General features: G+C 38.1%; 5 protein-coding genes and 1 long non-coding RNA gene across 6 annotated transcripts in view; 3 read left to right on the top strand and 3 right to left on the bottom strand.

The window, feature by feature from the left end:
• Positions 1–54,147, top strand: part of LOC106931297 (neural-cadherin) — a 61,744-nt gene extending 7,597 nt beyond the window's left edge. The window contains exons 4-26 of the mRNA XM_088013933.1: positions 194–398; positions 3,937–4,048; positions 4,557–4,806; positions 5,159–5,301; positions 12,211–12,383; positions 12,467–12,629; positions 13,352–13,522; positions 16,123–16,295; positions 17,072–17,239; positions 25,061–25,310; positions 26,799–26,926; positions 27,016–27,202; positions 27,469–27,612; positions 35,103–35,386; positions 37,663–38,292; positions 39,109–40,105; positions 42,756–42,849; positions 45,682–45,866; positions 46,126–46,364; positions 48,844–49,121; positions 50,954–51,168; positions 53,691–53,818; positions 54,127–54,147. Of these exons, the coding sequence (XP_087870059.1) occupies positions 194–398; positions 3,937–4,048; positions 4,557–4,806; positions 5,159–5,301; positions 12,211–12,383; positions 12,467–12,629; positions 13,352–13,522; positions 16,123–16,295; positions 17,072–17,239; positions 25,061–25,310; positions 26,799–26,926; positions 27,016–27,202; positions 27,469–27,612; positions 35,103–35,386; positions 37,663–38,292; positions 39,109–40,105; positions 42,756–42,849; positions 45,682–45,866; positions 46,126–46,364; positions 48,844–49,121; positions 50,954–51,168; positions 53,691–53,818; positions 54,127–54,147 (5,338 nt within the window). The remainder of the gene's footprint in view (positions 1–193; positions 399–3,936; positions 4,049–4,556; positions 4,807–5,158; positions 5,302–12,210; positions 12,384–12,466; positions 12,630–13,351; positions 13,523–16,122; positions 16,296–17,071; positions 17,240–25,060; positions 25,311–26,798; positions 26,927–27,015; positions 27,203–27,468; positions 27,613–35,102; positions 35,387–37,662; positions 38,293–39,108; positions 40,106–42,755; positions 42,850–45,681; positions 45,867–46,125; positions 46,365–48,843; positions 49,122–50,953; positions 51,169–53,690; positions 53,819–54,126) is intronic.
• A 15,472-nt stretch (positions 54,148–69,619) lies between these two features.
• Positions 69,620–76,195, bottom strand: ccne2 (cyclin E2). The gene is made up of 12 exons (XM_015009356.2): positions 75,902–76,195; positions 74,074–74,113; positions 73,842–73,923; positions 73,710–73,760; positions 72,928–73,070; positions 72,565–72,700; positions 72,337–72,483; positions 72,164–72,259; positions 71,954–72,088; positions 71,764–71,875; positions 71,517–71,674; positions 69,620–70,971 (listed from the first exon to the last, which is right to left on the bottom strand). The coding sequence occupies exons 2-12, from the start codon at positions 74,085–74,087 to the stop codon at positions 70,861–70,863; spliced, it is 1,185 nt and encodes a 394-aa protein (XP_014864842.1). The 5' UTR covers positions 74,088–74,113; positions 75,902–76,195; the 3' UTR covers positions 69,620–70,860.
• LOC148154892 (uncharacterized) lies at positions 73,705–73,998 on the top strand. The gene is made up of 2 exons (XR_015765651.1): positions 73,705–73,796; positions 73,863–73,998. It is a non-coding gene; the product is annotated as an uncharacterized LOC148154892 (long non-coding RNA).
• Positions 76,196–77,774: 1,579 nt separating the features above from the next.
• tp53inp1 (tumor protein p53 inducible nuclear protein 1) lies at positions 77,775–92,930 on the bottom strand. The gene is made up of 4 exons (XM_015009360.2): positions 92,328–92,930; positions 88,496–88,860; positions 83,092–83,623; positions 77,775–82,410 (listed from the first exon to the last, which is right to left on the bottom strand). The coding sequence occupies exons 2-4, from the start codon at positions 88,623–88,625 to the stop codon at positions 82,188–82,190; spliced, it is 885 nt and encodes a 294-aa protein (XP_014864846.2). The 5' UTR covers positions 88,626–88,860; positions 92,328–92,930; the 3' UTR covers positions 77,775–82,187.
• A 6,613-nt stretch (positions 92,931–99,543) lies between these two features.
• nagpa (N-acetylglucosamine-1-phosphodiester alpha-N-acetylglucosaminidase) lies at positions 99,544–115,909 on the bottom strand. Its single transcript, XM_015009357.2, has 12 exons — positions 115,753–115,909; positions 113,455–113,660; positions 113,107–113,374; positions 111,601–111,740; positions 110,350–110,458; positions 108,209–108,337; positions 107,923–108,128; positions 107,769–107,816; positions 104,923–105,051; positions 103,631–103,762; positions 102,583–102,664; positions 99,544–101,688 (listed from the first exon to the last, which is right to left on the bottom strand). The coding sequence occupies exons 1-12, from the start codon at positions 115,833–115,835 to the stop codon at positions 101,436–101,438; spliced, it is 1,785 nt and encodes a 594-aa protein (XP_014864843.2). The 5' UTR covers positions 115,836–115,909; the 3' UTR covers positions 99,544–101,435.
• Positions 115,910–116,578: 669 nt separating this feature from the next.
• On the top strand, positions 116,579–136,594 carry ndufaf6 (NADH:ubiquinone oxidoreductase complex assembly factor 6). The gene is made up of 9 exons (XM_015009359.2): positions 116,579–116,808; positions 118,515–118,614; positions 118,784–118,906; positions 118,991–119,047; positions 119,277–119,379; positions 119,881–120,014; positions 127,530–127,631; positions 131,766–131,822; positions 135,014–136,594. Exons 1-9 carry the CDS (start codon positions 116,618–116,620, stop codon positions 135,140–135,142), a joined length of 996 nt encoding a protein of 331 aa, XP_014864845.1. The 5' UTR covers positions 116,579–116,617; the 3' UTR covers positions 135,143–136,594.
• Positions 136,595–144,179: the final 7,585 nt, after the last annotated feature.

The following is a 144,179-nucleotide window of genomic DNA, read 5'->3' as shown; positions in this document are numbered from 1 at the left end:
TTTATCAAATTCAACATTATACATTTTACTATAAATTAGACAGGGAAAATATGTTTTCATAAAGAGGGAAAGACTGACGCTCATCTCGGTGTAATCTCAGAGAGCTCCAGCAGAACCACCCTACATGTGGTTCACAGAAATAAAATGAATTTTTTCTGGCTCATCTCAAACCTTTCTGTGTGTTTGTGGTCAGGGTTGCTGTGGTTCAGGCCGTCTCCTTCCAGAAGAAGAGTCTGTCCTACATGTTACTGATTAACCCCGGAAACCTGTTCAGCATCAACCAGGAAAGCGGCGCTCTGAGCCTCACCCGATCGGTCGACTACGAGAGCGGTCACAACCTGCACACCCTGCAGGTCCGAGCCTCTGAAAGCGACACCGGCCTCAGCGGCGTTGCAGAGGTACGCAACATTGCCATCAGATTTACTGAGTCCTGTTTGTACTGCTTCAGTAAGAAACATCCCAACAACTTCAACAGAGCTAAAACTGAATAAATTGAGCATTAATTATGCCATGAATACCTTGAGAAGCCAGGGATGTGATGAAAATATTCCAGTCTACTCATGAAAAAAAGTGCATTTTTATCTAAACTTTTATATTGTAGACAAGCTTTTTTGGCTAAAAAATATCTGAGCTCAAAAGGACTTTGGATCAGAAATGTTTTTAATCTGAAGGAAGATGATTTTCATTGTCACCTCTCCCAGAACATAATTATAAGGTTGTAATTTTCCTTGTGTTCTTTGAATTACACGCCTCAAATTGTTGATAGAAGTAATCCATTCAACACTTTGTTATAATTGTGAAATCTGTGTTAAATGTGGCAATCAGTAGTTCCTATAATGACTTTCAGGGAATCATGTTTTCCATTTCTGTCAGGGGGAAATGCACCGATATGTACTTTAATCCAGTGAAAACAATGAAGAAAACATTTGACTCTACAGTGGCACACACAGCTGCTTTTATTATCTTTCTCATAATGAGCCTGTCAATATATATAACACAACACATGTAATGGTTCATAACTAGTCTTACTATAACAAATCTTACTGTAATGTAAATTGTCCCAGAAGTTATCGCAATAAACAATAATATCTTTGTTTTGAGGCCAACATATGCACCACCTTTTTCATTTTTCTGCAAAAGCTTTTGAATGTTCTTCAAAAGCAAACACATTCAAATGTCCGACACATTTTATTTTTAAACTTGCATCACGTTCCACTACCCAACGTGGTGAGTAACTTTTCCAGTGATTCCTCACTGTGACCTAAAGACCAGTGGTGTTCACCTTGTTAAGCGATCTGGTCATTTTGCAGCTCAGGACAAAACGTGAATGTTATCCAGGGACTCGGATGTCGCCATGACCTCTGTGTGTCGCGTATGCATTCACACCTGTAGCTGAGGCTGAGCCTGTGATCAAATCACCCCAGAGGCTCGACAACGTCAGGCGTGAACAAGGTCACAGTTTACTGACCTGTGATGACAGTCACTGTGAAGTGTTATTCTGTGAACGCAGTGTCCCGGCACACTTTGCCAAAGCGCATTCATTTCAATGCTTGACAACTAAACAGTATCACAATTAATTAGACACAAAAAGCTATTGATTCAATAAGTTACCAACTAATATTTTAAGTTAACATTGAAGAATATTGTCTTGCTTTTTCTACTTTCTAATCTATGTTGTAAACAGTGAATACCAAGCCAATAAAAAGAGAGGTTCACATAACAACAGCCAACTGGTTAAGGTTTGACAGAACTGTTTAAACTCAACGGTCTTTTAGCTGGTGTGCTATATAAATAAAAATTCACCACCATCACAACTTATCAACTCTCACTTTAAAAAAAGCATCTGAACGTGCTACGCCTAACTGTTAAACAAGCTGCTCTCTGATGAAAACACGTTCATTTCTGAATCAGATGCAATGATGCAACCGTTGAAATTTATATCTTACTGAGCATACGTTACGCATACTTAAATTAGAAACAGCAAATTAAGCTTTTTTTATGAAAACTCCCAATTTCAACGCTGTATGCAAAAAAACTAAACATCCTGTCTACAAGCACAACTACAAAAGTTTACCTTTTCATCTTTTGGTAAGCTATGCAAATTATATGAAGCAAAGATCTACACCTTCCCGCTAATGCATATTAACATGCAGTGGATACATGGCTTTTTGCTCCATAAACTCATACTGAAATTAGTGCAAGGACTTTTTTTCAATTTGGAGTTTTTGTTCGATATTACAGGCTGATTGAAGTTTTAAGTTTCATATTTAGAAATAGTAGCTGTCATTGTTCATTACTCTGTCAAAATCCAGACAAAATTTATACACGTTATGCTTAAATCTTAGCGACCGAAGACAGAAGGACTTTCCACTCATCACTCATTGGACTTGTGTTCACACCGAGCATCAGAAGCCAAAAGTTGCTCTTTATGATTTGCACCACATAATTTAATAATTGTATGGTAAAATTCGTCAGCTACTCGTGTTTTATGATGACAGTATTTCTTTGACAATGTAAAGAGTACAATTTCCACTTGAGAGCTTTTAAAAATCCAGTTCTTGCAGTTACAGAAATAGTGGTGAGATCTAATGTCCTTCATTCAAGTTCCTACGGAAAACAAATATTTTGTTCCTAATGGGAACATATTTCTTTTACAAAGTCAAAAATTGTTACCATTTTCCTTCTCTTTAGAAAGAAATCACAAAACATCTCCTGCAGATAACAAAAGGGTTTCATTATGCTTCAGGTAATTACTATTGACAGGTGATTACTGACTGCACCACATCACTGAGGGTGATTTGTGCTTCACATTTTACCTACAAAGTAAACAGAATAAAGCCGTTTGTTTTCTTTTCTCCTTCAAATTAATCTTTTAAAGCAGAAATGTTCTTTTCTGGAAAAATCCTAAATTAAATGGCTTTAAAATGAAAATAATACATTTTGTCCTTGTTTACACTAGTTTGTTTTCTATATGCTCTGTGCATACTTGCAGAGGCAGCCACACATCTAAATCCTCTCAGCCTCACCATTGCTGCCCTGCTGTCCAGACTAAACAGGTGGTGTGTTTGAGGTTCTGGACTGCAGAGGAAATCTGTGCTCAGGTGGTCACATCAGCAGCCTCACCAGTTAATTCAGCTTTTATGAGAATAAAAACAAACTATTATGCTTCAGTTCTGGCATGTTGGATGGGGGAACAGGAACAAAGGTGAGATAAAGACACAGAGAGGATTGAGATTTAAGGGCTTAAAGCACGGACAGACAAATGGTCATGAATTAGTTTCTCCTTAAGCATCAGATATACAGCTTTACAGTGGCATCTGTATCTGCAGTTTTTCACACTAGAACATCAAACAAACACCCTGATATCACTATAGAAGGTAGTGAGAAAATCATATTTGTCATTCATTTACCACATCCCAGATGGATTAACAGACACCTAAAGCAGAATTTTGAATTTGTGATGTTTTTGTGGTTCTGTTTGATTTATTTTATTTCATGGCCTGATCACAACACACACACAAACCTTTCTCCATATGGATGACAGAGAAAGACGAGTGGTTCTAGCTTTGCTTCTGACTGATCCTCTAGTTCATGGTGTTACTATGAAGATCCATACAATTATAGAAAAATACTTCACAAACAGAAATAACTAGGGATTAACAATATATCTGGATTATGATCAGAAACGGCACATTGGTGTCATTACAATAAGGAAAACTGGGCTTATGTTATATGTTATCACAGTGCCAAAAGGGCAGTAAATTATATGTAATATTGGTTATTGGCCAAGGCAGTTTAATTAATATCAATATCGGCTCAGATTTTCACCCCGGTGCAGACGTTACCTGGATTTTTCTGATTGATCTGTGGATCCATACAGAGATGAGCATCTATTTGCATGAGAAACACTAAAACTAAATGAGCTTTTTCCTCCAGGTCGTTGTCCACATAACGGATGAGAACGATTGCACACCAGAGTTTCTTCACTCCATCTACACCAGAGATAACATACCTGAGAGCGTCGCACCTGGAACCTCACTACTGCAAGGTAACACAAACTGATGAGTCTGCTGAAGTTTTAACACCATGCATCATGATGAGACCAGTTATTTCCCTTAATCCTGTTGTTTTTTTTTCTTTTGTGTGTCCACATTTATAGGTTTTTCCTCCTGATTCCTTACATTCTTTCACTCTCGGTCCATTGTTGTTTTCCTTTTGCTGCGTTCCCGTCGTTCTTTTTCCTTTTTTCTTGGGATCTTCTCAGGTTTTTTTCCTTTTCATCCTCTCACATATCCAAATCTCTTGTTTACAGGTTCCTCTTCTCTTTTGAGTGGCTTTCTACTTTTCTTCTATCTCGTTCATCCACCTTCTTTTCTTTTTCCTCTCCTTTTGCTAACATAAATCCACATTCATTCCATTTTAATTGCCTCATCTTTCTCCTTTCCACCTCATTTGTCTTCCTCCTTTAACATCTTTCAGTTTTCTTCTTCTCCTGTCCTCAACTATTTCTTCTTTTAGATGTTTTTCACCACATTTCCTCTTTTTATTCCCATCAGTTCTGGCTCGCGACTGTGATTCCGGTGTGAACTCCGAGATCTCCTACTTCATCCCGAGTGGCGATTTTGACATCACATCCGGGGGTGTGGTCAGCCCTGCCCGTCGCCTGGACTATGAGCGGCCCAATCACATCTACGAGTTTGTAGTTGTCGCAGTGGATGCAGGGACGCCTCCTCGAACTGGGACAGCCTCTGTTCGTGTCCGTGTGGCTAACACCAACGATGAGGTGCCGGTCTTCTCTCAAAGCGTGTAAGAACCTCCGTCTGTTAGTATCTGATCATCTCAGTGTGGATTTTACTTTACTTAATAGTAAAGAAGTCAGATGTCAGCATCTCTCTTGTTTTCACTCCTTCTGTCACCCACAGAGACAATCTGCTAATTGAGGTGTTTTTTAAGTCAGAGTTTATTTTTATTTCTGTTTCCTCCATCTGTTTTTACTTCATCTTCACTTCTACAATCAATCCAGGCTCTTTCCTTCACACTACTATGTGTTTGTGCATTTTTCCTTGCACTTCTTACTTTGTTACTTTGTGCAACATCACATCCTACCTTTCCCAATGTCCTCCAGTACAGTTAAAGGTTGTTTCCCTCTTTTTTGCAGCTATAAAACCTTCCTCAGTGAGGATGCTGGTCCCGACACGCTGGTCGCCATTGTTCATGCCAATGACCCTGATGGGGACGGCGTCTCTTACGCCATCACAGGTGGAAATGAGGACAGCAACTTCCAGCTCGACAACCAAAAAGGTGGGGTAAAAGCAACAGAGCTTTTGTCAAGTTGAACTTCTGTTGAAACAGAAGATCCAGATCAAGATTTTTGTCTGATGTTGTTCTACGTCTTTTAAATTTGGAGTGTAATGAAGATGCTATGCAGAGGTGAAAGTGTGCCCCGCACTGTGTAGAACATTTCAGCAACAAGGTGGTTGAATTTTACATGAAAAAAATGTAACACAATAACCAATTATATTCGAAACAGAAAACAAGCAGCAAACATTACATATTAGTCAAATAATTTACATTTTGCTGCACCTCTGTGCACCCTACTACATTTTAAGTTGTTGTCCTACAGATTAACACTTGAATTTTTATCCTTTTTTACGATATGACTGTCGTAATTCAACTATGTCTTTCATTGCATTTTTATTTTAAGGCTATATGAACAAAATGTTCAAAAAAGTTAATATTCTCACAAAAACTCAGACTGCAATTGAAGGACATAAAAATAGACAGATTATAAAACTCCCAGAGTGCATCACACCAAACTATCACTCCTTTCTGCTGCTGGACGTGTTCCCTCTGGTAACAGACAGCAAGTAAGGCATTGAAATAATATTCAAGTTGATTAAAAAAAGCTTAAATTTGGTCTTGAAGAATGTAAATAGCTAACTCAAATTTAAAATGAATGTGAGCAGTAGATTAAGCGTTTCTCTAGGCAGTAGATGGTTTTGTTCTGAAAACATTCCTCCTTTTCCAGCTCTGCCTCTAATGGGACAGTAATGAATGTCAACATATTGTTTTTTTTAGCAAGCAGAGCGCTCTGACACACACAAACAAGGGGAACAATCACTTTTACACATGTACACACACAACAGCAGTGTTCAGATCATTTACAATTACACACACACATGCACACAGCAAAGTGGTTGTTTCCATAGTAACAAGTATTTGGGGATAAAGCGTGATAGTATTAACGAGGCCAGTGTACCCCCTGGAAGACACACTCACCACAAACGCATAAATAAAAACACAAACACATAAATAATAACTGTGTATGCGTGTGTGTGTGTGTACACACGCATACACACACAAACACAGCTGTCCCTGATGTACTTCACTCATTTGAATATTTGTGCACCTATTTTTGTGAGGACCATTTTATCCTTTTGTGACTGAAAAATAAAAACTTGTTTATGTGCCAAACTAGACACGAAGTATGTGGAATACACACTTTGCTTTTCCATTTTTCTCTCCAGTGTTTCAAGAGTGACAGTGACAACGGTTGCTGAAGGCATTTTGTTTTTTGGGCTGTGTATCTTTGCTGTTCATCTCAGCAATGCTTTAAGGGATGCTTTAAAAAAAATACAAACTTCTCAAATATTCTGTTGGACTCCAGTGGCAGAAGCATCATTGTTTTAGCGTCTCTGCAGCATCATTCAGTGTCTTTCATGAAGGCATTTTCAATGTTGCCAGTGTATACTTTCTTGCAACATGTATGTCTTTTGACCATTTTTGAAATATGAGCTGTTCATGTTGTTTTTCAGTGACTCGCAACAAAGTGTAAAGAAGAAGTGAGCAATGTTTCATGCTACAATGAACACTAGACAGTATGCTCAATATACCTGGAAAAATTGGCTATAAAGGTTTACTGCACCTGTTACGGTGGTCACTTTTATGCAATTGAACAAATAGTCCAAAAAAGGACAAAAATAACTATATAGAATTATCTGAAAGGTTAAATGAAGACAGTTAGAGTGATGTTGAGATTCTCTCTCTCAAGCAGCTCTTATTATTGAGGTCATTGAGAAAGAACATCTGGAATTTGGGATCAATTTTCTTCTTCCCTGTTGATTGGAGGAATGAGGTTTGCCCTGATTCCCACAGAGTAACCTGATCTCAATAGACTGGTTCCCAGTGTGAATTGATGGTGCACTTGACTTGTATTTGTAAGTCCTGAAACGTCTCTTTGATAAGTCAGAAATAAAAAAAAGCAAGATAAATAAATAAAAAAAATAGATCGACCCCTGAAGCTGAGTTAAATTTTAGTGTGATTTTCAGCTTGATAAAACATTGAATAATAATGAGACATTAAACCAGTGCTGTGCACACTGTTGTCCTGGTACTTTGAAACAAGGCTCTGAATCCCATTGCAAACGACAGAGAGGAGACGGTTCTGGTTTTAATACATGTAAAGGAGAGAAATAAGATGTTTGCAAAGGGCAGCTAAGAACAGTTAGCACCACAAATGTGAGTAAATCCCTTCTATTTTCTGACATTCAACCAGATCACTCATTTCTGGTTGAAAAACCAGAAATGAGTGATCTGGGAGTTCAGATCACTCCCAGATCTGAACTTTGACATCCAAGACAATTCATTGCAGCATGACATTGACACACCAGACTCTGTTATTCATATAGCATAGCTGCAGAAAGGCTGCATGTGGGAGTCCACCTCTTGTTGCTCTAGCAGTGCCAATATGATGACTGGTGTCCTCCACACTTTTTTATTTTTGCATTCTGGTTTTCCTGCAGCTTGTTTTGTTTGACAAAATGTGTTTTTTCCTTGAAAATTACCTCAGTTTGTTCCTCCTACTGTTTCTCTCTTTCAAGCCTGGGAAAATGTTGGCACGACGTTCTTTCATTACGTCCCAGGGGCCATTCCAAAGAGAGCCAGCCACAGCGTCATCTCTTTTTACAGTGCAGGTGTTCGAGCTGTGGGCTCTGCTTGGCCTGATGAGCAACACAGGAGGATGTTTTGGTGAATTTTTCTCTGTATTGGAATGGGGAAAAACATGGTCTCTTTTTCTTCAAGGTGGCAGAAATGAAGCAGACAGAACAGACACACACAAAGTGGGTTTTCTCTAGAAAAATCTCGTCTTTCCACATAAATGATATACTAAGACTCTCTCCCAGATGTCCATGTCATGTCAGCAAGAGTAGCAAATCAGCAATCATTAAGATGTTTTTTGGCAAAGGTGAGACAGTCTCTCGTGTGGTTTTGGCCTTGAAACTCTTCCATGAATTATATTTTTGCTCAGGATCTCTTTCCTATTGTTGAATCTTGAGACCTCAAGTAAGTGAAGTCTGCAGTGCTTAAGATACCGTCCTGTTTTGTATGGTCTTGTTTGGACATGAAATGTTAGTTTTTGCGATCTTTTAGCCCACTTTGTCTTATCAGACAGGTTCTGTTTAAAAGTCTTTTTTTTTACTCTATTCTTAAATTTGACAGTAAATCTGTGCAGGGACCTAAACTTTAAGGTGATGACAGTGAGGCTTGGAGCTCCTTACCAAAAATAAATTGTCAAAACGGCAATAGAAACATAAAAAAAGTTGATTGCTGTCATACCAAAAAATACATTTGCAATGGTTGTTGAAAAAGGTATAAATAACTTTTGACCTTTTTTCTAAACAAATGTCTTTTGAATTGATAATCACTTTACATTATTTTAATATCTCTTAGGAGAGGATTTTATATCAAAAACATTTGCATCACTTTCGTCCCTGTTTAGCTTTTTTCTGACTCTTCTTCTTTGCTCAGTCTTGAAGAAGGTTTGCACATAAGCCCAAAGCTTGGAAAAATAATATATACCCTGCTGCCAACCCACTTTTTGTTGGTCAGAGGAAATTAAATGCCGGTTAACTCTGAAGCCTTAGGTTCTGTTGTCCGTTCTTTTCTGCCACTTTAAACTTTATTTCCCCTGAGGCTCTGTTTGAGCATAACTTTTTTAAGGAGGGTCAAAGTTTTGGGGGTCAGTTCTTTGATGTAGCCACATGCACTGCTCCACTGTTCTCATGCATCCGTGCACAAAAAGAAATAAATGTGAACATTTGCACATAAATGTTGTATTAACGCTCTTTTTCACACACTCAGACACACCTCCACACACGCAGGCACACACTCATCTGCACTCATGCAGCAGATGGCCTTTGGCTTGCTCGGATGTTCTGCTTTGTCACTTCAAAGCGTTGTGAAGTATTTTCATGTAGATGTGATCGCGCCCTCTCAGCCTGCGTGTCTATATTCATGCTGCTACCAAAGCTGCTTGTTTGTTTGTTTGCGGTGCCTCTCTGTTATGTTAATGCCGCAGCGATTGTTAGCGCAGAAAAATGGCATTTGTTTTACACCTGAGTTGGGATAATGTGAGGGTTTTTCGCACGCTGTTGCTTCAGTTGACAGTCGCTGCTGTTGTTGACCCACAGAGCAGGAAACATCACAGCGCCGCTTTTCATCTCCAGTGTTTTTTAAACTCAACACGTCCACTGTTATTTATACTCACCAGCAGGATTTTCTTTGTGGATGCTGTGGCTCAGAAACAACCGCAGCAACTTGAGCAGTAGCTCCCGGGTGCTTTGTTATACTTTCTGTTTGCGGAAACATTTTTAATTTTCTTTTTCCTCCAGAGAAGTTTATGTATTGCCATCTGGCACACACAAAACAAACAAACAAAAAACAGTCTTGTAATGCTGCTGAACAGGATTTCTAAAGCAAAGACACTTTGTAACAAAAACAAATGAACACTGCAAACGAATCTACCAAACAGACCCAGAATGATAATTCATTTTTCTAAAATATCTTTAATTTTCAGCAGATGCTGCTTCTCTTACAGATGTCAGTTATGTTTATGGGTTTTTGGGACGCACTCTACTTTTCCCCGTTCTATTTACCGAGGGGATGGACTCGCCTGACTGTCCCCATATCTTTTTTCACATAATGGTATGATCCCATATCGTCGCACGTGATTGGCCAGAAGACTGCCATGCTAATCGAAATGAACTTCCGTGGTGAGCCGAACGGCCTCCGTTAGGCGGAGCAACAGAAAGAGTAAGAGCTGAGCAACCAAAGGGACAAAGTGCGGAAACGGCACTTTTCTCTCGCTTTCTTTATTTCTCTCTTTTTCACTCACTTTCACACTCAGTTTCCACCGCTCATATGATGTGCTCGTTGCGCTGCTGTTTGTAGTCCCTTCCTTATAATGAAGAAACTCGGTGAGGAGCCGAAACGTTCGCCGTCTGAGCATCACTAGCTACCTCACAAAATAATCACCTTGAGACGTCGAAGTGAGTGATGGGAGAATTGAACGGAGCAGCTGCGACTGTATTCTCCAAGTCGTTTTTGGTTTCTTCTTTGAAAGTAGCACATCTAGTTGGGACCCATGGCGTTATTAACATAAGTCGGTAACATCCAGCTTAGAAACTGGCTCATACCTTCTCCCTTCTCCTGTGTTTGTTGATTTGACCAAATCTGACACATTAAATTTGAGATTAAATTTAATTACATTTATGCCAAAGGATTTATATGTCATAAGCAGCATTTCCTTTATATCGGAGCATGGGCGTAGGTTTGGGTAGGGACGGTAGGGACATGTCCCGACCAATATTCACGGGATATGAAAAAGTCCCGACCAATTTTGCCATATTGGCTCAAAGAACGTGGATCTACGATCTTTGATTAGCAGCAACAGGCGGTGCGCGGAACGGAAGCTTCTTAGTTTGACATTTATTATGAGCCTCCGAGACCGTGTCGGAACGGTGCTGTCGGGGGGATGGGGGGGAGGGGAGTCAGTTGAATCGTCGGACGTTCTTTGATTAGCTGCAAAAGGCGGCGGCTAGCTGGGCACACGCGTCTCCTTCTGAGTCTCTGAGACCATGTCGCCACCAAAAAAGAAAAGGACAGACATTAGAAGTTATTTCGCTACGTCGGCTGTAAGTACAGTGAGTGGACCCATAAGTTAGATATCTATCACGCAACGCATTTGTTGTAAAGTCCGGTGTTTAGTAAGGTCAGCACTGAATGTGAGGTAGAATAGGTCTGTTAATTATGTAATATTTTTTCTTTTTTATTTTATTATTGATTTCTTCTTATCTGCAATTGTGTTTGCTGTATCCAGAGGATATTTCTTTTGATCTTACTTGTAACGTTTGCTGAATTTTGTAAAGGAAAAAGTAAAGTGTTCTTGAACTGATCTGCTGAGTATGACTGTATCTGGTTGTATACACAAGATGTATGATATGGTTGGGGGGAGGGGGTTATTAAGCCAATGTGGTTTCCCCCCCCCCTTCTCAAAAATGTTCGGTGCTCTTGGGCATTTCACTGTGCTGCCAGGGGGGTGTCAAGGTCCCCACCAAAACTTAGACCGAACCTACGCCCTTGTATCGGAGTAGTCTTAAAAGTTTTAAAGCCTAGATGCTAATCAGGTCTTTGGTACATGCTAGCTAGGCTACATGACGGTAGTGCATTTTCTCCATGGTTACTGCTAGATGCATACCTTCTCCAATATGCAGTGTTTGATTGTGTCTCACTAATCTCACATATATGAAATAGATTGTTTTTATTCTTACCTTGCTGTAAATACACTGATACAGATTGACAACTGCTATTCAGAACTATCAAAAGGTTTGCAATAAAATAAGAAGTTATGTTTGCTTTTTTTTTTTTTTTACATCTAACCATTTTTACATAGAAATAAAATCAATATCAGACGACCAACTGTCTGGGTTTTACTTTTCAAAGCTTTAAAGGAGTTAAAGCACTTCATTACTGTAACTTTCTGAATATCTTTGCCATCAATATACTAAGGGAGTGATTACTGAAAAGCAACAGATAAAACTGCAGCCTGCATATTTTTCTTTTAATTACATCAACATGTGTAATTACATCAACATAATTACACATGTTGATGTGTGCTCTCATAAGCCACCCTTATGAGAGCATGAGAGCTTACCTTCACATTTAAGCTGCCTGTCATGAAATTAAAATTATTTTAAAATGTATGCATCAGAATGTCATTTTTAATTTTTTTGAGCTGCTCATTGCAAAGAAAAGGTGAAATAAATTGAAGTATCTGTTTTTCAAACCTTCCATAACCTTCCAATATAAAAACATTTGGCTCTTAAAAAAAATAAAGATTCAGTTAGTATTTTTTTTAATTTTTGTGTCTAGGCATCATCAAGCTGCGACGGAGCCCACCGCCCAGACTCAGGGGCCCGCAATACGTCCTCAACATCACCGCCACAGATGACAATGCTTCTGGTGGTCCCTATCCACTCAGCAGCGCCGCACAGGTCATCGTTGGGATAAACGACATCAACAACAACAAGCCTGTGTTTGATGAGGTTCCACATTTTATCCCATATTATGGATAAAAACGCATCAACAGCTTTTTCATCTCCCTGACTGTAACGTTTGTTTCTGTCAGTGTCAGAACTACAATGCAGCGGTTCTGGAGAACCAGCCGCCAGGGACGTTCGTGCTTCGCGTGGAGGCTCACGACGCAGACATGGGGGTCAATGGAGAGGTCAAATATGGCATCATGCACAGAGACGGTGTGTCGTCCGGGTTTGATATTGATCCTCACACTGGTAAGCTCTAAAGAGGCACCTAATGTTCCAAAATAAACTAAGAAGCAACCAGTTAGATAAAATTGTAATATATACAAATATATAAACTACCAATTATTTTAGTAAATGATTATTCTATCAATAATTTTGACAATCAGTTTAATAAAATGGCACATTCTGTAGATTTTCCATATAACCACAAACTTATTTTGTAAAATATTAGAAATAATTAAACAAATTTTAAAATAACAAAATAAACTGTTTGTTTTTGCCTAAAATGCTATAACATCATTCCTTTAGTGAATGCTTAATCATTTGCAGCATCTGCTGCTAAAAATGCTTTCAACATATGAAAATCTCAGCCCTTTGTACTGTATTGACATCAATACAGCGTAGAGCTGATTATTTGATTATTGATTACTGATTATTGATTAATCAATAAGTGGACAGCAAAAGGTACTAAATAGATCTTTTTTTTCTGAATTTGAAGAGAGTGAAGCTAAAACTACCACTTGAAGGATTCTAGGTTGAGTATATTTACATCTTAAATGGAACATGTATATATTTTGTACAGTTTTGGCTTAAATACTGATCTAACTATGTTGTTCTTTTAGTAAATGTCCTTTCTATTGGGTCTGTATAATCCAGTGACTATTTAATCAATCACTAAGTTAGTTGACATCTTAATCTGATTAATTGTTTTAGCCCTAACATAGTGTCTTGTGTAAACTGTGTCTTATCAGGTGTGATCGCCACAGCAGTGAGTTTTGACAGGGAGCGTCAGAGGGAATTCACGCTTTCTGTGACAGCCACCGATCAGGCTGAAGAGCCACTGATTGGCATCTGTCAGATCACGGTGCTGATCCTGGATCAGAACGACAACGACCCCAAGTTTGAAAACAGCCGCTACCAGTGTAAGTGCTGCTGCAAGACATTGTCTTTCCCAGCAGATGAGCTGGAGGACGTGTGTGGACTACTTGTCCATTTCCAGCTCAACACGAAGCATCATCTAGTCAAGAATATGTTTACAGGAAAAAGGTGACGTGAAAGCCTCATGTTTGTTGTCACTGACGTCTGCTAATCTGCATCTTTGTAATCCTGGAAAGCTCTTCATACTGATGAAATATTCGCAGCGAGCCTCCATGGATCTGTGTTTGTTTACTGTCTGTGCAAATATGTGTTTTGATAAGCGTCTTGTCAGAAGTTCTCCGCGTCCGATTACAGAAACGCGCAGAGTGGCTCATTAACTATTTAAGAGGCAGATTTAAATGTTTCTGGGACATGAATTTATTTACCGCTGGTTAGTGAGTGTTTGCATGCTCTCCTGCCAGAAAGCACTTCTATTTAGTTGGCTTATTATTCATATTGTGGTCTTAATACACATGCAACACCGTGCAAAGGTTCTGGGTTTCGGGGCGGCGATAAGCAGCTGGTGTGTGTTTTCTTCTTACTTTCTAATGGCTCTAACATATTCGGCACTTCCCTTTTCCTGCAGAGAAGTCTGTTTACTGTGAAGTATCCTCCGGCTGCAGAAACGACTTTCAGACATCTGTGAACATGAAAGTAATTCTAAACTTAGGATAGAAGTATAAAAATCCAGCACTTGCGTTAAAGTTTTGGATTTTTCTGCAAACTTTAACAAATAGGAGAAGCAAAAACATCCTCTGCCAAACTTATATTCAATGTTTGTGGCAACTCAAATTCAACTCAGTGTGGATTTGACTAGCCTAGTCCAGAACATGCACCTTGCTGTTTTTGCACCGTTTTTGTATAGTTTCAGCTGGATGCTTCAAGTTGTGGAAATAAATGTTCTCCAAAGCAGCAGATTTCCCAATGTTTTACTGGATAATCTACGACTTCTGACTTTGTACTTCAAATTCTGAATAAAATGTCAAAATTTGGAGTAAAAAATTTTCCAAATTCTGACTTCTCCAAAGTCAGAATTTTGATTATTTTGATTAGCATTGTTCACCTTCAGTCTTCACAAGCCTTCCAGGGCTGCTGCTGAGAATCATCCCCACAGCATGATGCCACTACCACCATGCTTCATAGTGGTGATGGTGTGTTTGCTGTGACTTGGTGTCCACCAAAACCTGTACACATTGTGTCCAAGCCCAGTCCGACCCGGCTTATTAACTTCAATTATAGGTCTGAGGTAAACGAGACATACCATTTTAATAAGATTATTTTTTAGACCATAATTTGAGTAAGCAGTGCAAATTCTCCTGTTTTTAACATCTTCCAGTTCCAATCTGTCGCCTGATATAACCGCAGGTTGAGTCAAGTGCAAATCGTCTGGTATGTGTGATTGAAGGACCTGCACATTTATTGTGCTTGTTACTGTCTAATGAACTTCTGCACCTTACTTTCTTTTCTTCCTCTTCAGGGTGAGCTGCCAAGTCCTCCATTAGACTAAAATAAGTAGATTAACACAACTTATGCATTCTCGTGTTGTCAGGTGCTGTATGAATTGTACGTGCCATAGAAGACCAATTCCCAGAACTTTCTATTATTTTGTAGAAATCTCTTTTCACTTTGACATCAAGGGGATTATTTAGTCAAAAAAGCTACATTTTGTTGATCACAACTGATTTGTGAAAGCAGTAAAAAGGGTAAAACATCCAAGAAGGTGAATACTACTTTTCCTAGTATTCACCTTCTTGGTGACATTTTTGGTGCTATGGGGATCTACAGATTGCTTGGATAGAACAGCTGCTTAGAAAATTACTATTTTTATCAACATTTCCTAAAAACAACTAAATTACAGTGGAGCCTCACAGTACAAACTGTTTGTCACAGTGAAGGCTTAAATACTCTATTTTTTTATTGGATTTCTCATTATATTTAGCAGAATATGAGGTGATTTTTCAATTGTAATGCTTTCACAGAGACTCCCAAATATGCAAAGGAAAATATTATCGACATAACGGATGAAAAAGCAGCATTTCAGGGAGAAAATGCAGCAGTCGACATCCTTTCCTCTCGTTGTTTTGGTTGTCTGATCAGCACTGACACGCGCCGCAGTCAGCAGGATTTGAGGTTATATTCATAAATATAAAAATGCATGTTGACTTTGTGGAATGAGACCCAGAAATGACAAAATGAGGTGACACTCTGCTGACACATCACAATGCTGCGTTCCTATTATTATAATGTCTGCTTACAGCCACACAATGTGGTGGTAAACTTTGTTCCATCAAATTTAATAAAATATATTCGTCATGGTTGAGTGAGAATGGGATTCTGGGTGGAGCACGATGGTCTACATCAGGGGTGGCCAAGTCCAGTCCTCGAGAGCCACCATCCTGCAACTTTCAGATGCATCCCTGCTTCAACACACCTGAATCAAATGAATGGCTCGTTATCAGGCCTTTGTAGAGCTGATCCCGGTCTGTTGGAGTAAGGATACTTCTAAAACTTGCAGGATGGTGGCTCTCGAGGACTGGACTTGGCCACCCCTGGTCTACATCTAGCATCTTTCTGGATATTAAACCAAATCTTTTTCTATTTTCAGACTTCCTAAGAGAGGACACTCCAGTTGGAACTAGTTTTTTACGGGCGGCGGCACACGACGACGATCAGGGGAGCAATGCGGCCATCACCTACTCACTGTCCAACCAGAAGCCAGCTTACCTGCACATCAACCCCAACACTGGCTGGATTTATGTCAACCATCCAATCTCACAGGTCAGAAACACAGCAGGAGTCCACAGGTTCAAACTTAGTCTAACTTCATGCCAGCCTTCAGTTCACTCCAAAAGTATTCATACACCCTAGAGATTTTCCACATTTTGCACAAACTTTAATGTATTCTCTTTCAATTTTATGTGAATCAACAAATGAGTGCAAAATTATTAACTGCAAAGACTTATGTTTTCGAGTTGCAAATACAGCTGTAACTGAATGGTTTATGTTGGAGCTTATTTGTGTGTTAGAATGGTCTAGTCAAAGGCCAATCCGAAATCCTATTGCGAATCGTAAGTAAGCAGGTAAAATGCTTCCAAAATCCAACCTGACTTTAGTTTTAGCTTTTGTGTGGAATGGGCAGAAATGTTAGTGCCCAGATGTGCAAAACTTTAGCTCAGACTGACTAAATACAACTAACTATAACATTTTTACAGTAAATGGTATGAACACCTGTTGTTGTAATGAACCAAAATATGAATAAGGATTCTTATGCTTTACAGACATATCAATTCTTCTGGAAATAAATTCTTCATTTTTTCCTTAAATTATGTTTTCTACCTACTGTTTAATGAAACTTAAAGTTTGCCTTTGTAATTGATGACAAAATATATTGATAAAGATTTTGCACATCATCGTCTTAAAATCTAAATCTTACACGTCAATATGAATGACGATATTACTGACTTGTCAATATTTTAACAATTATCTCCTTATGTAAGCACACCAAATGAAGAGTAATTTTACTTTGTTTAATCTCTCTACCTTTTTGCTTAAAGACGTCCCGGATCAACCAGCAGATCTTGGCCTCAGACGGAGGAAACCGCAGCAGCTCTGTGGAGCTGACCGTCATCATTACCAACGTTCACAACCAGCCGCCCCTCTGGGATCAGCCCGAATACTGGGTCACTGTGCCGGAAAACACTGTCCGAGATGCTAAAATAGTGGTGAGTCAGAGACCACAACACTTTCAGATTACAGACTTAAACAGAATAAACGATTTTACAACAACTATGACTTTTCATAATCACTGGACAAAACGTAGGGATGATTTTATCCAAGCTGCACAGAAATATGTCTGCATGATTATTTTTCTGTGGTTGTCAGGACTTATTTAGGCATTTATCACTTGCAGACAATGAGTATTGATATGAGCACCCATCAGTGCTATTACACCATTTGCAATTATTTTGAAAATATATTTCCAATCTCATTTTACTTACTTAGAGCACACTTTGTGTATTTTTTACAATTTTAATGCAAAACATTTTTACTAAATTTGAACATTTACTGGATTTATTTTTTTTAACACACTTTTGCCTCACCAGTTAGATGAAGCTTTTCATTTGACTCTCAATGTCTTTGTTTCCGTAGGAATCCCTGAAACAGTTATCATGTAACAAGCCTTTTAGATTTTGAAATACAGAAATATTGCTTTGTGGAACGTAACTCGAAAAGGTTTTTCAGCAAATTTGTGAATGCTAAACCACAAATAGGCAAAGGTTAACTTTATAATACATATGACAATCCAACAGTTTGCATTGCTCTTGGTGATGAAAGGTTTCGTTGCAGCTGCTTAGCGATGGAAACCAATTTCCATGAAGCTCTCTGTGAAATGCTGTTGAGCTAATATGACGGCAGAATAATTTCTAGAGGTCTGTAACTGTTGACTGCAGAAAGTTCATGAACTCTGTGCACCACTCACCATCTGGTGACCCCACTTTGTGATTTTATTTGACCCACCACTTCATGACCGCAATGCTGTAATTTCTGATCTTTGCTATATCATCACTAACAGATGACTGTGGATTTTCTAGAAGGGAAGAAATTTCTCAACTGAACATCTTGTCATGGAACTGAACTTTAAGTAGAGGCAGTCTACAGCTTATGTGCTTGATTTTGTGCACCTGGAGCCATTGAATTGATTGGGTCAACAGTTATTTAGAGCTGTGACCCAATACTTTTGGCAGTATAGTCAGGGTTTCTTTGTGATAATTTTGATAACCAAATAAAAATGCAGATTCACATTTAGACTAGTTTCACACAGCAAGTGACTGCGACTCAAATCAGACTTTTTTTTTCCCAATATTTGACCCAAATCCAACTTTTTCATGACTGTCTGAACGGCCCAATTCTGATCTCTTCACCCCCAAAAAAGAAAAAAAATGTCTGATTTGTACCATCTCCACGTGGAACTCAATATGTTATATATCTGATTGTCTTCAACGGATTTGCAGCCATTTAATCCAACTTTTACTTCAGTGACACATTCATCATAATTCTGTACCAGAAGATAAAACAGGACACAAACTGTGGCTGAAAACTATGAAATTATGTATTAAGTCTATTCTAATAGAGCACATCACACCAGTCCTCACTGATCTAAACATCCAAACTGACTTCTCTACACACATTGCAAAGTTCCACAAAACACTGTTGCTACTTGTGCTCTCTTTTTTTTATTAGCTTCCTTCGTCTTGCTATGATTTTGTGGTAATACTGTCAGCTCCTGTTGCTGAATAAACTATAAGATCAATCTATAAATGGCAGCATCCATTATTACTCCCATAAGCAATGCACAGTTTGCATATTAGCTTAGCTAGTGGTATGAACAACCATGCAAAAAATAAAAAATAAAAATACAATTTCAGCCAAAAAATCTGAATTGAGCCTCAAAATCTGCTTTGTGAACGTAGCCTTAGATCAGTGGTTCTGCCTTAAAGTCTTTCCAAACTGCTGTTTTCTAGTAGAAGCAGTTTCCAACATTCTATCTCTAGTCCTGTTTTCTGTTTTTGCTTGAGTGACATGTGCAGGACTAATACCTTATTTATTTGCTCTTTGAGATGGGTTGAAAAAGAAAATAATGAATATTGAAAGTTTTCGCTTCTCATCCCAGATTTTTAGGCTCTTTTGGGAATATCTTTTGCGACTTCTTCAAAAAAATCCCAACTATCCCGGTTGTCCCCAATTGTTGCTGATTAGGAAATTACCACTTGTGCTGATCCGAGTTGTAAAGCGACACGTTTTGCGGGGAAACGTAAAAAAGCAGGAATATTTAAGCCCAGTTGTTCTCCTGCAGCAGCGAAACAGCTCTCTTTCATTTCCATCCCTCGTCATGCCTTTGCAGAGCGCCCCGAGGAGGCTGGAAACACTCTTTCTTCCTCTTCATCCTGCTCTCTCATCCGTCCCTTCCTTCTTCTCCCCGTCTCTGTGTCAGCACGTTTAGCCAAGCTCCACCAAGCACTTTTCTGCCGAGTAAACAACAAACCCGCCCCGAGTCTGTCTCACCTGACTCACAGCAACCAACACACACGCATACTGCTTGTAGACCTCAAGGGTTTCTCTTTTTTTTCCTCTTTTGATCCCCCCATCCTAATTTGTTCTCTCTTCCTAAGCCTCTAGTTTTGGAGGTGGAGGAGTTTTCACCCTCCAGCTGCTCGATTTCACGGAGGTTAGTCAGTTTTCAAACAGTGTTTTTGGGCGTGTATCGGTGTGTGTTTCTGTGCTCCTTTTAGAACATTTTTTACTGAAAGTCCTGAAAAGTGCTGCTGGTGATTGGAGGTTGTTCCACCCACACGCTCCATCTGTCAGAGATGATTGAGGGGAAGGGGAAAATTACACCTGCTGTCTGAGCATCACAATGGACTCCCATCACCTCCGAAAAACAGACGTTTAATTATTGTGTTTAACCTGACAGAGACGGTGCGAGGGAGGCGGGAGGGAAGGAGGGAGAGAAAGGTGGTGGGAGGAGGGGGAGTCGAAGGAAACGGACTCACACATTGTTGATTTCAGTCTTTTTATAGGCACGGTTGGCAGCATGAAAAATATAAAAGAATATGAGTTATTTCTTTCTCTTGGATGAACATAGCAGCCACTGGTTTTTATTGTATTCTTTCTGAGGAGTGAATGTGTTCATATGGCTTTAGGAGTGATGGAAATGTAATTTTTATGCACATTATTTGAACATTTCATGATGTAATCTTTAGGTGAATTTACTGGGACATCAACTGGAACTTTTGTTTCTGTCTTAAATGTTTTTTCATGTTTTACAATGATGAAATTTAAATAGTTTTGATCGGCTCTCTAAGGTCACTGCTGATGTCTTTTCAACTTGGCATTGTGTGACAAACACCTGTATTCTCTAAACCATTAAATTACCAAATGTCCTGCTTTTATAGAGGGTTTCACGGCTCTTTTGTATTAATTAAGAGGAATTTTTATGCAAGGGTTAGTTTCAAACTGCTTTAACAAAATTGTTGTATTCATGAAAACCAGGCAGCCTGGAGAAGTTGTGAGAATATTAATGATTGTTTCTGTTTGAACAGTTGTTAAATTTGACCATTTATTACAATTAAACCCCCTTTTTAAGATTTCTCAACTTATAATTGAATATAATAATCTTAGAAAAGAAACACTGATTTGAGGTATAGGTTATGTCCTCAATCTTTCAAAATCTTCGTTCAATGTAAAATAAAAACGAAAGCAAAAGAAGATAGAAGTGTAGAAATAATAAGCAATGTTGAACAACTAGCTGTGTTTCCATTACAAATATGCCGAAAAAACACAATTTTGCAATTGCTTTATTCCTATTAAATAATAAACAATATTAAAATCACGCTTGAATAAGTTTGCTGACGTGATAAGGCATTAAAAAGCATGCCGTCCCATGATCCTCCACCCACTTCCTCTTGACTACTTCGTCTTTTCCGACAGAAGACGCATCCAGTTATTGATCACATATTGATCACATGACTTGTTGATGTGAAAAAAGTGTTTGCAGTTTTGTGAAATGCACTAATTTTGAAACACCAGAAAAATCACTTCATCCTAGCACAAAAACTTTCTATCAAAATTCTTGTTTGTTTGTTTTTTCAAAATTGGAGTGTTTCCATTAAGTAGATTTATTTTCATTATTACAATTTGCACAATTAAATGATAAATGGAAAAGCAGCTACTATCTGCCATTTAAAAGAGAATCTAACAAACAACCACTAAACCTGTACTGAGGTAGCAATAGCCCTTGTGCAGGAAATCAATTTAGCTAATTAAAATATATAATATACCTGATCTGACAACTTACACAAATCACTCAAAGGACTGAAATATGTCCTCATGTCTTCCTCCTCCTTCCTCCTTCGTCTCCTCTGCAGTGGGTAATTGCACCAAGGAGAAACTGTTGTTTTAAATTTAGCAGCCTTAATAAGGTCTGTTAATCACTTTGTTAATGAGGCAGAGGGAGAAACATGCTGCAGTGGTGGAAGGTGCTGTGTGTTAAATCTCCATATCAATAAGCTGTTGTCGTCTCCCACTCAGGGTATAATAGTCTCCTCATCAGTTGACTTCCTCCTCTTGCTTTCTTCTCCAACCTGTTTGTGTATTCTCATGGAACAGGAACTTTTAGCTATAGCAGCTTAACCTTATAATGTTTAATTTTTGCAGTCCAGTATTGCTTTCCAGTATAAGAAGCTGACTGCTGAAAAAACTTTATTGTCCCTCAGTGGGGAAACTCAGGTGTGCCAGCATCAAAGTGACAGGCAAGCAAAAGCAAGCAGGTTTTCATCAACAAAGTAAAATTATAAAAAACATAAAGTAAGAATTAGATTGTACAGAGGAGAAAACAGAATTATCAAAGATAATCCTCACTCTACTTCCAGGCTTTATGATTAAAACGTAAAATGAAAAAACAATGAATTAAGAGTCCAAAGCTGAAGTATTTTTGCTATATTTTCCATATTGTCTTGTTGCAGATCTGCTGTGTGAACTTTCTTCACCCACTTCAAAATACAGTTGATTACCAAAACGTCAGTACAGGCGTTAAACTTTATTCAACTGAAAGTTTATAAAACAGCCAAGTAAATTAGTGCTTTATGATTTATCTAGAGTACTAAATGTCTTCAAAGTTGGCAAAAAAGCTCAGCTGAAGTGCTAAGCTAAAAATTAGCTCTGCTATTAGCACATTAGTAGGTGAAAATAAAAGGGAAAACTTTAGTTTGACCTTACTTACCTTGCTTCAGCATTTTGAAGCGACTAACTTTTAGCAGTGAAGCTGAAAGGATGAAGTGCGTTCCAGCTGCTGCCTCAGTCCCAGCACCAGCCGCACCAGCTGCCAGCCATCTCTAGCCATTAATCTATGTGGGAGAAGATGGCAGATACTGATCAGTTTAGCTTCAGCACACTGCAGCGATGTCTAATGAGATGATTCCTCATTAACACTGATTCCATGCGCTCCGCTGCCCTGGCCTACTGCAGGGCAGAGCCGTGCTGCACCAACATGTCAGGACACGACTTCTCACCTGGAAACTCAAACACACCTTCAACCTAAATGGTTTTTTAAGATTCAAACAAAAGAGGAAAACCTATTTAAGAATATAAAGAGATGTAAATAACATGTTGAGGCAAGTAATTGAAGCAAATATGGCGTATAGGTCATGTTATCTAAATAGAAACGCTAATTTATTATTCCACTGTGACCCGTCCTTATAACCAAGAATCTTTGTGTTTTCTTACGGCATATGTTTCTCCAAATTGCTAAGTCGATAACAAAGACACAGGAGTCACTGTCGCTTGGAAGGAGAGGGCTGAGAGGGTTTTGGTGTTTAAAGATGTTGACAGCATTTCTCACTCAGGGAAGGCATGTTAACTCCAGGAATATATGGAGTTGCTTGGAGGTCATGTTTTCTTTTTCAATTGAGCAAGCCAGTTTCTCTACGCATCAATTCTTTGTGCTGAAATAGATTAAGCATGCCCTTTACCAAAGTGAAATGATTTTACATCGACTGCACACTGGGGCACCTTCCACAAATGATCTACAGATAAACAAGGTGAAGTGTTTATAATTGGCGTTTTTTTCCCACTTTAATTATCCCATTAATCATAAATACATATTGTCTAACGTTGATAGAAGTCATGTTAAATGGTGCTGAGACCTGAGTAAAAGATGTCAAATTTTAATGCAGCATCATCATCCTTCATCAATTTTCTAAAATGTTAAGGAAATTCTAATGTATAATTTTAGTAGAATGATAATAAACCTTTTGAAGGTGTTAAATTAGATGGTTTCTGTGTTGATTTGCTACAGACGACGTAGGTCTGGATCTTCTCTGGAGTCTCCTCCTGCCAGCCAGGAAACCCTAGAGAGGGAAGCAGGAACAGTCTCATTCAGATGCCCATACTATCTTTATACTGTTTTAATGGACATTTACTTATAAATAATGTCTCCAATGCTCTCAGTGTGTGTGTTTGTGCTGCTTAGGTCATAAAACTGAACTGTGAAGTGAGTCGACTCAACCATGGAAAGCATGGATGGAAATCTCTGAAGGACAAAATACTTAAAAGCCTTCTCACACAAATACAAACAGGCACACAGACACAATAATCTGTGACCTTAGGGGCATTTCTCCCATGAAAAAAAAAATAAAAAACAACATGAAGTCATCATTTCTACCTTCAAAGTCATTGTTATGAAATAGACAGTCACTGTGTTTCTTAAAGATGCCTCACTCTGCTATCTCATGATTATAGCTTTTAATCTGAAAACTAAACTGAACTTTAATTATGATTTGAATTTTATAATTAGGGCCGTCTCATAATTATACCAGTGAAAATCTAAATTGAGTTTGAATCTCATAATTATGATTTTATTGTGAAATTATGCTTGTGAATCTCAATTATGCCTTTGAAAGTCAAAATCATGACTTTGAATCTCCTAATTATGACTTGGTATCATAATTATGCCTTTGAAAGTGAAAATTATCACTTTCTATCTCAAAATTAGGCCTTTGAATTTCATTTATCACTTAGAATCTCATAATAATGATTTTATATCACATAATTATGACTTTGAAGGTCAAAATTAAGACTTTCCATCTTAAAATTAGGACTGAAAGTGAAAATTATGAATTAACTCTAAATTATAACGTCTTGTTGAGCTTTTATTTTTTTCATACATGATGGAAATGAGGGTCTAGATTCCTTGAGACTCTTGGTCAGCCAATAGTTGCATCAGTCTAACCTTTAAGCAAGATCAGTTTATCTTCAGTTAAGCTCCTGTGCTAGTTGATGACCAACTCAAGACAATTTAAACTCACAGGAGTTCACACAAAAGCTTACTACATCAAAAATAAATAAAAAGCAAGTGATGCACTCAGGGTTTCCATAAAATGGCTGAAATTCTGTTCTGGTCACTAAAATACTGCATTCTTTGAAAAGTATATGTGTATTTTAGTGATTTTTTTCTGTTGTAATAATAGATCAGGAAGCTTTTGGATGTGTTTCATAATGAAGGGCTGTAAAGACGACACCAGCTGCATCGCATCGTCATGAACCCACACAATCCTCTTTGGCTTGACTTTCTTTATGAATTATGTTGAGGTTTGCAGTGGAACTTGTCTCTATTTCTGGACTTTAATATAAACTCAAAGCTTAAGCTGAATACACAGAAGAGAAGCTGAGCCATTCAATGGTTGTATAAAGACGTTTCATATTTTTCCTGAGCACTATTGAATACATTCAGTCTAAGTTAAGGCCCCTCTCCTTCTCTATTCACCGCACACCAAATAATAAACTTTAAATACATTATTTAAACAAGAACAGTTTATATATATATCATTACAAAAGACCAGAACCAGCTGATCCAACCTGCAACATCAAATGTGAGGAACTTAAAAGCAGAACTTGGTAACCTAAAAGTGAACTTTAACCCCTTTCTGTGATCACATGTTTTTTTGCTACTGGCACTTTTAACAGATAAAAACTATTTTTCTAATCAGACCGTCAAGGCAACGTCTCCACTTGGCGATCCCAGAGTGACCTACAATCTGGAGGAAGGCCTGGTGCCAGAGACCAACATGCCGGTGCGGTTCTACATCAAACCAAACCGGGTGGACAGCTCGGCGTCGATCCTGGTGGCCGAGAACCTCGACTACGAGATGACACGCTTCTTCACGCTGAGGGTGCGTGTTCAAAACGTCGCAGCCGTGCCTCTCGCATCCTTCTCCACTGTTTACATCAATGTGACAGGTAAGAATGGCAAAGGCGAGGCTAACATGAATTGTTTTGCAAACGAAGAATTTTCAGCTGTGTTTTCACCTTTCATCAAATTCAACTCTGGATGCCTGTAATTGATGTCATAGTGTATGTCAGCAATATCCAAATTGTTAATTAAGAAGCCAGACAGCCAGAATTTTTAAATTACGGACTATTTTTACCTTACAAGACTGTTTTTTAGTCCCTGTATGTTATGGTATTGACCTAAGCAATTTGAGTTTTCTCCAAAAAATTTGTGTTTTTGCCCTTTACAGTGACATTAACAGTAAAAGATAGACTGTTTTGGTTGGTGCAGCTCACTGTGTGGAGATGTTAGCTGGTCTATCATTAATTTCACATTGTTCACAGAAAAGTTTATGAAGCAGCAAAAAAACATTATTCACATGGTTAACTAGAACTGAACTGAAATATGTTACAAACTTCATGATCAAAATTATGTCAAAACAAAGTAAGCATGTTAGCGTTAGCATACCATTTTAATAAATACAAGCAAGAAATTAATTTATTAAAGACTTTGGAGCTGTTTTTGTAGAGTCAGATATATCTCTAAAAACAAATAATAAAGCTATGTGTGTTATGTCAGTGTTTTTTAAGGTTCAATGTCTTCCAAACCACAAGCAGCTAGCATGAAAAGATGCGATGACAAAAACTAAATCTTTGATGAACTCACATGAGCATAGTGGAAATGGGCCAGTTAATAAAATCTATTTTGGTTAATCTTCTGTTTTTAAATCCAGAACCCCACTTTTCTAATTTACTGCAGTTTGAACTACATACAAGTAATTGCATATTCACTTGCATGTGAAAAGTCACAGTTTATCTGTGAAGAGCAGAAGCCATCAGTAGGAGCAGCTCAGACGTAATGAGCGACAGCCCTGGAAAACGACGAGGACTGAGAGTAATGAGGTTCCGTGGTCGTCTGTGGCAGAGAAAGAAAAGAGGAAAAACATCAACGGTGTGAGCTCCATGATGCCTCATTTCAAAAGTGACTCATTTCTCAATCAGCATCTGTGGGCGGGTGGGTGGAGGGAAGAAAAGAGGAGAAAACACTTCCTGACTTTGACTGGCTTTGAACAAACCCACTCTGGATGCTCTAATTGGTTTAGCGGAGCTTGAAAGTGAGCTGACAAGCTTCTTTGTGGACACTTCAGGGTGTTATGAGGATAATTCCTCGCTAATAACTCAATTTTCATTTGCAAGGAGAGACCCATTCCAACTTTCTTTTCTGATGGACTTCAGAGCAAAGACGTTTATGTTTTCCTTGTTTCTCTGTTATTCATTTCTGGCGCTCTTTGATCGTCTCTGGTGGAGTAAAATGCTGCAAAAACCAAAAAGCTGGTCTGGATTAAATCCAATTTAATCGGCTTTTGTATACACAACAGTTTGTGTTTTGAAAAATAATAATATTCAGGAAAATTAGGAATAATAAATTTCTCTTTTTTTTGTTGTTTTCTATTACAGACGTGAACGACAACGTTCCTTTCTTCCTGTCATCCACCTACGAGGCCACGGTTCCTGAAGGAGCACAGATTGGCACATCGGTCGCTCAGGTCTCAGCGACAGACCTCGACTCGGGCCTGCATGGGATGGTAAGAAGCATTTCCTCTGATCCCTTGGCTGAATTTTTACATCCTCTTCTTCTTACTTTGTTGACCTGTTCTCTGCGTCTTCTCTTCAGATCCGCTATACGATCCTGAAGGATGAGAGCGGAGACTCTCAGTACTTCAGCATCGACTCCGACAGCGGCGTCGTAGTAACTCGTGCTTCTTTTGACCGTGAGCAGAAAGCTTCTTACCTGATCGAGGTGCAGTCACAGGATGGCTCCGAGTCGGCCCGACCGGGCCAGCAAGGCCAGCCCAACACAGGTACTCCCCATCATCTCATTCACTTACTGCATGCACCTAATGAACATACAGAAAATTTGGCATCAAAGTCAACACTATGATGCCATTAATATCTTAAAAGTGCCAGTCAGGTTTTCATACACTCTTCTTGGGCTTTTATTGACTTATTTGAACTATACTTTTAGGGTACATTGAATGTAGACATTTGATGCATCAACATCCTGAAGGTCCTAAATTCAGTGATGATTTAAGAGTACAAAGACACTCTGTGTTGTTCCTTCATGCAGACACTGCCTACCTCAGGATCTTTGTCACCGATGTCAACGACAACGCGCCGGCGTTTGCCCAGCCGGTGTACGAGGTCAGTGTGGAGGAAGACAAGGAGGTGGGCTACGTCCTCATCACTGTCACAGCCAACGACGAGGATGAAGGTTAGTCTGAATCTGGCTTAGTTTTTGGATCGCTCTCTGCTTGGTTGTGGCAAAGTGACGCAAATGATGTTTTTATTCCCATTGTTTGTTTTGTTCTTTAATATAAATCTTTTTTCTACCAATGGAGTTTTATTCCCTTCATGTTTCACCTTAATCTCATCTGCTCTTCTTTTATCTTTTCTTTTTGCCGTTCTCTTCCTACTTTTGTTTCTTATTTATTCCATTGTTTTGTTGTATTATCAGACTTTTAACAACACATTTCTGCCCTTTCAGGTTTTTTTAAAGGTGTTACTTTTTACTTTCAGACCTTCTCAGAATGAAAGTTGTAGACATGTTTGCTTCCTGTTACCATCATGACCAATAGAAATGATTGCTAGTCGCACTGATCCGGTCATCTTGTCCTGCAGGAGTAACACAGAACCACTTTGGTCCGGTTTTATAACGCCTCTTTCTCTTCTTTCCCATTAAGGTCCTAAACTGATTCAGTGCAGAAAATAAACTCCTCTCTAGCTGGAGGACAGTCAGCGCTCTTGGCTGAGTTAAAAAAGACGTAAACACAGACACACAGCTGTAAAAGCAAACTGACATGTCCTTATACAGCATAAGTTATGCTTGTAATAAGACATTACTTGCATGTATGCTATGTTTTTGAATATATACAGTCTGAATAAAGTGTTGCATTACAAGGCAGCACTAAAACACAAACATCTTAATGTAAAAACTCTATTTCTACTGTATTCCAACTCAGCTTACGTAGTGAATTATTTAGCCAAATGTGTTGCCAGAAATGACACAAATGCAGCTGATGAACTGGGAGGTGAAAGGTTGAAGTGTGTGTGGTTTTAGTGTCTGACTATAAATATTGCATGTTGATTCTGGGACTGTTGTTGTGGACAGCTGGCCTCCTTCTGGTCAGTAACAGGATGATGATGCATGAACCGTTTTTGGTGGAGTTGCAATTTTTTTCTGCTATGTTTATGTTTTATAAAACAGACCTAAAAGTGCTAACTTTATCTTAGTGCTTTAAATTAGCTGAAAAAAAAAATCAGGTTCCCGTTTCTTGTGGTCTTGCCACTCTTTCCTCCTCCTCTCCTCACTTCCTTTCCTTGTTTTCTTCTCCATACCTCCTCCGCGCATTTCCTCCCTCTTCTTCTCTCGCTGTCGCAGCTCGTTAGCGAGCGCTGCTGCTCCCTTGAGGTCGACAGTTTTGATGTTTGTCTCTTTGTTTGTTTGTCCCTCATTCCTCTTCCTCCTCCGCTCTAAACCAATAAGCAGCAGGAGGAAAAAGGACAAAAATATCAGAAAACAAAAGCATATTCTCTCTTTCTCCATACTTTTGTTTTTTACGGCTGTTTGGTGTTGGCTCCAAGCTCTGAGATTTTCTTTACTAAGGCTGTCAGTGGAGTAAAGTTGGTGAGCGACTCATAACTTTTTTTTTTTAATATTTCATATTTATGTTTTTCTTATTGACTGCTAGCCACATACACATATTCCTGTTCTGTAGTCCTCAGATTTTCATCTCATCAGTCGTCACAAATATTTGTAGTTTTTAACTAAGTTATTAGATTTAAAAGGTAAAATTGGGTTTGGCATGATTAACACTACTCAGTAGTTTCATTTTTATATGAAACTATTGAGTTATATTTAGAAGGACAGCTTCATAGAAGTCCATAAATTGCATAATTGATAGTAATTATTTATTCAACATTTATAATTTGGAGCAGATTTGGAGTAAGTCAAACCTGAAAGGTTTGACTTACAATCAAGCTAGTGAATTTGTTTAATTTACTGCTAAAATTATGAAAAACACACATTATTTCTTATAGAGAAGTGAGAGAGAGATTCAAAAACAAGTTAAATCCCAAACAGATACTTCTGTCTGACACTCTCATTGCTGACACAGCAAGGATCAGATTTAAGGTTTGAGCTAATCCCAGTAGGCCCACCATCTAGCCACCAGTTAGGAAGGTTTAAGGGGACGTTTGAGCTAAGACGACTGTTTCTGCTGATGTTGGTCTCTGTGCTCCCGAGTGGTCCAGAGCCGCAGGCCGTTTAATTCCTACATGCCGTCACTGGTGTGACAAAAACACCGACGATACCGGATCAGGGATCGTGAGAGAATCAGGTGGAGTTTAATGTTTTTGCTTCATTTTAGTCCCATGTTCATGGTGTAGCTGAGGTTTTCAGAAATAAATTGCAAATAGATAAGAAAAGCAAACAATGTTTAATAAAAGATTATCGTAGCTTCAACCATTTTTTCACTAAAATTAAAAGCTGGAGTCTCAACTTATTGGCTTTGTCAGAAATAAAGTTATACAGTAATAGGAGTTTCCACAGTGTTTTAGTCTTTTTTAGAATAATCTTTTCTTAACTGAAAAATAAATACATCTAAGAGTTACTGTATTCATTTTTTTTTCTTGATGCATCCTTTACATAAATATTTACTGCTCCTTTACATGTTTATTAAGCAATCATTCTACATGTTGAATGTTTTGATGGGAAAATATTCTTTCTTTATCTTGGGGGTCAGTGCTGGTCAACAAAGACTCTCAAAACGATCCATTTATTGTTTATTGGTTGTGTTGAAGTTTTCTACGTGCTTCTTTTGTTTATGTGCTTGACATTTATTCAAGTAAGTTTCTTGGAAAAAAGGAAGAATGTGTGGAGAGGAAGCAGAACTACAAACAGTCTTCAGCCACTTCAAAATAAGAGCATGAATATAAATGTCTAGATACTTGAACAATTCTTAACAGTTGATCATCAAAACCTGAACACAGATGTTGAACTTTATTCAAGTAGAGATATTCAAAACAGCTGGAAAAAGAGATTTAGGGGGAGCTAAACGTTTTCAAAGTGCTAATGAAAAACTAGCTCAGGTCCTCCTCTCTGTCTGTTAAATTTCTGTGTGGGATGTAATACTTGGGCTGTAACTTAAAATCGCACTAAAATACAAGGGCATTTGTGGCTAAAATGTTATGAGTGAAAAATGTTCAATGAAGCAGATAGTTTCACAGAGTGCAGTTGGTGTGTCTCAAACTACAGGAAGAAATTTGTTATCTTGTTCCTATTGTGATTAAATTCAAGGTTGCCTGACCAGTGAGGCAGTTTGTTTCTTGGCTTGAGGCATTTCCCATACACACATGCTGATTCTGATGTAAATGCTGGATGCATGTTTTCCTGAAGGTCACACAGGACGAAGAATCAAACTCCTGAAAGAGTTAAAGCCGCACACTGAGACTTGATGAGCTATAAAATGTACTGAAGGTTTTATCCTCCAGCTGTACTGTCACCTTGGGTTCTTCAGTGTGTGTGTGTGTTGTACATTATGACCACAGTTTGTTGTTAAAGCTGACAGGTGTTGAAGGACCAGTGACCTTTCAGCCCTGGTATAAACTAGGTACAACAAACACATTTACAGCGGAAATACACACACTGACACTTTAGATCAAACTCCTGCATTCATTTCAGCTTGATTCAGTGTTTGTTGGAATTAGCAGAGGTGAGGTGAAGGGGATTCGAGGGGTGGGTGTAGATCACCCCTCTTCACCTCCCCACTCCCCATAAAGCTGATTAGATGCAGCAGCTTTTGTCGCCCGTCGTGTTTTCTGGCTTCATTTGGTCCTCCTAGTGGAAAATGTGCCGAACTAAGAGTGTCGGGTAATGAGATCAAGAGGCTTTTTATCAGTTCTGCTGAGTTCAGTGTTTCAGTTAAGTGTCGCCTCGGGGTTTAGTAAACACGAACAAGCATCTACCGCAGCAGAGAGGTGGAGTGATAATAAGGGATGTGTGATTGGAAGTAACTGGTCGTGTCATGCTGACCAGAAGTCATGTCACTGTGCAAACATCTGCCTCACAAAAATCACTGTTTTTAGTACTAATACAAAACAGTTCAAAGAAATAAAACTGTAATAGATGAGAAGAAGGTCTGCTATCCAATATGACTTGATTACAGCATCTACTTCTGCTTCAGATTCATCTAACACATCTTTTCAGTCAGTTTATAAATGTTGCTTTCACGTTGCTCTCCAGTGTCTTTATGTCACACAACGTGCAAAATAAGTAATTTAAAGGAATTTTATTGTGAATTGTTAAAATTTTCACTAGTTCCCCACCCGGACCATACTGGGTTCAGTATTTCTTTTCAGAAAAGAAAATTCAAAACTTAAGAATGAGTAAGGTAATATTTCTGTGCACTTTTAAAAACTTCAACAACTTGTACACACAAAAAGTCTTAAATTACTAAACCTTAATTTAAGGCATTAAAATGTCTTAATTTCTTCTTTAAAAAAAAAAAATTAAGTTGGCCTTAAATATGTTAATCACAGGTCTTAAAATTTGTCATTGCAGGACAATTGGAATCTAGTATGTAGTTTTTTCTTACTCTTGTGAGTCTTTTCTGTCAGGCAGTAGTTAGAGTGCACACAGGCATCTTCACTGCGTTCTGTGATTTGAGGCGGACGGTAGCTAGCTGCTAATATACCCTTGCTAGCTAAGTAGCCTTTTTTGCATCTATCATCGGTAAGTGCAAATGTATCATCAGTTGGCTGGACGACGTTCGTTTTTACCACTGGTTGCCAGCCCATACAAGCCCCTATATTAATAGTTTTTTCTGTTTTAAAATTCATTCAAGCTGACATTAAAAAGTCTTACTTTTGACTGAAACCTGCAGACAGCCTGGTGAAGAATTTCTGCCATTTGAGGTAACTTTCAGTTCAGAATTTTCTTACACAGTTTTAAAGTGGAGAGTTTAGTTTGTCAGAGTGTTGACCTGCAGTCGGTGCTCAGGGACGAATTTCCCCTCCGGTCCACCTCATGAGAAGCAGAGATCTGACCTTAATCTCAATTTTGGGTCCTCTGCTAGGCTGTGAATTAAATCAACCCTGTCCCCTAGTGTGCATGTGTGTGTGTGCACATGTGCTGTTGTGTACGTGTGGGGAGGGCAACACCATATGGCCAGGCTGATCATTAGGGAGGCTGCCGGAGGCGAAAAACCGCTGTAGCTACTCCCCTTACACACATTTACATGCACTCCCATTTACACACGCACACCGAGTCGCTCGCTCAAATGTCACCACAGATCGCGCTTCGAGGCTGAGATGGACCGGTGCACTTAAACTTTTCCTCACAGACACAGAAGCACACGATGTCGTAATGAAGCTCTTCCATGTCTCCACAGATGGTGTTTGTCTCCTAAAGTCTCCTTGGTGCCGGTAAACAGAGAGCAAGCTGGACCCAGACAGACCTGCCTCTGGGCTATGAACATGCTTCTGTGTGTGTGTGTGTGTGTGTGCGTGTGTGTGTGTTTACCTCATCCATGTGTGTGTTGGCATTTTTTCACTTCATCAGGAGAGAAGACGAGAGGCCAATAGAGGGAATGAAAGAAGGGATGGGGAGGAGAATAAATGGGCAAAGAGGGGAAAATATGAGAAAGCTGAAAATGGAAAAGAGATAAAAGGAAAAACAAGATGTCAGGGGAGACACGGAGAGCGAAAGGATGGGGAAAAGAGGAGGAAAAGCTGAAGAAGACAGAAGATGAGCTAAGGAGGATAGAAGAAATGGTAATATAAGAAATGTAAATGTTGAGTGGACAGAAAATAGTTAAGGAAAAGAAGGAAATATGCATGAATAAAGAGAGTAAAAGACCTAGAGGGAAGGCTTGGAAGATAACAAGGAAGTCAAGGTAACAAGACAAGAAACCAAGGACAAAAGGGAAGGATGGGAGGGAGTAATGCCTGAATGAGGAGGAAGAGAGGGATTTATTCATCACTCAATAATGCATTCATCTTTAAAAATAGCAATATTTAAAGAAAAGAATCACATCACTTTAATTTTTTTCAGATGAACGGGTCTTTGTGGGTGAACTAGTGTTGCATTCATCTTAACCTTTTTTATTTGTAACGTTAAACTGATGACTGACATCAATTTTGTGTCATTAACCAACTTCAGTTTTGGAGCAGATTTTCATTCAAATATATAGTCTGAAATGAGACATTTAGGACATTTTACTCACATTCAGAGACATTTATTCTATTTGGAGAACCAGCATTGATGTGGTCCACTCACTAGATAGTTGACATTTTTATTTTTAAAGTCTTTTAAATTTTCTATAAATTTTTAAAAGCAAGACCTTAAAGTTTGCTTGAAAAGCTCTGTGTTATTGTGTTTACTGAAGTTTTTAAAATGACTCCTCCATCTTTTATACTTTCCTGGAATGTATGGTCATTCATTTTCCCAAAATTAACATTTTCTAAAACCTGTGGTGGTTTCCTGGGATTTTGTTCAGTGTTGTTCCTTCTATGAAACTTGTATCACAAAAGCCCTGACTCTAATAACACCTCAACTGAAACTAAGCATTTTCTAAGAAAAGAAACTATGAAAAAATAAACTAAAGCAGCAGACAAATTGCTAAAACTGAGAAGTATAGTAGAATGGAAAATCTGAAGTCAAAACTACATAAAAATCAAATATTAAAACCTTTGTCTCAGTTTAGGAAAGAAATCTTTAAGTGGTCACATAATAGGTAGTCAAAGCTTGTATTTGGTAAAAAGCTTGTATTTGGCGATTAGGTTAAGGGTTAAATATCAAATTCATGTGAAATCTCCAGGAAAATAATTTCAACCAAGGTAACATTCTCTGAAGTACTGCATCACAACTCGATGAGCTGGTCTGATGCAGACAAGATGTGAAGGCGTGAGCATCTAATGAGCCCCACTGTGAGGAAGATGCTTGTTTTCTTCTGAGATGTGATATCTGCTGCTGCTGTCCACATGGGTCATCAGTGTGTGTGTGCGTGTGTGTGTGTGTGTCTGTTTCCTCTGCCAATCAAAGATAATCTTCTTTTGCCAGCAATTCCTACAATACTATTCAAAAAGTAAAGTTTCAGAGAAGAGCTACATACAGCTCAGGTTGTGTTATAGCAGTGATGTCCAAACGGTGGCTGGGGGGCCATTTGTGGTCCTCAGTCCACAATTCAAGAATGTGGTGAAATTGTGATTTATTTGTATAGACTAAATAAAAATCTTAAAATCTTCCTCAAACATTTATTTATTTCGGTACAAAACTAAATATTTTTCTTCAATTAATCCCAAAAAAGTTTTAAAATATTTACTTAGCAATTGTGCAAGTTTATAGTGTGTTTATATTTTGGATCGACAATGACTTACAGATTCCTTTACTACAAAATTTTGACTACTGTGCTTTATTAGAATATTATATGTTTAGTATATTATTGAAAACATAAAAATAACAGAAGTCTGAGACCCATGACTGTCATCAATTTGACATTTTTGCCCATAATGGCAAAAAGTTAAAGGTTGTGTTAAAGGCTAAAGGTTTTTTTTTCTGATCATGTCAAAATAATATATTAACTGCCTCTTTTTCATCAACTGACTTTTGCATACACAGATAATAATAAAATACCAGGATAGAAAGTTTTTAGAGCAGAAACTGAAACAGCTCAAACTGACCTGGACTCTATTCCTTCCATCCAGGCGCCAACGCTAAGCTGCGCTACCAGATCACTTCAGGAAACGCCATGGGGACCTTCGACGTGGAGCCAGAGGTGGGCACCATCTTTGTAGCTCAGCCGCTCGACTACGAGATGGAGCAGCGCTACGAGCTGCGGCTGGTCGCTTCTGACGGGAAATGGGAGAACGAGACCCTGGTGGTGGTTCAGGTGGTCAACCGCAACGACGAGGCGCCGGTGTTCAGTCAGACGGAGTATCACGCCTCTGTGATGGAGGAGCTCACACAGCTTCCTGTGTTCATCCTGGAGGTCAGAGAATGTGAAGGCTTCTTTGTTTTGGGTGTATCACATGGACAATACTGAGTCTTATTCCAGTTATTCCGATTTTATGAAAAATGCTGCATTTGCTTTTCCCCTTCAGCAGCAATTATGGTTAAAATGGAAGAAAATAACATAATGCTTGCAATAAATAATACACATTAAAATAAAAGCTACATATTGTTTGAGAGAGAAATTAGAAATTGAGTTTACCAGACTATTGGGTGTGAAAACAACCTAAGACCCTAATTTACCTGATCAGAAAACAACATATGCAGCATATAATGCACTTTTGCGAGTAATCTACTCTGACCTTGTTAAGTGTACAAGCAAGTGAGGAAATGAATGAATGTTTGATGGTGTTTAACATGTTTTTATTGTCATGCTAAATCATTTAGCCATAACTGGAGATCCGATGTTCACTCATTCCTAATCAAATTATTTGAAATGTAAACCTGATAAAGTATCACCTTCGACCAAACATACATAATGTACATTATTGTTCAGATCTTAATGTTTATATGAACAATATGTGAAAATGTATCAAGTTTGATGGAGGAAAATGTAATAGCATTAGTTATGCTAAAAATTAGCCTGGAGCAACACCTCAGCAGAGATTCATTCCACTAACACATCACACATGTATGACGGCATCTAACACAAAAACTGGTAAAAAGAGACTCCAAGGTGAAATATTAGGCCAAAAAAAGCCTAACAGGAAGTAACCATCGTCCTCAAAGTTGCCTCTAAAATGTTCGTGTTGACCTCCTTCTCCTGTTGATCTCATCCACCTTTCGTCACACCTATCTCCGGTAATTCACAATAATTTGCATGTGCTGCCAAGCTAAATAAGATTAAAAAGGTGGAAGCTGGGAGGGGAGGGAAATAATCTCCGTCAGAGGCGCATGTGTCACCCAGTCCTCAACCTGGGCCTGCTTCCCCTCGCCTGCTGGAATTGATTTGATGTGCTTTTGGTTCCTCTCTGACGCTTTCAATAGTCTTTCTACCGCACGACGGACGGGTCCTCCCTCATCGCGCCGCACTCTCAGCCCTGTGCACTAATGCAATTCAGTAGATAGCGAACGGAAAAGAAAATCCAATTTGAAATGAATATTTTTTGACTTCACCTGCCTCCTCTGTGGTGCCACCGCTGCTCATCTTCAATATTGTGTACCTGCGTCACGTTGTCAGAGGATGCAGAGAGGCGACATGGGGGAGGAGGCTGCGGGAAGGAGAACTTCAAAGGGTTCAGTAAACAAACTCTGGTGACAAAAGAGGAGAAGAAAGGGTAAAAGTGTACTTTTTTTCTTGCCTTTGTCTTTGTCTATTAACTTTTAATTGCATTGTGTGTCTCGGTGACAGATGTGAAGGCTCGACTCATTGCTGCTGCTCTCGTCCCCTCGCTCAGAGAGATAGCAGGAAGGCAGGTTAATTAAGCAAACAGGACAAAGCAGCAGAGAAATGTTTATTCCTGTGTTGTGAAGTCCCAGCGCGCGGGGCCAGCTGCTGCAATCACTTCCCCGCTGCATGTCCTAGTTGCTGGGCTTGACATTTCTACATGCTGGAAAAGCAATTTACCTGTTTTGATAAGAAATACGTGATGAGGAAAGAACGGAACGAGATGAAATATTTGCTTATTAAGGAAGATGTTATTGAATTGTGATGAATGTACCGCTGTTGTACAAATTGTCAGCATAAATAAAAGGTGTGCCTCTTGCTACAGTTTTGATATGGAAAGCAATTAATTTTCAAGAGAAACAAACGTTGGTGTTTTGCAATTATTCAATACCCATTTGAAAGGCTATACGTCATAAAAGCAATCACTCAGAGAGCAAAATGCTTATTAGAGGTTTATTTTTAGACATAGCGGAGGTCATCCAATTATGGTGGACGTCTCATTTCTTAAAGCCAACTGCGATCAAGTAAGGAATGTTCCCACCAGTCCGGTTTAGTCCACTTTAATCAAACTCTGGTTCGTTTGGCTAGAAAGTTTGGTCATTTGGGGAGGAGTGAATGAGCATCAAACTCTGACGCGACTCAAAAAGCAAACTCTGGTCCGCCTAAAAATCTAGCTATCGGTTCAGTTGAAGTGAACTGTGGTGCGGTTTGAATGCATATGTGAACACCAAGGGGACCAGAAACCGCTCCAAAAGCAGAAAGGGCACTACAGCACAGGGCATTCTGGGTAAATACAAAAGAAAAGAAGAAGTGGGAAGAATGATTTCCTTGCTCCTTTTTCACCTTTTCCCTCTTGTTTTTTTTTGTAGGTGTCAGCAACAGATCCCGATCAGGAAGCGGACCAGACTGCCCTCCGCTACTCCCTCCATGGCCAGGGTGCCGGTGGTGAGTTCACTATCGACGAACACACCGGAAGGATCTATGCCCAGCGCCGCCTGGACCGGGAAGAGCGCCCCGCCTGGAGATTCCTTGTCCTCGCCACAGACGAGGGCGGAATGGGGCTTACAGGATTCGCTGATGTGCTGTTAGAAGTCCGAGACATTAACGATAACTCCCCCTTCTTTCCGTGCCCCGCCCTAGAGGTAGACGGATGCTTCATTGGCCAAGTGCCTGAAAACTCCCCCGCCGACACCTCCATCATGGAGATGCGTGCCATGGACCTTGACGACCCAAATGAAGGCAGGAATGCCATGCTTACCTACAGCATCATCAAGAACATTCGCAATGAGATCAACCTCAACTTGTTCTCCATAAACGCCACTACCGGGACTATCTACACAGTTCTCCGCTCACTGGACCGGGAGACAGAAGACAAGTATCTGGTTGTGGTGGAGGCCCGGGATGGCGGTGGTTTGTCTGGGACGGGAACAGCCACTATTATGGTTTCAGACGTAAATGACCACCCACCCATCTTTACTCAGAGGGCTTACACCACTCAGGTGAGTCAAACTCTTCAAAGACATCTGATCTGTCGTTCTCTTCCAATATTTACATTACAAGGTTTGTGCAGGTCCTTAAAAACATCTAAATGAATTTCAAGCATTTTCAAGAGTTTTGAATAAAAGGTAATTAACGTTTAATTAAAATCCTAAATTCGGAAAGCTTTATTTACAGTTGAAACAAGATATTTAAAAACATTTTTTTCTCACTGTCTGAAATCAAATCAGACTAAACGTTTCTTGTTTTAAGTCAGATACAATTACTTAAAATATTTATATTTGCTAAATGCCAGAAAACATTTTTGAGATTTTTTGTGACTTTCTTTGTGTATTGTGTTTAAGCAGGAAGGTCAGACCTAAACACAATTTGTTTGGATTGGTTCAGTGTAATTATTATTCCTAATGACTCAATGACTTATTGATCTGTGTAATTGAAATAAATGCTGGCTTATATTTTATATGTTTGACAACATTATTGAAATTGGGGATTTTCTTATTAGTCTTTTGTTCTCACACCAGTCAGGTGCATAGGGTGACTGAAGGAGAGAAATTTACAAACTTAAAATTTTGTTTACCTTGTCCCTGATATAGAATGTTGAATAGTGTCAAAAAACATTAGTAATAACAACTAATAAAAGATGTCATCCTATATTGAGTTGAAACTGTCTTTTTGAGTTCATTTGTATTGTTTTATCTCCAATCTGCGATGCTGGAAAAGTTCGAAAACGCTTGAAAAAGTACTTGAATTTCACTGTGGGCAAAGTGTACAAACCTTGACATTAGTTGTCATAAAAAATGCCTTTATGTGTCTTCCAGATGAATGAGGATCTGGAGGTAAACAGCGAGGTCCTTGTGGTGTCTGCCACTGATGGAGACGAGGGTGAGAATGCTGTTGTCACCTTCAGCATCGTTGGCGGAGACGAGGAAAGGAAGTTCTTCGTTGAGACGGACAAAGTAAACCGACGTGGCGTGATAAAGCTGAAGAAGAAGGTTGACTTTGAGAAACTCCATGAGCGGACCTTTAATCTTACTCTGAAGGCTGAAGATGCTGACTTTTTCAGCCTGGCCTACTGTCTCGTCCAAGTAGAAGACTCCAACGACCACGCTCCCGTCTTTTTCCCGCAGTTCTATGAGTCGGCTGCCATGTCTGAAGACGTCCCAGTGGGAACGATTGTCGCTCAGGTTACAGCATCTGATTTGGACTCTGGCCTAAATGGACGCTTCTCCTACAGTATTTCGAAGGAGTCCGACCCTTACAGTCAGTTCCTGGTGGATCAGTCTGGTTGGGTGGTTGTCGCTCATTCTCTGGACAGAGAAAAAATCTCCCAGCACAGGATCATGGTTCTCGCAACAGATGCTGGTATCCCACCGCTAACTGGTACCGCTATTGTTATGGTAACTGTTCTCGACATTAACGACAATGGGCCAGAGTTTGAGGCTGCCTATAAGCCTGTTGTTTGGGAGAACACTGCAGCTCCACAGGCCGTGCGAATGAATGAAACGTCCATGCTTCTTCACGCCATCGACCGAGACACGTCCACCAATGGTGGTCCGTTCTCCATCCGACTCCTGCTTCTAACCTCTGATGCCACAAACTTTAACCTGACAGACTTTCGGAATGGCAGCGCAGCCATCACTGCTCTTCGCAGCTTTGATCGCGAGCGCCAAAAGGAGTACCGCCTTCCCATTCTCATGATTGACAGCGGTTCTCCTCCAGTGAGCTCAACCAGCACGTTGACAGTTGTCATCGGCGATAGAAATGACCATCCGCACTTACCTGGACACACCCATATTGTTGTCTACAGTTTTGAAGGTATGTCCTGCTTTTTTTTGCCATCTGGTTTGTTGTAAAATTCACGTTTTATACATCCATTTGGATTTACACTACTTCTAAAAACAGCTCAAGTGCTTAAAAAAAACACCCAACCATATTTTGAAGTAAGTAAATGTTTTTTAGAGCCGTTTCAAAAACCTTCAGAATATAACGTCACAAATCAGCAGGCACTGCTCCTCACGTAGCAACCCCAGCCAATCCCAGCAGGTTACCTAGCAACCACAGCAAAGTCCAGCCGGTCACCTAGCAACCCAAGCGTTGAGTTGGGGGGTGTGGCCAGCAGCATTTGGATTTAAAGTGACAAGAGGCCTTTAAACAGCTCATTCTGAAAGGAGCTCAAAATAAGTAGAACTGAGCAGACTAAAAACTCATTATCAGATTATAAGAACAATTTTGTGCAAAAAATGTAATGAATATGTTTTGTATAGCCTATATCCTAATCTGTTCCATTAAGCATAACAGGTCACCTTTAAGATTTGTTTTGCATGGTTTTAAATTTGCTTAAATGCTTTATGCTGTTGTAGATTTTATTAGTACAAGCTTTGGGTTTAAATAACCTTTCAGTGTGGAGTTTGGGTGTTCTCTCTGACTTCCCCACTTTCATTCCACCATTAGGAAGTTAATTGAAAATTGCAAATTGCTGTGAATGTTTATGTGAATGGTTGGTTGTCCTGTGTCTTTCTGTGTTGGTCCTGTGATGAACTGGCATTTTGTGCAGAGTGCATTCTTCTCCGCCACTAAAAGTGCAAAGTCTTGCAAAGATATATTTGTGTTTCCTTCCTTAATCCTTCAAAGTAAACTCTTTTCAAGGTCTTGTATTGACTCAGTCTGTAATTTTTAATACTTTTTAGCAGACAATTCACTAACATTCAGCAAAGACTTTCTAGTAATTTCTCAGGAGGGTTTTATAGTGTTTAGTCGCTTTAAGATCTCAGTTCTGAGTTTAACATGTAACGACAACCCCCCTGTTTATTGATCCTTTTATCGTTTACATCATTCAAGTCGATGTTCTGACGTTGTGTGAGCTTTTAGAGCATGTAGCTGGGATCAAAAAGGCTTGATGTAGTCCTGATCAACATTGATCTGAGCAATACGCATAAGTTGTCTGTCAGAAATTTCCCTTATATTTGGCAGAGCTCTGTGTTGCAATCCTCATGTGGGCTGTATGCCTTCCACAAAATGTTATTAACTGCATCTGATTCTGCTGGATGACACATTTTCCAGATCAGACAAACACTGGAGGATCATAAAGTGGCTCTGCTCTGTTCGCACCTGTAGCCTGTAATACTTCTGCTGCTGCTGTCTTTGCTTTGCATCCTTAAATCTTATATTTTAAGTAACTCTATGATTAGCCCCTGTGGTGGATCAGAGGTGTAATATATGCTGCTCTATTCGCTGGCTGTAATACATAGCTACTATAAAACTGAACACAAGTGTTCAGTTCTGTTCCAATAAATCTCTTTCTGAGACACAGTCAGACAGAAAATTGTGAAAAAACTAATTTGATCCTGTAGAGCACACTATACTTAGTTGTAAAGCATGTTGTGCTTTAGCATTAGCTTCTAAATAATAATGTTAATCTAACACCTAAGTGCTAGCATTGCTACTATTTATAATTAGTGACTTAGTGTAACTAACTTTTCAATTGGATGGGTGTTTTATCACATTAAATGCATCTCTGTGAGAATGTACCAACCAAAGTTAATAAACAGACAAATTGAAATTATAATATAATATTATCATAAACAGCATAAAAATATTACTATCTATAGAGTCAGAAAATGCATATATATCACAAAAGGGAAACAGTATAAATACAGCAAACGTGTTGCTGTTAGAAAGGGGTCACAGTACAGTTAGCATGTCTAATAATGCAGCCACATAGGGATGCATTCATTCGTAGACACACCAACAAAATAAGAGCCGTTTTAGAATCAAGGGTTTATTTTTTGAGATTCTGTTCCACATGTTGTCCTCAGTGCATTATTTTGTACCTAACAAACTCCACGAGAAGAAAGAGAACGTTTGTCCCTCACAAATCATAACTGATTGTCATAGTCAGTTCAAAACCTTCTGAGCCCTTTTTGCTCACGTTAGATCTGTACATGACACAGTCGACTTCTCGCAGCCTCCCACTGCAGCCCCATCACTTATTTAGCATTTCGTACCATCTGTCAGCCTGCTGTAATTTACTGGAAAACTAAGGTTCTCCGTAGTGTATTTTGATGAATTTCCTCTCTGGGGCTTTTCCACATGAGCAGACATTAACCTCCTAATAGGAATCCACCCTGAAACTCGAAAACATGTCATGAAGCAAACAATTAACTCCAGCTTAAGTCCCAGCTTTGATAGGGACATGAACAGGAAGTGAGTTTGAAAGGCAACTTATTTCATGGATAAAGTGATTACATTACTGCTCCTGGGAAAAAACAGAGTGAAAGTTATTCTAATGAGACTCTGTTCCTGATGCGCTATTTAACCATGACCATGTGTGCCAATAAGGTGTCACCTGTGCCTGTACCTTCTGGTGAAGCTTTCAGCCTTTACTCCTAATATTTGGGCTGTACCACAGGGATGCATAATGCATTTTAAACTTTTTCTTCTTGCTTTACTTTCTGCATCCTCACAGGGATTCTCCCAACAACAGCTCTTGGACAAATTCAGTCCCCTGACCTCGATGACTGGAGTGAGAAGGTGTACCGCTTCGATGGCAAACCAACCAGGTAATTTGATCGCGTTTGATGAAACACTGAAAAAAACTGCCGAAAGAGGATTTTCGTTAAAGTTTTCCAGTAGTTTCTGCTAGTTAGTATGGAAGAGTCGAGGGACATTAGGAAGAACAAAGTGTAGAAGTGATGAAAATGTCAAGAAACAGCTGAAAAGTCTTCAGTGAGTAGCTTTGATTCCCGTTGAGTAAATGTTCACTAGTGGTTCAAAGGTTTTGAATGCTTGAAGGCATATTAAATGTTAAAACTGACACGAATCAGCAGGATTACAGTAAAGGAAAGTTTATTTATAAAGCACTTTTCACATACAAAAAGTCACAGTGCTGTACAACATGAATCATATTTAAGTTATACATAGTATAAAACCAAGCATAAGTAATGCGCAGTAATAATAATCAGCAATAAAAATGTATACAAGTTAAGCTCACACTTAGGATCTGTCTCTTTTACACTAATTTTAACATTACCAGCTGATCGACCAGCATTTAACTCTTGGAACAGAACATCCATGTTGCAGCTGATACACAGAATCACCATGAATGCCAAGTGAAAATGTACTGCCATATTCAGTTACACATGTGCAAAACGTCTTAAATGAAGTCAATTTTTAATGCAATAAGATCATCTTTGAGTGAAAAACATGTTTATTTCAGTCTGGAATTGTTTCCCACTTTCCTTTCCATCTTTCTGACTGTCCTTTGTGGCAAAATAAACAGATTCTTCATCAGTTTTAACTTTACTTTGTCTGCAGAAGGATGACATTTTAGGCATGTAGCTATTCTCTTGTAGACATTTTTTGACTAATCTGTCTTAGTTTAATGATAAGTTCAATGTTTTTATTTGTCGGAGTTGAATAGAAAAGTGCAGCTGTGTGTCATTTCATATTAGATACTACGAAAACAATTAGTTATTTTTTTATATTGAACACTATCCCAACACTTATTAAATTAAAAAAGCAAAACATTTTATTTTTATTCTATTAGAAATGAAATTAAAAATCTTTTAAAAAATATTATTGTTTAAATTCCATTTGAATTAAAGTTTTTTTTTTGTTTTTTGTTTTTTTAAAGCTTGATTTTTAAAAATACTTTTTCTATATTTATTTATGGAAATGTTGAAGCCTGCCAGTTATATGTACTCAAATTATAGCATGGGGTTTTTGAAATGTTTTATGTCTGGCATTAGCTACTGCAATAAAATCTGAAACTATTTTGACATTTTATTGCTGGTTGGGCAAAAGGTGAAGCAAAGAAATTAGGCACCAATACAGGAAAGTAAAATAAATAAGTAAAACAGATAGAAAATTATAGGTACAAAAGCAAGAGAGAAAGAAAGATTAAATCTACACGTAACTTTAGACATAATAGATTCAGTTTTGTGTCATCTAAAACCAACTGGTACAAAAAGATTAAGATGCTAACCCCGTCACTTAGAACATCTTTAGTTCAAGCATGCAGCCTGTTGATGTATTGGATAAAAGAAGTCAGAGGATGGAAGATGTAAAGCAGTTCTATCATGGGAGTAACTCACATGAAACAGATTCTTGGGTAAAGTTTCCCTTCTTATGTGACACAAAGCAGGAAGAGCAAAAAGAAAAGGAAAATAAAAAGTGCACAACGAGTGACAGTTTTGAAATACAGAGGATGAGAGAATACAAAGGTGCAACAGAAAAAAAAGAAACAAAATTGGGCCGTATAATACAGGCAGTTTGAAGGAGGAAACAAAGAGTGGAAGAGACTGAAAAGGGAGGAGAGAGATAGAAAAAGAGATCTGACTTGTCAGGAACAGTGCTATTAATACTTCATAACCAGCGGTATTGAAAATTCCCAGTGAAGCACAGCGAGGGCGAGCTCATTTTGTTTGATGAGACGCGGCTTCACGCGGACGCATTGAAAGGAGAGTCTGATTGCACTCCCCGCCACCTTTTCTTCTAACGAGATACCTACAAGGGGGGACGACAGGAGACGGCCGAGAACAAAGGAACCACTGGGGACAGCATTACCATAGTTACTCGTGAATCACATCCCATCATCTGCGCATCCTGCAGATAGCAATTTGTTTCACAGAATGGATTAGGTATAGGCTGATGGTTATTTACATATAGAAAAGATAAAACTCGGAGCAAAATAAGAAGCTCAAAGAGTTCAGATGAAAACGCATCGCTTGGATATTATTAATGTCACCTTGCAGGGACTCAATAGAAGCAGCAGCCTAGATGTAACATATGAGGATATCAGCTTCAAGTCTCTGCAAACAAAACTGTTATAGAATCAAATAAGCTGTGTGTGTTTCACCAGAGTTAACTTTCAGTCATTTTTACCATGAATGTTGGACTTTTAATCATTTATTTGTGCAGCTGCTTTTTCTGGATGGAACATCATACAGCTTCAATTATTATTATTTTTTTTTTAATAAAGAGTAGTGGGTAGAGCTAACTAAAAAGTTAGTTGGGATAACCGTAAATGCCAGTCATAAGTTTTAGTTCTGCAAGAATTTTTACAGCCAATAACCACAATGTCAGTACACATTAACTAAAAGTTTACAAAACAGCCAACTAACTTAACGCTTTAGAAGGTGTCCAGAAAAATTAAGCTAAGACTGCTAAAAGTTTTTAAAGTTAGCAAAAGCGCTAAACGAATCATTAGCTCCACTATTAGCAGAATAGCAGAAGCATGCCCACCACTGACACAAAATAAAAGGAAAAATGTACATTTTGCCTCTTTAAGTGTCATGAGAAGGTCCAGTCTATTTTAGTTTCTTGAGACGATTACTTTCATGATGTTTGACAGATAAACGCCTAATGATAATATAAATGTGTTCCTGTTGTAGGTTGTTCGGTCTGAATCAGAGCTCAGGTCAGCTCAGCATCAGGGAGGGAACTCCTCCAGGCACGTACCGCCTGCAGGTGCGTGTGTCCGACAGCACATGGCCTGATGTCATCTCCACCGCTCAGGTGGATGTCACAGAGCTGCACCAGGAGGCCCTGCAGCGAGCTGGCTCCGTTCGCCTCAACAGTGAGTTCCCACAACATGATGTGTTAAAAAGAGAGCTATTTTACCACTAAAGGCTGTTGAGAGATGCACATTTTTATGATCCCAAACTTCAGTTAGTTATTTTTCTAAGAATAGTTATCCAACTTTTCAACCTCTAAGGTCACCGAAAAGCAAAAAAAAAAAGCAGCTAATATAAAATAAGACCTCCCTCTTCTGTGTTGTCATCTTTGTTCCCAAAGAATATTTAAAATACAAGCAGGAACATCTGCTCTTCTTCCAGATCTTACAGTAGAGGGCTTTTTCCAGAGTAGCAGCGGAGGTCAGGGGAGTCGGTTTTCCCGTCTGGGGCAAATGTTGGCTGAAATCCTGCAGACGTTGCCAGAGAAAGTCCAGATATTCTCTGTAGGCAAAGCCGACCAGCTGAGTTACAGAGCGCTGGATGTCTGGTTTGCTGCACACGGCTCACCGTACTACAAGGCGGAGAAGCTTCATGGATATGTGGCGGCAAACAAAGCCAAGGTAAGACTCAAAAATCACCTAAAAACTACGTCTATAAATATCGTCCTTATTAAGACAATTTTTCAGAATCATTATTTTAGATAATTGAGATTGAGGTAAACAATCATTAGTTCCAAAACTCCTTCATGTTTGATGGTTGCTTTTCAATTCCTCTAAAACAAAATTAAAAAGAAGAGAGTGGAAGATTTATTTAGACTCCTGGTGAAGTTTAAACACACTTTAAACTGTTCACACTTGGACAAATATGTAGTTATGAAAATAAACTGAACATGTTGTGTAAGCAATGATTTAGTTTTGTGATAGATTCCAATTTTCCATGCAAACAACATGGAGATGAATATTTAACATGCATTAAAAGCTGCGGAGCTGCATCTGACGTTTACCTCCACGACAGGAAGCTCATCATGCCAGTTAGTGAACCAGGCATAAAAACATACAGAACATGTGTGCACACGTTGACTGGGCAAGGTCATATGCAAATGTCTTACTCTGGGCTGCCTCACTGCTTATGTTTTCTTAATGGAACCATTAAAAGGTCACAAAATAGCAAGAGGAAAAAATATGTTTATGTCTTTAACGAAAATAAGGTTTTAGTTGAAAGACAGGCACAATAAATTATATTGTGTTTTGTTTTCATTCAAAGTGGAAGAGTTTTTATTTTTATTGCAAACAGATTTATCTAGAAGTCTGTTAGAACGAAATGATCTGATGAGATATTTTTGGAAAAAGTTATCGCAGTTCAGAATACTACAATGCAATGAAACTTAAAATTTTGAGATTATAAATTTAAAAACTTAAAATATGCATAAATGCCGATAGTTAACTTTATCGGCTGCATACAGACAAATAATAATGTTAGAAAGGAAAAAGTCTGAAATGTTTCCCATGTTTTCATACCACTGCAATGAAGGATGTATTCCTAATGGTTATAGGAAGGATGGGAATGTGAAAAGTTTGAGCAAAATAACTCTTCTGATATTTCATACTGATTGTTTTATTTATAATTGGGTCTTACGACTTAAAAATTCAATTGTTCTATCCAAACATGTTGCTTTTCCATGCATAGATTCAACATTATAGGAAATTAGCAAATCCAAACTCATTACTATAACAGTAACTATTTCAATGGGAGCTATTTTGGTTCTTCTGACCTGAATAAACTGACGCAGCCTGGTTCAAAAGAGTATTCAACAACAAAACAAGGTCATCAAAACAATAAAAACATGTAAAAATCAGTTCAAAGCACACTAAACATCAAATACCAAAGAAGAAAGTGTGTGTTTAATTGTCATAGGCTGGAAAGAAAATTATTTTGTCTAATCTATAAGATATTTATAAGATAATTCGTAAGATATGGACATTATAATATATTATATCTTCTACCTGCTCCTTTTCGAACAAAAAATATAAAATTTGGATGTCACATGGGCAAAATAATTAGTTTTACATTTTATTTCTTAAGTTTGCTTCATTCTATTTTATTTTGTTTTTCTTTTTGTCTTGATTGTCTTTTCTGTCTGTTCGAAATAAATACATTGAGAATAATAAAGACACAGAATATGAAATTAAAAGATTATGTAGACATTTTAGAGCCATACGTTGAAGCTCTGCATGAGGAATATCAAGCACTTTGAATAAAAGTATCAGATGGATCTTGAAAAACCTCAAAAAAGCATAAATAAATGCAGAGAAACCCTGAGGGACTCTGATTGGCGGGGAAAACGCTCTTTGAGGCAAAATAAGAGAAAAAGAGTCCAAATGACAAGCAGAGAAAATGAGTGAATTTGGCAACAGAGGGAGGAAATGACAACAAAACAAGAAATGACAAGAAAAGCACTAAAGTGCATAAATAATATTACGGGAAATGAATCAAATTCAAAAACTGTTGATGCGGTTTAGTCATAAGATCAAAGTCAGATGCTCTTATTCTTTGAAATTCTAATTTATGTTCAAACAATATTCATGTCACTTTGTCTTGTTATTCTAGTGTTGCATTAAAATCCCATTTGTCTTCATTTCAGATTTATTCTTTATTTGCATGTTGTTTGCATAGAAGGCCACTTTCTGAGTGTTCAGTTACATTTTGGGATGTAGTTAAAGTGTCTGGCAAAGTGGAGCTTTTTCTACATTCTGTGTTTTAAATTAGGATATTTTTTAAAGTGGATAAACTCTGTATTTCACTTTATTTTTTGCCAATCTGGCATTATTTTCTTTTAGTCTCACCTTTATGTGCTACTTTATGTTGCCATAGCACCTAAAATCCCAGTAAAACACCTTAAATATTGTGTTTGTGATGTGAATAAATTTGATAAACGTCAAAGGATATGAATGCTTTTGCAAACCACTGTGATAATTCAAATATTTATTCCTACATTTTGTCCAATTTTTTGTCCTATTAAGAGCAAATAAATCATATAAATCAAATAAAAAAATATTTTTTTTTAATCTGTTTTCATCCTTATTTCTCCATCCTGCCCAGCTGGAGGCCATGTTGGGCGTGTCCGTCAGCCAGGTGGGCGTGGATGACTGTCCGTACACAGACTGCAGCCAGTATGGAGGCTGCAGCAGCGAGGTTTCATTCAGCCAGGTCCCTGTGGCTCTGAGCTCCGGTAACGTCTCTCTGGTGTCGCTGTCGGCCTCGACGACCGCCCACTGTGGCTGCCGAGGGCGAGAGACGACCCACCTGACATGCTCTGCCTATCCCATCAACCCCTGTCTCAACGGAGGCACCTGCCAGGATGGCCCTCTGGGATACCGGTATAAAATTTAAGACAAAAATACACCTTTTATCTATAAATCTATTGTCTGAGATTTTATAAGAACTGAAATTTATTCCATTAGATAATAAATCGTATGGAAGTGATTAGGGTCACTGAAACAATGTCACAATTCAGACTATAAATTATGTCATTATCTTGAGATCAAATACAGAATTCAGAGGAAAAAAATCATAATTTTAAGATTAAAGTCAGAAATTTGAAATAAAAATCTGAAATTTCAGGAAAAAAATCACAATTTTGAGATTTTACCCAAAATTTCAAGATTAAAGACCAAATTCTGAGAAAAGTCATAATTTTAAGATTAAAATCAGAAAGTCAGAATTCTGAGTTTAAAGTCAAAAGTTTGAGAAAAAAAATCATATTTTTGAGAATAAATTCAGAATTAGAAAATTATACTGAGAATTTTGACTTTAATATGAGAATTCTGAGAAAAAAACATCATAAATTTAATATTAAAGTCAGAAAGTCACTATTTTGAGATTAAAATCAGAAGTTTGAGGAAGAAAATTATAATTTTGAGATTAAAGTTAGAATTCTGAATGAAACTTTTTTTCGCTGGCCCCTTTCATAAACCCAGCACCCTGTACCATGAAAATGTAAATTAAATACTGCATCTCCGCCACATTGGCATCGTTTATTTTCTCTGTAGTTCTCCTGATTTTAAGCATGTCTGTCCTTGGCAGCTAACAGGCGTCTCAAACTGTTATCGTCACGGTTTGAAGCTGGTAGAAATTTCCCATTTGTTAACTGAAGAACTCAGGCGAAATCTGTCAAACATGCTAAAAGATTTAAGAAGCGAGCCAGCGGTTTCCATCTGCAGTAATAACACTCTGAGGCTCCGTTTTTCAGCTGCTTGGACTGCAGCTGACTTTGAATTGTCACATAACTATATTAGTTTAGATTGGAGCTGAAATATTGCAGCTGCTGAATCCCGACAGCTGGTTTCTCTTTCAAAGGTTTATAACTTTGGAAAAGAAACTTTCAAGTTGATTTCAGTTAAAACCAAGAAAACTCCTTTTTGAGGATTTAATGGTTTCTTTTCTTGTTTACGTTTTCATATGTTTTTCTTTTTCTTTTTAACATGACAAGCCACAAAAGAAAACTACACTGGGGGCCTCAGAAGTTTACACTTTTTAAAACTTTAGCTTCACTTCTAATTTTTTGTTTGGCGTATTTAAAATAAGAATCAAAAATTACTGAAATTTTCAAAAGAATTTCAATAGAAGATAGAAAATGTTACTTTTGTTACCATAATTTTATGCTTTAAAGAAAAATATTCTTACAAAGTAGTGAAACAGTCCTCAATTAATTTCTCTTAGCTTCACTTTTATTTTTTTTTTGTTTGTTTGAGGTATTTAAAGTAAGAACAAACCACTGACAAAATTTTACTGACATTTACCAAAGAACTTCAATTTTAGATAGAAATGCTACTTTTGTCACTATAGTTTTATACTTTAAAGGTAAATTAACTTACAAAGTACTGAAATAGTCCCCATTAATTGCTTTTATGTATCAAATATTCATTAAACTTTGTCCTGGAGAAGATAATTTATGTTCTAAATTCAATAAAATCTGTAAAACCTTTTCTGCAGCCCTCCAGACTCATAAACATTCACCTTTTATCAATCAGATTAAAGCAATTTTGATCTGTATTGTGCCAAATTACATCAATGTGAAAAGATGTTCACTGTTATTTAATTTTGGAGAAGTACTTATGGAATGGAGACACACCTATTTATTAATAATAAAACAGTTTTTATAGAGTATATTGATTATTTTCTTAACCTATCAGCTTCTGCTTCCCTTCAGATGCAAATGTCCCCCCATGTTTGATGGGCCGGAGTGCCAGCAGACCAAACACAGCTTCGGAGGTCAGGGTTACGCCTGGTTTCCTCCCATCAAGCCTTGCTTCCAGAGCCAAATATCCCTGGAGTTCCTGTTCGAGTCGGCCAACGGGCTGCTGCTCTACAACGGGCCGCTTGGCCTCGTCCAGCCTGGGGAGCCGGAGGACTTCATCGCCGTCGGTGAGTTTAATGTGTTTATGTCACTAGAGCAATCTGGACTTAAAAAAGAAAGGAGACACTCACTTAAACTGAAGGGATTAACCCTTAGTGTCACAATACATAATTCTCATGTGACAACACACTTCCGTAAACTTTGGAGCTGACAGCCATTTTGGTAGGCAGTTGCTATGACAACAATAAACAAGCCACAAGCTTAGAACAACCTCTAATCTTGTTCTTATCTAACTTACAAACAACATAAGTAGATTACAACTATTACTCGATTATAATTTTGGAGTACTCTACCCACCTCTGCGTAATACAAAGATAAATATCAGTGATATTTACTGTAAAACTTTCTGCTGAATTAGCAAAGTTAGCTTAGCCAATGTAGCTATTATCTGCAAGCTAGGATTGATATGTAGCCTACGTGTATGTTACTACATGTACTCACTTTGCCAGTCATAAGAACCTTGTTATTCACATGGAAGGCTTGTGCGTCCTTTGCAAATCTGTTTAAACATTGATCATATTCATCCATAGATTCCAGGCCACAAAACTCTCTTTGTGTTCATGAGGTAGTTAACTAACCGTAGTGTGAGCCCACATCGTCGACATATTTTCTTTCTCCGTCTCATCCGGTTCGATCCTGATGGCAGCCATTTTATTTTATTAGTCCCAAAGCCATGGGTCCAGAAAACAACGTCCCCTGGGACTGGTGGAAACTATGTATTGACACCAATGATGTTCCTTAAAATGCTAAAGTTCATTGAGTGATTGAAGCACAGATGAGGAAAGAGAAGAAAGAAGAAAATAGGTAATTATGGCAACTGATATTGTCATTGTTATATTTAGTAAAATTATGGCTGTTCCTAGATTTTTCAAAAATCTAGCAACAGCCCACAAACCCCCTGTACTTTTAATAACGTATTCTAACGGGATTATTTTAGCAGACATATTTTCTAATATTTATCTTACGTTTACTTTTTCCATCAGTGTTATCTTTAAATTAAGTGATGGTTTCTAGTGATTTAGAGTGAGAACTACAGCTAGAAACCTAAAAGCTTAACAAGCCAATAAAAGGTGAGGAAGAGCATTAATACTGGTTTTTTCTGCATATTTCCTCTGACTCTGATGCTTCTTGGAGATTCTAGGTATTCTCTCTCCAACTCCCCCGCTTGCTGCTTTGAGACTTCAATTTGAAATGTGACAGTCGTTTGATTAAAGTCAAAACATTATTTTAACTTCTAAGCTCTCTAAGACACAGTGTGATCCAACACTCCCAGTGGGGAAGCTTCATCAGCTCGTCCTTTTCAACAAACACAAAGCGTTCATCAATCTGCTGTTGTAGAACAGCATCTCAGCGGAGGAAACGCTTCATAAACTCTAATGTCAGCTCCCGGCGGTTCTTATGTGGTGTTAATGGATTAGCCCGCCGATGGCCTTTCAAGCGCTCCTTGCATAATCTTGTGGCATTAACGTTATGTAATTATCGAACCCGGGTTGTTGCCGAGCGGATCTGGGGAAATAAAAATCAAAGATGACGGCAGCATTGATGTTTCTGAGCCGTTTTTCACTTAGATGTTCAATATTACGATCCGGTCACAAACTCACTCACACACACACACGCACACACACACGCACACACACACACACTTTGGCATGAATGCACACATCTGATTGGGACAGAAGGTGATTGACTGAGGGGATTTCTGCTGCCATTGATGGGATTCAGCAGCTTACACAGCAATAGTCATCATGGCATGCATCAACTTTTTAGACCCAACAAACAAAGTCATCCTCCATCTTTTGTGCTTGATTTGATGTGACGATAAATTAATACAAACTCACTGTACAGGATGCTTTTATTCACATCTATTATATTTAGTGATGCATCAGTGAGACTTTTCTGGCTGATTTCTGATCTCTGGTTTTGTAAACTTTGGAGCCACCAATCCTATATTTCCCTTTAAGAACTATGAGAAGGTATAAGAGCAGCAATAAAAATGTATTTTTCTAACCTTCCTGCTGTGAACACTCATAGTTATGTGTCTGAGAGAGAATATATTACCCACAATGAAGTATCAGGTCCAGGCTAAGAAGAACATATTTTAAATTTTGACAATAAAGTAATAATATTATGAGAATAAAGTCACAGTAATAGGAGAATAAAGTTATAAACGGCTAATATTACTAGAATAATGTTGTAATAACACAAGAATAACATGATAATAATGCAAGAATCAAGTAATATTATCAGAATAGTCATAGTAATGCAAAAATAAAGTTATTATATTACCAGAAGAAAGTTATAATTTTACCAGAATAAGGTTGTAATATTAGAAGAATCAAGTAGTAATTTTATGAGAATACTTCCATAAAAAGATAATAAAATATAAAAGAAGCAATGTCTGTGCTTCCTCTACCCGTTTCAGTATTCAACTCTATGGACTCTGAGATTTTTATAGGTTATTCTTGTGGTATTCAACCACAAAATAAAAGTTTGCCATCTGAACCCATATTTTTTTCTCCACTTCATCCAGAGTTAAGGAACGGAGTTCCAGTTCTGAGCATAAACCACGGATCGGGAACACTGACCCTTCAGCTCCCACCTAAAGCTACGATCAGCGACCGGCGCTGGCATCGCCTGGACATACTCAGCGACGGAAAGGTGAGGCAGAAAAACAGATGGATGGTGATAAAAAAACAATACCATGAGTGTACATATGAATTCATATGTTTTACTGAGTAATGACTAGAGTATCGAAAAAATACTCCTGTGTTGAACGAACATTGACAGTTTAGCATGAGCTAAATATTTAGCTCAGAGATAAATATTTAGTTAGCAAGCTAAATATTTAGTTTGCCAACAAAAATATTTATTTTGAAACTTTGACATTTATAAATAAACAACATGGTGAAAATATGTCTTTAAATATTTAATACCTTTTAAAAATCTCTTTAAAAATGTTGTCTCAGTTGCTGATGATCAATCAGTAAATCAACAGTATTTGATGAGTAGCACCAGGCTTCTAATCAAACACCAGTGACTGTTTATGTCCCTTTCGCTCTCCGTTCAGCTTGTGCAGCTGATCCTAGACCAGTGTGGAGGGGTTCCTGTGAATGAGATGGAAGGTGTTGGAGGGGAGACCCGAGAGATTGATGAGTCCGACTGCAGAGCTGCAGGAGAAACACCCGGGAACCAGCGGTATGAAATAACCTGCAGATGGTGGAAAGAAATCTCACTTTAGTTAATTCTGCAAAATTTACATTTTTGTACATTTACTTTGTGCAGAAAATATAATAAACATGTTTTCTAAATCCTTTAGCCCTGTCCTAACCTGATCAATGAAACAGAATAGCTTACCTTTACCAAATACTTTATTTTCTAAACCTTCTTCAGCCTCTGTGTTTTTTTTTTTTTGTTTTTCTTTGCTGATATATTTCTTTAATGTGTACTTCCTGTCAGGTATTTAAATGTCTACCAGCCTCTTCAGTTGGGAGGAGTGAAGGAAATGTCTCCGTACCGCCGTTACCGAAGTTTTACTGGATGCATCCGAAACCTGGTGGTGGACAGCCAGGTAACACAGCTCTGCATGTTTCAGTGTGTACTTTAAATATTCATGTGGTGAGCACAAAAAAATCTGTTTATGCTGTCACACTGAGGAGGGAGTGAGGAGCGGTTTAAATTTGAATAACCTCAGGTTATATTTAACGGTCAGAAACTAATGAATAGGATTACCCATCATTCTCCTCCAAATGGAAATGAGTCAATAACAGAAGTGAAGGAAACACAATGTGTTTGTGTGTTTTCATCCTAGGAATCATTAGCTTTTCCTGGATGTGTTTCTTGCCTTGAAATGCAGCTGCAGTGTGTGTGTGCCTGCATCTATCTGTTTGTGCATGCATGAATTCACTCCCACCGGCTCCTGTGTGTTTGTGCTCGTGCGCCGTGGGGTTGGTGGTCGGACAGATGGTGGTCTGAGCTCGGCTCATCAGCCAAGGCCAATATAACAACATCACAGTCCAAAAGGTAATATGAATGAATAGAGGCTCTCACTTCCCTGCAAGCTGCTGCGGTTCCTGTGCTGCTGAAGGAAAAACCTCAACAAGCTCCCACAGATCCCAGAAATTTCCCCAGGAAAGAGTTCAGTCCGCTTTAAAATGAGGAATGTGGAAGTTCAAGATGTTAGCATCAGCGCTGTTATTTTTCCCACAATCCCCTGTGTTTTGAGGCTGTGTCTGAAATTTGTTGAGGTTGTTAAGACGAAATTTTCCCTGTTATTACACTTTTTTCTGAATGTGAAGGACAGCAGAAAAGTGTCATGACAACAAATTGTGATTTCTTTATTCAAATTACACAAAACATGACATCAGCATGTGGGCTTGGAATTAGCTCTGAAAATAAAGTAGAGTCCTGTGCTACTTCAGCATTTCTTTCTGCAGAGGTTTAGGTCCTTTCAAAGAAGTCATCTGCCAAGAAATGTTATATCTTAACTAATTTGCTATGATCTACTCATAGTTTACTGCAAACATGAAGATGGACATTTGAATTCAAGTTGAACTTAAGTGACAAAAACAACCATTTGAGACTTAGCTACCAGCATTGGCTTTTCATAATTACTTCTTTTGTATTTAAAGCTCTACAAACATAAAGTAGAAACAGAAAAGTCATTGTTGTAGTTTTAGCAAATTAGGACATTATATGGATTTAACTGCCAAAGACTAAATCATTTTTGGCAGTGTATTAAATTCTTACATGTATTATTTGTTAAGATGAAGGTTTTCTAAATGTACCAAGATGAAAAGCTAAATCTAAATTGATTTATGATGTTCGGCTCCTCCAATCCAGAGGATGCCCACAACCAGCAAAATGAGCTGTCTTTAATTAAAGGTCACCCATGATGAATGTCCTTTAATATTCTCTTAAACATGATTCAAATCAGCACTTTTCCTACATTAATTACAATTTTATTAGATACGTGAGTTGATCAAACTGGCCCATGGCCCATCTGTGCTTTCAGAATGGTGAGAACCCCACACTCCATTATGATTAGTTAATTAACTTCAATTGAAATTCACTTTTTTTAAAAATGGAACACATTTGAACCTTTAAAGAAACCTAATTCAGAAAAAATGTATCCTTCATTTGATTTAGAATTAAATCTATTTATTGTGCAGTGATAATATCAACTCCTTATGGTAGATGTGCTGTTGAGATATTTACATATTCACACTGAACCAGTGGATGGAAGTACAGGTTTGGAAAAGGAACTGAGTGTAATTTTAAAAAATAACATGTCCTGAATGTACAGTATATATTAATTCAACTTGAATGGATATTCTTATCCATTTGGGTATCAGTTGGGTAAGTTTTAGGTTAGTGATCTAAAGGTCCAGAGTTGTGAACTGGGTGATGTCGCTGTTTTTATGAGCTAGCATGTCTTTGGTTAAACACATCTGCATTTAGGCATCTAAAAGTCTGAAATAAATTCTAGATGTCCAACAAACGTTCATTTTTAAACCAAATACTTGCCAACTATTTAAAACTACACATTTGTGAACCATTTATGCCAATTTTAGGTGTATTTTGAACAAGTAAAGGTGTTTTTCTCTGGCACAAAGATATAAAGGTTCCTCAGAACATTGTGACGAGGATGTTGTGACATCCTTGCTTCTAGAAATGAGAAACCTTTTGAACTTTAGAAACTTCACATCCCTGCCTCACCTTCATTTCCTAAGATCTTGTGGCAATACAAAGCTGCTTTCTAAACCCCAAAAAAGAGAGAAATAGTGAACTCAAAAAACACGCTTGTCATTGCTTTGTAATCAAAGCCGATTTCCCAGATTCCTTTAGAGGAATTCAGCTCACATTTATGTGTTAACACAGACTGACACACCACAAAATGCTGCCGCAGTGCGCCTGCCAACTGAAACAATGGGCTTGTGTGAAAATTTAGTGCATGTCGAATTAAGTCTTATTGCATTCTAAACTCAGGGGATCAAAACAGCGGAATTAAAACAAAATCCAATCTAATGTTGGCCGTGAATACAGCCTGGAACTCTTCAGACGTCACGTTTTATGTTTCAGTGCTTTTGATGAAACGTTGCAGAGGAAAGAAGGAATGTCAGCGTTCTCGTTTGGCCTCAGGTGTACGACCTGGCGAGTCCAGGTGAGAGCGTCGACAGTGCGCCAGGATGCAAGCTGACAGACGGCGTGTGTGTGACGGCGGCCGGTCCTTCGTGTGGCGTTCACGCCTCCTGCCTCGCCGACTGGGGCTCCTTCAGCTGCGAGTGTCGTCCGGGATACAACGGACACAAGTGTGAGAGAGGTGAGAGGAGCTTTGTTGTAAAAGCGCAGTTTTAACTCAGGGTTATACTTCTGGGTTTTTTGTTATAGTTCAGTTTTATTTGATTGTGACTTGTTGTCTTGTTCAGTTAGCTTTAGTTTGTTTTTATAGGGTTTGCTAGATTTTATTAGTTAAATGTTTAGTTTTAGTTTAGTTTTTATTAGTTATAGTTTTAGTTTTTTCATACTTTGGTTAATTTTTAGGTGTAGAATTTCAAAAATGATTACCGTAATTTGATGTAAACTGTTTGTGGGAGGGGGAAAAAAATCTATTTCACAGCAGCTGATAAATACAGTTATAAAGACAAAAACGAATAATATTATATGTATAATTAAAATATGTTTTAGATGTATGAATATATGATGTAATTCTAGTTAACTATAGTTTTTATTTATGTCAGGTAACACAAATGTTTTCTCCATTCCAGTTTTGGTGGTTTCACTAGTTTTCGTTAGCTGTAGTAACCTTGCCCTGTTCCCTGCTCAGCTGTGCAGGAGTTCTCCTTCGACTCAGACAGCGTGATGCGTTTCCAGCTCAGAGGGGGCGGCAGCTCCCGTCGCACCAACATCCAGATGCTCCTCCGGACCAGAGCCACCTCTGGGACCCTGCTCTCCGTGGCATCCCGGGACTCCAACGAGTACATCATTCTGGAGGTCAGCCTGACTTTCAGCTTCAGTATTTACCTACTTTACTGCTAAATGACCTGTCCATGCAAACATAAACAACAGCTACTAGTTACTGGAATCCCATCCTGAGTTTTAGTGTCATTAATACCTTTTATAGTAGACACATAAATCACGGATTGGCCCTTTTTCCTACAAGAGAGGTCTTGTTTTCCAGATAATTTGAAATCAGATTGAGTCAAAACTGGTGGTGGAACGCTATAAAAATGTTTAATTGAGGTAATTTGATGCTAAATTATTGAATAAATAGACATATGAGGTCAACAACAAAGATATTAGTTGTTTTTAATCTGTTATTTAGATTATTCGACCATAAGATTGGTGCAAAGTGCTCTTCTACCGATTCAACCTTTGGATGTTTCAGGAACTTCTTTGAAAGAATCTGTTTTGCTTTTTAGGTTCTAAAGCTTTCATGATTAGCTAACTCTTTTTAGCACAACTTGATCACAACAATAGTCTTTTCCAGCGTCCCATCAGATGATTTTTTTAACCAAAACTTAACGTCCAGTCATAACATAACAATGTGTTTTATCCTGAATAGTTGTAGTTTGTCAAATTTACAGACATACCAGAAACACACCAGCACAAAGGTTCTGCTCTAAGCTTTTGTATTTTTGTGTCGTTTCTTCAGTAGTTCTTGGTGCAGCGCCACCACAGGCAAGTGGGGGAACGTGTCGCTCAAAGAGTTTGTTTCAGGAGACTAGGCGTTATCCTGTTGCTAAATGAGAATTGTACAGGATATTAAAGAACTAGTGAAGCACCAAGGATTTTGTAAAAGTAAATGTTTTCTCAATTTTCCGCACACTAAATAATTGTAAATAAATTAAAGACTAGTTCTTATCAAGTATTCAGTGTGCAATTGTAGTGAACCATTAATGTATTCCATATATAATTATTTTTTATAGGTCTTTATTAGACTTTTCCTCCTCTAACTTTTCAACTTTTCAGATCAGTGACGGTCACGTCTCGGTGCGTGCCAACCTGGGCGACGGCGCTCACTCTCTCCAGCTCCCCGGTCACAGAGTGGACGTTGGACAGTGGGTCCTGGTCAGCCTCGGTCGCCACGACAACAGGTTTACCCTGCGACTGGAGCAGGGAGGGGGCTCCCGGGAGGTTCAGGCGCAGCTGGGGAGCCGCAGGGAGATTGTGGTTCATCCGGCCAGCCTGATGGTTGGCAACAGACCAAACGCTGGAGAAAAGGCTGACTTCCAGGGTCAGATCTTGCTCTCATCAGTATTCATCTGTCAAAAGGATTTTATTTAACTTAAATTTAAAAAAGTCAATGCAAGTTAAATAATTATCTTCACATGTTTTGGGTCTCTACTTTCTTTACAGAGTCTAGGCATAAAAATAGATTATTTTGCAAGCATTTAATAAACCAAAGTTTTCTTTCCCTTTGAATTGTTTCACATAATGTTGCATTACAACCTGTCACTTATGAGTCCAAAGAATCAGGACTGAGCTGCAAATAGTTTTTAGCTGAAATATGTTGTAAGTTTTGGACTCTCAATGCAAATGCATGATACACTTCCATGTTTTATTTTCAAAAAATGCTGTAAACATCTTAGATTTTCTGTCTACTTAAAATTTATGCTTTACTCCATGGTGGTCCATCGCATAAAATCTTAAGAAAACAGATGATGAACAGTAGGAATACTTTTGCAGGGCACAGTAACTGCAACACTTGTTAAAACTACAATTTATACTTTACTAATATTCAGACCTTATTAGTCATATTGAACAAGTGAGAAACAGTTTTATTTTGGTTTGGAGAGCAGCAGAACTACATTCTGATAACAGTTTGACTTTCAGACATTTAGTTTTTTTGATAGACCTTCATGATTTTACATGATATACTGTTCACACCTTGTTCAACAGTTTGTTCTGGTTGGTAATGTGTTAAAAAGTCATCAAAACTTTGGTCTGATACCTCAAATAAACTGTGAGTTTGTCTTTTAAATCGGATGTTTCCGTTTTTCCGTGCAGGTTGCCTGCGGGACGTCCGTTTTAACGGACACATCCTCCCTCTGGACGGCCAGAGCCGGGACCTGGTGACGCTGCTGGAGAGGCGGGGGGTCACCTCGGGTTGCTCCAGCGACGCATGCAGAAGCCAGCCCTGTCGCAGCCCGCTGCGTTGCATCGACCTGTGGAGAAAACACCAGTGCAAGTAAATAATGCATGAATGCAAAATCACACAGAATAAACTGAACTGAGTTAAATATATTCAGGTTTGATGAAGCTTTTTTAGGGTATTTGTACCAGTTGGTGCTCATCCAGTCGTCTCTGCTGGACTCTGACCCGTTGCAGGTGTCCAGGCCCTCAGGTGACCGTCACCGATGAGTCCGGTCTCCAGCGCTGCGTACCGTCACCCTGCAGCTCGTCCTCCTGTCGTAATGGCGGCACATGCCATCCCCTGTCAGCCGACAGCTACCAGTGCCGCTGTCAGGAGGGATTTAGGGGTCAACGCTGTGAGCTGGGGCAGGTCAAAGGTCAGAGGATGGCTGCTCTCAGCCCCAGCTCCATCCTCGCCATCAGCATGTGCCTGCTTGTCTTTATTGGTAAGAACAAGTGATTGACCTGAGTATACGTTTTGCCAATATCACACTCTTGTTCCTTAAAACGGCAGTGTTTAACTTTTACAAAAATATGTTTTTTTCCATATTTGTTAAAACCTTCACCATGTTGCGACAGTTTGATATGAGAAAGATAATCTGTGAAAAGATTGATGTCTGCCGTCTGAAGAAATACACAAATCCTGCCCAAAAACAATCAGAGCCAGGAGGAGGGGCTTAGCGCTGTCCATCAACTTCATGTACTCACTGCTAATGGTGGAGAAACAATTCACTGTTACAGGAAACTGTTTATCAGCTGTCGTTGGTGGCTATGCTAACTAACCTTAGCATTCGTGGCTGGCTATGTTGCATACACACGGGTGATTGATATCACTAAGACCCTCCTCCTGGCTCTGATTGGTTGTTTTTGACCAGGAGCAGTGCATTTTGCAGACAATAGTCGCACTGGGAGGAGATGAAAGAACTTGATCTTTTCACAAATTATCTGTCTCATATTATATTGTCAGGATATAATATGAGACATATCAGAAATATTTTTATTTTTTTCAAATAAAAATATTTAATTGAAAAAAATATTTTTTTTCCAAATATGGAAAAAAAAATTTTTTTTTATTATTTTTATAAAAGTAGCATATTGTAACGCTAAAGCAAATGTCTGGTTGTTTGGTTAAACTGTAATGCTTTAAGGTTTGAATATGTTTCATTTTGACAAGATGCTCTATTAATTTCTTCTACCACCTATACCTGTCAATGCGTGTGCGTGTGTGTGTGTGTGTGTGTGCGTGTGTGCGCGTGTGTGTGCGTGTGTGTGTGTGTGTGTGTGTGTGTGTGTTTAGTGGTTTTGGTGGCGGTGACCGTTTGGAATCAGAAAGGCAGCCGAAACAAGTTCAGGAAGCGAGGAGTTTACCACATCCCTGCTGAACACCAGAGCTGGGAAGACATCCGAGAAAACATCCTGAACTACAACGAGGAAGGAGGAGGAGAGCAGGACCAGGTACCCAGTCACACACACACACACACACACACACACACACACACACACACACACACACACACACACACACACACACACACACACACACACACACACAATGCTAAACATGTTCAACCTTCTGCTTTTAAAGTTTATACTCGCCTGCTTACAGTCAGAACATTTCAACAGAGAACAAGTTGATCCAGGAATCAGCAGTTCATCCTCTGGGCTGAATTGTTCTCTTGCACACAGGAAAAAAGTGAATAAGCGTAGTGTGGTTGTGGGTGAAAGTTAAAACATAGAAATAATGACAAATTAAGGGGAAGTTTTATGTGTTTTACAAGCACAATCAAGAAACTTTGTTACCATTAGTTGTTTTAGAAATGCTGTATAAACTGAAAAGAAGTTTGACTTCACAATTTGATCCCTTGAAATTGGGCCTCTGTCTCTTTAAGAAGCTCCTACCCTTTCTGATAATCTGGAAGTCATCACAACATCTTTCCTTTATAAAAGCTTTAACAACATTTTTATCAGTGTTATATAATGAGCCTAGCAGATGTGCAGATCCACCAAGTGCTTAATAATTGCTGCCGCTAGTCTAGAGGAACTGAATGAATGGCTGCTGGAAAAAATGAGAGTTTTGTTTATTTACTATCCAGAAATCACTTGCTGCATTCGTGATGGTTGTACATGAGGCTCTACTAATGCTTTTCAAAGATGTACGGTATAATTGTGCATCTGTTTGCAGCCTTTTCCACTTATGAATGTAAACACTGAGTTGGAGGGCGTGGCCAACAGCAGCTTATTTGGATTTAAAGTGAGAGAGACCTTAAAGCAGCTCAATCTGAACGAAGCTCAGAAGTGAGCAAACTCAAATCTTGGTGTCAAACAATGATTTTGTGCAATGAACATGTTTTGTATCACCCATAGACCTATCCTAACCTGTTCAAGGACGCATAGTAAAATCTTGTTGTTGAAGTGCATCCAGGAACAAGCTCATGTCTTCAACAGAGCCCTGACTATAATGAGATCTTTAATTCATGGACTACATGTTTTTGGTTTCTTCCCTTCAGAATGCATATGACATCACGGAGCTGAAGCGTCCTCTGTGCTCCAGCTTGTCCCAGTCGTCCTCCTGCACCACCGCCCCGCTCATCAAGTCCTCCCCTGGCTCCCAGGAGGAGGTGCATCCGTCCGGCTCCTCCTGCAGCTCCGGCGCCCCCTACCTCAGCATCCCGCACCACCACCATCACCACCACCACCATCAGCACGCAGCCGGCGCCGGCTACAGCAGCGACCCCACCTACGCCAACTATTCCTCCCACGTGGGCAGGGACACAGAGATGAGTGACACGGGCAGCTGCGTCGACGCTCCGCCCGCGGCGCGCTCACATGTGGACTTCAAAAGCTACGTGGAGCGAATCATCTGGGAGGCGGACAACGACAGTGGTGCGTTTCCAGCCGACGCCTACCACGTCTGGTGTGTGGAGGGCTCCGGGTCGTCAGCAGGAAGCCTCAGCTCTCTGGGGTCGGCCGTGTCCTGCAGAAGAATGGCTGCCGGGGACAAGAAGGAAGAGGTAGAGGAGGAGGATGAAGGAGGTTTTGTGTGTGACAGGCTGTCACGGTGGGGGCCAAAGTTTCAGGCTCTGAGTGAGATGTACGACCGGCCACAGCTGGGCCTCACATACAGGGACGCGATAGCCTACATACAGAGGAGCCACAGCCATGACCCGCTGCCTCAGCACCACTAGGGGGAGCCACTCAACCCCGACCACACAGTCCTACTTTGTTTATGGGGTCTGGAAGTGCTGCATTCACACAACGTCAGAAAACAAACAAGACATTTTCAGGTTATAGTCACTATTATGGTCCTGTCAGGGATATTTGCTCAGGGGAATAATGGCAGGGCAATATGGCTTCAAAATAAAATCTGTTTTTTCATACCAGATCAGATTTTCAATTTTAATTTTTTTCTCACTTTGTTTCTAAGAAAAAGAAATAATAATTCAAAAAAGTGGCTTTTATTTCAATCATCTCTTCTGTGAGTTGTAATACAGACTATTAGGACCAGCTTAAGATAATGTTTTGTTGAATTATGAGAATATAGTTGTAATATTGGCAGAAAAAACAATTTTATTAGACATAACATCTTAAAGTTGCAAGAAAAAAGTAATTTTAGTGAGAAAAAAAGCTTTGATAATTCCAGAGATCTGACGTGAATACCTCAGTCAGTGTGGTTCTCTCTTCCAAATATTCGGTTGTTTGAACAATCATTTCAAAGTCCTGTTAATGATAATGATTTGATGCTGATATGTAAAAGATTAATTGTTTTATTAAGTGAAACCGATACAAAAGTATGATTTCACAAGATGGTCAACATTCCTCATTTTAATTTTTGGGTTTTTGTGTTGGAGTTATTATAAGATTACTACAATATTCTCCTAATATCATGGCTATAGTCTTGTAATATTATGACTTTATTCTTGCAATAAAGTCATTAGAAAATTGTGGCCTGGCTCTAATATTCTATCATAGAGTTAACCTGAGTTCAAAGTTCAGATAAATAGACGCTGTAAAACACGCTTATCTGGCAAAATGGCAGCCGTGGGCGCACTGACATCACTACGAACTATGAAAACTCAAGGAGTGGTGAAAAAAAACATCACAATTTTCCAAAATAAACTCTTCATAAACCAAAAATTTGATTAATCATCCAGCTGTTAGTTATGGTATTTTAAGTCCCCAAATCTTTCAAATTTAAGACCAAACATAAACAAGAAAACTTTGCTTATTTCTGCTCTTAGTTGGTCATTTTATGAAAAGGAGGAATAAAACCAAAGAAACTAGTTTATAAGTAAATAGGGATAAAAGATTATAAATGCCAAATATTAATTCAGTTACAAATAAAATGTCTATAACAGACTTTGCTTTAATTTGTTCATATTGGTGGGTTTTTTTCTTCAGAGTTATTTGTGTATTTTAGTTGAGTTTGAATTATGTTCTGGAAAATTTTATCAGGGCTCATCTGATGTTGACGTGATAATAGCTAATAACTTAGTTTCATTCCTTCAGTTCTTAGGTTTTTTCTGCTGGATGTTTACTTCTGTCTTTTTCTTGTCAGAAATTTTTCCATTCCCGCTAACTAGCTAGGCTAGCTTAACGAGCAAAACAGCTTGAGAAATTTGACTGATATCAGAAATAGCAAATATTTGTTATATTTTATAATAATGATTGTAAAGCAATTTATAATCAAATTCTAATTACATTTTATTATTTTTGCTTTTTCTTCCTCATCTTCCTTTCAATGTTCAGAAGCCCCTAAAGCGCCCCCTGGAGGCTCCACCTTAAAAAACACTGATAAGGAGATGAAGGTCTAAGCTGCTCTATGCAGCAGATTTAGCTGCAGAACATCTAATCCAACAAAAAGGGTTTAAATGGGATGTTGTGTGAATGCAGCAGCTCCTCTCCTGTGTGTTCACCAGTGTTGGGAGGAATTCAAAGACACATTCAAGGTCGGAGGTTCATTGTGTCGCTTCTCCTTTTTTCAGAGAAGTTGTGATTCAGAAGTTTGAGGAAGAAAAAAAAAGCACAGAAAACTCGTTACTGGTTCATTCACCAACTTTACACTGAAACATTCTTCCTCTTCCATTAAAATATCTTCTTTGTGATGTTGTTATTCAATTTGTAAGAGGCTTCTGGGTCTCTGTGCTTTGCTGTTTGCTAAATGGGACTTTCAGGGTCAAAGAGTGTTTTCTCTGAAGCAGCACCACCATCAAATGATGTGAGAAACTTTCAGTGGCTGGAGGTCAGAGTGGAAGAATTACACTGCTACACTTGAAATCTCAGAAAACATTAAGGCCTTGACAATGACTTAAGTTGTTCTTTCACAGCATTTTATTTGAGAATTTTTGGATCAGAAAGCTTTTCCTTTGAAATTTATATTCAAAATGTCAAACATACTAAATGTCTTTCCAAGGATCTTTGCAGTTTTTTGTAAATAAGCATAGACAAATTAGATTTTTAAATTCCCAGGTTTAAAAGATGTGTAAACACTCAAAAATAAGCTTTTAATTTCTCTTTTCTACCTTCCTATTGCACTAGAAGAGGATTCAGTCTTCATACACGACAAAACAATCAATTTGAAACAACTTTTGTAATATTGGAGGGTAAAACACTTTTTCCACCTTGTAAAATCAGCTTTACTGGTACATTTTTAAATAAGATTATTTTTCTACTCCCTTAAAGAAGTTCATTGATGATCTTTGATGGTTGTTGGTTGTGCTCCGTTGACATGCTGGTTACTTCACTTTTTCCATCCTAGAACTCACCTGTTTACATTCAGATTTGATCTTCAAGCTGTTTTGAATTTTCTATTCATTGAAACAAAATCGTAGCAAACCTAGTTTTACATTTATTTGCAGTTGAAGATGAACTTATTAGTCTGCTTAAATGCTTATTGACACAAATCTCCGTTTTGGTTTGAGCACATCTATCGAACAGACACTAGGTGGTGCTGAAGAGGAAGAGAAGAAAGAATCTGCTGAGATAAACGTGTTTAAATGAGAAAAAAGACAAATGTGAGGCTGAACCAGATAAAAGTACAAATAAGTAAATACATTTTAGAAATTATTAACCTTCACAAACATGTGATTAATAATTAGATTTAAGATAATCAGTGGGGATAATTATTCATACTTCTTAAAATGTTATTTAAATAAACACAAGCTTTATAGTTTATATATGGAACCCTTGAAATTTGAATTCATGACTTCTTGTTCCCAGGAGGTATAAATATGATGCGACAACAGAGCTCTTTTATTTTAACTTTAGCTCTTTAAAATGTGAACGTCAAGAAAACATGTCATTCAGAGCAAATATTGATGTTGACAACATCAACATCAATCTGTTTTTCCACTATTTGATGAATTTATTCACAGTCCCTTTATTTATGGTTCCAACAAACATAATGACCACATATATGTATAGTTTTTATTATTTTTAGCATCTTTGTCTTGTATATTGAACTGTAGAAATTGGTTCAGTTCGAAAGAATGCTTGAGTATTCTTATATTGTGATCTTACACTTTAAAAGTCCACATTTGTTGCATTTTCTTTTTGTTTTGCTCTCATCAAAGTTTGCAGATACAATCAAGCAAATCCAGAGTTAGACAAAGGGACTGAAAAAAGCCAGGCTACTTTCAGCCGCCCTAATCTCCTATCGACCCTTCAGAGGTCATTTAGTGATCACTTCAGTCTTTTCACGACTCAGCGCCTGTAAATCCAGCTGTTATCTGGGCTGTGGTCGTTTGTTTCACCTACGTTAAAGCAGACGGTAAATTTGTAGTCCTGAAAGTGAAGAGATAAAGAGAAACAGAAATAGACAACTTTATCAGAACAATTGTTTTCTGCACATGACCTTTTAAAGTTTCTTTGCTATCAAAACAAAAATGAGTGATTAGTTTAACCCGAATCTATTATCTACCACCTGGTTTTCATTATTCTGTCTGATGAATGTAGATCTACGTGGAGAGGAGAATCAGAGTAAAAAGGTTTATTTTAAACTAATCAACTCAGATGTCTGCTGCCAATTCAAGGTTTCGTGACACATGATGTCAGATTTGTTTTGTTGTTTTTTTGTGCAGCTGACAGTATGAATTAGTTAAAGTTCTTTCCTTCAGATGGTGAAACAGGTTTTGTGTTTCTCTTCTGGTGCCTAAAGTGAAATAGAATAAAAGCAAAATAAGCCCTGAAAGAACTGTGCTCAAAACTATGCATCCAAATGGAGTAACACAGGTGTGTGTGTGTGCGTGTGTGTGCGCGTGTTTGTGTGCATGTGTTTTTATAAACTGTTTATGTGAAGCAGATACTGAGTGAGTTTTGGCCTCGTCAGTGTTCAGTATCTGTTGTAAATCCAGAGCTTTTCGAGGCGGAGGTGTGAACGTGTTGCATCATTCCTGTAGGTTTAAACCGAACAGAGATGAACCATGTAATATGATGTACAAATAAACATTTTATAGCTGCCTATCATGAATTATTCCTTTTGTATGTGACTTTTAATAAAAAATAAATAAAAATGCCTTTTCCCCATAAAGTTTGTCCTGTGTGTAGCTGATTATTTCTGTCTGCTTTGATGATTATGGCTCTTTAATGATGATTTCTTAGCAAATTGGAATCATTTCCTTCACAATCTTCTTAAGGCTTCACCTTTTACGATCACACTTTTTCCTTTCACTTAATTTTCCATTGAGATATTGCACACAGGAAATCTTCCACAGAAATATAGGGTAAGAAATAGTTAGGGTAAAATTACTTAAATCTGGTTCTAAACTGCGTAGGCCATAAAACTATTTCTGTAATAAAAATCATCTGGTCCAACTTGATATTCTAATTTCCACAGAAACTGAATTTTGATTGGCTTAAAACTCCATGAAACAAGAAAATAGCAGCTTTGAAATAACTCTCTGTCACAAAATCTTAAATTTATTGTTTAAAAATTAATAAAACAACTTCTGGGGAAAATAAATGCTGGACAAGCATCTGTGCATGTATAAAATTCATGTTCTGTTTCTAAAATATGATAAAACATTTTGGGAAACAAAAGATGAATAGCAATAAATATCAAAATGCATATTATTCAAAAATGGTAGATTTGAAATACAGCATTTCAAATGTTAGTTGATATACTATTGTCTAGTATATGAAAGTAGGTTTTTCTGTCCTGTGTTTTATGTATTTTATTTTAGGTAAAAACTGTTGAAAGTCAGGTGTTGTTTGCTCATTTGATTACTTATAATTACAGTTCAGTCCTTGCAGAAATTTTACATAATATATATTTTTAATACTATGTGTTAAAATACACACAGGTGGAGTCCATTTACTAAATAATGACCTTTGTAAGCGGTTGATTTTGATGAATTTTATTTAGGTTAATGGAGGCGATTTCAGATTTTAAAATCATGTAATTTTACTCCCTATTAAACATTTATGGATATTTTTGTTTTGGTGCATCACAAACGCCCAGCAAAATACAGTGACGTTTTTTTGGTTGTAATGCGTTAAAAAGGTTTTGGTCAACAAGGGTTGCAGCGCTTGCTCAACATGCGCTGAATATCTGAAACCTATTGAGCTGAACCCGAAACATTCTCACACAGATTTGAGTCACAGGAAGCCATTTTTTCACTCGTGGAACATCAACGTGTTGCATCCGCAGAGTTTTACTAAAACTGTCTGAGTTTAGGAGCTGGTATCATGAATCATCTGACATAAAAGTGGGACAGAAACTAATCTCTGTACTTGAGTTTGTAAAACTGTGACCTTCACTTCTTGCATTTTATGAACTCTTCTGCCATCTTTAATTTGTGCTGCAGCAACATTGTTACGCAGGATTTATTCTAAAACTACTTGTTTAAAAAGCCTGTAACTGGGTCACTTCGAGCTGTAGTGTGAACGAAGCCCAACATTCATGTTTCTTCTGCCAGTGATTTATTTTTATTTGCCACTTTTTCACTCACTGGCACAGCAGCCTTTAAATGGTGGAATTGTTCTATTCGGGACTTTTCAAATTCAAGAAAAAAAAGGAAGTATGCATTTCTGTAAAGCTTTTAGCAGTCATGTCCAAAACTTATACATTTAAATTTACAGTAGGCCATAAAATTAATCAAAATTAAAAATGCTTAATTAGTTTGTAATTTCTATTCAGGTAGAACTTTAAGTACTAACTGCTCAACAATATTTTTTAAAATTAAATCTGCATATTAAATATGTATAAGGCTTTGGACTGTTGCTTTATTAGAATAAATTTTTTACAATAGTTCATTTATCGTTTTTTTCATTTTGAAACAGCCCCGGCTTAGAAGAATCAGGCATTTTACTTCTCAAAAAACAAAGACCAAAAACTCTTTCAACATTTATTTAAAACATTAATACAAAAAGGAAATTACAATTTTCTCTGTTTAAATTGCTCTATGTACAAAAACATTCTTTAACATTTATACACAGTTCACATGGTTTATGTGTTCACTGCAGAGGTTTACAGTCACAGGTTTGATGGATTTCCATTTTATTTTGGCTCACTCCATTTTAAATTAAGTTCATGTACATATTTTTCTCCCTCGTTCCCATTATATAAAAAAGGCACTGAAGACATCCTTATGTACAACATTTAATGCTGAACCTCAAATGAACAGATGTTATGGAGCAAAACGCATAAATACCTTTTTGCCTTTGGCACTGAGTGACCAGACTAAGTTCAATCAATAAAAGATTTTACATATGAACATGTTTCCTTTACTTACGAAGGCTTATTAATAAATACAAGCACTTAAAATGAAAAGGCAAAAAAAAAAAAAAAAAAAAAAAAATTTGCACAAAGGTCAAGTTTTCCAGGAACGTAACAAAACGTTGCAACTAGATTGCAACAATTATACAAAATGTAAAAAAAAATAAAATTGCCACAAGCAGGTCAGGTGCATTAAACACCTAAATAGGAAAAAAAAAAAATTTCCTATAATTCTTGTCGCTATAAAATGCTTCAAAAAAATCAAGCTGTTTGCTCTAAAGGTGACAAGCCTCCATCAGGACAGATTTACTTTCAGACAAAAAAAAAAAAAAAGACATAAAAGGTGGTAACATGTCTAATTGTACCTGTTTAAAATGGAATGACTGTCGTAAGTAAGAACAAAAGCAGGTTTTTCTCATTTCCTGAGAATCAACTGAAGCACCATCAGAAAGCATCAAAGCTTCAAGTTTAAGATCAGCACCAGTGAAACTCCCAGATGACGGCTCACATGGAGGGAAGACCAGTTGAGTGAAAACTGTTGTAGCAATGCAGCTGCTGCTCGACACCACATTCATTACATACAAAAAAAAAAAAAAAAAAAAATGATTAAATCATCGATCACCAGGTTGATGACTTAATCAATCTGGTGACTGATTAAACTGATCAATCTGAAAGTGATGAAGGAACAGATCAGTTTCTTGTCTGATCTGTTAAGGGTGCCAGAAGTCAGAGCTTAGTGTTAAAACAACCTAACATAAAAACTTTTGTTCTCCACTTCACGTGTCGCTATGGCGACTCAACTGTGGCGTCAAGTTGTCCTGAAGAGAGGTAGTGGGTCCTGCTGATGGGGTCCAGCTCAGGGATTGGTCGACTTTTCTGTGCTGCTGGGCGGGGTCAGAATCTTCCCCATGGCAACAGGTGACTGCTGACAGCAGGGGCTGTTGATTTGACGCTCCTGAGCCTTTTTCTGCATAAAGATGGAGGAAAAAAATAAATTAAAAATGTGTTAACAATTGGCTAAGAAAAACAATTTATAAAAGCAGTGCCTACATTAATAAAAATAAAAAAAAATTCCCCACTTAGACATTTTATTGTTTGATTTAAGTACCAAGCAATCAATATTATAATTCTGCTGACAACAAAAAAAAGTCAAAGTGAAAACTGATTTCTACAAGATATTTAATGTAAATTAGACTGCATCAATATAATACATGAACACAAAACACTGTTTAATTAGGTTCATCTCTTTAAATGAGTGAATATCCACATTCTTAGAAATCAATTTTTCCTTTTGATATTAATGTTTCTGTCAAAAAAGCAAGTTTTAAATGCTTAATTGATATATCCTGTTATTTATTGTAATAAACAGGGTTCAAGTGGTCAAAAAGCACTTCAGGATTGTGTTGTGCCTTGGTTAGTTAGGACAGATAGTAAAGCTTCAACAGTCCAAATTATTGTCAGTTTCTCATTCTGAATATTATCACAGACTGATGAACAGATGCGTTTCCTCACCAGCAGGTCCAGATAGGCCACATGCGTCTGGATGTTGTGCCTGTCGTCGGTTTTGACTTTGGGGAAGTTTTTCAGCTGCGGTTTGGGTTCAGAGCGCAGCGTGTCCATGAAGGGACTCATCCACTGATAACAGGGAACCACGCTCTCCCAGGTCAGGCCTGCCAAACAGAGGCAGAAACTCACTGGTTACGACCTGGAATATTCATACACCGCCTGCAAAATGTGCAGAGACCGAGTGGAAACCCACCTGAGACTTTATGAACAACGTCAAACGTAGAGAAGTGACAGAAGGCGGCAGCAGCAAGAATGCTGTAGCTGTAGTCCAACGAATTGATGTCCATCATACACAAATCTAACAGCTGAAGGAGATGAAGGCAGAGGTCACACTCTGAACATTTAAAATATTTATTAAAGAGTCTGTGAGGAAGCAAAGATACCTGTGTGATCTGGATGTAAGTCTCCTGAGAAAACTGCGGCTCCAGGAAGTTCTCTCCATCCTTCTGGGCTTCCACCTGAACGTAGAGCTTGAGCCAGGAGATGGGCGTCTCTGGACACAAGTTCCAGTCCAATGCCTGCAGGAAGACCATCATGTTAGAGCAGAAAAACAACCTCTCCATTCAGAAGGGGGATGGAAGCCGCTGCTGTACCTTTAATATATGAAGCTCTGTGCACTGGATGTCCCACACGTCACATGCTTTGTCTGTGACGTACGCAAACTCGTAGAGTTTAGGAGGATAAATTTCCTAAAGAAAGAAACATTTCAGTGAAAACTATTCTGCTAGGATATAAACACCAGAAACAACAGGAAGTGAAGACTAACTTCTATCTTGGAGGCGATGAAGAGGGCTGTGATGCCAATGAGCTGCAGGTAATCTTTGTTGACGTTCTCCTGAGTCAGCATGAAGCGGTCAAAGTAGTCCTGGGCCAGGTATGCTGTCTGTCTGTGGAGGTTGTACACCTCACTCACCTGCACAAAGGCAACAGCATAAAAATCCCACAGATTCACCAAGAATGTGTTGACATAAACACTGCTCTGCTTGGTACTCACCTCCAGCAGCCAGTCCAACAGGATCGCCCTCATCTTGGGCTGCAGTTTGGGATGCCGCTGCATGTAGCTCTTATCGTGAACGTACTTCAGCTCCTTGTTGAGCATTTTAATCCAAACGTCGTCTGAACTCGCCCAGCTGGGAAGAGAAAGAAACCAAAACTGTTCAGTCATTTGCAAACCAAAGCTTAAATAGCTTGGCTCATACCATGTGACGAAACTAAGAGCTAAACCATTCACACTCCCATCAAGTGACCCTGATTAAATCAGATCTTACAATGGCATTTTAGATTGTGAATAAACAACCATTTCAGTGAGAAGTGTTGAACTACAATGGCCTCATTGATGTGCAAAACTCAGGCTTACCTGAGACAAGGGATGGGGGAGGCCTTGATGAAGAGGTTCTTGAACTGATACTGCTTGAAGCTGGATGGGTCTGAGGGCTCCAGCTCCTTGTGGGGAGTTTCAATGAGAATGCACGGACTGGCTCCATCCTCCGACCAACACGTCTGGAAAAGCAGGAACAGCAAACTTTAAATGCACACCCACATGGGACAGTCAAGTGGAAATCAAAATATGTAAAAAAAAAAAAAAAAAACATAAAAAACAAGGTATTAATGTCCAAAGCGTCATCTAAACAAAAATACAAAAGAAAAAATATACATGTATATTTTTATAAACTCATAATTTGAGAACAGATATTTTGTTTAAATAAATGTTTATAGATTTTGCTTTTAAAAACCAATAAAGCCTCATGTGAATTCTGGAGACATTATCCGTAAGATTAAAGCTGTTACAAACCCAAAACTAGGTATACCGGTAATTTAATTTTTAGTTAACTTAAATAGTGACCTCTTCTGGTAAAGAGGCGGTACTGCATCATCACAGCCTTTCCCAAGTTCAAAACGTATTCCCTTCAGCTAATTCTGTTATAACAATATCAATTAAAAAAAAAAAAAAAAAAAAAACACAATAAAGTTCTTTATTATAATCTACAACTTTATAAAAATGGATGTGGAGGAAAAATATGCAGTTTACTGATGGGAGGGTGCTGCTAAGTGAAGATAAAGTAGTAAAACACATCCTGGGCAGAGCTCTTATCAGCTATAAACACACAATCATCTGGAGCTGACGTGAAGCAAACTGACCTGTATTTCATAGTTCTGCTTCTTGGCTGCAGGTTGAAGTTTCTTCTTTGGCTGAGGCGGAAAGCAAAGAAATGAATCCATGTTCAAGTAAGCCAACTATCACTTACTAACTGGACACAAAACAAGACAAACCTCAGACTTTCTTTTCTTTAGTGGTTCTCGGACTGCGGGTTCATCTGCATTTGAATTCCTGGCTTGAAGCGTGAGGCGACCACTGCGATGAAAATGGATATTTAAGGTCCCTCTTATTGATATACAATTAATAAAAACTATTTAAATCTGAAGACAATCTATTTCTATTCAGATTGTCCTTTTTTAGCTACAAAGTTTGAAAATAAGAAACTGTGAACTTATAGGTGCTTACCTGCGTCTAGACATGGTGCTGATTTATTCTTATGGCTCTCCTGGAAATAGTAATAAAAACAAAAACAAGTTAAGATTTGTGAAGAATTGTAAATATATTTACAGAAACTACAGGAGAATTGGACGCTGTACATAAAATTAGGATCATATTAGGAAGAAATCCTAACAACAAAATAAGCATGGAAACATCATACAAATACTGAAACTTTGCAATCTTTCTCAGATAATTGGCCAAAAATTTAAGGGGGCAATTTGCTCTTGATACTAGTCAAATTCAATTAATCAAATTCCTCAAAAATAAGAATTTAAAGCATTTCTAGTCTCCAAACACATCATGTAGATGTTATGACACAATTTTTGAGTTTGATAAAAAAAATTAGGATTATATCATTCACTCCAATGCCTTTTATAGTTCTTAGAAAAACATGAGTGGGTCAAAATTAAAAGGGCAGACCTCAAAGAAAAACAGGAAATCTGCTTCAGCTGGTAAAAGCCTAATCGGTGCATCTCTACACGAATCACTGATAAGGCTGCTAAAGGCTTAAACTGTCTAAAAATAAAAAAAGGTAAAAGTTATTAAAATTATGTCATATAAAGCTTGGAAATTCTTGGTTGATCAGGAGAAGGTTTTTTTTTAGAAGATGCAGGATGTAGGACTGCCAATTTGAATAGTTGAGTCTGAACTTGGTGTATAATCTGTAGCTAACTTAGGAACAGTAGGGCTAGCTTGTGATTAACAATGCACCCAGTAACCAACCTAACAATCCATCGTTAGTCTACTAGCACAGGCTGAAGAAGTATATGGAGCTACAATGCCGATCTCCAGCTCATTGAAAACACGTTAAAGTAAATAAAAAGCGATGAAAAGAGAGAAACTAGCCGGCCAGGTTCTGTGAGCTATCATGGTAATGCCTGGAAGAAGGGGGGCTGACAACTCTCCGTTTCAGACAAAAAAAACTCAAAAATACAACATTTCAATTCCAGTTTCTCGGCTTTAATGACGACGCACATGTCTCTAAACATGTTCACTAAAGTTTTAGTCGATAAAACATCCAAATTATTGGGTTTTAGAGAGGTTTGAAACTCAAAGACGCGCCAATTTCTACAACGGAGAAGCGGGAGGATTTGAGCCCTGCCTCTTCGAAACTACCCCCAAATCTGCGAGGGAAAACTGCGAACGAAGACCGCTAAAGAAGGCTGTTATTAACCTTAGACAATTACCAACTGACAGAGAGGGGGTACAAGAACCACATATCTGATTACGATGAGTTTTATAACCAATGGAGCGCCAATAAAGTCGGGTAAACTGCAACCAATGCGAGGCTAATCTGTGGAGGGCAGCTACTGTACTTAGCAAACTAACAGCTAACTAGGTCAACAATAACCGACTAACCCTCCAAAATACAGATAAATTATCAATAATCAGCTTCAATCTGAAACACTGGGAAACTATTTTTTATTTAAAATAGCCGTTGAAAGGTCAGATGACACTGAAAACCTGCTTTTAAACACACCACCCAAACTACTGTTCAACGCTCTGAACTTGCTGTACTTTCAGGACAAAAATGTTTAACCCAACAGTTATAGAGCAGATATAACACGATTTATGAAGTTCGTGTAATGCAGCAAAGCTGGAGGTAAAACTAAACGATCAGTAGTTCCTCTCTCGGCCTACTGGAAAGCCACTCAACCTAGAGCTTTGCTATAATAATGCAATTTTCCAGCTAATCTGCCAACTAAAAGTCCCAAAAGTGACTTAGCATTCCTGAGCTTGTCGTAAAATCATGTAGATATATCAGTAGACCTGCTCAGAAGTTCGAGGACCTTACCTCCTCAGCGAAGAATGAATGAATGCATCAGCTGTGGCGCCGGCGCCAATCCTTATATCCGCATCTGCCTGTCGACGCCAGTGCGCATGCCCGTTCCCGGTTAACACAAACGCGCTAAATGTTCAAATCTGAACTGTGATTTTTTGCAAATGGGCAGCACCGAGCGGGTAAAACCGGTTGCTCTTGCTTTATTTTGATTTATAACGACTAAAAACGACCCCAGAATGAAGCTTAGCGACCGTTTCGTCGTGTTTTTCCCGTGCCTTCGTTGGTTTCTAACGGTCACCGAAGCGAAGCAACGTTTTTAAGAGGTAAACCGGACTTCCCGTTTATCGCGGTTGAATTTTAACGACGCAGAAATCCTTTATGAAGCGATACACATAGGAATGAGTCAGTATTTCTTGAATTTGACGGAGTTATATTAGATTTTTAAGCGATGTAGAAACTGCTTCCGCTCACAGGTCCCGCCTGTGGGAGGAAGCAATGTGACGTCAAGCCAATGAGAGGGCGAGTAGAGACAACCGCGTGGACTCTGTGCAGAATGTAAACAAAGTGAGCACGTGGGGCGACTGTCAAACAGAAGCTGTGTATCTACTACTTCAACATATTTTATCTCAAGTAAAAGTATCTGTCCAAGAAATTACACAAGTAAGAGTGAAAAAGTATTTTTGTATAAAAAATTAAAAAGTACCGTGTCATTATCAATCACTTAATCAATCAGACGGACCAAAATATAAAGTTATGTGTAAGTTTTGGTATTTTAAATACTTGAATGAAAATGATTAATATAAATGACATAATTACAAAATAACAAAATTTGACAAAAGAAACATTTTCCTAAATCAATTTCCTTTTATGAAAATACCTTATGAAACAAAACTACAGATGTGTATCTGTGTCTGGTGATTTTTTGTTTAAAACAAACTTTTTTTTCATTCAGTGAAGTTAGTTACAGTGGGTAGATCCATCCATCCATCAATTAATTTTCTTCTGCTTATCCGGGGTCGGGTCGTGTAGCATATCCAGAAATTTTATCCAAGTAAGAGTAGCAATACTCCATAATAAAATTACTCCATCAAAAGTGAAAGTCTGGGCCTCAGTTCTTAAGCTGCTGCCCCCTCGACCCAACCCCGGATGAAGCAGAAGAAAATGGATGGATGGAAAGTAAAAGGTACATTGTAGTAAAAATACTCCTAAAAGTATATCTTCCAAAAGATTACTCACGAAAATGTTACTAGTTATTACCCAACTCTGTGTTTGTATATATGTCAGAATATTTGGCTTTTGGGTGGACTTTACAGGTAAACTTAATGTGACCTTCTGAATACACGTCCAGCTGTTCAGTGTTGCAGTACCATTGGCACTACTTACTGTTCTCTAACAAGGAGCTTAACAACAAAATCCAACACATATGTTTGATACATGAACTGACTAATAAATTTGGTTAAATCAAAACTGATATTTAAACAGGCCTACTTATCCTGATGTTCATATTTTGACATTATGAGGCCGAGACAACACCTAACAACAGTACACCAAACATTTCAAATTCAGTTTTAAGAAAAGATTTGTCCCAAAGGGAAATTAAATGTTGTCATAACTCATCTCATCCAATTATCTTCAAAGAGTTATTGTTGCTCGTCATATTCAACAGTAACATAACTTATTCCTCTTATTCAACTCAATTCAGAAATACTTTATTGCGAAGAAAAATGAAATGTTGTTGTAACTCATATCATCCAAGTATTTTCAAAGTGTCGTTGTGAGTGGTGATTCTGTGGGCAGGAAGGATCTCCGGCAGAAGTCTTGCAATGAAGCTTGTATGTATGACAGTCTCTTACTGGAGCAAAAATGAATCACACACAGACAAACATTTATTTATGAAAACATTTATTGTCGGCTAATGAGAGATCACATGTATTAACCAATACACTTCAAAAACAGATGACCCCACTTTTTATCAGCTTTTTTTGTTTCTGACATCAGAACAGAGTGAATTGATCTGCTATACATCCAAAATACGAGGAAGGATGACAGTTATATCGATAAATAAAACATTAGCTCCTAAAATTCCTACAATTTTTTTTTTCTTTTTGGCAAAGTGCTGTATTATTCCAGTAAACTACATAAAAACAAACATATCTAACACTCGATGAAAAATGAAAATGCCACAAGATATTTTTCACACTTAAAATAAAAGGAGAGAGAAAAAATGATTTGCTACATTGTCATTCTGTCAAAGTTGTACTCAGGCTGGGCGGATGGTGGCAGCGAGAGCTGGAGCCTCTTCAAAGTGATGCATAGTTTGTTTCTGATGTCTGTGTTTTTATCCATTATGTCCAATAAAAACATTAACAAAAAAAAAAGAGTTCAAGTTCTTCATCGATGCATTGTCATTACAACATTTCAACCTGGAAGGCACGTGATCCACAAATTTCAAGGCATTGAACAAAAATACTAGAAATCCCTGTTAGTTGGTAATAAAAGATGAGTTGAGCTCAAAGATTTAAGCACAGATAAAACATTTCAGGCTTCTGCCAGCAGGTGGAGCCTTAAACGTCGACTCCAATCCCTTCTTTCTTTAAACGTTATCTTCTTCAAAAATATCGCAGTAACACAAAATAACACCAAAAGTGAACACAAAGGTTGAAAAGTCAAGAGTTAGATAGCGTAGATCTAAAAGACAAGCTTACATAGGCTAAAGGCAAAGTCCACCATTGTAATATGTACAGCAAACCATAGACACTCAACAAACATAGATACAGTCCTATCAAAAACAACCAGAGATCCTTCACCACACTGCAAAAAGTGTTCTGAGTTTGTTCAGATTAAAATCTTTAAAAAAGAAAACATACTGTATCTGAACAAGTCAATGGTAAAAAATGTTTTAAGTACATTTTTAAAATTGTTACATAAAAGGCATTGATCTGCATCAAGATTGTTCCAGAAAATGCAAAAAACAATGGTGTGTAAAACTTATAAGATGCAAAGTTCAAATACATTGTCAATTTAGTTGAATAAGAACAAAATACATTTTTATAAAACTTTAAACATGGAGATTCTGACATGTCAAGAGAAAAAAAAAGAACAACATTAACTTACAGTTTCTGGACGCAAGAGCCTTCCATATGTTTTGTTTGTATATAAAACCGTTTCTTTCTGCAGTGCGGGAGCTCATTCTGGTTTCAGCTTTGCTTACAGCAACACATTAAAACATAAAACTGTCTACTATTTCATCCAAAAGCATTTAACAAACATTTCAATATTGCAAAAACAGAACATAAGTATTAAACAGTAGTGAAAGATTACAGATTGCCGCTACTTTCTTTTGGTTTAAATATCAGCTGAACAAAATGTAACTATTATAGCATAGAAATTAGAACAGTTGAACAAACATTAAGTACATTTCTAAAACCAAGTCAGGTACACTTGAGCAAAAAAAAATAAAACATATTAACAGCTCTGAAAAGACAGTTTGTCTGTATCTTGATAGATTCCCAAAAGTGGGTGATGGTTTGTTTTCACAAACCAGGGACTGAAAGAAGCTTTAGAGACACTAATCTATCAGGTAATTATTTCTCACACGCATTTCAGAGGCGGGAAAAAGTCCGAGCGTGTTAAAAGAATCATCATCCGTCAAGTAAATCTGCATTTTCCTAAAGTGTAAAAGGTGATTGGTTGTGACCCTGAGAAGTGGACTGCAGATTTATATCAGAACAAACCAGAAAACCCAGTCCTTTTCCATTATCTTTTCTATTTTTTTCCAACATCGTGATACTAACACAACATTACAATCATGCAACAAACAGCACACTCATTACCAAACATACCAAAGCAAGAATCCATCAATGCGTACAACTTCATACTGATATGTAATTTGCTTTTTTTTTCTAATTTGGAAGTATATATATATTTTTTTTTTACATACATGTTTTTTTTTTTTTTACATTTCTATTAATCTCAAAGCTACCATTAAAACAAGGCATTTAGTGATATTGAACCCAGTCATTTTAACTACTTGTATTTATTTTTTTCTTCCAAAAAAATATGGTGAACTGAACTGAAAGTCAGAAGCAGGTTCGGCTGGCACAGCAGGAAGTCCTGAACTGTGCGAAAAATAGTGGTGCTAAAGATTTCAAAAAGGCAGTAAATATAAGAGACAAATTCCCCTAGAAAGGCTCTTTAGGTCAATGAAATTACTTGCATTGAAACTAGAGTGTGTTTGTAACGAGGAAATGAGAACACAAAGAAAACCTGAGATCAAGTATAAATGTTGATCATCTCTAAGAAAAAAAAAGAAAAGAAAGAGGCGATAGTCCAGGGGTGTGCTTGAGGATAATTTTGTTAAAACTCTCTGTTCTGTTTCTCTATTTTCAGTTACAACAGGCTACAGTTTCACAGGGTGATCTGTAAAGTAACATCCTAATGTCTGGATTTACTTTAGGTTTGTTTAATGAGAAGTAAACAGTAAAAGTCCTGTAGAATTTATTTATTTTTTAATCCAGCTAGAAAAGAAATACCGTCACAGCCTGCTCAGAGAAGTCCTGCACACAAGACCTTAAACTGGAGATGCACTGAGAAATCAGCTGTGGACCAAAATCCCCTAATTTTTAGCTTGACTAACCCTAGATTGACAAGAAACTGGCCAGAAACTCAAAAATCCAATAATTTTTCCAATCAGTGAGCTGCCTGATGATAACACTCTTCAGATTGGATGTTGTTACTGAGTAAAAAAAACTGAGTGAGTTACTGATGTAAGAAGCTATTTAAAAAGAAATGAGATTTTCTGCAACATGCTGGAGTCATGATGAAAAGCATTAATGAGCACTGACAAATACATGTGGTGCATTCAGGGTGTAAGAGAGAACAAGACTAGAAGAAGATACCATGTAAGTCATGTTTAACCTGCTGACCAGTAATTCCTGCATGTCAGCTTTGAAAATGATTGTAATTTCTTTGTTACATTCTTCAGGGAATACAAATGGACATAGCAGTTTTAGCTAACAATGCTCATTGGTATTACAAAAAGTAAAAACTGTTTTAAATGGACTGTTTTAAATCAGTGGAGAGCACGCTTCCACTGATCCGCTAATAGCAGAGCTATTATTTTGTTTGCTAACTTGGAAAAGCGCTTAGCCCAATTAACTTCTCTGAAAAAAAGTTTTCTGGATAAAATCTAAAGCGTTAATTTACTTTTAGTTTTGTAAACTTAAAGTTGAGTGAAGCTTACCAAAATAAAAGAATTGAGTCAAAGACAAGATGTGGTAGGCAGACGCAGCTGAAGGGATTCAATTAAAGCTCTCCAGATCTCCTAACATTAACTAAGATAAATTAAGGTTGTTTTTGAAGAGGAATTGGTATTTGCAGTTTGACACTTTACAAAATCCAGAAATCGGACCACAAAATTCAAATTAATGCATCTCTACACAAACAGCTAATTATAAAGTAAATGTTTAAAGACTCAGTAATTTAGTATTGCACTTCACAAACATATCAAATATGAGCTCAAATTGTTTTAGCATTTCAAAAATTAAATGCCTCCTGCCTCCTTGTAAAAGAATAGCTAAAGTAAACAAGAACATGTTGCTGATTATAATAGTGTGGATGAAATGAGTGGAAATGCCCCTTTAAGGATTTGTACCCAAACTGTTTGAAGCTTCATCCTAACAGTACTGCAATGATTAAACCGAAGCACAGCCCTGCTGGACTGTACATATTCAAGTGATTTAGGATCTGCAATGTCTCCTGCTGCCTTGACAAAGTTACCTGTACGTTTGCAGGCAACCAAACCATCACCTTGTGAGTCCCTGAAATAACACCACCGGACCATCCTGCCACGCTGTGAACCTGCCTCTGAATAAAGTGACCTACAGCGTTGTTTCTACACATTAAGTTGCCCATTCAGAAACAAAACAAAAGTGAGAAGGAAAGAGAGTCATTTTGACACCTCTTTCTCTCTGATTGGATATAAAGTAGTCAGAAAAGGTAAGGGGAACATGATGAGCTTTTTCTGCATCCCTTTCTCTTCTTTTCAGAAAGAATACATAAAGAGAAGGGCGAGAATGAAAGGAGGGAAAGTGTTTAGAGTAAAAAAAAAAGCCAGCTACTTTCCCCATCTCCCTGTCCAGTAAGGTTTTCAAAAGGATCAGCCGGGACTGATGATGTAACTGGCTGCTTGCTGGTGTTTGCTTCTGAATTATAACAATGAAAAAGAAGTGAGAGTTTGTGAGCGATTGGCCGGTGTTGACATTTCCATCCTGACTAATTGTGATGCTGCTGGACTCCATCAGAAGTTGAGGTGCCTCTGGGTGGGCTGATGCAGATGGAAGTGGAGGGTGCCGGGCTTTGTGGGGCGCAGCAGGTTGAGGCGTTGCAGGGCCTTGCGCGACAGCAGCTGGGTGCGTTGGGTGACGTTACCCGGCCGCTGCTGCAGGAGTCCGGGTTTGGTGGTGAGTGCTGCAGCGTAGCAGGTAGAGTGCAGGCTGGAGCGGCGCTGCACCACCTCTGGTCTGTAGGAGGCAGAAATGACAACAACATGGAACAGATGAGAACAGTTTCTTAGCCTTAGCTAAAATATAAATTATTACCTGAATGACACCATCATGGCTTATATTTCTAAACATTATAATTTGACAAAATGATGAAAATCTCAGAGTTAGATTCTCTAGGGGAAACACATGGTTGTAGCAGTTTTTTTGAAAAGCCATTTCTGCTTGACTTAATATCAATATCTAGAGCTGATCTGCTGATTAATTTTTATATTAACCAATTAATAATGTGATGCAAAATAGGAAATTTTTAAAACATAAACTGAACTAGGGAAGCTAAAATTATGCAATTTGAGGAGTTTTGAATAGAATACATTTACAGACAAAGATGGGGCTTTTTTTTATCTCAAATGCAAAATTTACATATTTTTATTCAGATTTGGCTTAATTACTGCTCTGATTATGTTGTTCTTTCAGTAAATTGTCTTCTTTAGAGTCCAGTTAACGATGCCTCCTCAGCATGTGATCAGGTTCTGAAGAGGCCCAGTAAGGAGCATCTAGAGGTCAAGGGATAGTGACCATCGGTGACTGGTGTTGGTGAGAAAATCCAGAAAAATTCAAGGGACATAGATGCTTGTTTATTCATCATGACTGAGTGAAGACAAACTTCTGTTAAATCAGATCATAAAAAAACATTCATACCTATGTCGAGGTCCTTCAAGGGTGGGTCTTGCCTTCTCTTTTCCACCTGCAGGTGTTTGCTTTGCAGACGGATTTCCAGACAGGAAGTCCATTTCCCGGTCAAGCGTGTGGTGTGGTATCGGGTCTCGGGCGAGTCGCGGCGGGCTGTGGTGGGCGTAGACGGACATGCTGGGGTGTTCGATCAGCAGGTTCTCCAGCGGGCTGGTCTCCAGGAGCACCGGCTGGCCGCCATGGCCGGTGAAGCAGGGGGGAGGAGTCACGAACCAGCTCTCCTCCAGAGAGCAGGCGTCCAGACGCAGGAACCCGCCTTCCTCCTCCTCCTCCTCGTCCCCATCTTCATCGTCCTCTGCTCCGCCATCCAGGTCGGTGTCGGCCGTGGAGTTGAGGGAGGTGCAGGAGGGGTAGCGGATAGCGGGGCTGGCAATCGGAGAAGGGATCATCACCAGGTCTTCCTCTTCCTCCTCTTCGTCTTCATGAGGGATGATGGTGGAGTCAGAGAGGCCGTCACCACAATGACTAGAGCAAGCTTCAGCTGCAGAGGAGATGCAATTATTTCACACATAAGTTCAGTAAAATCAGAAGAAAAAAAAATTTCTGCTCATGTTTTTTAAAATTTCTAATGACAATATCTGCTTTAATAACAACAATAATAATGATAACACCTAAATGTGGTTATGTAATGACATTTGAAGTACAATTGTTCTGTCATATTTGTCCAAAGAGCCCTCAGCATGTCCAAAGTGCGGCTCGGGGACCATTTGTGGCTCTTGAATTGATTTTGTGCGGCTGCCAACTGCAATTCAAGAATGATACAAATTTGACCCATCCACACCGGTGGTTGATCCTGATGGAAACCTTTTATTTGTAATCAGGGTAAAATTATATATATTTTTTATTTTACAATGAAAAATGTCAAGTACAGCACAAACTATTTATCTTTTTAAAATCAAGCTTTTATAATAAGTAACACCAGGTTTATCGGGAGACTTTTTATGAAAAGGCGACTTTGCAGTGCCAAATCAACTTTTATGTCATTTTTTTAAACTTGGCTAAATTCAAGCATTTTCAAAGACAGTGACCAAAAATCCTGTTCTTACACTGAAAATAAATTTGTCTAATTGAGCCCAAAAAAGAAGAAAAAACTAGATGGTTTTCTTTTAATTCAGCAAAAGTGAAAAATCCTTTTCAAGTTTTAGATCTACAGTGAATAACACTCCTTTCCTACCAGTTGTAAAATAAAATCGACTATTTTATTTGCACTAAGTTTTTCTTAATTATTATTATTTCTTGGCCTATAAGTATCTTTGACTCTGATTTAACACTAACGCTGGATTTAGCCCTCCAGCGGGTGGCGCTGCACGCCGTCTATGCAGCAGCTGAACCATCTCCACATGTAAACAATCATTTTGAGAGTCACAGTCAGGCCAGCAGGCCAACATCTCCTCCCTGCAACCGAAACCACAACCTGCACATGTTTCTGTTTGAGAGCAAACACAACTAAGACCTGCTAAACCCGTCTGAGAGTCTGGGAGCAGGCTTCATATCTGCTCCAAACCGCCTGATCCATGTTTCCTCCACAAACTGCTGCCAAAATAACTCACTGAGCATTCTTGTGCTCTTAAATCACCCGCAAACGCACCGACATCCTGCACCGCAAGGTGTCTGGCTGTGCAAAAGGGGAAGCTTGCTGAAAGCTACAGATCAAGGGGGGATCGGCCTTGTTTTTACCCCACTTCAGCTTTTAATGATTGACCAAGAATCAGGAAGTTCTGAGGTGGAAACATGATCTAATGAAAGCAGGCTGGATGTTAAAAATAACTGTGTTGACTAAGCAGATGTCCCAGTTTGGGTCAGGTTCTGTTTATGGAGAGACTATTTTCACCAGCGCTCAGTAAAGATTGTAAATAACGAAACATATTTGAGCTTTATCCGACACCTCGACGTGCACACCAAACACGCATGCACCACTATAGGAATGGCTCAGCTTGAAGACATCTCCATTGTGCCCCCGCCTGACCTCTGGGCTGTTACTACGCATGCATCTCAATACAAAACACTTGTGAGTGTCTGCAGCTCATTTCCACACGTGGCACAAACGCCACTCCTAAGAGTTCACAGAGGCATTCTTGTTTACCCACAACAGAACAGAGAAGTTGCAGCGTGCTGACTCAAAGTCCGACAGCTGATGCACAGATATCACAACAGCTCAACGTTTTAACGTTCTCCCTCTGAATCCATCTACTCTGCTGAATCCAGTGGAGGCTTCATGTGTGCTGGGTTAACGGGGCTCAGCTGGGAGAACAAATGAACTCGTTGACCCGTCCAATCCTCCTCCTCCTCCACAAACAAAAAGATGCTCAGAGTCTGCAGGTTTTTATGGGGCAAAGCTCTAACTTCACTGGAAAACATTGTGAAACTCTGAGTCTCTGAACTGTGCACTGTTTGGCATAACTGGAAACAAAAGCTTTAATACCACATTTTCAGACATCTACAGTTAGTATTTTCATGCTTAGCTAATCCTGTGCTTTTTTTAAACAACTTGAGTCAGGCAGTGCCATCCAAAATTATTCTTTGTCATTTAGTGTACTTTAGTGGTGGTGTGTGTGATCAGCCAACACAAAGTAGTGCGTAGTTGTGAAGTGAAAGGAAATGACGGATGGTTTTCTGGATTCTTACAAACAGATAAACAAATATCTATGACCAGCAAATCTCAAGACTTGCCATAGATTCTCAGTTGCATTTAGGTCTGGACTTTGACTAGATCTTTCTAGTGCATTCTTTGCTTCTATTGTAACTCTGGCTGTTTGGCGGTACCAGTTTTATGCAGCCTCAAACAGCCACATCATCTACAATAACTCTTTATTTAAACACGTTACAGCAACGTTTAATGTCCCTTTCAGATCAATAAAGTATTTTTGAATTGATTTGAACTGAATGTGTGTTTAGGGCAGAACAATGTTCACTTATAGTGTTAGTTCTTTTTAACAATTAGTTGATTTCTGGTTACACTGGATTTTCTTAGGGGCATCACAGTGAAAGTGACTAAATGCAAATGCATGCCACACCTGGCAGATTTTATGTGTTAAAAATGTTGAAAACCAAGCAAGACTTCATTTCATCTTTATAATTATTCACTATTTTATGTTTGTTTAGCAAATAGATCTGAAACCTGCAGCTCCGGAGCCACAAATGGATCTTTGGCTGAAAATGATAAAGAATTAACTAATGTTTTTAAATATAGCAGCTTATTCATGAAAAAATGGCATTGAAATTTCACAACAGAATGACATAATATATTTTTAGATCCATTTAGATCGAAGCTATGCATCCACACTCTTCATGCTCTTTATATAAGTAACTTTTCAGCAATAGTTTGTTTTAAGTAAATGATTCTAAATATTGACAAAAAATTACGAGTTCCACTATTAGATTAGTAGTACTAGTACCTTTATAAATGAATATTAAGGAATTATTTACTGAAAACAAGCCACTATCTCTTGCTGTTCTAGAACATAAAATCCAAATAAAAGAACACAACCTACAGTTTGTGTTTTTTAATGTTACATAATGCAAAAAAGTTAAACTAATTCATGTGGATCACAAAAAGTCCTGAAAAACTTTAACCTTAAACCTACAAAATTGTGGAAGGGAGCCAGAAACCAAACATGCTCACCTTCACTGGCTTGAAAATTAGACAACCAGGGTCTATTTTTACCTCCTTTAGTTCCTTGGATGCTTTTGTTTGGCCCGTTTACAGGTTCACTTCTCCATTAACCACCTGATGCCAGATATCCTCCATCACCCACACCCCCGTCCTGCCTCAAATATTCACACGGCTGCAGAATCGGAGCCTGGTCAAGTCGTGGCTGGACGGAGAGCTGAGGTAGAACCCACTCAGATCCATTTGGGAGTCACGGCAGCGCGTCGCGTTGCCGTATAAAGTGTGGGTGACTTTGTGAGCTTCTCTCTGCCTGACTTGTCTGTTTTGACTGGGATCTGTTTTGGTCTCAGACGGCTCTGGAAACTTGGCCGGACTTCTCCTTGCCATTACAAAATGCTGAAGTTAAACAGTATCTTTAACTCCAGCCTGCTGCTCCGTGTCAGATCGTCTTTCTGCACATTAAAAAGAACTCTTCCACACAACCCCTGGGTTTTATTTAGCTGATTTTAACATATATTTTCTAAAATTTTAAGCCATTTTCTCACCACACATATTGACATATTTAAAGCATCACTTTAAAAAGTTTCCAATCTTAGTTATATCAAATAGATATGTCATCTAGAGTGCTGGTCAGAAGTTTACATACACTCATCAAGGGCATAAATTTAGTTTATTGGCGCTTTTATTGATGAATGATTTTCATTGAGAGGTGATTATTACACAAGACAAAAATTTCGATAAATATAAAATAAACCAAATCAGACAAACGACTATTAATTTACTGCTGCTTTTCTATTTTCTGTACATAATATAGAAGCTCAAATATATACATACACCTCATGGAAGATAGTATCTGCTTTATCGTTGGTTTTCAAATGCTCTCAGGAGAAAACATTTTGTCAGATGACGGAAAAATGTACTTATTTGGCTACAATAACAGGAAGCATACACTATCAACCATGATGGTGATGGTAGCAGGCCATGGTTTTATTTTGGTTCCAGAAGATCAGCCAGGCAAGCGTTCCACTTCCATTTGAACCCAACCATACCCTATTAAAATGGGTATAAAACTAAAATCTGACACCACTCCATTTTTATTATAATTTTTTGGGAAGAAGGTAGCTGCGCTCATTGTTTTCTTCAGAGGTTTTGGAGTCGTTTCCTTCAGTGGTACCCCCACAGGTGAGGGAGTGAACAGGTTTTCAAAGTATTTGGATCGTTTTACACAGTGCAGCGTGAAAACAAACCATTTCTACTAAACATGTAACAAATATCAGAATTTTGTTTCCTCATGGAACCCAGTCTACCAGACTATCAGGTGTGAAAACACCCAAAAAAGCCTCACCTGCCAATTTAAATTTTAGCTGATGCAGATTTATTTTGCCTGAAAAGTTGCTAAATATAGCAACTAAGTTGCTAAGTTGGCAACGGTGGTTGACAGACCACTGTGATCTGATGGTCTGTCAAGCAGCTGTCTCTCATGGCAGAGAAAAAGGGTCAGTGGATGATTTTCAGGCCTTTGTGGAGGTAGATAATATTGGTTGCTCATGTAGGCATTGGCCAATCACCCAAAATTAAGGACATCTGGACTAATTTATCCGTGCACCTCTACTTTAGGCTCAACTTTTGAGCTCAAATACATCATTAAAAGCTGAGAATTGGTTATATTTATGTCAGTTACGAGTGAATGCAAACCTCTGACCTCTGTCCTACCAAACGTTTTTAACTGTGCATCGGGTTTACCCAGGTAGTTCACTAGGATCCAATCTTCTTCATCCTCCTCCTCTGCCTGTTGGCCGTCTCCTGGCTGGCTGCCTCGACTCGGCTCGTTCCCATTGTCTCCAAACAGAGTGCTGGCAAACCTCTGGAACATGCCGGGACGTCCTGAAGGCGCGTGAGGCCAAAGGAGGAGCAGAGGGAGGAGGCGCGCGGCTCTGGGTGACGGCGGGGGGTCGGGGTGGTCCTTTTGGTCATCAGCTGCAGGGGGCACAGCGAGTCGAAGGCTCCAGAAAGGTGCTAAAGTGCATCAATGGGGTGTGGTCACCTTAGGGCCAGCAGGGACATGCTGGACATCGCTCAACGTCGAGTGCAAAAGTAGAGAAAGAGCCCTGAGAAAAGACATAATGAGTTGTTTTAGTGACTGTTATTTGTATGTGTGTGCTTTTTTTTTTTAAATCAAAGGTTACAGCAGATTAACCTAAATCTGCAGCAGAATCATGAACAGGAACAAAGATGGAGGAGGTTATTTGAAAAGAATGAAAGATTTTTGTTCACACATAAAATATGGGTCAGATGGGGCTTATGAAAGCAAAGACTCTATGCAGCTTGCCAAGTGATTATTAAGTTACCCGTAACCCTATCAAGCTCAGCACATACTCCGTATACTGTAAACACTCTGCAGGGCCTCTAAAATACACTGAGCCAGTCAGCATTTTCCCTGACACAAAACATTCTGCTGATGAGTTTTATTCTCCTGTAAATAGGAATAAGATACAGATCTGCAGAGAATCCATATTCCATAACTGGCAGCTGTGTTTACTTTTTGTTTGTCTAATTGCAAACATTAACACATGCTGGTTTTATCCGTCCAGATTCATCCTTCGATGGCGCTTAAATATGTAAGGAGGAAGCTAAAAACAGCCACATGAAGACGTTATTAACTGGCTGGTTAATATTTAGCAGCGGATGGACACTTATCAGGCCGTAAAGCGCATCAACTTATATGTGCTGTCAGGGCAGATGGATGCGAGCAGCAGCTGGGATATATCTGATGGAAGCAAACACAGAGGAGCTCCTCTGTCTGTGTCTTTCATAGTGGCTGGGACATAAAGAGCTGCAGTGTCCTCAGAGGACACGCAGACACAGCTGGCCGGCAGCCTGAGCTCTGGACTTCACATTAGGAAAGTAGACAAAATGAAAAGTGATCAGTGTGGCTGTGTCCCGCTGCAGCTGCTGGGGTAACGACACCCGCTGGCAAAGTGTTGGAGGGTTTAACAGAACAATGCTGCACCTGCCCTTTTAACCCATGCCTTTGTCTCAGTTTGCAGTTTTAGTTGAAAAAATGTCTTTCAAAAGCAGATCTTAATAGGAAATAATAAGGTGTAAAAATCCAATGAACAGAGTTGCATTTCTCATCTTTTGTCTCTAAAGCCAAGTATAAAGGGCAACAACATTGCAAAAAAAATAAATAAATAAAATAAAATAAATGAAAAAATGTAGTTATTGGTGTGTTTGATGAATCAGTAAGTTTACATCAACATCAACACTGTAAATAACTAATTAAATGAAATTGCTAACAGAAAAATTCATGAATGCTGACAGCGGTGATTCCTGTGCAAGCACCTTCACTTAAATCACACACTTCTTCATTTTAATATATTTTTCGCTTACATTTCTTACATTGCATAACTTATCAAAAACCTGAAAAACTAGACAAAATAATCATCTGATTACCTTTGGTTTTGTGTTTTATAAAGATTTTTTGAAATATACAATCCAATACTTGAGGTTTTCACATACGTTTTATAAATCACAGTCTCTGAACTGGAGAGGAATACTTTTGTTCAGGTATAACCAGATATTTCCACAGTCTAAGCAGCAATTACTGTCATTAACATTCTTTTACCTTAGCAAGGACATATAAATTAGTGTCTGTCTCTTCTAGTATATTATCACCAGACGTAGTCAGGGATATAATTTAAAATGTCATACATGTGCTGCTGCCTGTGACGTCTTACTGTCAGACTGACTTTATTATTAACTGGAAATAATATTTTTAAAAGATGTTGACAAGTAGGCACCCTATTAGCTACCAACCAAAGCTCTGTTGAAATTAACAAAAAAGTAGATTTTATTTACATTTGAAATATGTATTTGTAAAGAATAGAGTGGAGTTTTAGCTAATAAAATGAATGTAAGCAATAAAACCTATTGAAAGTGGTTTTGAACATTAATACTCTATTATACGAGGTGTACTTGAATGTATCATGGGGTTATCTTAATAGTTTACAAGCAGGGCATGTCTATTTAGAAAACTGACGGTGAAACGCAGCTATATAATGCGAATAATAACTTTGAATCCCAAATGTCCGATTTTTCTTCCAGCAATTGAAAGCGTGCCACCATTATGCAGATCGGCTGTGGTTCGTTCAAAGAATCCCCGACGAGCTCGTATTTCCCAGCTATCCCCCTCGCATTGATCAAACAAGAAAAAAATCGAACGTGGGCTGCAACAGCGAACAAACAAAGGTTTTAAAGCTGTCGCCACCCCTAACAGCAGGCTGATAATCCTCTTCTGCACCTGTTTCACCCCTACACTCGTTCAAAGAATCCCCGACGAGCTCGTATTTCCCAGCTATCCCCCTCGCATTGATCAAACAAGAAAAAAATCGAACGTGGGCTGCAACAGCGAACAAACAAAGGTTTTAAAGCTGTCGCCACCCCTAACAGCAGGCTGATAATCCTCTTCTGCACCTGTTTCACCCCTACACTCATCCTCCCTGAAAGCAGCTACTTTTAATGTAGAATTCACGAACATATATAGCGCTTAACTGACTGGAATGATCATACAAGGATAGCTCCATCTCCATTTTCTTTTGACTGATTAATTTTCATAAACTGTTCTACTATCCCATATTCTGGTTGACTTTATTGCACCTGACTATTAATTCATAATATACAGATGGAGGCTATATAGGGTGTTCAATTCTGTCTGTCTGGGATTAGGAATGAACCACAATGGATGCCCCATAATCAGGGATATAGCGGGGATAAAACACAGATTAGGCATGTTTTAGTTACAAACAGGGATTTATAACCTATAGAGCGCTGCAACACAGTCAAACTGAAAATAAAATATTACTGTTCACCTTTTTCCTGTTACCAGTATTACATGCTGTACGAACATGTTTTATTGTAATAAATAAATAAAAGGTTTTAAATAGGTAGATTATTCTGCCTAAATAAGGGCCGATAGCAATTAAAACGTATTTTTCTATTAAATAAGCCCATAAAAAATAAAACTGAATAACATTTTTAATGTGGTATGTTTTTGTGTGTTACAAAACTAATCGGCTTCCAGCTCCTGTTAATGTGATTTGTCAACCAGTCTGCAGGGGGAAATAAAACTGGCCCAGGGGTAATGAGGAGCTGCAGCAGCAGCAGCAGCCTCTGTTGGGCGCTTATTCATGGTTAAGCAAGAGGAAGAGGAGGAGGAGATTGTAATTCTACACTCACAGGGCTGAACCGCCTGGTAAAAACTTTTCATCTTCTGTATTATGTAATAAAATATTTTCCAGAACACAGCACCCAAACTTGAATATATCAGATGTAAAAGCATTAAAAACAGCATTTTGTTTGAGAATAAGAGGAGAAAGACCAAGCTCCAGATGTCGACCAGAACCGTGATCGCTTTGCAATAAAATCATAAATACGTGCGTTAACAAGTCAGTTATAATTACTTAACTAATAAAACAAGACGTCCATCTACTGAAATGCACATGAATATATGATTAACATGAGGACAAAAAAGCAAGAGACGCGTTAATGTTCACCAGGAGGAAAACAAAGAACCCACCTGCGGCAGAGGGAGGAGGAGATGTAAACGACGGTTGAAAAAACAAATAAAACAAAAATCCTTAAAACGGAGGTAGATTCGTTACTTTTCGAAAAATAGAAAAACTTGAGCTTTCTTCGCGGAAGAAATAAGTTATAAAAATGTTTAATTTACGGGCTGTACATGGGGAGTCACAGTGAGGTTGATCGTCTTTTCTCTTTTCAGCCCCGTTTCCTCGTCGGGTCCCAGTACTGCGACTTCTTTTGTTGTTGTTGTGGAGCTCTAACAGCTGATCGTCGTGACGTCACCTGGGGGGACAGCCCATCATAGGGGCAGGGCCAGGCGCTGCTCATCCAATCAGAGCGCCGTACGAGCACTGTCACTAACCCACGTGACTCTGCTCCCTCCTTCTTGGAAAAAGGGGGAAAAAAGGACATGACTGGGCAAAGCGCTCAGCTGAACGGAACAAAAATGTTGGTTTCCCTCCCTAAAACAGGCAAATGTTACATAAACAGTCCTGCATCCGGGTTAAGCTGCAGAGCTTCCTGTCTTATTAGCATCCACCCAACATATCAAGCTCTTATTGCTGCAGTACCATAAGACAGCATAAAAGAAGTGTACACCCTAATATATATAGGTACATAGGTTTAGTTAATTTACAGTTTAAAGAATATAAATAAATAGCCAAATAAAGCTGGCTTAGTGCCGCAATTGTGTGGAACATCAATGCAATTATTCCAAGTACAAAGTGAAAAACTGCTAAAACATATGCTTGAGTATTTTTGACGACTTATTGTGTTTGTTACATCTTCATTTAATTGGGCTCTTTGTCATTTTTAGCTAGTTATTAAGGGCCATTATGTATGAAGGCTTTTTAGGGGCTTTGCAGATGAAAAAATAAATACATAAAATTGGAGGAATAAATTATTGCCAAAAAATCAGATATTTTCTGGAAAAAATGTGGCAATTTTTTTTCTAGAAAAATTTAGATTAATCTGAAAAAAAAAATGTAAGCACATTTTCAATTTTTTTTTAAAGAATATTTCTGAGATTTTTTGTGGAAATGAACTTATTTTTTCCGTATCTATAGGGTCCCCTGTTTTATGGGATTCTCAAATGATTTCCAGGCCAAAGGGGAAACAGGTTGCTTTCCCAATGGGACATGTGAGGAATACCTCGAAACTGATGTGCTGTGAAAGCCTCAAAGATTTATTAGGCAACATTACTGAAAAAATAGCTACAGATCTATCAAAACAGCAGACATGCCAGGAAAAAAAAGTTTTGGAGATCCAAATGAGATCTACAAACCAAAACATTTTCTTGACCTGTGAGTACTTTTGACTTGATTTTAGGCCATGTGACAAAAAGTTTGGACACCTCTGCTTTATACTGAAAAAGATTTGAGACTGAGGCGTTCACGTTCCAGCAGGACGACGGACGACCCTGAACATGCAACCAGAGCTACAACCTAATGGCTTAGATCAGAGAATGTAGATGTATTAGAATGACCCAGTCAAAGTCCAGACCTAAATCCAAAATGAGAATCTGTGAGAAAACATGAAAACAATATTTTCACAGATGTTCTTTGTCCAATCAGACAAAGAAGAATAGGCAGAAATTTCAGTCTCTAGTCTCTCTCAAAAACTGCTAAAGACAGATTTAAAAAACATTTTTGAGCTGGTATATCACTTTACCTAACGGAAAGTTAAACAACTTTCTCCTTTTTTTGCTTTGTAATGCAAGGGTTAGGATTGCACAACTCTAGGGTTGTTTTGCATCTCTCCTTTCAACTTTATGGGTCATAATGTTACAGATTGGGATGCAGGTGTTCTGTCGTACAGCAGCGATGTGAATTTTCCCAGCTAACAAAACAGAAACTTCTGCAAAAACATCCATGTGGGAAAATTATCCCACGCTGTTGAGGCAGGATGGAGGAAAAGCTATTTATCCCACATTTTTCCATTGCTAAATAAGGAACACCTGTCCTCTCATAGCACCAAAACACTGATAAGATGTGCCCTGCTGCTCATTTCCTTTGGTGTTTTTTTGTTTCCCAGTGTTGTTACATCATCACTGTAAAGATATTTCACAATGTTGTATAAAACACCTGTAAGTAATAAACTAATCATTTGAAATTAGACTTTTAAATGTCCCATAAGGACATGAGGAAGCATAAGTCTTGCTCTTAATCCACAGACCTACACACTCATGCCACCATACACTGGACCTTGTGCTGACATATGGCATTGAGAGTGAAGAAATAACTTCTCTATATCAATATCCCGTCTTAAAGGGAACAAAAGTGCATTGCTCTAAAGCAATGAACTTTATTCCAGATTCTTTAGTTCCTTCCTAAGTCTGTAGTCCTTAGATAATAATACAGCTTGAAATTCTGCTTTATCAATGCTTGTTGAGTTCTCTGAAACCCTATATACCCCAACAGCAAGTTCTAGTACATTTTGTCCCTGTGAGTCATAAAAGTTATTGTTAAGACGGTATTAAACACCCAACCCACCCAACCCTTTGACTCACACTGTCCAGCTACCTGAACATGAACGACTAATCTGTCTATAAAAATAGTTCCCAAGGAGTGAAATTGTACATCACTCTTCTTTAAAGTCCAGGTAACTTTCCTCATTTTTCAGAGATAACGACCTTAAACAGAAGACACAACATTAAAGGCTCATGCACGTTTATGATCTGTTTGTTCCCTGATAAGTGTTTCTTTTCTATTATGATCTAATGAAATAAGCAACATCTGACCATGTGTGGAAACCTTTGCTCCTCATTGACAACAAATGTCCCATGAAGAAAAAAATAAAATTCTTGGTTTCCTATAAGATTTGGATCATTGCAATTCCAGGAAATGTAAGTAAATCAGTGTTCTGAGAAGAAACAACTATGTCATGAGAACTAAAACCTACATAACAGAACTTACATTCATCCGTCACAACAACGCAGAGTTGCGCACCTTCTGCTTCGCCTTGTGTAACATGGCTAATGTTTAAAGTCTGGGTTACACAACTCTGTTCACCATGGTCAGATAGAGAGATCAACAACTCTTCACTGATGAGTCACGGGGGTATGCCGGGAAAATGTTTGTCTAATGGTGGTCATCTAAAAGTAACATTTGCTTGTTATTGATATAAAAAGGCGCCAGAGAATGTTTATTTGGCTGTCAATGGTTGGTGAAGAGCTTAAAAATGATTTACAGCCACCTCCTGAAATCCTCGATATGATCCAAGAGGGGTCTTTTATGGAGCTTTCCAATGTCAAGTCGGTAAATGAATTACAGATCGACTTATTTCAAAACAAAATGTAAGCCTAAGTATGTAAATACAATGTATTATGGTAACTTATTTCCAGAGACTATAATTATTTTCCTCATTGTAGAGTTCTGGTTTGCAGCTAGAATCTAGTTTTCAACAGGTTTTTTTAAGCTACTTTAAGTTATTTTAAATTATTTGGCTTAATGTTACGTATTGGACCTAAAATATCTATGACAAAACATCAGCCTGCTGTTATCTCCTCCAACAGCTGACTGTTGCTATAGAGACATCAAGTCATCCGAAGTTCAAGTGTAGGTTTGCACTGCAGTTCAGGTCAGCGTACTGAGAGGAATGTGGATCAGGTTGGGAGGGAGTAATGCACCGGCCTTTGACAGTTCAGCTACAGACATTAGAGCAGGGGGTTGAAGCTTTTTGCAAGCTGAATTTAACTCAAGGACAGACTTTTACATCACATTTCTGCTTTTCACAGCTGTAAATGAATAAAAACCTTTTAAAAAAGCTGTCAGCAGACCTTGTACAGGTTCAGGGTTGCATGTAAAAATCTGCATCCAGTGTTTTTGAGTGAAAAAGTGCTCAAACTTTACTGGCATGCTTAAGTAAATTGATAGCAACACTTCTCAAAGTAAGGTTTTCAGGCTAATTTTGTATTTAAGGAGGTAAATAGTCCTGGTGAAAGGAAGATGTCCTTTTCTTGAAGAAGCAAAACAGTTACAGCCCATTAAAATACCATCATGTTTGAAAATCAGCCTAATGTTGTTCTGAATGTAATGTAATGCAGAATGCTCAAAAATGGCCACTTTTGTTTCATCAGTCAGCAGAACCTTTTCCTAAAGGTTTTGGGGTTTATCAAGCTGTTTTTTTGCAAATGTGAGATGGCTCTTTGTGTTGTTTTGACCTTAGATTTCTCTCATGGATACTATTTTTGCCTAATATTATTGTTGTTTAATGACCTCTGACCTTAACTGACAAACGATAATTCTGCAGAGCTTCTGAAAATTAAGTTTTATCATGCAGACTTGCTCAGTTTCACAACAGCTCTGATGTGGACAATAAAGATTATTAAACTTGAACAGGTGGAATGAAGTTTTGAACTGTTTTTGATAATGAAGGCATTTAGAAAGAATTTTGTTTGCTGAAGTGGTTCTTGTTATAAAAGTTTTAGGGTTAATTTCTTTAAAAGTTAAAACGGTAATTGCTTTTTAATCGGTGTGCAGCCCTCAATTGCCCCCGTCTGTGACTAACTGGATCAAACAATGTTCATTTTGTTTGAATTTGTTCACTTCTTTGAGGCAAAAGAAATAAATACCTACTTCTATCCCGTATTTGTACTGATAGGGGAAAACTGCATTGTTTTTATCAGAGCAGCTGGATAAAGATAAAGTTCACCATTGTTTTGGAAAATAAGACAACTCGAGGAGTTGAGTGTTTGATAGCAGACTGATTTTGGGTGGAGTGTCACTTGAAGTCATGATAAGCTTTGACACACAGGCCCAGAAGTGCAAGAGCACACCCAGAAAAAATGTGCAGTGAGAGAGGCGGAGGGTTTGATGAACTGATATCTGAAACAGACGGTGCAAAAGCTGGACCTCTGGGAAAATAAAAAACTTCCAACTTTTCATCAGATCTATTTTTGCTCCAGTATGAAGGGGAAAATCCTTTCACCTTAGCCTGGAAAGTCTGGAGGGAAAGCAGAAAACGTCATCTGTTCCTTGAGTTGCATCAGCTGAGCTGAGCAGACAGAGAGGGCAGGGTGATTCAGCGACGCCATTGGCTCTCGCTCCGTCAGTCATTTTTCTGTGTTCGCTCTCTGCTGGCTGAACTGTTTTCCTGTGGCTCATAAAACAAGTTAATAATAGAAGGTTATAAAACACAGGCTGTTTCCGCAAGTTGAAACAGGAGAAGGCTAAGCTTAATGTGGGGAAAAATTATTAACTGCCTGCAATTAAATTGGAAAACAGACAAGAAACGTTTCAGGTTAAAATAAAGAAGCAGCAGCTCTGCAAAAAAAGTCCAAACGATAGGAAACACTTAGGATGCTTTTTTAGGCTGAGACAAACCAAAAAATTTCCATCTGAGTAAGAACTGAGAAAGAGGGAAAACAACATTAACTACAATCAAAAGAAAAATGATGGACAGTATACAAATTGGAAAATAAAATCTTCAGCTAGAATTAGAGGGAATAAAGTGTGTTTATTTGATTAGATCCACAATTTTTCCAATTTTTCTTTTGACCCGGAATCAGAATGCTGTCAGATTTTTGGAATGAAACATTGCTTCCTGTACTGAAATGAGTTATTTGAAGCAAATAGTTTTACTGCGTTAATCAGAGAAGAAGCAAAGCAAGCAAAGCACATCTCTTGATAGAACTGCCTAGTCACACCTTTTCCACACCTTCTCATCCAATCTGACTGATCTTGTATTTTCACCTGCTGATGCTGAAGTAGTACCTAACTATAGGTTATAAATCCCTCCATGTCTTAATAAAACATGCAATGAGTCTTGATCACTTAATTATTTAATAAGCAGTATTCAAAGAATGTTTTTCTTAATAATAAAAAAAGCCGATTAAGAACAACAAATATATTATTTTAATGAGACAAAGAGGAAGAGGACATTCAAAATATAATAACAGATTTAATAACTGATAACTTCTGTGAAAATGAGTGAGATCAAGTATATATTTCTTCCCTATGTTTTACAACCTAAATCAACAAAGTTGGAGCCACATATAGATTTTTTTTTAGCTTTATTTGTTTTAATATTACTTTTACCAATTTTATTTTTTTACCTAAACAACCTGCTTTGATTTGCTTAGCTTTTCAAAACAAATTTAATAGCTATAATTCCAACTAATATTAACAAAAGCAAATAAATTCAACTTTGAGTACAAATGATCTTGCATGTCATACATCTACAAATTACTTGTTTGTAGTTTAATACAAACAAGGTTCGGCTTGAATTTAGCCAGAGGTGCCACAGCCAAAATGCAGTGACCACAGTAAAGCACGGTGTCGGCAGTATGATGATGCATAGCCACACGTTGCTGGCAACAGGACAAAGTTGCCTCCCAGTCTATAAAACTAAGATGCAGCACAAGGTCACCCTGCGAGCTTTTAAAGAGACAGAGCCAATAAATTCCTACAAAGGGCGGCAGAGAATACTTTAAAAGCCACCAAACATCTTTTTGAGGAATATGTCCAAGATGTTTTTCATGTCAGCTGATGTATAAGCAAATATAAGGCAAAAAAACAAGGTAATATAAGCTGAAATAGGGAAATCTACAAAGACAACAGAAGTTGTTTTCTGAAAACAATGCCTTGTTTTTATGAAATAAATAGAAATGTGATGAAGAAAAGGTGGAACGTGACAGCATTCTTCAGCTCCTCCTGCATAGCTGAGCTGCGACCGGTTCAGACAGATTAATACTTCATGGTCGATGTTTGCATGCAGGAAGTGGGGCAGACAGCAGGGGAGAATACCTGCAGTACTGCTTCTGTCATGCATGGATTTCTAATCTTTAAACTTTGTCCGGGGAAGAGACTGAAACCCAACTGTTCAATTTTTTTATTTTAAAGATCTGTGACCAAAAATCAGCTAAACTGGAACATACAAATTAAGACAGGTTAACTTTAAAGATCTTTATCTTCATTTTCTTTGCCAAATTAGGTTAAATGTCATATTTTTAGCATAAAAATAAACAAATCTGACTTTTATATAAATATCTAGTGCTGTGTGTGCAGTCCATAGTCAAGGTCAGAGGTTAAATAAATGCTCCAGAGCAATGGCATTTGGCAGAAATAACCCTAAAGCTGCAGTCGCACGTGGGTGAAAGTTCAGCGCACAAAAAATGTTTGCATAGTGGAGAATCGCCATGGTAACATGATGGTGTTGGAAAGTGTAAGATAGCTCCAGATGAAGCAGTCTGGAAGCTGAAGACGACAACACAATGACCTCAGACATGTTTTATTAAATATTAAAATTAATGGGGGTTTCTGGTGACACCAGGACCTCAACCTGACCCAGTACATTCTTAACTCGTGTTGCTCAGTAGTCTGCAGAATTATATAACAAATAACAGAGACATAACCTGAAGATAAATATGTATGAATCATCTCGGTTTGTTTTCCTCGTTGGTCGCTTTGGTTCAGTGTAAAATAATTTAACAAGCAAAAATAAAAAAAAAGCAAGATTACTGGTTCAAAATTAGATGGTAAAAAATTATTACCCTTGTTCCCTTCCTTAATACTTTACTATTTTCACATTTGTTATGTTTTTCCACAGCTTTTTTATGACATTGGGACATTTGTTTAATAGTTCCTTTTTAAATAAATTGGATTTCAAATTTTATCTGATGTTTAAAGCATGAAACCAATGCAGGAAACATCATCTTAAGAGCCAGAACTTACGGTTTTGTTTCATTATCTCTCCTGGAGGCAAACATGATTGTTGAAATTGATTTCCTTGCATCAATGGGAAATCTGCAAAGATCATCTTAGATTTGGTATACTTTGTTTCTTCCTACCAGCAAAGAAATGAACCCAGAAATCTCGCCAGCAAACACTCAACATGCCAAGTAACGTTCATATTATATTAACATTCGTAAACACTACGACACTTTGGCTTTATACATGAGGCAGTCCCGTCCAGTTTCACTGCGGTTGCATCATTTAGTAGTATGAACAACCATGCAAAAACAATTAAAAAATCGGATTGAACCAAAAAAAACTAAAAAATCTGAATTGAGGATCAAGATCTGCTGTTTGAACACAGCCTAAGCTGTAGGATAGTATCTGTAGCAGGTGTGAGCAACATGGTGTCAACAGATTGTCCTTGGTAAACTTTAACAATCTGCTGTTGTCAAAGTATCTGTTCTGTTCACAGCAACCTTATTTCACTTTTTGGCTTCATAAATTAGCTTCCATCTAGCAGGAACAGACTTCACTGAGTTCAAACTGAGCAAATATTTGAGAGGAAAACCGAAATACTTTACTTGTTTGATGTACAAAATAATAACTTACGGCTGTACTTTGAACATGGTTTGCTTTGTACATTATTGTCTTTTAGATAAAAGTTTATCAGATCAAACAGGAAATAGTTCCAACTTATAAAACATTTTTTTGCATTGTAATCTTAAATATATAGTAATTTCCAATCTATATAAAGGGCCCAAAGTTTGGAAAAACACTTAATTTTTTTAAACATTTTAAATTCATTCATATAATACCTTAGGAACATAAAAAATAATCTGAAATTAATGTAAAAAACTGCAGCTGTAAAAAAAACAACAAAAAAACAAAAAACATGGCAGGTATTTTAAGAAAGTTTTTAAGACACTTTAAAGTCCTTGAAACAATTTTTAAAGCTTGTAAACATCTGACTGCCAGTAAAAATACAGGTATTAACAGTATCTATATTTTACTATTAGTACATCCTGCTCTAGGTGAGACTCTAGTAAGGAAGTAATTTGCTGCTTGTGTGATGAAAGCTGAGGAAGACGACGAGACGTTAGCATCCGTCTGTACAGGTTAGAGCTCATGCTTTCAGTTTTAAAGAGAGTTAACATTATCATACCTGGAGCTGAAAGACAAAACAAAAATCAAGATTTTCACTTTCTATTCATTTTCAGGTTGAAACACCTCAACTTGAAACAAAAATCCTGAGAAAACTTCTGCCAAAAGACTTTGGGGAAATCTGAAGATATGTTTAAAGAGGAATGTTGTAAAACTGTTGGGCTTTGTCGTGTTTCACATCAGTATTCCCGTATTGGTGGCAGAACGTGAAGTGAGTGTTTTTGTGCAATAACAGTGCTCTCACTGCTCATCCTCGATCTTCCAGGCAGCTACGACCTCCCTGAGTGTGACGGAGACCAGATTTCCTCCTGGGAATCCGAGTCCTCCACTCCCAAGCTCCCCTTCCTATTTTCTGCAGTGCGTGAAGGGGCTCCGTTGATGTCCCGTAGCGGTACATAAGAGTAATCCTTTCGTTCAGGGAAGCGCGATGTCACTGATCTGCAGCACACCTGGTGACATGAGACAATCAGGCTGGCCAACAGGAGACAAGTGAGGACGAGGGTGATGACTAGCCATGATCGCCTGGGAAAAAGCAGGAATTACATCAATTTCATGACACTGCACTCAATAAATTAACTTAACCTGAAAAAGAGGAAGGATGTTTTTAAAAGCCCTGGCACTGAAATGTTGAAAAGGCACCAAAAACACTAATTTTGTACTGAAATCATTTCTGAATAGATTTTCACCAGACTGTGTTTGGGTCACATGACACAAATGGACAGGAAGCTGCAGCAGCCAGCACAGACTCATTCACTGTAAACCTCAGTGTAAACTATCTAGAAACACTTTGCTCAGTTGTTTGTTCAATTCCACGATTTGGTCTGTTTTCCACAGGATGCAAATAATTTCACAATTTAAATCCAGACTTTTATTAGGTCATTTTCTAATTTGTTTCTATTTTGAGCCATTCAAAGATAAAGCTGATGCTATTTTTACACTGTTGTCCTTCTGCATTATTCCCATTTTCAGATGAAAAAGCAGCAAAACAGTCCAAGACCATCATACCCCTTCCAGTGTGTTTGACTTTCAGTGTGATTTTCTTTTCTCATTTGTCAAAACATCTTCATCTTCTTCTTTTTACCGGACTCATGACGAGAGCAGACAGCAGAATGAAGACTTTAGAACTGTCCCCTAAGTTTTCTCTTATGTTTTTATTTCTAAAGAAACGTTTCAGTTTAAAATTAACTAACAATTTTCTAGTGACATTGGAAAAAAAACTATCTTTTATAACCACTGAGACTTGTTTGAAAACATTTGTTTACTTTTGTTATTGGTAACTTTACAAAAGATCAATGTTATGTTTATGTGGAGACACTAAAGTTGTTTTGTCTTTGAGAGGACATTATGTTTCTATTACGTTCACTGAAAAATGACAGCAGAGAAGAAAAGTCAGAGGTTTGACCTTTAAAACCTTACTCTGTTAGATAAGGCTGCTCTCTGTGAGATTCTTCTTCTTGTCTCCAGGATGTAAACATCTGCTTGGCCAGGCATCGTCCAGCTGTAGAGAAAAATAAAAGCTTAGAAATGGTCTTTTCTGGAGCATTGACTGTGGCATCTTTAGGGAAGTTTGTTTGGATATGTAGTTGAAACTAAGCATGGTGGGACTGAGATGTGATGCACTTTACTGACACAGACATTTTTCATAATTTCATAATTATAATTTCCAGTTATTGTTTACGTCTGGATTTACTGCGTCTGGCTTCTTCCGGTGCAGAATTATGACACGTTTCACGTCAATGATGTAAAAGTTGGATAAAATGTAACATGACATCTTCAGACTGCAGATGCTTTGAAAACAGTCAGATACGTATAAAATTTAGTTCAACATATAGACGTGGCACAAATTGGATTTTTACTGAGGATTAAGTGATAGAAATTGGGCCTTTGAAACTGCTATAAAAAAGTCAGATATGTGTGAATGTAGCCAAAGGGAGAGCCAGCAAATCCTGCAGGCTTCAAAGTCTTAAATCTGTTTAAATATATTTGGATCTTGAATTAATCAAAAACTGTATTTTTTCCTTCCAACTTCAGAGCATTTTGTCTTCCTATTCAGTTTTTTTTCCAGGATAATGTTCTTTATCTCCTATGTCACGCCATCTCTGTAGTAAGAGATGTGATCCCATGATGCCACTGGCCTGTATAACAACAGAGACACAACATGACTCAAGTAGCAGCTCCTGTTTCATTCAGGGGTGTATGCTTCTGTCTTCTTGTTCAAAAATGAAATGTTAGCTTCAGTTTTAAATAACATGCATATCCAAATAAACTACATAAAAGTCTGGATGCATTTTAGAAACAAAAACTTCAGTTTAGCTGATTTTTGCTCATTTCTACTCTGTTATTCATCCAGATTTTTCTAAACAGGTAAATTTGCACTCCAGCAGCAGATGATGAAGTACAGATGGTGGTGTTTACATGCAGAAAACCACAAAGTCCCATGCACAAAATAAAGCTGGGTATGTACCTCTGTGTAAGGTGTAATTGGTGTCTACTGGTAATGTGGTGTTACAGCTTCCTGTCTGCGGGTCACATGGGCACAAGTCGTCACATCGACACTCCTGAGCGCAAGATGCACCGAAGAAACCCAAAGGACACGCTGAAAAACAGACACAGTTAGGTTTTTATGATGAATTTGAATGACACAAAAAGTTGTATAAAAATGATAAAATATCGCATTTACATTTTTTTCTTCTAAAACGAACTTCTTGAATCATAATCTACTTCATTTGCCAAGCTTGTGACATGAACAAGAAATCTGCCTTTGATTCATTTTGCTCTCAATGAAGACATTTTAAATATGAGTATGTAGAATAATAAAAAATACTGCTGTAATACAATACAACCAAATTATAGCAAGCTTAGACGTTACCAAATTACCTTCTGCCACTTTACAGACACAATATGGACAGATGAATAAATTAAATAAAAATAGTTTTAAAATATGGGGAATTTTGCTAGAAAGTATCCTTTAATTTACATTTAGTGGTGATAAAGGCAATGCCATTGTGTCACCAAGGTGTGAATGAAAACAAGACCATTAAAGTCTTGATGGAGCACAAAAGACTTGAGTTGTTCGCCCAGAAAGGCTGAAGTTGGACTAAAACTTGAGTCTGATTGTTGTATTTTTCCACCTATAACTAAACCATGATTGCAGAATGACAAAATAATGTTTACAGACGATGTATTTCAAAGTAATAGCAGCCATACATTTTCAGTAGCTGTCTCCGTGGTCCATGATGTAAAACAACATGTTTCCTTCACACAGTGGTGAATTGATGCACTGAGTGTGTGATCACTTTTTCTCACAACCAGAATGAACTTTTTTTTTTAGCTATTTAAACTACAGCAGCTTTTTCTTTGGAATGGAAACGCAGGTCAGCTGTAAGTCCCGAAGATATTAAAAAAATTAAAAAGAAAACCACCAGAAGTTCATGAATCCGTCATGGAGGCAGTGCTTATCCTTCTTTGGACAACTTGTGGTGATTCCCACTAGAGAGCAGAAACAACTTTGACCCCATGGTTCAACTTTAGCAATTTGGCCATTACATTTTTTAAGCATGTCATTTTTTATCCGCTTACTGAAAAAAGAGCCTTGAATGACAGAAGGTTGAATCTCTGTAATATCATAACAGGTCAAAAGCCAAAATCTATTCGCTTCTTTCATTTAATGACTGACCAATCACTACTGCTAGCTGCCTGGATAAAGTATTTATGTGAGTTTATCTCAGCTACATATGAAATGAAACATAGCAATACCTTTTTCACACGTGTCACCATGGAAACCAGGAGGGCAGACACAGCGACCGTTGACAGGATCACAGGAACCGTTATTAAAACAAGAGCAGGTTTTGGTGCAGCCGTCGCCGTAGAAACCTGGGAGGCATGCTTCAAAAAAAAAAAAAAAAAAGAAAGAAAGAAAAAGGCTAAATGCATGTAAAGAAAAAGAGTTTTACTTTATTTTTTAGCATTTCTACTTATCCTGACATTTTCTAAATACATTTATTTCCCAGAAAGCAGAGCCAGATATTCACAACATAAAGTGGTTGCAGAATGGATAGGGTAAACATAACTGTAAAAGACAAGCAAACAAAACAAAAACTCCTGAAAAACCCTTTGTTTCTCTTTCAGACTATTTATGTTTGTGAACATCTGACATCAATTCTGGAAATGTGTTTCATTGTGTGGCAGATGCAATCCTTCATACATTCAGAAAAACAGAGTTAAAAGAAGAAATATAATAGAAATTATCCTTTATTTCCCAAGATGGGGAAAGTTCTGTGCAACAGCAGCAAAGTGACAGGCAATAAAAGCAAGTAGGCTCACACAAAGACAGAAAATAAAAATACATAAAAACATTAAAAAAAAGAAATACTGTACAGTATGGGCAATTTTTTTTTACATAAATAGTACTTTTACATAAGTTGTTTGGCGTGCAACGCCAAACAAGAACTCAGAGATAAAACTAATAAGTAAAATAAACAATGAAAGATTGTTTTCACACTTTACAAAAGCAAATTAACTGCTCACATAAATCCTCCACTTTACTGCCCTCACAAAATTTTATTGTACTGAGTATTGTATAACTAATAATCCCAAAGTGTGATGTTACTGTTGTGACAGCCAAATAAATTCTTAACTTAATGTGCTGAATTAGTCTGCAAGTTCTAAGTTAGGCTGATAAAACTGCCATCGTCTGATTTCACTGTAGATCAGTTTCACAGTTTAACTCGTTTAAACTCTCATTTTAATTCCTGGCTATGAGCAAAACAATCAAAAACAAATTATCTGATAAATGGCTGCTGAGCTGAAAACTTATCTTTCAAGACAATATAAAAGTAGCAGTAAACAAGTCAGGAGGAGTTCATGTACAACTTTCAGAAATGATGTGGGTAAAGGGCGTGTTGTCACTGAGGTACAAGCTTCATTAAAATTATTATTATTGAAGATCATCTTATTTATTTATCTCATAATTATCTGCAAACTCATTTGTGTCTATTGAAAGAGTCTGCATTTACTGTCTGTTCTCTGAAAGTTTTACTTATAATAAATTTCAGGTTTAGAGTAGTTGAGACTGACATGCTTGTACAGATGGGTTTACAGTTCTATTCTAACATATTATTATTCCTAGAACTTTTTTCACTTTTTGTCAAATGTATTTTATTTCTATCTCAAGAACAGAGCCGTTCATAAATCCAGAGTTACCTGTTTTCAAACATGTTGAGCAGAGTGGAATAAATTTAGTAAAAGCTCAGTCAGAATGGATGGAGAGTGTCAGGGATGTTATTTTCAAGGTCTGTCAGAAATTTCCAACTAGATTTAGGTCTGGACTTTGACTAGGCCATTTTAATTCATGAATCTACCTTGCTGTAAACCATCCCCTGTAGCTCTGGCTGCATGTTTAGCATTGCTGTCCTGCTGGAAGGTGAACCACCAGTGTCAAGTTTTTTAAAGTCTATCAGGTTTTCCTCCAGGATTCTCCTGCATTCACATCAGCCCTGTTTCGTCTGCTTGAATCGAACTCTAGTTCATTTAATTAGAAAGTTTGTTTTGATTGGGGAACTGTGAATGTGGACAAAAAAGCAAACTCTGGTCTGCCTACAAACTCCGGTCTCGATTCGATTGATGTGGACTTTGGTGCAGATTGAATGCATATGTGAACACCAAGCAAACCAGAGACTGCTCCAAAAGCAGGAAGCAGACTGCAGTGCAGGGCATTCTGGGTAAATACAACCAAAACAAATGAGAGAGTCTAGTACCAGCAGGAGAAATGGCTTGTGGTCTTTTGCCAAAGACAGAGAGAAATCCTACAATCACTAAAATCTGATGCCACTCCATTTGTATTTACATTTTGTGAACAGGAAAGTTGGGCTCATGTCTCATTCAAAGGGTTTCACGTTGTGTCCTTCAGTGGTTCGAGGGGGTGAACAGGTTTTTCAGTTAGTTAGCATGTTGGACACAAAGCAGTGTGAGAGCAAATGGGAGAGGCTGAAAATGTAACAAAATGTTGCAATTCTGGTTCTCAAGTGTGAAAACACTTTCCCTCAACCAGTTTTCTGTGCCCCCACTGAAGAAAATGCATCCCGCAGCAAGATGCTAACAACACCAGTATTTCACTGTGGGGTCTGTAGTTTTCCACCACGCAGCATTTTGTATGTAGGTCAAAAGGTTTAGGTCAGAGTAACGCAATGTTCTCTAACCACTTTGTATTGCTTTGTTGCTGAAAATGTGCTATACAAATAAAATTACCTTTACATTTACCTTTAACCAACCTATTAGGCCTTAGACTGAACAGTTGCATTTATACTGGACAAATTGGCAACTTTTGGTTTCACCAGATTTTATTTAAGGGTATTTTGTTAAATGAGACTGAGTGAAAAAGTACATCAGATTCTCATTTGTAAAAATTGCTTGATTATTATGTTTAGAATGATTGCATTTCACAATAATGGTCCACATTGTGTTTGTGTTTCACATTAAATTAAAGTGAAATACACTGACATTTGTGGCTTAATGTGAAAAAATAATTTAAAAAAAAATGTTCAAAGGGTGTGAATTATTTTACAAGCAGAGTGGGTATGTGCTAATAAATGATCTGTCTTTACCTTCACTGCAGTTTGTCCCTCTCCATCCAGCATCGCAGATACAACCACCTGCAACACACAGACAGAGATCAGGAGAAACAGCAGAAAAATAAAATGTTTCATAAACAGAAAGAAGAAACTTTGGCAGCAGCATTAAAGGTAGGAGTCCGCTCACTGGCTGTGCAGAAACCGTGGGGTCCGCAGGCGGGGGGCTGACACACCAGGGTGTCACAGGCTGCACCCCGCCAGCCCTTCTCACACCGGCAGCGTCCGTCAACGCATTCACCGTGTTCGCTGCAGTTTGCGGGGTGGCATAGAGGCTGATGAACACACAGAACAGTGGAGACTTCTCTGCTGCAGCGCCACCTGCTGTCGGAAATGCTGGCAAGGATTACAAATAAATGAATAATCAGTAAAGGAAGAAATATCAGAAATCTTCATGTGAGGGATTAGTGGCTCACCAGTGATCAGAGGGGTAGCTGGCCAGAGAGCCATTAACCACGTAGGTAGAAGACCCGCCTCCATCCAAGTTAATGGCATTGACCACGCCGTTGTCCTTCAGGAACTCTGCTACCTGCCAGAGATTCATCCTGTTTGGACAGAAAATACACTTCAAATGCTGGAAATGAATAAAAGGTTATAAACATTTGATCTAGATGAAGACTTTTTATTTTTAATCAGGGAAAAATGATCACAGACATGGTAAAAGATAAACTTTCTGCATTCCCCTGCAAGAAGCACATCTATTCAGTGACTTTTACTCTAAAGCTGACTTTGCTGCACCCAAATCTGTTTTAATGCATGTATTAAACTTGGCTAAATACAACATGTGTTTTCAAAGAAAGAGTGACCTAAATGCTGATGTCATTGCTCAGAAATGACTTCATTTTGTTCTATTTTTTCAAATTTATACCTAGAAAATTAGAAAATTTTAATTTAATGAGTCAAACTTGCAAGAAACTTTTTCATTTGTATGTATAATTATTTACATATCCCTTTCCAACAAAACATTTGTTTGTGTGGTTAATGAAAATAGTACAAGCTTAGCCTATATTTTAGATGGTAAAAAAAAAAAAAAACTTTTTTTGGCCTTCATATATTTTGATTTGACGATTTTGGCCAAAAGTTTGCATACAACTTCTTTCATCATTTATCTCCACGTTAATTTACATTTTATGTTGTGAAAATGTGAGCAGACTCTTTTGTTTATTTTGAGTATGGCTAAGGGAATGAAGCTGTAAGATTTGGTATTATTTAAAGTCATATTGTATTCTGGTGAGATGACAGAACTCAGTGGTGAGAAAACTGTTTGCTTCAGCTGCTTTATCGCTTCTTACTTGGTACTCACTGATTTATAGAGACAGGAAACACAATAGAATTTTTTTTAAATCATCACTTAATTTAATTTTAAGACATTAGTGCAAATTTGCAATAATAAAGCAGCTTATACTTTGTTAATTTTAAATAATATTGTTTAAAAATAAAGTAAATGAACCACAGGACTCTGCACATGACTACTCTTTGCTTATTCATGCCACCCATGTAAACAATATTAACTTAGGTGAACAATAACAATGAACATATATTTTTATTGCCGGTAGAAACCAGAAGGTCAGTCTGTTTGGTCCAACCTGACTTTAACACGTTTTATTGATCAGCTGGGGTCTGATATTGACAAGAAAAACACAGAAGTCAGAGGTTTAGACATGTCAGAGTGTTGTGCTATTCTTAGCTAAATCATTAACAGCAGAACATTAATCTTCAGATTGTCAGCAGGGATGAGGGGGTTCACAAGGCGAAGGGAAGTCAAATCCATATAACTGATTGGTGGAATTACCAGAAAAAAGGGTTGAAGACAAACAGGCTTTGCTGTGTTAGTTCATCTCATTAATGAAGTCTCTAAATATTTTCTCTAAAGTCTCCTGGTCCTGTTGTTGTCACTGAGATTCACCATCATTAATGAATAATCTCATTATTTATTGTTGCATTTAACTACCATCGACGCCATATTTATTATCCTCCTATTTTGACTGTGACTCTCACATATAATGACTTCATGTCGGAGATATTCAGCTTCCTAGTAAACACCTCATTAAACTAACAGCCTGTTTTATTATAATGACTCCAAGTGTTTTTGTTTTGACTCAGGACAAAGTCGACTTTTGCCACATAGCAACAAGGCTTTCCACTGCAAACAAACAGGCTCATATGGAATAGCCAGGACTTAAAGTAATTATCTCAAAGTTTGTTTGGCTTTTCAGTCGAGTTTACTGCAATCTTTGTTACGGCTTTTTTCAAAAACCATAAAAAATAACATTGAATTGTGTTTCTTTCTTGCTATAAAGCAAAAATGTTTTTAATAGCGTGCATTTATATCATCCGACTAATTAGGTTTTTCAATGAAGGTTTTCCAGCTTAGTTTGCAGGAGTGAGGGCAGCAGCCAGTTGTAAAGGCTGCTGACTGCTGTGCGTGGGGAACATGAATCCACATTACAAATATTACAAACACCATCTTCCATTTAATCAGTATTTCAAAATGACTACATGTTCAGAGGAGAGCACTAATCAATCATAAACGTCTTTCAGATCATTTTTTTCTTACCCTCTTTTTTCTGTTTGGCCATCAATTTGAAAGAGGATCAGTCTTCCCTCTTCGTCGTGGCCCACTGCAGTTCTGGCCGACACCACATCCACAAAATACTTCAATAACCCTGACGTAAAGAAAAAAACATTCACTGATTTTATTAAAATACCCTTTTCACAAAAATAACCAAACAAAACAGCAAATGCTTTTTCTGCACTCATGTTTTTGACCTCAAGTTAGGAATGAGGAAGCCGTGTAGTAGAAGAATTAATGCCACCTGCAGGTGGGAATTAGCTTCACTTAAGCACAATGTTTTTGTGAAAATTTTGCTGTAAACTCATAATTAGGCATTAGGATCTGTTGATTTCGCATTCATTTCCATGATCTCAGAAGTAGAAACACAGGAAGGACTAAATTGGTAAGAACCTCACAGCCCCAGCCTCTGGAGGTGGGACAGTTGCTGTATGTTTCTGTATGTCCCAGGGATAAGAGAGGACACAGAGGTTGATGTGCCCCTAAAGGTCCCTATGTCAAGGAGAAAAAAAGCTTACTGCTCTGTAGAAATAAAACTTCTCCAACCAGCAGTGTGGCTGCCACTCAACTCATTCTGCAACTTCATCTTGCAGTTCAACATGATTATGAAGTGCAGAGGGTCTGTTTGGTCTTGCAGGAATTGAACTTTTTAAAAATAAAGATTTAGCTGCAACATCTGCATACAATGTCTTTACTTAAGATGGATGCATTATTTGCCATCTATCTCATGATGATGCTAAGATTCCTCTGATGAAATCACAGAGAGATCAGTTTCATGAGCTCCTAAACTTGCCTGCTGCTCACAAAGCTGATGGCTGGAACACAGGCCCTCCTGTCACTGCTAACCAAACATGACAGTGTTGTGTTTTTGTGGCGCCAAAGTGTTTATTTCAGGTCACAGATGAGTTTGTGTGTTATGCAAACATTGGGAGGCGGAGAAACTGAGATACTGCTGTGTTTATTTACTGCAGGACTGGAGCTCGTCCAGTTGCTTAGGGTGAGCTGAGGTCAGGGAATCTGATTCTGGACACGGATGGAGGATATTCTCCAAAACGTGACTAGTATGATCAAGAATCACATTCCTGATTTTAGAAAGAGAAAATCTGGATGGTCTTCAGTAAAGGCTTTATTCCATGAGTTAAGCTTCAATTAGGTTTGGGTTAAACTGTGTCAAATCTTAGGAGTTGATGTCTGAACCAAAATCATTGAGCAGTTTATTGAAGATCCAGAGCGTACCTGTCTCCTCGGTCTCACTGCACTCCGCCTGCAGACTCTCATTGATGTATATCTTCCTGTCCCTCAGCAGCCAAATGACTCCACTGACCAGCTGAACAAAGGGGTTGGACTGATCTAAAACATCTTTCTGTGACAGATACCTGCACATCACAAGACAAGATTTATATATTTATATATAAAGGCCTCTTTTCACAGTTTAGCACCCTCCAGAACAGAACACACTGTCATTTTCACTCAGTTTAAATGGTTAAATGTTTCTAACAGATTTATCTAAAAAGGCCAATTTAAGTAAATGTCAATTAATATCCCATCTGCACTGTAAACACAATGGAGATGGTCCAGATTTGTAGATGAAGCTGTATTTTATATTCTTAATTAAATAATATTTCAGTTTGGGTTCTTAAAGCGCATAAACCCAAGTCTTCACTCGTTTATTTGTTTGTCACAAGTAAACGTTGAATCATGTAGAAATTCCTGGAATTGGTGACCTCGGTTATCAAACAAAGAAGTTAAATAAACCTCTTGATGGTTTACAGAGGTCTGAGAGCATGACAGTGTTTTTTCTTCAGAGTTATACATTTTTGCTCCATCCTACTGCAGTAACCACCAGATTTTATGCTAAAATCTGCTGTAGCCATACGGAGAAATGAGTGTGTTGCTTTTGGAAAGTGTCAAGCTGCCATGTTGAAGTTAGCAACATAGACAACAGGTGCTGCGCTGAGTCATCAGACATGAACTTGTCACCAGAGGATTGTTGTTGAGCATCTGTTGAAGTGGACCGGAGGTTAAACTGTGGGCTACATGAACATGCTAACAGGAAACCACTCAGCAGAAGTTGTGATGTGCTTTACATAGCCAAATGAGCCGATCAGCAGAGACAAGCATGAGGAGAGATCATCCTGTACATGTGATGAAGTCAGGTGGAGACGAGCAGAGTGGTTCAGAGGAGTCTGGTGTTTATGGGCTTACATATGAAGCAAAAAATATATAATGCACCTTTTCTTCCATAACGTTTGGGAACCTTGCTAGCAGATAATTAGCATTTCAAAACCTCAAATAATACCTGAACTTTGACCCCAGATCACAGGAGATTTGAAAAGAGGTCCAAACCTCCTCTTACATCCATCATAATCAGCAACGATCACATCAGAGTGACTGTCAATGAAAGACTTATGAATTATTCAGTCAAAATGTTAATTTTAATTGAATTGGAAAGACAAGAACTAAAGGCTCAGACTAAAAGTTCAAACTGGAGATAAAAAATCTTTTAATTGAACACAGGACAGCCATCAGACCCACAACAGCACAAAAAACAAAAGTGAATCACCTTGGTTAGTTAAAGCTTTAGTTTATGCACTATATGTGCACACTAATAAAACCAGGGTTTTAATACTTTCAGCTCACCTTTACTGAAAATAAATCAATTCTAAAATAAACCGCAAGGTTTTATCTGGCTTGCTTCAGGCAATGCCTTAAAAGAAAAACAATGACTTCTTGTTTTCTTACCCAAACACCAGGGTGCCATCCCTCCTTATTCCAAACTGGGCGTTTTGCACCCCTTTGCTGTCCTGCACCAGCCTGCCACTGCTCACCACGTTCCCCAGACACTCGCTTGTCTTTGTCTTGAAGAATCCAGCATTTTGGGCGTAAAGGCACCCTGCAGCTTTAGCCGTGTCCTCCACAGACACCCTGCGCTTCATTTCGCAGCCACCCGGCCCTCCTGGTTCCAACACAGACACCATCTTCAGCGGGTTGTGGACCACAGTCATGTGACCTGGAAACAGAAATCCAGCAAAATAAGTTGAATAGTTTTAGTTTTGGATTTTTTTTTTTAATTATGCCACTCTTACTTACCAAGAACCCATCTGGTGCCTTTCTCCACATCCGTCACAAACACCTTGGACTCAGCAATGGGCTGACTGCTTCGGCCGTGGGAGGTATAGCTCTCATAGGTGGCGTTGTCATAAATGTGGGCCTGACAGTCCCGGACGTGGCGGTGAGAGTGGGTGGGGCCGTGACCCTGTGTGTAAGGCTGCAGGAGGTCATCGTCCAGAGAGCGTCTGTAAAGTGCATGGTTTATTTAGAAGAGAGCTAAAGAGAGAAACAGGTGACAATTGGATTTATTTCCCATGTAAAATATATCAGACAAGGGGCTAACTCCTCCAGCTTTAAATAATAATATAAATGTTGAATCTACTTATGAATCCTATGTATTCAGAGATGAATTTCAGGTGTAAAATGGTTGCTGCAGAAATCTGCTTCGTCACATGAAGGAATGTGTTTTCACAAAGAACTATGTTTTTTTTTTTCCTCAGTATTATTTTATATTTATAGTTGGTGTTCAAGTCTTCCAATCTTTCAATAACACATAATTATCAAGTGATATTTTCAATATATTTAAATACTTTTCTAAAACATTACAGGCCACTGGATGAACCACTGGCCTAGCACCCAACCACCGATCTTAGCAAGTTTTCTGGGGGAAATGTTGCAATTGTTGCATCTTCTTGTTCCCGATACAAGTTCCCTGAAATTATTGCTTTTTTCAGTTGAAGTCCACTTCTTTTTTATGTATTGCTCTCACTTATATTCCAGAGGAGATACGATCCCTTTGCTTCTAGCCTAAAATATTCATTCTGTCTCTGTTTTGGACTGATAACTATTTGAGGGTTTTTGTCTGTAAACAGGGCTTCTGAATTTTTAAAAGTTTAATTTCATACTTTTAAGACCTTATTAGGATCAATATGTGATCAATGTGAGATCTGAATAAACAAATTAAATGTTATTTTATTTTATTTACATTATTTCTTCTTAATTACTTGTTCACATTTAATTTAATCAAGAGCTTCAGCCAATTACATTATTTTCAACTAAAAATGGCATTTTTGAACTCTGGCATGTGGTTCTACTTCTTTACATCCTTTTTTTGCTAAACAATCACATTTCAAGTTTGTATAAGATAATATAAGAAAAAAACATTTTATTCGAATTGAACTCTGACCAGCTTCCGCACAGCATGATGCTGCTACTGTTTCACAGTATGGATGTTGCGTTCAGGCTTTTTGTCTCACCTGACCAGAGCGTCGTGTTTCACATGCTAGCTGTGTCTCACATGGCTTTTGGTAAACCAAAAAGGCCATTTTTGCAGCATGCACTACTGATAGAGTCAAAAGATTCTCAGATGTTTTGGCAAGTTTGAAGTTGTGCTTACCCTTTTCTTTTCTTTTTTTATCTAGTCCTTAATAAAAATACTGAAAATTTTATATTTCTGACATTTTTGTTTTCTTCCTTGCTTTTCATGATGATGTTTATTAACTACTTCCATTTAAAAGACCCCTAAGGAAGATACATAACTGCTGAATTAATACATTAAATGACATTAATTTACATACAGGTGGACTTACCTGTATGAGCAATTGGTTGTAATGGATTTTATTTAGAGGTAACAGAAATAAAAGGGGGCCTATGCTCACTACATTTCCTAGTTATATATTTATAAAATGTTCTGCAAACCATTTTCTTTCTACTTCTAAGTTATGTAACCAATTTCAATATCACATAAAATTAAATTAAAATAGAGTAAACAAATGTACTATTGACACTATCTAAGCTTGTGTAAATTTATGATTTGAATCGTGTTAAGATCTGGTCGAATAGCACCACCTTGTGGTTAAAACATGCAGCTAGGAAAACATTTCGGCAGAAAGTGTCAGCTTCCTTAAAACGTGACGTCCCACCTTGTGACTTGAAGTTGTGTCATGCAAGTAATATCTGTAGTTTTATGTAAATAAACCCTAATAAAACCAAACATTGTGCTTGTTTTAGACAGCTTTTAAAAGGCTTTTTACATTTGTCACGTTAGACTAAATGCCTTGCTGAGTATGAGCTTAATGATTTACTGTGAATTCAACATTTCAAATAAGAGTTAAAAAACTTATCAAACAACTGTTGAGCAAAGTTAGGGTTAGTTTTCCTTTTTTTGCTTGGTGGTGTTTACACTAACACACGATGTTAATTTATTTGCCAAAAATATTTAAAGTAAGCACACGTCACTTCAACAGGGTCAAAGTAGACATAGTTCTGTCAACGGACACTGCTAACGACAGCTAACAGGCTAACGGCTTAGGCTCTAAAACACACCAGCGATCTTACCGAGTGTTTCTGGACTCGGATGCCCGGATGCAGAACCACAACAGCAGCCACGAATAACAGAATTTCACCCACTCTGCTGCCATATGGCGGAAAACTACCCTGTCAAACTAGGCTCTCCTGTTGAAGCCCACATCATCGTACTGGTAAAGCACAACGTAAAGACAAAAATTGTAGTGCACACTTCCGATAACTGTGCAAAAATAAAAGCCACACTAAAGGGTTGGCAAATCACGTCTTCTTGTACAACTAAATATCTAAACATCCACTTATGCATGCTAATTATTGCCCCATTTGAGTCTAACATTAAGAATATAAAATAACATCTCAACATATCTTAATCAAAGAGAGAGAATTAAAATTATATTAATCTAAAAATTTATTGTGGCTTTATTATCGTCTAATTTCCGGCCATGTGTCAGCAAGCTTTATTCAAGTCTTTGGTTTTTATTGTTTAGTTGCAAAGTTGTGCATATATCACAAAATTATGTAATTATATCACCAATTCGTGATATATTTTTTTAAAAGTAAGAGCAAACTTTAGCACATTTTCTGTAAGAATCTTTCAAATTTCAAGTAAATTTCTGCCGGATAATCATCGGAACGTTTTAATGTAACACAGGAGAGGACCTGCTCCATTCATGTAAATTGGAAAAAAAGTTTCATCCTGTCGGGTTAGATAAAAATAAAAAAAATAAGGAAAAGAGTATCATTTGACGTTATATATTAATTCATTAAATCAATTAAACTTCCCAAAAATGTATATTTATTGATTATAAAATACATCGACATCAACACAAAATTAAATTAGAAGTTCGAACATCATATTTACGAGGTACAGAGAACGCAACACTAGGTGAAGGGGAACATGGCAGTCGGCGTCAGTGTTCAGCATGGATTATTTAGCAGAAAAACATCGCTAATTTACAGTATTCCCAGAAAGATAGCACTGAACGGGGTTTGTATTCAAAGAGCGGCTGAAATACAAACTGTGAGAGCGTCAACAAACACAGCAGGGGAGAATCAGCACAGTGAGAAATACTGCCTGAACCTGGTCAGGTGGGTCAGTTCTGCTAACAGGCATGATGAATGTTGTTTCTAAACACATTCATCAACTGTGTTTACAGCAGTAAACAGTTAAAATAGCAGAATTTTTTTTAGATGTTGTAATTATTTTTAAAGGGATGACAAGACAGTTTAGTCCGAATTTAGTGGGCTTAATTATGGATTTCTTCATTTCGATTTCTGCTAAATAATAAGACAACGCGCTAATTATGTGCTTATTTAAGTATTTAGATGTTGTCTCCAGATTGAGATTGTTTGAATTTGCTCTTGTAATCGGCATACGCTACCCAGTTAAGCTAACAGTCATGTTTTTGAACTGTACCCGGAGAGAACCCAGGCATGTCCACGGAGAACATGCAGAAAACCCCCACAACTTTCTTGCTGCAAGGCAACAGCGCTACCAACAACAGCACCGCTGTGCAGCCCTATAGAATTATCGGTAACACTTTATTTGAAGTGGGGTGAATAAGACTGACATGATACTGTCATAAACACCTGTCATGAACATGAATAAGCCTTCATGAATATTTATGACTGTTGTCATAAAGCGTCATTCGGTAAATTATGACATTTTAATACAAAGTTGACATTATTCAAAATGTCTTTGTTATGACAACTTGACATTAACCAAGAAATCATTACTGTTTAAACTTTACCTTTAATAACATAAAGTTACCTAATTTTTAAAGTGCAATCATTAATTCTTTTATAACAAATTTATATCAGTAATGATTTCTTGGTTAATGTCAAGTTGTCATAACAAAGACATTTTGAATAATGTCAACTTTGTATTAAAAGTGTCATAATTTACGGAATGCCGCTTTATGACAACAGTCATAAATATTCATGAAGGCTTATTCATGTTCATGACATGTGTTATGTCATGTTTATGACAGTGTCATGACAGTTTTATTCACCCCCCCTTCAAATTAAGTGTTACCGAATTATCCATTAAAATTAAATAAAGAAATACTAATTTTTTTTCCTCATTTTATCATCGTGGAATCACCATTTTTAGTGTACCTTAATAAGATTTTATGTGGTAAACCCAAAGTGTTTTTTAATTAATTTATTTTTTAATGTGTGTTGTGCATTTGGATCCAGCCTCTCCACTGCATGATGCTCACACCACTATTGGTCACTGTATGCATAATGTTTTCAGGGCGATGTTGTGTGTTATTCTTTTCATGAAAACCACAAAATATTTCCCTGCACAGCCATGAGCTCTGTTGTGTTGTTCTGCCACTTAAAATCTCAAAAATTGCTGTTAAGTTTGAGGCTAGTGGGGCAAAATGTGAAAAGGGTTCAGGAGTAGGTTAAGTTTTGCTGGGTATATATGTTTTTTTGTTTTTTTGCTTAATTTTTTTTTTTTAAATCGACATAATCATAAATTAAAACAATGTAGTTTGTCATTGTGATACATGTATTTGTAAGTCCAGAAACTTTCTAAGACTGTATGTAATAAGTTATTTCAAATCTAAAAAGGGCTTTTATTGCTAATTTAGTCTTTTAACTGTGTCTTAATTTCTATTCTTGCACTTTTATAAGATTTTATTTTCATAAATTAAATTTTTTCTTGCTTGTGTTATTATTTTTCTTCCATTTTTTTTCATGTAACTTGCTACAGTTATAACAGAATTTGCTTCACACTGACTTTAAAGTTCCTCCTGAATCTTAAATCTCTTTTTGCTCCTCCTCAGATCCAGAGACTATGAGGGCTTCTTGTCGTGTCTCCTCCTCCCAGAGGAGGCGCGGCGCTCCTCTCTGGCTCTGAGAGCCTTTAATGTGGAGCTGGCACAGGCAGGTATTCCTCCATAAAGCTGAAAGGGAGATTGTTTTTTATATTCAGGTCAAAACTGATTGTCAAATTAATGCTAGGTGTATGGAAAAGTAGATAGAAGTGTCTGATACCAGCAGTTCTTTTAAACTAATGAGTTCAGCGTTGGACTGGTTTTTCCGTCTTCACTAGGTGAAGGACTCCGTTTCCCAGAAGACCATTGGTCTGATGCGAATGCAGTTCTGGAAGACGGCTATAGAGGAGATCTATAGAGATGACCCTCCGAACCAGCCAGTCAGCACTGAGCTGTGGAAGGTAAATGTCATTACAAAAAAATTGAATCGACACATTTTCAAGCATTTAGAGTTCAATAATCTCTATATATATTTTTCTTTGTAGGCAGTGAAGACGCATGGTCTTACAAAAAGATGGCTGATGAGGATTGTTACAGAAAGGGTAAGAAAGAAAGTTAAAAGAATAGCATTCAGCATGTCCAGTGGGTATCATTGTGCTAGTTCAGATAGTGTTGAGTAATTACTGTCAGTACAGTGAATCAATTCCTGTCCTTTGGCTTATCTGGGAGCCAAAGGATGAAGAACTCTGAGCAGAAATGCTTCCAAGTTCTGAGACCACAGTTTTTCTTAGTGCTGAAAGTGAAGCTCATTGAGTCTCTCTGTTTGACCAGGAAAAGGATCTGGATGACAGAGCCTACAGGAACCTACAGGAGCTTGAGAAGTATTCAGAGAACACACAGTCTTCACTATTATACCTGCTGCTGGAGTGTTTAGGTATGTATTGGTGAGAAATGATGCTGAACGTTTGACATGTTGCTGCATTTTTAACATCAACTTTCCTTAGTGCTGCTTTCTTATGTTGCTTTTTTCTTACACAAGTCTCATAGTTGCTGAAATAAAAAAAAAAGTATTTTTTCCCTTAGACAGCAGCATTGGTCTCTTTTCTGACCTTTTCCCCTTTGGCAGAATCATTGCATCGCTTAACTCACCAGTTTAGTTGGCTGTCTTCCTGTTTCCTCATTAGTGAATACAGGAGTGACATCAGGGTGAAGCAGCTTCTCATTCCAGCGACCACTCATGTCGACTGTGGGTTTAAAAATAGCAGCAACTCCATTAGTAAGGTCATGATCACCCCTCTGTCTGGTCTAAGGATGGACAGGAAAAACCTCAGACATCGTCACTGCAAACAGCTTCTGTTTATTAAAACACTTGCAAACTTTGCAAGATTTCTCAGAAAGTAGGATTTTGTTGCTGAGATTTTTTTTCTGTTTGCAGGAGTGAAAAATGTCCATGCAGATCATGCAGCAAGTCACATAGGAAAAGCTCAGGGAATCGCCACGTGTCTCAGAGCCACTCCTTACAACAGCAGCCGGAGGAAAGTCTACCTGCCCATGGATATATGCATGCTGGTGAGTTGCTTCTGTTCAGCCTTATGAAAGCAATATCTGAGGCTTCTGCAGTTCAGATATTGATCCCACATCAGTGTCAGCACTGTCTGCATGTCCTTTCCAAAATGTCTCCAAATTAACACAAAGCTGGACAGGTTTCCATCTTGAAGCAGAGAAGAAACACAGGAAGTGCAGAAAGGTAGGAAAAACATAGATAATTAACTTAGATAATTGGTAAATATCAATTATTGGTCATAACCGCAATTTTATCATCGAATTTCTGTATTGAGCCAAATTTTCGTATATCAGTTCATCCCAAAACCGGAAAAGAGTGAGTGAAGAAATGGTTGCAGAGACCATGGTTGGAGAAGTTTGGAGAAATATGCTACCATCATGCAAATGTTTGTACCTTAGAGATCTGCAGACATTTCATTAAGTTAATGCAGAACTTCTTCCACCTGACTTGAACTGCAAAATAAAAATATGGTGACAATTACATATATACATATTAGGAGGTGCACTGATAAATCCCTCACTGATAAATCACACCCGATTTCCTTAATTTTGGGTGATGTCACCATATTATTGCAAACTTAGCAAATTTGTTGCTATTTTTATTTTATGCTCAGAGACTTTTCAGACAAAAGAAATCTGAATTGGCGCTCATCTCTTAAAGGACTTTCAGCTCATTTAAAGAGAGAAACTCCACGCAAAATTCCCATCATTGGTTTGTAACTTCTATGCTTCCCTGTTCCAAAACACCTGAATCAAATGTCTGAATTCCCTCATCAGCAGTTATTTGGTTCTTTAGATTCCTGGTGATGATTGATGCATCTAAAAGTTGGGCACCCTTGATATAAGTAATCTGTGGGGCAAAGGCCCCTTATGCCTCTGCTTTGACAGAAGCAGGAGAGGAAAGGGGAAAATCAAGGGGAGGAAATGTTACTCTGCAGCCGTTTGGCAAATATGAGAGCATTGGATTGAAATTATTGTGGAAAATAATGCCACAAACATTTTCCAACCTTGTCTGGGCTTTCAGCCCAGCGTGAAGACCAACTGCTGCTGCTAGAAGAGCCGACGGGGGGAACCAGGGCTGCTGTTTGAAGCATGCAAGCTCTGCCCTTAAAAAATCCTCTGATGCAAAGATGACGCTTCTGACCCCAGGCTTTCTACCCGCATTCCTCACCGCTTCCAGAAGAGGGAGCTGGAGGTGTGTTTAAACACCCTGCAACACCCAACTACAACCCCTGGCAAAAAGTATGGAATCACCAGTGTTGGATGAGCAGTCATTCAGACATTTCATGCTGTAAAACAAACTCGGATCAAAAACATGATACAATATTAAGGTCATTCCAAAGTGCAACTTGTTGGCTTTCAGGAACACTCAAAGAAATGAAGAGAAAACATTGTGGAAGTCAGTGAATGATACTTTTATTGACCAAACACAGGGAAATAAATATGGAATCACTCAATTCTGAGGAAAAAAGTATGGAATCACTCAAATTGGAGGTAGAAAAAAGGACACACCCAGTCTATTTCCTTTCCCTAAATGGACACCTGCCCCAGATTAGATGTGCCCGTTAGTGTGCAGTTCAAAACACCTGCAGTCATGACACCTTGGAGGGCTGCTGGACGAAGTGGAGTGGCGAGAACCATGACTCCAACAAGAGAAATGTCCCTTGAAACAAAAGAGAGGATTGTGAAACTTCTTGAAGAAGGTAACCCTTCACGCATGGTTGCTAAAGATGTGGGCTGTTCACAGTCAGCTGTATCCAAGATATGGTCCAAACACAAACAGCATGGAATGGTTGTTAAAGCCAAGCGTACTGGTAGACCAAGAAAGACATTAAAGCGTCAAGACAAACAACTAAAGGTCATTTGTCTTGAAAACCAAAAAAGTACAACTAAACAGATGAAGCATAAATGGGAGGAAGCTGGAGTCAATGTATGTGACCGAACCGTAAGAAATCGCCTAAAGGAGGTGGGATTTCAATACAGGAAAGCTAAATAAAAACCAGCATTGACACCTAACCATAAAAGAACAAGATTCCGATGGGCTAAGGAGAGGCAATCATGGACTGTGGATGACTGGATGAAAGTTGTCTTCAGTGATGAGTCAAGAATCTGCATTGGACAAGGTGATGATGCTGGAACTTTTGTTTGGTGCCGTTCCAGTGAGATTTATGAAGAGGCCTGCCTGAAGAAAACAACCAAATTTCCACAGTCCTTGATGATATGGGGCTGCATGTCAGGCAAAGGCACTGGGGAGATGACTGTGGTTAATTCTTCTATCAATGCACAAGTTTACATTGACATTTTGGACAGTTTTCTCATCCCTTCAATTGAACAGATGTTTGGAGATGATGAAATAATTTTCCAAGATGACAATGAATCGTGCCATAGGGCAAAAACAGTGAAGGCATTCCTTGAAGAAAGACACATTCAGTCGATGTCATGGCCTGCAAATAGTCCAGATCTCAACCCAATAGAAAACCTGTGGTGGAGATTGAAAAAAATGTTCCACAAGAAGGCTCCAACCTGCAAAGCTGATCTGGCAACTGCTATCAAAGAGAGTAGGCACCAAATACTGTTTGTCCCTCATCAAGTCCATGCCTCAGAGACTAAAAGCTGTTATAAAAGCCAAAGATGGTGCAACTAAATACTAGTGATGTATTTTGAATGGTCTTTTGTTTATGTGTTTTTCATGATTCCATACTTTTTTCCTCAGAATTGAGTGATTCCATATTTATTTCCCTGTGTTTGGTCAATAAAAGTATCATTCACTGACTTCCACAATGTTTTCTCTTCATTTCTTTGAGTGTTCCTGAAAGCCAACAAGTTGCACTTTGGAATGACCTTAATATTGTATCATGTTTTTGATCCGAGTTTGTTTTACAGCATGAAATGTCTGAATGACTGCTCATCCAACACTGGTGATTCCATACTTTTTGCCAGGGGTTGTATCTACAGCATAAAGTAAAACAAGAGCAAATGTAATATTTCTTCATTAAAAGATATGAGTTATATGTCCAGGATGCAGAAGGCAGATAACAGATGGAATATTTCTCTAGTAACACTTGACTGATTAAACTTAACAGGAAAAAAACAGAGGAGAGACAGACGAGTTGAGGGGGGAATAAGGAAAAATCAGCAGCATGACGAGTCACACTCATTTAAACACATTCATCAAAACGTCCCAATCCGGCTGCTTACATCAAGAATCTGTTAGTTTTTCTGTTCTTCTCACAGTTAATTTTGCTTTAACACGTAAAACTGACACACAAGACATTTAATGGCGTCATTATTTGATGGAGTTTTACTTGGGCCATTGCTGTAAATGAATATCATGTCTTAATGATCTTTATTTCTGACCTATTTTTATGCTTGTAGAAAAGCTGAACTAAAGAACCCAAACACTTGCAGCATTTTAATCTGTAGATAAAAGTTCTCAGACAGTGTTTGTGTAATTAGGTCATTAAAAAGACTTTATTTCAAGCTGAGGAGGTCAAACTATTCGATTAATGTGTGTTGGACTTCCAGGTTGGCCTACTCCACCTCAACCAAAGATCCCCTGGATAAATAATTTAATGGAGGGAGAATTTTGGCTTCCACTGAATATTTATGTGTCCCATATTCCATGCAGATAATAATTACTTGTTTATATGTATAAGCTCACTTTGTAAAAAACACTACAGCAAATCTTTTAACTCACCGTTTCCATCTTAAGTCACTTCACAATCCCATCACTCTTGGTTCTGACTCCACATCCAGATTTCCTTATAGTAGTTAATGCTCCTCTATGGGCCGTTGCTATTAGTTGTTCTTTGTTTTTATTAGCTTCCTTCATCTTGTTATGGTTTTGTGATATTGCTGTCAGCTTGCATTGCTGAATAAACTAAAAGTGATCCATAAACGGCTCATTATTTCCCTTAACAGTGCTCTCCTGTGTGATCTCTACGTTCGTCTTCATGCGGGTCGCTTTGGGATCGTAAAGCGTTGGCACAGTAATCTGATTGTTGTCGCACTTAATTATTTAGAAACCTTGAGATATTGCTGTAGAATGTAACCCTGCTTTAAACCTCACCACAACTCTCTGTGGTATTTATAGACATCTCAGTGTTAGTCACATACACATTTTGAGGTTCTTTTAATAATTTAAAGGGCTCTAGCTGTATGACTATTACCACAACATCATACATTTATGTATTATATGGTGCAAACTAAAAAGTTTTTGGTTTAAGAGAGTAAACTAACATTTCCTGAGTTATACTTCAGACCTTTTTAAACACTGATTCACGATCTGTGGGAAAGCAGCAGCTTGAGCCTATTTGCTGCTTGGTTTGTCCCTTCCTGACGTGTCTGATGGGAGCTGCAGGTGTGAAATGAGGCACATCAAGTCTCCATAAAAATGTAGCTCTCAGTCGGGGCAATGTTGGCCGTATGCCGTTATCCCATTTCATACCTCAGACAATACTGGAGCTAAAAACTGGCTCTCTGGTAAAAGCCGATGTATAACATGTCTAGTTTTAAGAGCTCTGTCTTTTTTTTATTGCAGGTTTTCCTGGAAATGCCATTCTACTTGCACAGATGAATCTAAGCTTTCACTGAAAGTTGTGTCGGCAATTATTTGTCACTTTATCTACTAACTTTGTTATAATACACCGTCACTATGCTTCTGTTGCTCTATTTAAGTCTGTTGTATTCAAAAGAAACAAAAGATGGGACTCAACCATGAGCTAGGACCACAGCTATTTTATTTAAAGGCAGATCAAATATAACTGTGCATTTATTGAGGTTTAATGTTTGTCAGAACCACCAAATGGTTCAAAGCGAGGACAGTGTTGCTTTCTAATAGCTTTGCAGTCCCCGAAATGATTTCTTTCCTTTATTTCTGGTCTGAAATGTTGGTCTTTTATCCTTTCATTTATAATATTTTTCTTCTTTTCAATACCCTTTATTACCTGCATCAATTTTTTCTCATCATCTCTCAGTAATCTGGAGCTGAGTCACCTCCTCGGCAAATGTACTGCATGTAAGCGGGAAGGCAGGAATGGTTCTTGGAACGAAAATCGCTCTGTTATTTTGATCCTTTCAAAGATGAAGTCAGATCTCCTCACTAAGGTGCTGAGAAATGATGAAAATCTGAATTATTAAACATAATAATGTATTGTCAGTAAATATATTTCTAATGAGCTTATCAACATGGAAATGACAATCAAGTTCATTAGTTCATAAGTTATGTTTGATAAAGCGAAAACACTCATTGAACAAGTATTGAAAATGTTTAGTTAAAAGTATTTTAATACTGATGACAACTCCAAGATATCCTCCACAGATATAGAGACATATCATCTGCTTTGATGAAGTGTCATCCATTAATATTTGCTCTCATCAAAAAGACTACAATCTATAATCTCCCAGGATTTGACTGACTTTAACTGGCTTTTTCTTCAGCAGTGGAGTCTTGTGCAGTGAGTGTGCTTATAGGAAACAACATTTGACTGAATTATTTAATGTCTTCATAGAAAAGTTGTAACTGGTAGTTCCTTTCTAAAGCTCCTTGCAGCGGTCCTTTACTTTTTCACAGGTCTTCTGATAATTGTTGCTCCTCTGTCAGAAATCACCTGGTCAAAAAGTTTAAATATATTCTTCAAGATTATTACCACAATGGTGCTTACTGATAAATAAAAATGTCTTCAACCAATGTATGTTTTCTAACAAAGCTCTAAAGAGAACTATTTTCCTTTTTACAGGCCATCAATTGGAACTAAACCTGCTTTCCAAATACTGATAGATTTCAGCTGGTTTCTTGGCTTTCTGCCTTTTTTTGTCTTTTTTTTTTTTTTTTCGCTGCGCCCTTCCACCTCAGCAAATAATTTATGGACTTAGTCATACTGATTTCTTTGCATGTGTATTATTTAGGATGTAATGTCAGTGGCCCCATTAAAAATGGATTCACTGAGGAAAATGTTGAGGTGTTGAATACTTATTTTCTCCTCTGCAGGATTTGTCGCTCTTAATTTCTTCTCAGCATCTTATGTGAAGTGAAAATATCTGTATTCAATAATGCACTTAGTTATCTTATCAATCTTTATTTTCTTATTTTTTATTGAAACACAATGTTTGATTGTCTCTGAATTCTCGAGGATGAAATGTTGAAATAGTTAATTTGTCCATTTGAAGTTATGAATTCAGAGACATTTCTTTTGTATTTAATGTCTCCAAATGGAAGGAAAGTCTATCGAAGAAGTTCTTAGTAGAATTTAATTTCTTTCAACAATTAAAAGTAAAAATATTTTCCTCTCGAAGCAAATCTATATTGTATTTTATGTAAATATTGAATATAAATCATAAATCTGAAGGTGATATCTGATCCAAATACTTTCTTTCTTTCCTCTGCAGCACTCGTATAGAAATGTCCCAGCTTGCTAGAATATGCAGAAACATTTTCAAGCACTTTCTTTGAAATATTCGTCCATATTTTTTGTCTTGTCGTTGTCAGTCTTAGTGATATACTTTGATGCAAGGTGCATTTTCAGACAGACACTTTTATATGTCATCTTTCTGTATAAAGATTCCTCCTACTTTGACCAGATTCTCAGGATGTCTTTCATGCGCTGCTTCTCTGAGTCTTATCTGCAGATTTTTGAGGATTTTGGCTCAGAGAGCTGAGAAGATAAAACTGTGAGCTGTTATCACTGCAGGTGTGCTGAAGGTCATGAAACGCTTCCTGTGCTTCTGGCTGCTTCATAAAACCGAAAGGACTTTTCATTCATGTCCAAACTTCAAAATATTTGACGGGTTCTTCTCAGAAAATTGTTTTTTTTTTCTTAGAACATTTTTAGTGAAAACAAAATATGCCACATTTTGCATATTTCACATTTTACCACTTTAGTTTTTTAATACATTAAAAATACATATAAGCTTTTCTATTCCTTTTTAAGCAAGAAAATAAACATTCCTGTAGTGAATGCTTGATTATTTGTAGCAAATGATGCATCGGCAGTTGGCACATACTTCTAACATTAACATGAGAAAAGCTTAGTCTTTTCTGCTTGACTTAACATCATTCACTGTGCAGTTCATATGTTTATTTTATTTAGTTTAAGCAATTAATATTGGGATCCAATTCATTTTTTAACATTATTTAAACCTGGTGAAGCTAAAACTTCCACTTAAGGAGTTCTGGGTCAAACATATTTACAGATACAGAATTTTTTTCTGTCTTTACAAAATCTGTATTTTTCACAAAGTTTTGACTTAATTATGACTATGTTCACAAATTCTGACTGCAGTCTACACGCCCACAGGTTCTTCCTTTCCTGGGAATTATGACTATGACTGTGTTCTTCTTTTTTGGCCTTTTTGAGTTTGTATATGCTAATGATTAATCGATTTCTAAATTAGTTGACTATTATTTCAATAATTGATTCATCCAGATTAATTTGATTAATTGTTTCTGGATATTGACGACATTAATCTGTGATCTGGAAACAAACGCAGTGGATTCTGTTTCTGTTTATTTTGTTTCTTTAGCACGGAGCGTCTCAGGAGGATTTCATCCGTGGCAGCCGGGAGAAGAACGTTCGAGATGTCGTGTTCGACATCGCCAGCCAGGCTCACGTTCACCTTGAACACGTATGTAACACGACAATCATTTTCTAATTGTTTTTGTCTCAACTTTTACACAAATCAAATTTACTGTTCTACTGTCAAAAAAAAGAGACTTTGAAAGAGAATTTGGCCAGGTTCAGCTTTTCTAATCCAAAACCTTAATATCTGTTCATTCAGTTGTATTGAAGGATAAACTCTGACCTGAACTAAGTCCAGCTAGAAAAATAAAGTTCTTTACAAGCACATATAGTACAAGATGTTTATAGTTCTTTATAAATATCCACCATTTTACTTCTTTCTTTAGGTTTCAACAAAACTATTGCAAACAAGTGGATGGATGCATTTTCTTTAATGTAATGTTGATATCTTTGGAAAGTGAAAACCCAGGTAGTGTCCTACATTATAATAAGAAAAATAGAGCTAAAAATATTATTGGGTACTTTAAGTAAAAACAATACTTAAAAACTCCAATAACTGTATTTTAAAAAAACTTTTTATTTAATCATTTCAGCCTAAGTTATTGAGTTGTTGTGGAAAGTCCAATAAACCTAGACTCCTGGACTAGAGCTATGTCCTGTCAGTTTCAAAGAGACTCGCTCATTAAAAGCCACTTTAGAAACTGTTAGCCAGGAGGGCTGTCTGACCTGGAGAGGAAAAACCTTCAACAATTAAGGAGATGTTACTGTGAAAGCTCTGACTTCTCTGGTTTTATAGCACATCTTTGTGGTTTTTCTGGTTTATTCACCCAACATTTCTTTCAAATACTAATAATAGTAATACTAATACTAATAACCATGACACTGGCAAGAATCAGAAATTATGTCTGCATGTTTTAGTAATAGCATCATGCTGGGTAATTCAAGAATTACTCGGCAGAAATCTGAACATGAAGAGTATTAAAGTCAAATCGAAAAAGGTTTCTTTTCATGAATTATTTAACCTAAATAATTTACACCACACGTATGTTTATTCCTACTTCAAATGGGTGAAATGAATGGAGGGGAAAAGAAGGATAACTATCATACACACTTGGTAGAAGAATGAATCTACACAGCAAGTTCGGCACAGATGGACAGTCAGAGAAAATGAGAGGTCCGAAACGCCAGTGGAAATGTGCAATTATCCTCTTCTCTGGTGACATTTTATGTCGGAACGGTTTAAATGCTGCAGAAACTCAGGAAGGATTTTCCTTGGGAGGATCTAAATTATTTTCAACAAGGAAAATCTTAATTTGTTTCACCAATGACGTCACCATTGATTGGACGTGGATCCTTTGCTGAAGCTGGTCGTTCAGCTCGTCCACATCCACTGCACTTTAGTTTCTCTCTGCACCTTTTACGCCACTTGGACAGCAGGGATAGGTTTGGTATTTTTAAAATTAACATCACTGGTGACTCATGCTCTGGCATGCTGTGGGTTGCAGCTTGCACCTGCAACGCTGTGGATGACTCAAAATGTCCTGCGAGTATCTTCTGTTTACTATTATGTTTCTCCTAAGAGTTTGTAGCTAATTGGTTTGGGGATGTATTGGTCTCCACTTGCATGCCTTATTGATTTTTGTCCTCATGGAGATTTTTTCATTATGCAGCTGTTTAAACACTAACTATTTTAATTTTGTTTGCTCATTGTTCACACCTAGTAGGAAATTCTGCTAGAAGCTAAATTGCATTAAATTACACTCAGAGAGAGCAATTGGGAAGTAGGAATCAAAGTGCTATTTTCCATCGGTTTACTGTTTCATTGTTTTTTTTGTTTTTTTAAGTTAAAATCAAATTTCAGTTTTAAGCAAATTTCCCAGGGATTCCTGTAAAGTAATATTTCATTAGACAAAATATGTCTTCTGTTGTTGTTTTTAGCTAGCTATCTAGATACAAAAACAACAATAAAAAAAGGTAGCTTGCTACATAGTTAGCTGATTTCCCAGTCCTTGTGCTGATGTTACATTTACATCTGGTCTTTACACATTTGTCAGTTGTTGCAGCAATGCACTGTTTTACTCCAGCAAGCCTGTGTGTTAGACCAGTCTGCAAACACTTCCTTGGAACAGCTTGACAAACACTATTAGGACCCACAAATCCTTTGTTGAGTTGAGAATGCGCAGGAACATGTTTGAGCCACAAAAGGCCAAACCTGTAGCTGGCAGAGCTCAGGGGATTCGTTGCTAACTTCACAAATTCAGACTCCAGTCTACACGCCCACAGGTTCTTCCTTCCCTGGGAATACAAAGTAATTTCCGTTGAAAGAAAGGGCCTGCACAGGTTGTTTCACAGTTGATAGTGACTGGTGTTAAAAGAAAAACAGATTGCAAGAGAAAAAAGGGGATTTAAAAATCAACCTATATCATGTCTGTTGGAAATAATTCAGTATGAAAGAAGGGCAGGTAAGGACAAACAAGATGAAATATGAAATATTAAAATCTTTAGCCTAAATTAGGGAATACTCTCCTTTTATTAACTGTTTTATTATGTTCACATAAGCAATAAAACATGATAAAACTTAGACTAAAACTTACAAAAATGAGACGTTTGTACTAAAAAGAATGTGTTCTAATTAATTAACTGACTTAATTAGGAGTGAGCTGGCAGAGTAGAAACCTAATTCCTGTACCCCATGTGGAGCTGATGATGAGATTTTCTTTTGCTTTTTTGCTTCTATTTGCATATTTTGCAGACTGTTTGACTTCTCACAGTGGGGACAATCCCTAAGTACTTAATTACAATCCAACTTGGTGACCTCTATCCAGAACAATGCTTTTGCTTGGCCTGACTCCATCTTGTTAATACTTGATCAAACAAGGTCAATTATACCTAAATTAGTTTTACTTCCTGCCATGATGAATCTGATTACTGCAAATCTTCCAAAACAATGAGACAGTTGCAAGAAAGCTGTAAAAAGTCCTTTTTCAGGGTTTGCCAAAAATGAAGTAGGAGACTCGGCAAACGTATGGAAGTGTTCTGCTCAAATGAAAAAAGACAAACTTCCTGACTAACGTGCACCTGAACAGATCATCCTCACAGTAAACCATGGAAGCAGGGAATGAATCCTGGAAGAAAATAAGTTGCATAATATTCCTTCTTCTTCCTGTGGTTTGGCTAAAATTTCCATTTTAGGCAGTGTTGGGCACTGCTATCTAAAAGTTAGTCATGGAAGCTGAAGCTAAGATGCTAAAGTGCTAAGTTCAACCATACTGACTTGCCACTTGCTCAAAAAAGTGTCTTAAAAAAAGATAATTTTAGGGAAGGAGGCAGAAATGCTGTATTAACAGACTTCAAAATAAGATTATGAATATAAATTTCAGCAGTGATGTTGAACTTCATCTGAAAGTTTACAAAGCAGCCAAGTAAATTATCTCGTTAGAATTAATCTGAAAAAAAAAAAAGGGAAACTAGATGCACTAAACATTTTAGCTCCAGTATTAGTGAAAGTGTGCCCACCACTGATTTTACATTTACTTTATCATTCTCACTCTGTCTTTCTTGCCGGTCCTTTTTATGCAACTTTTTTTTACCAACACGTCACTAATAGTGATGAGGTATGCTGTGTGTTAAGCTGATAGTTGTTTGGTTATGACGTTTTTGGCATTTAAGTGCTGTTATATTTGCCATACTGTTGTATTTTCGTACATTCAACATAAGTATTTAGGCTAAGTGATGTTTTTATTTAAAGTGTCCTAGAAAGACAATTTAGCTGTTGTTTGACAAACTGCCTGTTGCAGGTAGACAAAACACGGGTTTATTCATGCCGTTTCCATTTGTGTGTCTAAGTGATCCAAAGGTCGGTGTTGAGTGCCTGAATAAAAACAGAATCCTCTTGAAATAATCGGGTGCAAAACGAGATGGAAAACACTTTCAGAAGCTTAGAGAAATGGCGTCGCAGAGCCGTTCAGATATTATTAGAAAGTCTGACTCAGTCTGTTATTACTCAAGTATCATAGCTGCACAAATGTAGTAGCAAATTCACACCATCTTTTATTAGAGATGTTAAGAATTTTTCTTTTTCAACTTTTTTAATGCTAGTGGCAGCAAATACAAAGTCAGCATTTTATCATAAGTTGCAGCTTAGATTTCTGTGATTTTCCAATCTTTTTGAAACTTACTTACACAGGAAAAGCAGTTGTTTTTGTTTTTTCATTTCAGTTTGTTCTGCTTTTTCCTTCAGGCCCGATCGTTTAGCCACAACGTTCCAGCAGCAGCAACCCCGGCCTTCCTTCCCACTGTAAGTCATAATATTCCCCTGCTATTCATCAAGATCTCATTTACATTTTAAAATCACTTTTTTCTCATATCACTGATGTTTGCTTCAGTAATCACCCTGAAAGTCAGCCGTCATATGCTGACTGCAGATCTTGTTTGTGCAGACAACCAGATTTGTTAAGGCATTGAGAATAATCCAATTTAATCCGTTTTTTTCCTCCTTTTGTCTGTGGAGCTGAAACCAGAAATATTTGTACAGAGCATAAAAATATGTTTTCCTGCTGTCTGAGAAAAACAGACTAAACATTTTCTTTTTTTCAATCAGTTAGGGTTACAAAAATAATCTCTAATTGTTTAATATTCAGGGCAAAAAGGGAGGTAAATGTTTTAAAGATTATTGTTTTTAGATTAAGAAGGTTACATACACTAAGAGTATTATCCCTATAAACAACCTAAGGAAGCCAATCAGTGCCTTCAAAATGACTTTTTAACCCTTGGCATCGGTCCGATAAGTAAAACTGGATTGATATTAACAACCAGTGTTTATCTTAATCTTGTTCCTGTTTGTGTTTCATGCTTTTTAATGGTGTCATAAAAGTAGGGACATGTGTAATTTATATATTGGTAAATATCAGATATCTGCAATATGTCAGAGAGGTTTCATTTAATGAATGAGGAGTTCCCTCCGACCGAACTGAGATTTAGGTTTTTCGGCAAACCGGACGACAACTTCCCAAACGAATTGGACTTTCAAGGCAAATGAATCAGAGTTTGATTAAAGCAGACCAAACAGGGCTGGTGTGAATTTGACCTAAATGTAACTCTAACTATGCATGAACTCAAACTCAGAGGCTGCTTTCTGCTGGTGAATAAAACATTTCTGTGGAGTCCATAATGATGATCCATCACCAACCTGCTGTAACTACGGGATGGAGCAGAAAAATGGACTCTCCCTCCTGAATGACTTTGCAGTGGACCTTCTCCAAGCAGCAAAATGGCCCCTTCATGCCTGTGTGGGAGTGTTGTTGTCTATTTGTGTTCCTGATAGCGAACCACATGGAAAGCAGGCACAGTCTGCATTGCTTTCTTCGTGTCCTGAAAATTAGATTCAGATGAACTGCAGGTTTGGATCAGTGAGGCAGAATGAAGAAAAAAAAAAGAGGTCGACCAGTGAAGACTAGAGGACATAAATCACACCAACTCTTTCATTTCAAAACAACATGAAGAATGACAGCGTTAGACCTAGGGGTGCATATCGAAGATTTAAGAAAAACAATTTAAAAAGATGCTACGATCTGCAGAATCTTTTTGATTTAAGCATTTCTTTAAAGAACCCAGCACATTTTTTCAAATAAAATATTCTCATCTGCCGTAATGAAGCAGAAAAGCCTCCTCAAACAGTGTGTAGGTGGAATCTTGTTTCCATGTGCCCAAATAGAAAAAAAAAACCCTTTTGAAAACACATTTCCAGCCTCTGAATTACCACCAAATTGTTCAGAGAGACACAGGTGATGGAGGAACAGACACCTGAGAGCTTTGCAGACAGAATAAAGAATGTCCGTAACGTGTTTCTGCACAGCGCGCTCTTTGCTGGGGAGCTAAATGAAAGCTGTGCATAACGTTGGCGAGAAGGATGAAGAGGAGAAAAGCAACAAGCTTTATCCTGTGGTTCTTGGGTTAAAGAAACAAAAGGAGATGGTAAAATTTCAGCTTTGAATAAGTTTCTATTTTTAAGGTGGAATCAAAATCTGCCTTAGGTTTGACATGTTTTTGTTTTTAACATTTGAAGTCCATATATTCAGATTTTCAAATAAAATGCCCCTTCCAGATGCTAACTAATCCATGTTGTTGCAGGAAAATGCATGTGTGTCTTTTATCATTAAAACACTCTCGCTTCTGAGCAGGAAGTGAACAGAAACGAGATTCTGCGGCCTCTGGGACAAGCTTTTCACTGAAAAACGTCTTTTATTTTCCAGCTTTATTCATTCCTTTCATCATTTTAAGACCCCTAACCCCTGATGCAGAAAAAAAAAAACAGTTTAGAAATACACTGCAATCACAGTTTGTCTGCAGGGGTCACCTTAACGAGTGTCTCTTTTCTGGTTTCCTCCTCCTATGCTTTTACATGATGATGTATGCAGTGACTGCTCAGTTGCCCTTTGATGGAAATCCGTCTGAGGCTCATCCGTTTTCACACAGAGGCTCTAGGTTTCATTCTTGGTAAATCCTGGGTGTTTTATTTCCTTTTTTCAATGGGGCTCTTCTAGAGCAATAACCCAGAGTTTTAATTCTTTTAGAGCTTTTATGATCTTCAATTTAAAGGGATCCGTGACTAGTTGAACCTGTTGGCCTAAATGTGTTGTATTTCTTCTTTTTACCTCCAAAAATTGTAGTTTGTGATGTGTAAAAACTCAATTTTTAAAAATTATCTATCTTTATTTTATCTTTTGCCTACAGAGGTCGACATTTTTTACCTGCTCAATGCATGCCGGGCCAATGACACGTTGAGCTAACAGGACAGCTAAACAAATAGGATGTTTAAAGAGATAGTGAAGCATATTTAAGTCTTTGTAACAAACCCATTCTAATATATTTAAATGTTTTGGTCCTAAAACATTGTAGCTTTTTACAGCATATGCTCCCTATTTTGGTTAGCATTTCCAGTTAGCACCAGCACAACCTTTTTGGCCAAATCTCTTCAAATTCAGTCCTTCTCATTTTTTCATTTTTGCACATAAATTTCTGTTCAGGCTAGTCTGAGCTACCGCTGCACCTAGCCTACGTCATCTACCCAGGATGCATTGCAGTGTAAGCAACATGGCGACATCCATGTGACAATATTTTATTTTAATTTGTAGAAACTAGACAGCCAACAGTATTTTTACTGCTTTGTTTTTGCTTTGAAAGTAAAGTTTCCCAAATAATGTGTATTTTTCAAACGCATTGTGGAAAAAGTTTTTTAATCAAAATAAGAGTCTCAAACACAGAGACTCATTGCTTTTGAAGCTCCACAGTGATTGGTGGCCCACTGACTGACTGCTGCTTATAGATGAAATCAAGTTGTTTTTATCTGTTTTTATACATGTAAAAATTTAGTAGATCAGGTCTAAAAAGTCTAAAAAGTGCAGAAAGTTTCAGAAACTGTCATCTTTGAGGATGTGAGGCATGAATTCAAACTGAACCAGCTTGTGCTTGTTCTGCTCTGTGCTCCAGGTCGTGTTGGAGGACTATCTGCAGCGAGTCAGGAAAGCTGATTTTGATGTTTTCCACAAGAGCCTGCTGAACAGAAACCCTCTGCTGCCCTTCCAGCTGTATCTCCGTTCCTGGAAGAAGACCTACTGATTCCAGCTCCCACCACTCCCAGTTCCACCAGTTTGCTCTAAGCAACCTGTGGGACTGGCACTCAGAGACTTTACTTACTGAGATTCTGCTCTCAGAATGCTAAACAGCACGTTAATAAAGACACACAGACTTGGTGAAATATGAGCACTGGCACTGACATCTTCACGCTCTGAGAAACTACAAACCCCAGCTGGCTGATTCTCACTCCATCAGCTTTGTATCTGGAGTTTTTTCTTCCTAGAAAACAGATGGAGGAAAGATACGGAGCTCTAACAGAGACACACAGGGCTCTGGAGAGCAAATGCTGCGGTAATTAAATGCTTTTTATTCTCAACTGCCCTCTAGGTGACCTGATTGTCCATCATCTTCATTGATTTAAAATTTTAAGACTTGATTGGATTTATATTCCTGGAAAATTGGCGCCACTTAGCTTATCTTGTTAACTATTGATCCAAAGAAACCCAACAATATGATGCCCTTATTTCTTTTACTTTTCAGATTTCATAGAAATGGTTTAGTTATGTAGCAACCTGGTGAAAAATTAGCAGTTTTTGTTAAAAAGTAGGAAAAACAAACATAAAAGCCAGCCGTTTGATGTTTTTCTAGCTGTCAAGCATTTCATCTCAATCTCATTATTTGTGTTAAAATTAATAATTTCTTCCAGTTCTCAACAAATTATCAGAAAAAGTTAGTAAAAGTGCTAAATGTAAAGTTTCAAAATGTGGGTTGTTTTTGATCTTTTGATAAAGATTATTTATCTGTTGTTGCAGTACTCAAAACATAAAAAATAAGAGCCTGTTTCCTTTTGGGAAAACTAGTAAACGTCTGTTTCCCCACATCCATAACAGACTGCAGCTTTTACACGAGACGCTGCTCCTGATCTAATCATACTCCTCAGTCTTAAACTTGTTAGTTTTCACCATCATGCAGAGTTTTTTCTAAAAGTAAAACACTCTCTGACATATTTAAGAGAATCTCTGCAAATCCTTTCAGGCTGCAATTGCAAAAAACAAAATAACCCAAATGCTCTGATGCCATTTTCCACCCAGATTTTGAAGATCCTGCGCGAAGGAGCGACACTCAATCGAAAGAACAGAATCTCAGGATAATAAGGCAAATTATGTGAGTGCAGGCAGCGTCAAATACAAACCATTTTATCTATGAACAATACAAATTACCGCAGTGGAGCGGAGTCTGAAGTGGCCTGCTGCACAAACACACTCAGACTTGACTCACTGTGTGTCGCTGTTACAGTCTGTCTCACTTCAGGTAAATTGTGGTTTCTGCAGCTGTTATCAACCCAGTGGTGCTGTGGATAGAAATAAAAAACAAAACAACTACTTTATTAGTTTCAACCTGACAAAACCATAAAGAAAATGAAATCATTTTTTTTCTGTCTGTATGATTAAAACCCACCAGTATATTTGAATAAATTATTGATTAAAGGTCTGATTTATTATTGTTTTTGAAGTCTTTTTTTAATTTGTTTCAGTTTACAGATTTGCATTTGCTTCTTCTTCCCTTAATATTATAACATATACTGTATTAAGTATCATAAAATGTCTATGTATTTTATGGCGATTTTGTCTGATAGACCAGGGGTGTCAAACTCAATTTCACAGAGGGCCACTTCAGCATATTGGCCACGCTCAACGGGCCACATTGACGGTACAAATCAGGAGAGCATCCCTGCTAAAACACCCCAGACAAAAGGTTGACTTCCCTCATTCAGCTCTGTAGAGGCTTATAATGAGTCAATGGTCCAGGTGTGTTAGAGAAGGAATCCATCTAAAGCTGCAGATAGTAGCTCTGGAAAACTAGACTTGGGCATTGTAAAAATACAATGTTAAAAATAAATTAAACACCACCTCATATTGTTAAATAACTGATTTTATGTATTGAACTTTTAAATATTACATTTGAGTTTCCATGGATGTAAAATTACTGCTCAGTTTAAAAATTACAATATTTAAATCAGTGTTTAAAGGTAAGCAAACAAATAATAAAAACAAGTCACATGGGCAGACATTATAGACTTTACGCAAAGATTTAGTCTCAGAGGCAACTGAAATAAATTAATTTAAAAAATCCTTTCTGAATATCATCTCATGGTCTCTGAACTAAATGCGTCTTTCTGACCGGGAGCTGACAGCGTGTTGAAGAGTTATGGACCGGACGCTTTGGAACGTCTGGTTAGGAAGCGCATTACAAACCTTTGGTTGAAATGTAGTTTGTAGTCAATTCGTGCTCAAAACCTATTTTAAGTCAATCATCGGCCTATAAAATGCTGGGGGGCCACATGTGGCCCGCGGGCCTTGAGTTTGACACATGTGCATTATGCCATAGAACTGCCAATTGGTAATTGAAGTAAAATAACTTTGATTGCAAAGAAGCCTACATTGAAGTCAATTGGCAAATGAACCAATCAACTTGGCATGGAACATGAAAGGGGAAGACTCTTGTTGTCTCACTGCACCCCAAGAGATGCATAACCTACAAAAACCATTTCTGTCTGGTTTTGAACCAGCGACCTTTTGCGTGTTAAGCGAACATGATAACCACTACACTACAGGAACTGAACTTCTCTGCTTTGTTTCAGTTTAAGGTTCCAAAGTTGATTATGTGAGATGCAACTCATGAAAATGTCAACTGAGGCTTGCACTCAGATGCCTTGATTCAGAGTACAGACCATGACACCACAGAACCCTTGTTGACCTTCGCAAAATCTGTTTCTGTCTGGTATTGAACCAGAGACCTATTGCATGTAAAGCAAACATGATAACCACTACACTACAGGAACTGAACTTCTCTGCTTTGTTTCAGTTTAAGGTTCCAAAGTTGATTATGTGAGATGCCACTCATGAAAATGTCAACTGAGGCTTGCACTCAGATGCCTGGATTCAGAGTACAGACCATGACACCACAGAACCCTTGTTGACCTTCGCAAAATCTGTTTCTGTCTGGTATTGAACCAGAGACCTATTGCATGTAAAGCAAACATGATAACCACTACACTACAGGAACTGAACTTCTCTGCTTTGTTTCAGTTTAAGGTTCCAAAGTTGATTATGTGAGATGCAACTCATGAAAATGTCAACTGAGGCTTGCACTCAGATGCCTGGATTCAGAGTACAGACCATGACACCACAGAACCCTTGTTGACCTTCGCAAAATCTGTTTCTGTCTGGTATTGAACCAGAGACCTATTGCATGTAAAGCAAACATGATAACCACTACACTACAGGAACTGAACTTCTCTGCTTTGTTTCAGTTTAAGGTTCCAAAGTTGATTATGTGAGATGCAACTCATGAAAATGTCAACTGAGGCTTGCACTCAGATGCCTGGATTCAGAGTACAGACCATGACACCACAGAACCCTTGTTGACCTTCGCAAAATCTGTTTCTGTCTGGTATTGAACCAGAGACCTATTGCATGTAAAGCAAACATGATAACCACTACACTACAGGAACTGAACTTCTCTGCTTTGTTTCAGTTTAAGGTTCCAAAGTTGATTATGTGAGATGCAACTCATGAAAATGTCAACTGAGGCTTGCACTCAGATGCCTGGATTCAGAGTACAGACCATGACACCACAGAACCCTTGTTGACCTTCGCAAAATCTGTTTCTGTCTGGTATTGAACCAGAGACCTATTGCATGTAAAGCAAACATGATAACCACTACACTACAGGAACTGAACTTCTCTGCTTTGTTTCAGTTTAAGGTTCCAAAGTTGATTATGTGAGATGCCACTCATGAAAATGTCAACTGAGGCTTGCACTCAGATGCCTGGATTCAGAGTACAGACCATGACACCACAGAACCCTTGTTGACCTTCGCAAAATCTGTTTCTGTTTGGTATTGAACCAGAGACCTATTGCATGTAAAGCAAACATGATAACCACTACACTACAGGAACTGAACTTCTCTGCTTTGTTTCAGTTTAAGGTTCCAAAGTTGATTATGTGAGATGCAACTCATGAAAATGTCAACTGAGGCTTGCACTCAGATGCCTGGATTCAGAGTACAGACCATGACACCACAGAACCCTTGTTGACCTTCGCAAAATCTGTTTCTGTCTGGTATTGAACCAGAGACCTATTGCATGTAAAGCAAACATGATAACCACTACACTACAGGAACTGAACTTCTCTGCTTTGTTTCAGTTTAAGGTTCCAAAGTTGATTATGTGAGATGCCACTCATGAAAATGTCAACTGAGGCTTGCACTCAGATGCCTGGATTCAGAGTACAGACCATGACACCACAGAACCCTTGTTGACCTTCGCAAAATCTGTTTCTGTCTGGTATTGAACCAGAGACCTATTGCATGTAAAGCAAACATGATAACCACTATACTACAGGAACTGAACTTCTCTGCTTTGTTTCAGTTTAAGGTTCCAAAGTTGATTATGTGAGATGCAACTCATGAAAATGTCAACTGAGGCTTGCACTCAGATGCCTGGATTCAGAGTACAGACCATGACACCACAGAACCCTTGTTGACCTTCGCAAAATCTGTTTCTGTCTGGTATTGAACCAGAGACCTATTGCATGTAAAGCAAACATGATAACCACTACACTACAGGAACTGAACTTCTCTGCTTTGTTTCAGTTTAAGGTTCCAAAGTTGATTATGTGAGATGCCACTCATGAAAATGTCAACTGAGGCTTGCACTCAGATGCCTGGATTCAGAGTACAGACCATGACACCACAGAACCCTTGTTGACCTTCACAAAATCTGTTTCTGTCTGGTATTGAACCAGAGACCTATTGCATGTAAAGCAAACATGATAACCACTACACTACAGGAACTGAACTTCTCTGCTTTGTTTCAGTTTAAGGTTCCAAAGTTGATTATGTGAGATGCAACTCATGAAAATGTCAACTGAGGCTTGCACTCAGATGCCTGGATTCAGAGTACAGACCATGACACCACAGAACCCTTGTTGACCTTCGCAAAATCTGTTTCTGTCTGGTATTGAACCAGAGACCTATTGCATGTAAAGCAAACATGATAACCACTACACTACAGGAACTGAACTTCTCTGCTTTGTTTCAGTTTAAGGTTCCAAAGTTGATTATGTGAGATGCAACTCATGAAAATGTCAACTGAGGCTTGCACTCAGATGCCTGGATTCAGAGTACAGACCATGACACCACAGAACCCTTGTTGACCTTCGCAAAATCTGTTTCTGTCTGGTATTGAACCAGAGACCTATTGCATGTAAAGCAAACATGATAACCACTACACTACAGGAACTGAACTTCTCTGCTTTGTTTCAGTTTAAGGTTCCAAAGTTGATTATGTGAGATGCCACTCATGAAAATGTCAACTGAGGCTTGCACTCAGATGCCTGGATTCAGAGTACAGACCATGACACCACAGAACCCTTGTTGACCTTCGCAAAATCTGTTTCTGTCTGGTATTGAACCAGAGACCTATTGCATGTAAAGCAAACATGATAACCACTACACTACAGGAACTGAACTTCTCTGCTTTGTTTCAGTTTAAGGTTCCAAAGTTGATTATGTGAGATGCCACTCATGAAAATGTCAACTGAGGCTTGCACTCAGATGCCTGGATTCAGAGTACAGACCATGACACCACAGAACCCTTGTTGACCTTCGCAAAATCTGTTTCTGTCTGGTATTGAACCAGAGACCTATTGCATGTAAAGCAAACATGATAACCACTATACTACAGGAACTGAACTTCTCTGCTTTGTTTCAGTTTAAGGTTCCAAAGTTGATTATGTGAGATGCAACTCATGAAAATGTCAACTGAGGCTTGCACTCAGATGCCTGGATTCAGAGTACAGACCATGACACCACAGAACCCTTGTTGACCTTCGCAAAATCTGTTTCTGTCTGGTATTGAACCAGAGACCTATTGCATGTAAAGCAAACATGATAACCACTACACTACAGGAACTGAACTTCTCTGCTTTGTTTCAGTTTAAGGTTCCAAAGTTGATTATGTGAGATGCAACTCATGAAAATGTCAACTGAGGCTTGCACTCAGATGCCTGGATTCAGAGTACAGACCATGACACCACAGAACCCTTGTTGACCTTCGCAAAATCTGTTTCTGTCTGGTATTGAACCAGAGACCTATTGCATGTAAAGCAAACATGATAACCACTACACTACAGGAACTGAACTTCTCTGCTTTGTTTCAGTTTAAGGTTCCAAAGTTGATTATGTGAGATGCAACTCATGAAAATGTCAACTGAGGCTTGCACTCAGATGCCTGGATTCAGAGTACAGACCATGACACCACAGAACCCTTGTTGACCTTCGCAAAATCTGTTTCTGTCTGGTATTGAACCAGAGACCTATTGCATGTAAAGCAAACATGATAACCACTACACTACAGGAACTGAACTTCTCTGCTTTGTTTCAGTTTAAGGTTCCAAAGTTGATTATGTGAGATGCAACTCATGAAAATGTCAACTGAGGCTTGCACTCAGATGCCTGGATTCAGAGTACAGACCACGACACCACAGAACCCTTGTTGACCTTCACAAAATCTGTTTCTGTCTGGTATTGAACCAGAGACCTATTGCATGTAAAGCAAACATGATAACCACTACACTACAGGAACTGAACTTCTCTGCTTTGTTTCAGTTTAAGGTTCCAAAGTTGATTATGTGAGATGCAACTCATGAAAATGTCAACTGAGGCTTGCACTCAGATGCCTGGATTCAGAGTACAGACCATGACACCACAGAACCCTTGTTGACCTTCGCAAAATCTGTTTCTGTCTGGTATTGAACCAGAGACCTATTGCATGTAAAGCAAACATGATAACCACTACACTACAGGAACTGAACTTCTCTGCTTTGTTTCAGTTTAAGGTTCCAAAGTTGATTATGTGAGATGCAACTCATGAAAATGTCAACTGAGGCTTGCACTCAGATGCCTGGATTCAGAGTACAGACCATGACACCACAGAACCCTTGTTGACCTTCGCAAAATCTGTTTCTGTCTGGTATTGAACCAGAGACCTATTGCATGTAAAGCAAACATGATAACCACTACACTACAGGAACTGAACTTCTCTGCTTTGTTTCAGTTTAAGGTTCCAAAGTTGATTATGTGAGATGCAACTCATGAAAATGTCAACTGAGGCTTGCACTCAGATGCCTGGATTCAGAGTACAGACCATGACACCACAGAACCCTTGTTGACCTTCGCAAAATCTGTTTCTGTCTGGTATTGAACCAGAGACCTATTGCATGTAAAGCAAACATGATAACCACTACACTACAGGAACTGAACTTCTCTGCTTTGTTTCAGTTTAAGGTTCCAAAGTTGATTATGTGAGATGCAACTCATGAAAATGTCAACTGAGGCTTGCACTCAGATGCCTGGATTCAGAGTACAGACCATGACACCACAGAACCCTTGTTGACCTTCGCAAAATCTGTTTCTGTCTGGTATTGAACCAGAGACCTATTGCATGTAAAGCAAACATGATAACCACTACACTACAGGAACTGAACTTCTCTGCTTTGTTTCAGTTTAAGGTTCCAAAGTTGATTATGTGAGATGCAACTCATGAAAATGTCAACTGAGGCTTGCACTCAGATGCCTGGATTCAGAGTACAGACCATGACACCACAGAACCCTTGTTGACCTTCGCAAAATCTGTTTCTGTCTGGTATTGAACCAGAGACCTATTGCATGTAAAGCAAACATGATAACCACTACACTACAGGAACTGAACTTCTCTGCTTTGTTTCAGTTTAAGGTTCCAAAGTTGATTATGTGAGATGCAACTCATGAAAATGTCAACTGAGGCTTGCACTCAGATGCCTGGATTCAGAGTACAGACCATGACACCACAGAACCCTTGTTGACCTTCGCAAAATCTGTTTCTGTCTGGTATTGAACCAGAGACCTATTGCATGTAAAGCAAACATGATAACCACTACACTACAGGAACTGAACTTCTCTGCTTTGTTTCAGTTTAAGGTTCCAAAGTTGATTATGTGAGATGCAACTCATGAAAATGTCAACTGAGGCTTGCACTCAGATGCCTGGATTCAGAGTACAGACCATGACACCACAGAACCCTTGTTGACCTTCGCAAAATCTGTTTCTGTCTGGTATTGAACCAGAGACCTATTGCATGTAAAGCAAACATGATAACAACTACACTACAGGAACTGAACTTCTCTGCTTTGTTTCAGTTTAAGTTCCAAAGTTGATTATGTGAGATGCAACTCATGAAAATGTCAACTGAGGCTTGCACTCAGATGCCTGGATTCAGAGTACAGACCATGACACCACAGAACCCTTGTTGACCTTCGCAAAATCTGTTTCTGTCTGGTATTGAACCAGAGACCTATTGCATGTAAAGCAAACATGATAACAACTACACTACAGGAACTGAACTTCTCTGCTTTGTTTCAGTTTAAGGTTCCAAAGTTGATTATGTGAGATGCAACTCATGAAAATGTCAACTGAGGCTTGCACTCAGATGCCTGGATTCAGAGTACAGACCATGACACCACAGAACCCTTGTTGACCTTCGCAAAATCTGTTTCTGTCTGGTATTGAACCAGAGACCTATTGCATGTAAAGCAAACATGATAACCACTACACTACAGGAACTGAACTTCTCTGCTTTGTTTCAGTTTAAGGTTCCAAAGTTGATTATGTGAGATGCAACTCATGAAAATGTCAACTGAGGCTTGCACTCAGATGCCTGGATTCAGAGTACAGACCATGACACCACAGAACCCTTGTTGACCTTCGCAAAATCTGTTTCTGTCTGGTATTGAACCAGAGACCTATTGCATGTAAAGCAAACATGATAACCACTACACTACAGGAACTGAACTTCTCTGCTTTGTTTCAGTTTAAGGTTCCAAAGTTGATTATGTGAGATGCAACTCATGAAAATGTCAACTGAGGCTTGCACTCAGATGCCTGGATTCAGAGTACAGACCATGACACCACAGAACCCTTGTTGACCTTCGCAAAATCTGTTTCTGTCTGGTATTGAACCAGAGACCTATTGCATGT

Source organism: Poecilia mexicana, unplaced genomic scaffold, assembly GCF_051168715.1.
Source record: "Poecilia mexicana isolate PSO_F unplaced genomic scaffold, ASM5116871v1 scaffold_16, whole genome shotgun sequence".
NCBI classification, from domain to species: domain Eukaryota; kingdom Metazoa; phylum Chordata; class Actinopteri; order Cyprinodontiformes; family Poeciliidae; genus Poecilia; species Poecilia mexicana.
The sequence above is the reverse complement of the archived record's forward strand: the minus strand, read 5'-3'. Positions and strand labels throughout refer to the sequence as shown.

Coding starts and splice junctions, on each gene's coding strand:
- ccne2 (XM_015009356.2), bottom strand. Junction 73,761..73,841: donor TAAAGAAAAGAAAGTCTGAG/GTTTGTCTTGTT, acceptor TTTCCGCCTCAG/CCAAAGAAGAAACTTCAACC. Junction 71,675..71,763: donor CGTTGTTCATAAAGTCTCAG/GTGGGTTTCCAC, acceptor TCTGTTTGGCAG/GCCTGACCTGGGAGAGCGTG.
- tp53inp1 (XM_015009360.2), bottom strand. CDS start 88,625: ATGTTCCAGAGGTTTGCCAGCACTCTGTTTGGAGACAATGGGAACGAG. Junction 83,624..88,495: donor GATCCTAGTGAACTACCTGG/GTAAACCCGATG, acceptor TCTCCTCTGCAG/CTGAAGCTTGCTCTAGTCAT. Junction 82,411..83,091: donor CTTGAAGGACCTCGACATAG/GTATGAATGTTT, acceptor TGCCTCCTACAG/ACCAGAGGTGGTGCAGCGCC.
- nagpa (XM_015009357.2), bottom strand. CDS start 115,835: ATGGCAGCAGAGTGGGTGAAATTCTGTTATTCGTGGCTGCTGTTGTGG. Junction 110,459..111,600: donor CAGTGAGACCGAGGAGACAG/GTACGCTCTGGA, acceptor TCTTTACGTCAG/GGTTATTGAAGTATTTTGTG. Junction 107,817..107,922: donor CCACGGTTTCTGCACAGCCA/GTGAGCGGACTC, acceptor TGTGTGTTGCAG/GTGGTTGTATCTGCGATGCT.
- ndufaf6 (XM_015009359.2), top strand. CDS start 116,618: ATGGCAGTCGGCGTCAGTGTTCAGCATGGATTATTTAGCAGAAAAACA. Junction 118,907..118,990: donor TCAGCACTGAGCTGTGGAAG/GTAAATGTCATT, acceptor TTTTCTTTGTAG/GCAGTGAAGACGCATGGTCT. Junction 131,823..135,013: donor CCCCGGCCTTCCTTCCCACT/GTAAGTCATAAT, acceptor TCTGTGCTCCAG/GTCGTGTTGGAGGACTATCT.